The sequence below is a fragment of the Theropithecus gelada genome, chromosome 2, assembly GCF_003255815.1.
Source record: "Theropithecus gelada isolate Dixy chromosome 2, Tgel_1.0, whole genome shotgun sequence".
NCBI lineage: Eukaryota > Metazoa > Chordata > Mammalia > Primates > Cercopithecidae > Theropithecus > Theropithecus gelada.
Genome location: NC_037669.1, coordinates 33,677,547 through 33,821,725, shown reverse-complemented (window position 1 = coordinate 33,821,725; position 144,179 = coordinate 33,677,547). Strand labels below are relative to the sequence as shown.

Here is a 144,179-nt window from a genome sequence, read left to right as displayed (position 1 = left end):
TTACAGTAAAATGAGAGAGAGAATACTTATTTAAAGACAGAATTTATAATTGAAAGGAAAGCAGAGCATAAAAATTTGGAAAATTCACAGCCTGACCATGTGGTAGAGCATGAAAGAGCATTTTCAGAAGAGGACCTAGAGACTATCTGGAGATTAATATAGCTAAAAGGGACCCTCTGCAGGGGGAGAGGTACAGAGAGCCTCCACTAGAATAATGCTCAGCAGAAATGTGGGGTCAGGGCTACCACTGGGATCCCAAAAGGGTAGAACACTGAGGAGAGTGCAATATCTGCCTGGGAAAGCTACAGGCACCAGTGTGCAGCTGCAACTCATGACAGAAGTGATATGGGCTGCACCTAGCAAAATCATGGAAGCAGGGCTGCTTGAGGCCCGAGTTCCATACCAACGAGGCACTTACTTTAAAAAATTAAGATATAATTCACATACTATAGAATTCATCCTTTTGCAATGTACAAGTCAATGATTTTGGTATACTCACAAAACTGTGCAATCATTACCACTATATAATTCCAGAAAGCTTTTATCATGCCAAAAAGAAATCCTATACCCATTAGCAATTACTCTCCATTTCCCCCTCCACCCAGGTCGTAACAACACGAATCTACTTTCTATCTCTATGGATTTGCTAATTCTGGAAATTTCATATTAATGGAATAGACACAAAGTGCATATCATTGATTGCACTATTGTGGCCCTTTGTGTCTGTAGCCTATCACCCACCATTATGTAGGTATTCAAGGTTCATCTATGTTGCAGCATGAATCATTACTTCATTCTAGTTTATAGATGAAAAATATTTCATTATACAAATATACTACATTTTATCTATGCATTCATCAATTGATTAATGTTTGGGTTGTTTCAACTTTCTGCTTATTATGAATAATGCTGTTACGAATATTCATGTAAAAATGTTTATGTGAACATACTTAAATTCTCTGGGGTATATACCTAAGAGAAGAATTGCTGGGTCATATAGTAACTCTGTTTAAATTTTTAGGAAGTGCCAAACCATTTTCCAAAATGCCTGTACCATTTTACATTCCCACCAGCAATGTATGAGAGTTTTAACTTCACCACATCCTCACCAAATCTAATGTCTATCTTTCTTACTACAGCCATCCAAATGGGTGTAAAATGACATTTCCATCATAGTACTGAATTGCATTTACCTTATAACTATTGATGTCGGACATGTTTCCATGTGTTTATTGGGTATTTGTATGCCTCGGGAGAAATGTCTATTCACATTTTGGCCATTTTTAATTGGTTTGTCTTTTTATTCAGCTGTAAGAGTTCTTTATACATTCTAGTACAAGTCCCTTATCCAATATTTGATTTGTGGATATTTTCTCATCCTGCGGGTGATCTTTTCATTTTTTTAATGAACTCCTTGAAGCACAGAAATTTTTATTTTTTATTTTTTAGAAATGGGGTCTCACTTTGTTGCCCAGGATGGAGGGCAGTGGCTATCCCCAGGCACGATCATAGCACAATGCAGCCTCAAACTCCTGGCCTCAAGCGAACTCCCACCTCAGCCTCCTAAGTAGCTGGGAAGACAGGCACACACCACCAAACATGGCTCTATTTTAATGAGGTCCAATTTATCTATTTTTTCTTTTGTCACTTGAGATTTTCAAGTCATATCTAAGAAATGATTACCTAATCCAAATTTCATGAAGATTTAAACCTATGTTTTCTTCCAAGAGTTTTAGTTTTAGCTCTCACGTGTAGGTCTATGATAAATTTCAAGTGGATTCTTGTATATGGTGTGAAGTAAGGGTCCAAATTCATTCCTTTGCATGTGTATATCTAGTTGTATCATTTGTGGAAAAGACTATTCTTTCCCTCATTAAGATGTTTTGACACTCAAAAATCAATTGATCATAAACTTGAGTTTATTTCTGAACTCTCAATTCTACTCCACTAACACATGAGTCTATTTTTTTTTTTTTTTTTTTTTTTTTTTTGAGATGGAGTTTCGCTCTTGTTGCCCAGGCTAGAGTGCAGTGGTGCGATCTCAGCTCACTGGATCCTCCGCCTCCCAGGTTCAAGCGATTCTCCTGCTTTAGCCTCCCATGTAGCTGGGATTACAGGTGCCTGCCACCATGCCCAGCTAAATTTTTGTATTTTTAGTAGAGACGGAGTTTCACCATGTTGGCCAGGCTGGTCTTGAACTCCTGCCCTCAGGTGATCCACCTGCCTCGGACTCCCAAAGTGCTAGAATTACAGGCGTGAGCCACTACGCCCAGCCCATAAGTCTATTTTTATGCCATCCACACTATCTTGATTATTGTAGCTTTGTAGTAATCAATGAAATTAGGAAGTGTACATCTTCCAATAGAGGCGTGGGTACTGCTTGTCCATTTCTACAAAAGAAGCCCACTTGAATTTTGACAGGATAGTGTTGAATCTATAGATTAGTCTAAGGAGTATTGCCATCATTAACAACAAAAAGCCTCCCAATCCATGAATATGGGATGCCTTTCCAATTATTAATGTCTTTTTAAAAGTCTTTCAATAAAGTTTTGTCATTTTTTGGCCGGGCGCGGTGGCTCAAGCCTGTAATCCCGGCACTTTGGGAGGCCGAGACAGGTGGATCACGAGGTCAGGAGATCGAGACCATCCTGGCAAACACGGTGAAACCCCGTCTCTACTAAAAAAAAAAAATACAAAAAACTAGCAGGCGAGGTGGCGTGCGCCTGTAGTCCCAGCTACTCGGGAGGCTGAGGCAGGAGAATGGCGTAAACCCGGGAGGTGGAGCTTGTAGTGAGCTGAGATCCGGCCACTGCACTCCAGCATGGGTGACAAAGTGAGACTCCGTCTCAAAAAAAAAAAAAAAAGTTTTGTCATTTTCACTGTACAAGTATTACACATCTTTTGTTAAATTTATGCCTATCTTGGCCGGGCGCAGTGGCTCACACCTGTAATCTCAGCACTTTGGGAGTCCAAAGCAGGCAGATCATGAGGTCAGGAGTTTGAGACCAGCCTGACCAACATGGTGAAACCCTGTCTCTACTAAAAATACAAAAATTAGCCAGGCGTGGTGGCACGCAGCTGTAATCCCAGCTACTCAAGAGGCTGAGGCAGGACGATCACTTGAACCCAGGAGGAAGAGGTTGCAGTGAGCTAAGATTGCATCACTACACTCCAGCCTGGGCGACAGAGCAAGACTCTGTCTCAAAAAAAAAAAAAATTCCTATTTTATTCATTTGATACCACTGTAAATGGAATTGTTTTCTTAATTTCATGTTAAGGATATTCACTGCTAGTGTATAGAATTACAATTAGTTTTAGTTTTGGAATCAAGGTAATACTGGCTTCACAGAATAATCTGGGAAGTGTTGCCTCCTTTTCTGGTTTTTTGAAGAGTTTTTGAAGGATTTGTGTTCATTGTTCTTTAAACATTTGGTAGAATATACCAGTAAAGTCATCTGGTCCTGAGCTTTTCTTAGTGAAAAGTTAGTTGCTGTTGTTGTCATTTTAATTTTGAGGATTGACGGTTTCTTTGGTTTTTGTTTTTTTACTAATTCAATCTCTTTCCTTGTCATAGGTCTATTAAGATTTTCTCTTTCTTCTTGAGTCTGTTTCAGTAATTTGTGTATTTTGTGGAAATATGCCTAGTTCATCTAGGTTCTCTAAGGTATTTCAAAGCATATTAAAACCTAATAACATCAACTGTCCTGGAACATTACCAAAATAGACTATATAATCAGCCATACCTCAACAAATTTAAGAGAACCGAAACCATACAGTGTACATTTTCTGACTATAATAAAATCAAACTAGAAATCAATAATAGAAAAATAGCTCAAAATCTCCAAACACTTGGAAACTAAACAACACACTTCTAGATAATCCATCGAGAGTCAAAGGTCAAAGAGAAAGTCTCAAGGGAAATAAAATAACACACTGAACTGATGAAAATTAAAATATTAATGTAACATATCAAAATTTGTGGGACACAGCTAAAGATGAGAGAGAAATTTATAGCACTAAATGCCCACATTAGAAAAAAAGGAAAAGTCTGAAATAATCTAAGCATCCAACTCAAGAACTTAGAAGAGAAAGAGTAAAATAAACCCAGTTCAAGCAAATGTAAATAAAAAAAGAGCGGAAATCAGTGAAATTAAAACAAAAACAATGGAGAATATCAATAAAACAAAGAGCTGATTCTTTAAAAATAATGAAATTGATAAAATCTCTAGCAAGACTGACCAAAAAGAGAGAGAAGACACAAACCACCAATATCAGGAATAAAACAGGGTCAGCACCGTAGACAGAACTCAAAAGGATATAGCAAAATACTATAAAGAACTCCACACATGTAATGAGGCCGGGCACAGTGGCTCACACCTGTAATCTTAAACACTTTGGGAGGCCGAGGAGGGTGGGTCACCTAAGGTCAGAAGTTCAAGACTACCCTGGCCAACATGGTAAAATCCCATCTCTACTAAAAACACAAAATCCCAGCTAGTAAAATACAAAGGTAGCTGGAAGGCCAGGCACAGTGGCTCATACCTATAATCCCAGCACTTTGGGAGGTTGAGGCGGTGGATCACGAGGTCAGGGGATCAAGAACATCCTGGCCAACATGGTGAAACCCTGTCTCTACTAAAATACAAAAAATTAGCCAGGTGTGGTGGAGCACGCCTGTAGTCTCAGCTACTCAGGAGGCTAAGGCAGGGGAATTACTTGAACCTGGAAGCCAGGGGTTGCAGTGAGCCGAGATCGCACCACTGCAACTCCAGCCTGGTGACAGATTAAGACTCTGTCTCAAAAAAAAAAAAAAGTAACTTGGATTACAGGCATGTACCTGTAATCCCACCTACTTGGGAGGCTGAGGCATGAGAATCACTTGAACCTGGGAGGTGGAGGCTGCAGTGAGCTGAGATCGTGCCGCTGCACTATAGCCTGGGCAACAGAGTGAGACTCTGTCTCAAAAACAAAACAAACAAAAGAACTCTACACATGTAAATATGACAATTTAGATGAAATTGATTATCAAAAAACACAAACCACCATTACAAATTAAGGAAATTAAGTTCACAATTTAAAATTTCCCAAGAAAGAAATCTCCAGGTCCAGAAAGTTTTACTGGAGAATTCTACAAAACATTAAAAAAACTAATTCTATACAATCTCTCCAAAAAACAGAACAAGAGGGAGCACTTCCCAGTTCATTGTATGAAGCTAGTATTACCCCGATACCAAACCAGCTAAAGACATTTCAAAAAACAGAAAATTACAGAACAATATCCCTCATGTATGTAGATAAAAAATCCTTAACAAAATATTAGCAAATAGAATTCAGCCATAAATAAAAAGAATTATATAACATGACCAAGTGGAGTTTATTCCAGCATCCAAGGCTGGTTCAATATTCAAAAATCAATCAATGTAACCCACCATATTAACATGCTTTTAAAAATTACACAATCATATCACTTGTTATAGGAATAATATTTGACAAAATTCAACATCTATTTGTGATACAAATTCTTAAAAAATAGGAATACAGGCTGGACACGGTGGCTCACACCTGTAATCCCAGCACTTTGGGAGGCCGAGGTGGACAGATCACCTGAGGTCAGGAGTTTAAGACCATCCTGGCCAACATGGCAAAACCCCATCTCTACTAAAAAATACAAAAATTAGCTGGGTGCGGTGGCAGGCGCCTATAATCCCAGCTACTCGGGAGGCTGAGACAAGGAGAACTGCTTGAACCTGGGAGACAGAGGTTGCAGTGAGCCAAGATCACACCACTGAACTCCAGCCAGGGTGACAGAGCAAGGCTGTCTCAAAAAACAAATTTTTTTTAAAGTGTTAATTCTATATAAGAGGGGAAAATGTTTAAAGCTGATTCAGAGGTCAATACACCACACCATTTTCCCCTTCTTCCAACCACTTACCTTTAGGCCACTTTACTTACTCACATCTTCTCCAGAGAAATAATGCAATTAAAATCACTTAATTATTATTACTATTATTTTATTATTATTATTATTATTTTCTGAGACAGAGTCTCACTCTGTCGCCCAGGCTGGAGTACAATGGTGTGATCTTGGCTCACTGCAACCTCCATCTCCTGGGTTCAAGCAATTCTCCCACCTCAGCCTCCCGAGTAGCTGGGATTACAGGAGCGCACCACCATGCCCAGCTAATTTTTTAATTTTTATTAGAGAGGGCGTTTTGCCATGTTGGCCAGGCTGATCTCGCACTCCTGGCCTCAACAGATCTGCCCACCTTGGCCTCCCAAAGTGCTGGGATTACAGGCATGAGCCACCATGTCTGGCCAAAATCACTTAATTATTGATCAAAGTATTACTAAGGTGATAGAAAGTCACTCTCCCATGTAGCTCATAGGATTCAGTGTAACTGTTTTTGTTTTGTTTTGTTTTTTGTTTGTTTTTGAGATGGAGTTTTGCTCTTGTTACCCAGGCTGGACTGCAATGGCATGATCTCAATTCACTGCAACCTCCACCTGCCAGGTTCAAGCAATTCTCCTGCCTCAGCCTCCCAAATAGCTGGGATTACAGGCATGCGCCACCACACCCAGCTAATTTTGTATTTTTAGTAGAGACAGGGTTTCTCCAAGTTGGTCAGGCTGGTCTCAAACTCCCGACCTCAGGTGATCCGCCCGCCTCGGCCTCCCAAATTGCTGGGATTACAGCCATGAGCCACCATGCCCCTCTCAGTGTCACTGTTTTAAAGTGCACAGATCGTATCTAATAAAGGTTTTTTGGAAAGGCAGGTAGAGCTAGAAATTTTGTATTATCTTAGATTTGTTTTTTATGTGCTATTTAAATATCTCATTGCCCTAGATAATCAAACGGCTATACTTAGGTTGAAGACTTAATAAATATCCCAGTAACATATCACTGTTCTAGTTAATTTCCATATTCTCTATGTCATTTATTAAATATGTTAATTTATTGGTAAAGCAATTTCTTAGTAGTTTTTTCCTCCAAAAGATTTTTTTCATGTTGATATGGTGATCTTTAAAAAAGTATATATGTTTTTAATGAAACATGCATTTTCTTCCTTTGGGCCTTCTTTAAATAACCATAAGTCAAATTTTACAATGGAAGATTAGGACAACAGTCCAAAAGCTGGTACTTTAGTCAGGTTTTTGCCCTTACATTGTACTTTTAATGACCTTAGCAACCCCCACCTTGCAAATCCAATGGCCAACTCTCATGGTGCACCTAACTCAACCTAGCACAGTAGATCACTGTCCTTGAAAGGCTTCCTTCACTTGCCTTTGAGGACACCACGCTTTTTAAGATTTTCTTCTATCTCCTAACCAAATCTCTGTTTCTTTTGCCACTTTCTGCTCCACCACCTGAAGTTTTGAACACTGGAGAGTCCACTTCTCTTCTCTATCCATATTTTCTCCCTAAGTGATCTGATCCAGTCTTCATAAGTCTGTCTTTAAGTATCATGCCTACTCGAAACTTCTCAATTTACTTCTGGCTCCAATCTTTCCCCTAAGATTCGAGTAGTACATTCAATAGCCCACCTGACCTTTCTATCCATATATCAAATATGCATTGCCGCCTCAGTTACAAAAAAAACTCTTCATTTCTCCACATGCCAGAACCTGCTTCTCTCTGTCTTTTCTTCTCCTAAATGGCACTTCCATGTACCCAGTTGCACTGACCAGAAACCTAGGAATAATTATCCCTGATCTTTCTTGTTCCCTCGCTGACCATAGCAATCCCTTCAGCAGGCTATTTGTCAAGTAAGACAATCTCATTCTGGCCTCAGGGCCTTTCCATAGAACACCACTGCCCTTTCCCTTCCCTCCCAGGATTCACTGGTGGTCTCCCTCTCTCACCCACCCCCACCATTTAAGCCTCTCTCTAATGGCACTTCCTCAGAGAAGCTATTCCTGACCATCCTAACTAAAAATGCTACTCCCTCCCAAGTTATTCTCTACACCTTTACATTCTTTTGTTGTCTTCATAGCTTCTATCACTACCTGATATAGTACATGTTCGTTTATTTATATACTGTCCAGCTGCCATTCTGTTGCCAGATCCAGGGTGGTAGAGAGGCTATCCTGTTCACTTAGAACATTCTCGTGCATAGAAGACACTCTAATAAACGAATAAATAAGACCATTCATTTCTTAATTCATGTATATCTACCTTTGCCACTTTTAAGATAAAAATGTCTCTGCTCACATACTTTTTAATTTATCCTGTGAGCAGCTCACTGCAATTCCTGATTATGGAACCCTTCCTCTTGAGTGAAAATGTTTCATGCACATTCTCTTTGAATATTGCCTCTTGCTCATACTCTGTATTCATCTTCTGAAATTGCTATAAGATTCATAATGGACTTCTCTACTATTTCCTTTACATCTTAAACTGCTCTGTTTCACACTTTCTCTCTTTATCTCTCAGTGATACAATTTGAGTAATTTCCTAATGCGTATATATCTTTCAGTTTACTGATCTCTCTTTGGTGTCCATTTCCCAAGCCCTCTGCATTAATTACTATTCTTTCAATGACATATTTTTCATTTCCAGAAGCTGTATTTGATTATTTTGTCAAATCTGCCTGGTGTTCTCGAGAATTTCCTATCCATTTATAATACTTTTAATTCCTTCTATTGTCTTTACAATAGCATATGACTTTTATAGTCTTTATTTGGTATAGTTTTATTATATGAAGTTTTGAAGGGTCAAATACGCTATTTATTGAATCTCTTTCTGCTCACTTATAGAGTACTAAATCCAAGCCCCAAAACTTCATGAGAGATGGACTACATTTAGAGATGGATTATAGTTACACATTCTCAGGAGAAACTACCCCCACTCCCACCCTAAGCCCGGGTTTAGACAGACAAGCTTCCTTGTCTTCAACCTGTGGATGTAGTGGATTTTTTTGGTCTGTATTTCACAGAGGGTATGGGAGTCTGGCTTTATAAACAGTTCTCAGTTCCAGCTCACACAAGTTCAAGGTATCTCCTATCTCCTATCACAGCATGGCCAGTAATGCTGAGCAAATTCCTCAGGGGTACCTCAGCATTAGCTCAGGGGCTTACAACTCTGGTAATCAGTTCCCTCTTTTTTTTTTTTTTAATCCCTTAGGCGTATTTCCCTTGCTGTTTTGTGAGCCAAGACATGCATTATTTAAAAAAAAGTTTGAAACATTTCATCCAGCATTGCTAGGTACCTTTAGCAGAAGAGCATTTAAATAGTCCCCTTCTCATTTTGCTGGAAGTGTTGGTTTTTATTCCTTTACAATTTAACCTAAAGCTGTTAAAAGACATCTAGGTTTATCAAGCAGCATCTTAACTATACTTAAAATTTTTCAAATCGAATAAAATGTTTTTTTAATCCAACATAAATTAGAAAATGAGTTTATTATTTTTTATCAGTCACCAAAGTAAAAATCTGAAATCTCCTTTATAAGCTTGAATAAATCCAAGACATGTTGTTGTGGAGGACAACATGATTACAGGAATCCTATTCTCCCCAGTTGCCAAAGTATGTTACAAGCATACTAATTAATCCTCTTGGGATTTTTTTTAATAGTACAACATTAATTAATCCTTACTACGTATGTATAAATCAGATTTGTGGCAAAAAATTAAACCAGTTTTATCCCCTACTTCTAAGTAGAAAAATTTACTTATAAATAATGTGACCAGGATAAGTTACTGATAAAGTACAGAATAGGCCAGAAGTGGTGCTACGCGCCTCTCATCCCAGCTACTCGGGAGGCTGAGGCACTTGAGCCCAGGAGGCAGAGGTTGCAGTGGGCCAAGATCATGCCACTGCACTCCAGCCTGGGTGACAGAGTGAGACTGTGCCTCAAATAAATAAATAAATAAATAAATAAAGTATAGAATAAAGACTTCTGATTTTTTGCACAGTTAAAGAAAACTTGGCCAGGCGCAGTGGTTCAGGCCTGCAATCCCAGCACTTTGGGAGGCTGAGGTGGATGGATCACCTGAGGTCAGGAGCTGGAGACCAGCCTGGCTCACATGGTGAAACCCTATCTCTACTAAAAAATATATAAATTAGCCCAGTTGGTGGCGCCCGCCTGTAGTCCCAAGTACTCAGGAGGGTCAGGCAGGAGAATCACTTGAACTCAGGAGGTGGAGGTTTCAGTGAGCTGAGATCACAGCACTGCACTCCAGCCTGGGCAACAGAGTGATGAAAGAAAGGAAGAAAGGAAGAAAACTTGACTATTACCTAGAAAAATTCAAATATAAATATTTTCTATTAAAACCTAAGTATACTAGTTGTTCTTTGCATATATGTAGATAATGCTTGAAAATCTGTTTATTCTTAAAATGTTTTAAAACAAAAAAATACAAGAAATAATCAATTTGAACTCTCATCTTTTTTAAAATTCTCCTACTCCATCTTTTTTTCTACTTCCCTTCCTAAATCAAAGACCTGCGGAATCTGAGATCTCCTATCTTCTTTATGCACACTTTTCAAGATTTTCTAATAAACAATTATTCAAAGAAGAACACACAAAGGACCCCTGAGCAAACTTAATTTTAGTTACGCATTTCAGAAAACTTTACAAATCCCTCCACTTTAAAATTACAATGATTAGCTAAATCTGCTATTAAAGAAGTAAGTATAGGCCCGGCGCAGTGGTTCATGCCTGTAATCCCAGCACTTTGGGAGGCCGAGGCGGGCGGATCACGAGGTCAGGAGATCGAGACCACCCTGGCCAACACGGTGAAACCCCGTCTCTACTAAAAATACAAAAAATTAGCGAGTGTGGTGGCATGCGCCTGCAGTCCCAGTTACTCGGGAGGATGAGGCAGGGGAATGGCGTGAACCCGGGAGGTGGAGTTTGCAGTAAGCTGAGATCGCGCCACTGCACTCCAACCTGGGCGACAGAGCGAGACTCCATCTCAAATAAATAAATAAATAAATAAATAAATAAATAAATAAATAAATAAAGTAAGTATAGCCTTTCCAGCCCCAGCCCCGGACCCTACAGCTGCAGAGATGTTCATGCCTAGGAAGAACCAGATTGCCATTTATGAACTCCTTTTTAAGGAGGGAGTTATGGTGGCCAAGAAGGATGTCCACATGCCTAAATACCCGGAGCTGGCAGACAAGAATGTGCCCAACCTTCATGTCATGAAGGCCATGCAGTCTCTCAAGTCCCGAGGCTACAAGAAGGAACAGTTTGCCTGAAGACATTTCTACTGGTACCTTACCAATGAGGGCATCTAGTATCTCTGTGATTACCTTTATCTGCCCCAGAGATTGTGCCTGCCACCCTACGCTGCAGCCGTCCAGAGACTGGCAGGCCTCGGCCTAAAGGTCTGGAGGGTGAGCGACCTGCAAGACTCACAAAAGGGGAAGTTGACAGAGATACCTACAGATGGAGTACTCTGCCCCCTGGTGCCGACAAAAAAGTCGAGGTTGGGGCTGGGTCAGCAACCGAATTCCAGTTTAAAGGCAGATTTGGTTGTGAACATGGTCAGACACCTCAGTAAAAATGGAGAGGATTATTTTGCATTGAATAAACTTACAGCAAAAAAAAAAAAAGAAGTATATACAATTGACAAATATTTTTAAAGAACTTAATATTAATGAAATATCAAAGCACAAAAGAATATATAATATTAACTACCTTATCCAAAGCACTATTACTTCTATTAAAAAATCCCAGGTAAGTATGTCATCTTCTGAACATACACAATGAATAATCTCAAAGGCTATTTTCTACTCCCAATGGTTGCTTACTCTAGATCACTAACAGAAGTTGCACTAAACAAATACCTCTGCTGCAGATCTCTGTCTGCCTTGCCTCTGCGATCTTAATCCACATGGAATATACTATTACTCTAGCCAAGAAGAAAATAAGTCTTTCTTTTTAAGGGTTTTTTTGTTTGTTTTACCTTTTACTATATATTTTTTTTACCAAGTTAATGGGCAAAAGCATAAATATTTGCCATTAACTGTATTTTAAATTTCATTGCATCATTTCACATAATTTTTATTGTTTCATTAGGGTTTAAAAGGTAATAATAAAACTCACTTCCCACATACTAGAATTAATTTTTTTTTTTTTTTGAGACAGTGTCTCTCTCTGTTGCCTAATCTGCAGTGCAGTGGCATGATCACAGTGCACCATAACCTCAAATCCTGGACCTAAGCAATCCTTCCATGTCAGCCTCCCAAGTGGCTGGGACTACAGGTGCAAGCCACCACAGCCAGCTAATATTTATTTTGTTTTGTTGAGATGGGGGTCTTACTATGTTGCTCAGGTTGATTTCAAACTCCTGGCCTCAAGTGATCCTCCCACTTTGGCCTCCCAAAGTGTTGGGATTATAAGCATGAGCCACAATGTTTGGCCCAATATTTTAAAATAAAAAAATGAAACAAATACAACAACTAAGATTCCTATCTTTATACTACAGAATTGAAATAGAAAATCTGAAAATCTGAAGCCGTTGCTCACTATCAATAGCCATGGAGAGTTCATCCTTATTATTTAAATTAGTCTTACTGTCAGAAAGGCACTTATTAGCCAATCTGTTAAACAGAGTGAGGTTACTACTGATTCAAGACAGACCAGTGTTGTAATACCGTGACCCAATCTCTAATTTTATAGGTGAGGTAACTGAGGTGAGACAGGTTATGCAACATACTCAAGATGACCACACCCTGAAATCACCAGATGCAGAGCAGAGACTCTACTCCAGATGTTTTGTTCCCAGTCTCCAATGTGTTCAATTATACCATGCTGCCCTCTAAATTCACTACTGTGGAACAACTGATTTAGCCGGGCTAGAGCATATGAATTATTCTACATTAGTGAACTTCCCAGATCCCTGTAGCTTAACTCTTTAAATACCAGTACTTTTTAAAGTTATCCATTCTTTTGCTAGAAACCTCTCTAAAGTGAAGAAGCACAACTCTAGATTCCGTGGGTATTCCAGTGAACTGGCTCTGACATCCCCAATTATTTGCTTAAATACCAGGTCATGTGCCTTATGAATACATTCCTGTTATGCTACTTGTCTTCCTTGTGTTTTATTTTCATTTGTTTGTTTTAGAGATGAGGTCTCACTATATTGCCTAGGCTGGATTCAAACTCCCGGGCTCAAGTGATCCCCTTTCTCAGGCCTCCTGAGCAGCTGGGACTACAGGCATGTGCTACAATGCCTGGCTTGTCTTCCTTGTGTTAATTTTAGACCCCTCAGTGAACTCCCCATCATATTTGTGTTTCTTCAATACCTTCTTTATTTGGGGGAGAATGAAGAAAACAAAGGCAACATGGTAGAGTCGTGGTAGATGTTGATGGATTTTAAATGGCAGAGAAAAAATGAATTATTTATTTTCCAGACTTTTAAAACATCATTTCTACCAGCTACAGTACTATTTAGAGCCAACTTAGTTGCACAGACCTTTGGCCTCCACATTAAAAGGTCTAGGTTTCATTGCACATGCCATACTTTGAGGTTAGTCTTCATCTTGAACTTGGATATCAAATTCACTTTGAATGCTTTTATTTCCTAAGATATAATGGCATGGTTTCATATGTTATATTTTGGACAGATCAAGTTTTTAAAATGCAATTATTTTTCCTTTCTTGCCTCTTGTAATGTTTTGAACAAACTTGAATGATGAGAGAGAATAAAAGAGATAGCAGTAAAAAAATTTAAAAATAAAAAAACAAAGGTCTAGGTTTCTTCACTTTTTTTGAGTTTCTACTATCATTTCTTGCTGGTATCTATGTGTCATTACCAACTAATTTCCCTACCTTCAATATCCTATTCAGTTTATTTAAGCTTATAAAAATATAGCAAAAAAAAAAAAGTATTAAAGAAACACCAAATGAAGATTTGAGGATCTCTCCTATTACCAGATATATCAGCTATGTGGGGTCTTTTTGTTTGTTTGTTTTTGTTTGCTTCTGAGTTGTTGATAGTTCTGGTTTCCGGGTAACTGACCAGTAGAAAAGTTTGTAAAACTTATGAGATACTGTACTTCTCTTTAGGTCTATTCTATGTGAATTCATATACAATGTCCTTAAAATAAAGTGTTTGTAATCAGCTTAGGGGCCCAAACTGAGCCAAAGTAAACCTCTGACACTCTAAATCAGTGCTTCTCAAACTTTAATGTAAATGTAAATCACCTAAAAATCTTGTGAAAAATGAAGATTGTGATCCACTAAGTCTGAGGTTGGGCCCAAAATTCTGATTTGCCATCAGATGATGCCAAATCTGCTGGCCCCCATACTATACCTTTAGTAGCAAGGATCTAGAACACATCCCTCTTTTTTTCTCTCCTATTTCTAAATTCTCTCATTCCTTTGCTTTTTCCTTTTCTTGCATTACCATTTTTCTTGCTTTAAGTCTGTCACTAGTAATCACAGTAACTACCTCAATAGTAATCATAGTAACTACTTAGCCCTGCAGATAGTCCTTAAACCTATGAAGGTTCCCCAATCTATAACGTAAGCTATAAAAAAAAAATCAGGGCAGGGGCCGGCCGCAGTGGCTCACGCCTGTAATCCCAGCACTTTGGGAGGTTGAGGCGGACGGATCACCTGAGGTCGGGAGTTCAAGACCAGCCTGGCCAACATGATGAAACCCTGTCTCTACTAAAAATACAAAAATTAGCCGGGTGTGGTCGCGGGCACCTGTAATCCCAGTTACTTGGGAGGCTGAGGTTGGAGAATCACTTGAACCCAGGAGGCGGAGGTTGCAATGACTGGAGATCACACCATTGCACTCCAGCCTGGGTGACAAGAGCGAAACTCTGTCTCAAAAAAAAAAAAAAAAAAAAAAAAATTAGTGCGTAAAGGTCATAAAACTACAATATTGTCAGAAACTTTTTCTAAATGTGATCAAAAATAATAGTCAATAGAGATGACTTTTTTAAGGATGTGTTGTTATTTTCATATATTTCTTAGCAATTAAATATTTTCCTTAAAATACAGTTCAAGCCGGGTGCAGTGGCTCACACCTGTAATCCCAGCACTTTGGGAGGCCAAGGCGGGCAGATCACGAGGTCAGGAGATCAAGACCATCCTGGCTAACACAGTGAAACCCCATCTCTACTAAAACTACAAAAAATTAGCTGGGCATGGTGGCAGGCGCCTGTGGTCCCAGCTGCTGGGGAGGCTGAGGCAGGAGAATGGCATGAACCTGGGAAGCGGAGCTGGCAGTGAGCCAAGATCGTACCACTGCACTCCAGCCTGGGTGACAGAGCAAGACTCCATCTCAAAAAAATAAATAAATAAAAATAAGGAATACAGTTCAAAAAAACTTATGATGTCATGTTTCTTAATAGGAAATCAAAACCATTTAGTCATATTAAGATTCAATAACTTCGGCCGGGCACGGTGGCTCAAGCCTGTAATCCCAGCACTTTGGGAGGCCGAGACGGGCGGATCACGAGGTCAGGAGATCGAGACCATCCTGGCTAACACGGTGAAACCCCGTCTCTACTAAAAAATACAAAAAACTAGCCGGGCGAAGTGGCGGGCGCCTGTAGTCCCAGCTACTCGGGAGGCTGAGGCAGGAGAATGGCGTAAACCCCGGAGGCGGAGCTTGCAGTGAGCTGAGATCCGGCCACTGCACTCCAGCCCGGGTGACAGAGCGAGACTCCGTCTCAAAAAAGAAAATAAAAAAAAAATTAAAAAAAAAAAGATTCAATAACTTAAGATTCAATGAACTGAACTGCTAATTATGAACAGAATGATGGTACTTGTACTAATCTTTATAAACTGTTAATGAATCTTTTTTTGGCCTACTCTAAACTTATAAGAAAATCTGCTACCAAGGATATCTAATCCTCAAAAGATGAGCTTTTTTTTTTTTTTTTTTTTTTTTGAGGCAGGGTCTCTCTCTGGGATGTAGCCTGTAGGCATGTGCCACTACACCTGGCTAATTTTTGTTAGTTTGTTTGTTTGTAGAGACTGGGTTTTGCCATGTTGCCCAGGCTGGTCTCAAACTCCTGGGCTCAAGCAATCTGCCCACCTCAGCCTCCCAAAATGCTGGGATTACAGGCATGAGCTATCACACCAAGCCAAGAGATCAGCTTTCTAATGAACTAATTGGAACTATACAGGCCTTACCATCCTATACAATTTTCACTTATAGTTGTATCATACCAGATTCTATCAAACAGTTCATAACTCTCATAGGAATTGCTAGACTTAGAATGAGTTCTTTAATATAATAAATGTTAGCATTTGTAACATACAGAAGTGTTGTTCTTCCAAAAAGACTCTAAGATCTTAATGTGCGTAATCAACAAGCAGTAGTCTCATTTTACAGTGAGGAAACCTGAAGCACATCCAGATTACACAACCGAGTGAACACAATGGAAACAATGCGTAGCTTCTAACTTTGAAACCATCTTACAGTCATTATACACTATAGGTTAAACATTGCTAAACTTTCTTTAGGCACAGGAATGAATTTTTTAAATCAAAATTATATCAAATAGCTGGCTTCTCATCAACACTTAGAAATATGGTTTCTGTATAACATTAGTCTCTTGACAATACAGTGAGCTACAGCGTAAGTGGAATCCACTTCCGTGGTGTAGTTTTCACACAAGGAAATTGAAGCAGATAATTCCATTCCATCAAACCAGACAACAGTGCATTCTAGTGGTCAAAGGACAGTATAATCAGAAATGTCTTCAGGACTCTGGACTAAAACTGAAACATCTAAAATTTAGAAGCTAAGAAGGAAATTTTACAAATATGACTTCTTGCAGATTTAAAGAAAATTTGCATTCAAGATTAAAATAAAGATGTAAAAAAAGAAATTACCCAAAAGCTCCAGTCACCACTCCAATTATGTAAATTTGGCCCCTGTTTTTTAACTACCACATTATTCTCTTCCACAGTTGGACTAAGATTTTCCTCTACATCTTCCTGTAACTCAGCGGCAAGGCTTGAATCCCTTTCATTCATCACCTGGAAACAAATATCAAACCATGTAAATTATTTATTGAGAAATGACCATTTTAAAAAGAAAAAAGCTAATGTTCACAACATATACATTAATTTTAAAAGGGCAACATTTAAAAGACAGTAATAAATATGTTTTTGCTTCAATAGTTCATATAGTTATATATTTACTTTATTTTTTATTATTATTTTCTTTAGAGACAGGGTCTCCTCTTTCACCCAGACTTGAGTATAGTGGCCCAATCATAGCTTACTGCAGCTTCGAACTCCTGGGCCAAAGCAATCCTCCTTCCTCAGCCTCTTGAGTAGCTGGCACTACAGGTGCACACCACTATGTCCAGCTATTTTTTTTTTTTTTTGTAAAAGCAAGGTCTCACTATGTTGCCCAGGGTGACCTCAAACTCTTAGGCTCAAGCAATCCTCCTGCCTCAGCCTCCCAAAATACTGGGATTATAGGCATGAGCCACCTCACCCAGCCAACTTCATACATTTATACATGAAACAAAGATTTTCCAACTACTATTATGTGCTAGATAGCTTGGTTGGCACTAGGGATACAAAGATGAATAAAACAAATTCCTCAGTCTCCAGAAGTGCACAGTCTGCTAGAGTAATAATAAATCATAAAAATACAATGTAATGGGAGTGTCCATTTGTACAACTATTTTGGAGAACAATTTGCAAAGCCCAGTAGGAAAGAAGATAGACATACACTGCAATGCAGCAATTTAATATACAGAGTCAAGAATGTTTGTTAATACTACGAAAGTGGAAATAACCTCACTGTCCATCAATAGAAAAATTAGTAAATAAGCTCTGATTTATACAAACAATGGAGTTTAAACAAATGAATAAGATGTGTCAGCTGTGCGAGGTGGCTCATGCCTGTAATCCAACACTTTGAGATCACTTGAGGCCAGGAGTTCAAGACCAGCCTGGCCAACATAATGAAACCCTGTCTCTGCTAAAAAAATACAAAAAATTAGCCAGGCATGGTGGCCTGTAGTCCCAGCTACTCAGAGGCTGAGGCAGGAGAATTGCTTGAACCCGGGAGGAGAAGGTTGTAGTGGGTTGAGATCACACCACTGCACACCAGCCTGGGTGACAGAGCCAGACTCTATCTCAAAAAAATATTGGCTCATTGGGCAATTGCTCAAGTAAGAGCACTCATCAGGGAGTTAAAAAAAGAAAAAAGAGAATATGGAGTAGGGGAGTAAGGAGGAGTAGTCATAAAATCATAAAAGCATATGGGCCAGGCACAGTGACTCATGCCTATAATCCCAGCACTTTGGGAGGCTGAGGCAGGAGGAACTCTTGAGCCCAGGAGTTTGAGACCAGCCTGGGCAACATAGTGAGACCCTGTCTCTACAAAAAAAAATCAAAAAATTTGCCAGGCATGGTGGTAGGTGCCTATGGCCCCAGCTGTTCAGAAGGCTGAGGTGGGAGGATTTCCTGAGCCTGGGAGGTCAAGACTGCAGTAAGCCACGATCATGCTACAGCACTCCAGCCTGGCCGGCAAAGCAAAACCCTGTCTCAAACAAACACCACCACCACCAAAAAAAAAAAAAAAACAGCGTATGGTGAACCAGGATCCTTAAATACCTCTGCTGCTGCTGCTGCTGCTCCACTTAAGCTTGAGGTTCTTTTCTTTTCTTTTCTTTTCTTTTCTTTCCTTTTTGAGACAGAGTCTCACTCTGTCGCCCAGGCTCCAGTGTAGTGACACAATCTCGGCTCACTGCAACCTCTACCTCCCAGGTTCAAGCGATTTTCCTGCCTCAGCCTCCCGAGTAGCTGGGATTACAAGCATGTACCACCTCACCCGACTAATTTTTATATTTTTAGTAGAGATGGGGTTTCACCATGTTGGCCAGGCTGGTCACAAACTCCTGATGTCACATGATCAGCCCGCCTCAGCCTCCCAAAGTGCTAGGATTACAGGCATGAGCCACTGCACCTGGCCAAACTTGAGGTTCTTAAACCCTATAAATAACCATTGCCAAGGGGGAAGCCCCTAACCATGATGCTACTGATTTGAGGCTCTCTGGAGAAAGAAATTCGTAAACATGAGAGGGTAGAGAGGACCTCCTCCACCTGAAGTATATCCAGCAACCTCCAGAAAGAGAGGGAGAAACCAACAAACCTGGATAGAAGGGAAGGAAACATACAACAGCAAAAAAATAAAACAAAAAAAAACTGAAACTGAAGTCCATAAATTGATCTAATAAAACATACAGAATTTATTAAAATAATTTATATAATAAAAGATAAAAGACTGGCTTTTGTGCCTCTACAACATAGGTTCTAAGTTAACTTCAACATCTGCTAAAATGCAGTAAATGGCAAATCTTCATGGCTTTAATCAATATCGGGTCTCAAATTACAGTTATAACTGGAGTTCCCACTAAATTTAAACAAGGTATCCCCTACAATCTTAGGAGTTATTCAACAAAAAATAGACAACAAATAGGTATGCCTCATTTTAACCATCCGAACTATTCCTTTGCCTAAATACTCCACTGATCGTGGTATACATTGCCCTAAAATATCCTACTGTGGCCACGGACACTCTGTCCCAATTAGTAATAAACTAAATTTAAATCAAGTCTTTAGAGCTTACAAATTGACTTTCAACGAAGTGGGACCACAGGCTGGGTATGTTGGCTCACACGTATAATCCCAACACTTTGGTAGACTGAGGCAGGGGGATCACTTGAGGCCAAGAGTATGGAGAACAAGCTGGGCAATATAGCAAGGACCCCCCTCTACAAAATGTTTAAAGATTAGTCTGGCATAGCGGCACACACATGTAGTCCTAGCTACTTGGGAGGCTGAGGTGGGAGGATTGCCTGAGTCCAAGAGCTGGAGATCACAGTAAGTTGTGATTGAACCATTTTACTCCAGCCCAGGTGACAGAGCAAGACTCTGTCTCAAAACAAACAAAACAGTGAGACCCTGTGGACCGCCACTCTCAATGCCCAGTTAAAATTATACAATCCAATATAAAACAAAACAGGGCCTTCAAAGACTGAAACTTGTTATGTAAGACCTACTTCGGCCGGGCACGGTGGCTCACACCTGTTATCCCAGCACTTTGGGAGGCCAAGCCGGGCGGATCACGAGGTCAGGAGTTCAAGACCAGCCTGACCAACATGGTTAAACCCCCATCTCTACTAAAAAAAAAATACAAAAATTAGCCGGGCGTAGTGGTACGTGCCTGTAATCCCAGCTACTTGGGAGGTTGAGGCAGGAGAATTGCTTGAACCCAGGTGGTGGAGGTTGCAGTGAGGGGAGACCATGCCACTACACTCCAGCCTGGGCAACAGTGCGAGACTCCATCTCACCCAAAAAAAAAAAAAAAAAAAAAAAACCACCTACTTCGTGAGAAAGTAACTATTCCTACTGCTTCTCCATTTAACAGCCCAATTTGGCCTGTTAAACTTGGTAAGAATGAATGGTGCCTCATGGTTCATTACCACATCCTCCATGATGTCATTTTACCCAGGAAGGGCCCTATACCCAATATTATTGAAATTACTGACTATTCAGTCCACAACTAGTAAATATTTTGCTGTGATAGATTTGGCTAATATGTTCTGTTCAGTGTCTCTTTCAACACCTCCTCAGCCATAGTTGGTCTTCACCTCCAGAGAGACACAATATCTCTTTAGCTGGCTAACCACAGAGTACACAGTTTTGCCCTCATACGCAACCTTTACAGGAAAAATCTTAATTGCACCAAATTTTCCCCAGGAGCACAAGTATAACATTCCATTGATGACATCCTCCTCTGAGGACAGTCTTTTGACACACTCACAAAGGAGCTCACAAAAGGAGGATGGGCCATTGCGCCACACATAGTGTAAGGCCTACCACCTTGGTTAAATTTCTGAAAATTATTTGGTCTCTGTCACCCAGGCTGGAGTGCAATGGCACAAACAGGGGTTACTGCAGTCTCAACCTCCTGTGCTCAAGTGATCTTCCTATCTCAGCCTCCCAAATAGCTAGGACTACAGGTGCCACACAACCATGCCTGGTTAATTTTTCTTTTTTTTTTTTTTTTTAGATACAGGGTCTTGCTATGTTGCCCAGGCTAGTCTCAAATTCCTGTCCTCAAGAGATACTTCTTTCTGCCTTGACCTCCCAAAGTGCTAGAAGTACAGGCATGAGCCACTGCACTGGGCCGCAATGGCTTACTTAAAGTCAAATTCAAATTCAGATGGTTCATGTCAGTCATCAAACATCAAGGGTAAATTATTACCAGTCTCAGTCTACTTTGTTTGCCTCACCCCTCCCTCCTCCTCTTCTCTACCTCATCTGGGTAAGTGATAAGAAAGTCTGGGTGCTCCTTCCTTCATCTTGGGTGGGAAATTCAAGCAATCCCCTGTCTGCATACTGGACCTCTCACCCTGGCCCCACTCCCTAACGCTAACCAGAAAAAAAGACATGGAGCCAGTTTTTTCCTGAGGCTCTCTGAAGCCATTTGGGTGCTGCTTGAGAGGCCTGCCTTGCTCTCCCCAGAGACCTTAATTATGTAAGTAAAAGATTTTTTCAGGGCCGGGAGCGGTGGTGGCTTAAGCCTGTAATCCCAGCACTTTGGGAGGCCGAGGCGGACGGTTCACGAGGTCAGGAGATCGAGACCATCCTGGCTAACACGGTGAAACCCCGTCTCTACTAAAAACACAAAAAATTAGCCAGGCGTGGTGGCGGGCGCCTGTAGTCCCAGATACTGGGGAGGCTGAGGCAGGAGAATGGCGTGAACCCGGGAGGCAGAGCTTGCAGTGAGCCGAGATGGCGCCACTGCACTCCAGCCTCATGGTGTGTGTGTGGCATCATCAGTTTCTACACCTGAATCAAATTTGGGGTGGGGGTCCATTCTGGCTTTCTGGGGTGGCTACAATAGATTCCTGTCTCTCTGCCTTATTACCCGTGTGGTCCTTAGCAAAGTCAATCTCTGTACATCTGTTCCTTAACTCTACAATAGAGGAAATAATTTTATCTCGAGTCTAGACAGTAAGCTTATTAAGAGCAGGGATCACGTCTGTGTTAATCACCATCTAATCCCGAACACCCAGTGCCAGGGACATAATTGAATCAGTGACTGATTGGGTTCATGAATATCCAGCTTGACTATTTCATAGTAATGTTTTTCAAATCAAGTGAAATAACACACTCATTCACTTGTTCATTCAACAATTATTTGTGTACCTCCACCAATCTGTAAACCACAATGCTCTTCAAAAGATATAGCACTGACCGCAGTTCTCTAAAAGTAAAATATATACACACAAACCAATGTAGCAGGAGGTGTTCAGAAACGCAGGCGCCCCTCCAATAAAAGCGGGGTTTCATCCTGAATATTAATAAGAACGCTTTTGTCAAGTAAGGTAGTAAACAAATGACAAAACTAGACTAGTTGAAATCAAAACTTGGCTGACAGCACAGTGATTTAAACTATCCGGACGCTTGTAACAGGGCTGAGAATGAAAAGAAGGGGACGAGGCTGGAAAAACGTGACACTGGGTCAGAATCACGACCATGGGGCCTGACCCAAGGGGCCTGGGACTGAGACATCCGCACCAGGACATTTCGGGATCAAATTCAAGCCCTCAACGCCCACAGGGAAGCAGATGTCCCCACCACCGCCCGTAGGGAAAGCGCTCGCAGAGGCACTGGAAACCGTTTCCTGCGTAACAACTTTCCACATTACTCCCAAGAGCACGAAGGAAAGGGAAGGGAGGAATTAACTGTAATCTGAGAAGGTTCAAGCAATTACCGTGAGAAAAAGTCGGGTAAAGCCACCGATGGGAACCTACCCCAGCGAGGCCCGCTTACCTGACGGACAGTCGGAGCGCCCTCCATCGCGGCTCCCTGCGCCGCCGCGGCACCGCCCCGCGCCCACCTCCAGCGCGCGCTGCGAGCTACGGACTCCGCGCGCCTTCTCCGCCGGCCCTCCGAGTACTTCCAGCCGCAGCTCCTTGCGCCCTCCGGCGGCCGTGAAGGACTCCTGACGAGGGTGTTACTGGGTTAGCCTGGAGGCTTGTCTTTCTAGGGGTCACAAGGAGCCTTACCTATTCCCAACCACAAACTCCTGTGCCTCCCAGGAAATGGCGTACCCTGCCCCGATGTACGAAAACGTGAATTGCTCGGGAAACTTTTTTTTTTTTTGAGACGGAGTTTCTCTCTTGTTGCTCAGGCTGGATGGAGTGCCAAGGCTAACTGCAACCTCCGCCTCCCAGTTCAAGCGATTCCCCTGCCTCAGCCTCCCGAGTAGCTGTGATTACAGGCGCCTGCTACCACGGCCGGCTAATTTTTATATTTTTAGTAGAGACGAGGTTTCACCATGTCGGTCAGGCTGGTCTCGAACTCCCTACCTTGGGCAATCTGCTTGCCTCGGCCTCCCAAAGTGCTGGGATTACAGGCGTGAGCCACCGTGCCAGGCCAGGAAACTCTTGGTCCTTCCAATAAAGGATTGAAATTACTGATTAACTGCTGTAAGTATTGCAGATTCTTGGTTCTGTAAACTAAAAATAAAATGCTAAGACTCCCCACAGCCATCTAAATGGACCTCTCCTCTTGACCAAAAGCATTCCAGATTTAACCTGAAAATCTAGTTCAGGCCATGATGAAAGAGGGGATTGGACGTGCCTTATTAACATCAACACAGACCTTAAGTCTGATAAGAAATATTTATCATCTATTCCCTCGGAAGCCTGCTACTTGGAGGCTGCATCTGCATGATAAAACCTTGGTCTCTACAACCCCTTATTGTAACCCAGACATTCCTTTCTACTGTTCATACTTTTTTTTTTTTTCTTTTGAGACAGGTTCTGGTTCTGTTATCTCAGCTGGAGTGCAGTGGTGCAATCTCTGCTCACTGCAATCTCCACCTCCCAGAGTCAACAAATCCTCACACCTCAGCCTCTGGAGTAGCTGGGACTACTGGCGCGTGCCACCATGCTTAACTACTTGTTTGTTTGTTTGTTGAGACAGGTTTTCGCCATGTTGCCCAGGCTGGTGTTGAACTCCTGGACTCAAGCAGTCTGCCCGCTTGGGCCTCCCAAAGTGCTGGGATTACACGTGCAAGCAACAGCTCCCAGTCAATAATAACTCTTTCAACCAATTGCAAATCAGAAAAATTGTAAATGTACCAATGACCTGAAAGCCCCCCCTTCTCCCCCTTGGAGTTGTCTCCCCTTCCAGATTGAAACAATGTAAATCCTACATGTGTTGATTGATGTATTAGGTCTGCCCAAAATATATAAAAGCAAGCTGTACCCCAACCACCTTGGGCACATGTCCCTGGGACTTCCTGAGACTGTGTCACAGGTGTGTCCTTAACCTTGGCAAAATAAATTTTCTAAATTAACTGAGACCTGTCTCAGATATTTGGGGTTCAGAGTTCCCAACCAAACAGCTATAAAAAAGACATTCTAGGCCAGGCACAGTGGTTCACTCCTGTAATTCCAGCACTTTGGGAGACTAAGGTGGGAGGGTTGCTTGTGTCCAGGAGTTCAAGACCAGCCTGGCAACATAGCGGGGCCCCATCTCCAGAAAAGAGAAAAAGAGAAAGAAAGAAAGAGAGAGAGAAGAAAGAACGAGAGAGAGAGAGAGAGCGCGTGGTGGCTCATGCCTGTAATCCCAGCACTTTGGGAGGCTGAGATGGTAGGATCACCTGAGGTCAGGAGTTTTAGACCACCCTGACCAACATAGTGAAACTCTGTCTCTACTAAAAATACAAAAAGTAGTCGGGCGTGGTGGTGAGCACCTGTAATCCCAGATACTTGGGAGGCTAAGGCAGGAGAATCGCTTGAACCTGGGAAGTGGAGGTTGCAGGGAGCCAAGATTGGGCCATTGCACTCCAGCCTGGGAACAAGAGTGAAACTCCGTCTCAAATAATAATAATAAATAATAATAATAATTTGTGACTATGTTGCAGGGTGTCTTTATTATTAGAAAACTCACACTAAAATATTTAGGAGTTCCCTGTTATCCATGGGGATGTAAAAAAAAAAAAAATTTAAGTATGTAGGAGTGAAGTATCCCCATGTCTGCAGCTTGCTTCCAAATGCTTCCATGAAGATGAATACACAGAGAAAACAAAATAGCAAAATGTTTATTACTGAACCTAAGTGGAGGGTATAGTACTATTCAGTTATTCTTTTACTGTTTACATATATTTAAAAATCATAATGTAAAGTTGAAGAGATGGAAAAGAGTTGAATCCAGTTCCACAAAATGTCAGACACTGAGTGTATTTCTTTTTTGTTTTGTTTTGTTTTTGTTTTTGTTTTTTTGAGAGAGTCTCGCTCTGTCACCCAGACTGGAGTGCAGTGGCACAATCTTGACTCACTGTAACCTCTGCCTCCTGGGTTTAAGCAATTCTCCTGCCTCAGCCTCCTGAGTAGGTGGGACTACAGGCGCCCACCACCATGCCCGGCTAATTTTTGTATTTTTAGTAGAGATGGGCTTTCACCACGTTGGTCAGGCTGATTTCAAACACCTGGCCTCAAGTGATCCACCCACCACAACCTCCCAAAGTGCTGGGATTACAGGCATGAGCCACCGCACCCAGCCATGAGCATATTTCTTAAATATATATGACATACTAAAGAACAAATTACTTAATAAGATAAATCAATAAAAGACAGGTTTCCATCCTCATTCTGCAAAACTTTGCATAAACTGTGTTCTGTTAAACATAAAAAATGTCACAGAACACCAATATTAAGCAAGGCCACTGTATGATCATGATAGAATAAGACAAAAAGAAGGCCACTGGGTAATCATGTCTAAACACAGACAAAAATGTGGACATCATTCAAACCACAGAAATGACTGTGTCCCTATGCTGAGTAATATGACTGACTGCTGCCTCTTTCCCAACCACAGCTTTAGCTTCACTTTATTCCACCTACCTTCTAGATAAGAGGTATCAAGATACCCAATCCGAATAACCACATCTTATTGACAGTATGTAATCCGGGACAAAGCTCCACTTCTTGAATCCTCCTCGCAAAATCACTGAACACAGACCTAAATCCTGTAGTAAGATCTTTCTAACACCCTTTCACTGAGATGTCCTCATGGTTCTCCATGGTGTTCTTTCACCCTCATTGCAGTGAGTCAATAAATACAGTGTTGTCCAACTACAGCTGTGGTTCTCCTGGACTTTGGCTGAAGAGCATTGATATATTTTGCAGTGAAATAGAACATAAGGTGAAAGTGAATGTGGAAGAAAAGTTGTTAGAAGTTTGAAGAGAAAGGAGAAATTATGAAATACTTAGGAGCACAGGAGAATGAACTGACTAATGTTTTAGGAAAATAGTAAAACAGTAGCATTGCTGGGCAACACAAATGCCTAATTGAGATTAATGGTCATGTATTTAAAGTGAGATCACACTAATACGTAAACAGCTCCCAGAAAAACATATGGGAAAACCACAGTCAAGTTAAAATTATTAAAGTATATGTCAGAAAGTTCATGAAAAAGTAAATACAAGTGTCTTTTTTTTTTTCTTTGAGATGGAGTTTCGCTCTTGTCACCAGGCTAGAGTACAATGGCACGACCTCAGTTCACTGCAACCTCCACCTCCTGGGTTCAAGCGATTCTCCTGTCCCAGCTTCTGGAGTAGCTGGGATTACAGGTGCCCACCACCACACCCAGCTAACTTTTTTGTATTTTTTTTTCTTTAGTAGAGACGGAGTTTCACCATCTTGGTCAGGCTGGTTTCGAACTCCTGACCTCATGATCCACCGTCCTTGGCCTCCCAAAGTTCTGGGATTACAGGCGTGAGCCACCGCACCCGGGCAAGTGTCTCTTAAAAATATAAAAGATCCTCAGTTTCACACAGGATAGCATAGAAATTAAAACCACAGTGAAACACTATTTTTCACTTATTAGATTGACAAAAGTATAGAAATTTGAAAACGCATTCTGCTGACAAGACTGTGGGGATGCAGTACTCTTATAATAGAAGTGTAGAGGCTGGGTGCGATGGCTCATGCTTGTAATCCTAGCACTTTAAGAGGCCAAGGCAGATGGATTGTTTGAAGTCAGGAGTTCAAGACCAGCCTGACCATCATGGTGAAACCCTGTCTCTACTAAAATGCAAAAATTAGCCAGGCGTGGTGGCAGGTGCCTGTAATCCCAGGTACTCGGGAGGCTGAGGCAGGAGAATCGCTTGAACCCAGGAGGCGTAGGTTGCAGTGAGCCAAGATAGTGCCATTGCACTCCAGCTTGGGCAGCAAGAGCAAAACTCGTCACACACACACACACACACACACACACACACACACACAGAAAAGAAAAGAAAAGAAAAAAAGAAAATAAAAGAAAACATTTGAAAACAAATATATTACCAGTATCACTTGGGGCAAGGGATAACAGTTCAGGCAAACAATGGACAATCTGAAAAGCTTAACAGGAATACCTGGGGAATGAGAATCTTTGGGAAATAAGGGCTTTGAAAAACTCACAAATTCCTGGATATCCAGAAGGCCACATCCATCCCCAGAGCTGGGAACATGCTCAGAAAAGACCTAAGAAGGCCCTAAACTTCCACTCCTGGCTGACTTTCTGCTCAGCTAAGGCAGAGATATGAATTGCCTGGCTGGGTGTTACAGGTATACCCAACACACAGAAAGCCAATCTGCACAGTCTGGAAGATAATTCCTTATTTCTGTATGTATTTTTCTTCTTCTGTTTTTATTTTTTTATGATCTGACAGAAGAGAGACTTATGTGGTCACATATAACAAAGAATGCAAACTTTACAAAATTAGTTCAACTTGTATGAGGTACCTAGAGTAGTCAAATTCACAGAGAAAGAAAGCAGAATGGTGGTTTCCAGGGGCCATGAGGAGGGCAGAATGGGGCTTTATTTAACGGGTTCAAAGTTTCAGTATAACATTAGTGGCTGTTGAAATCATCAAGTACAGAAGGAGAAGTGTAGAAGAAAGTGACCATGAGCAAGGAGCAAAAATCTTCAGTGAAAAAGGGAACATGAATTGTGAGTTTATAGATGACTCCAATAAGAAAAGGCAACTGGTGGCATAGTGTTCTGACATGAAATCAAAGCTAGAGTATTAAGAGTGAAGGAAAAGAGCCTGGAAGTAACAGGAAAAAAGACAATCACTTTTTCTCGGGCCCATTGGTGCTCCAGCTACTATAGTTGCGTGACAAATCACCCAAAACCTTAGTGGCTGAAAACAACAATAATCATTAATTACTTCACGGTTTCTGTGGGTCAGGAACGTGGAGCAGCTCAGCTGGTCAGTTCTAGTTCATGGGCTTTCAGAGGTTGCCCTTAATCATGTGGAGATCCAGTCATCAGAAGACCTGATAGTGCCTGAAGGATCCACTTCCACGGTGTCTCACTTACATGGCCAGGCACCTGGTACTGGCTATTGGTTTGGGACCTCAATTCCTCTCCACATGGGTGTCTCTACAGAGCTGCTTCAGTCCTCATTGCATGGCAGTGCCTTTCCTCAGAGCAGGTAATCCAGGATACCAAGGTGAAGGCTACAGTGCCTTTTATGACCTAAGCTTGGAAGTTATAGACTATGATTTACACCGCATTCTATTGGGGTCAGTCAGCTCTGATTCACTGAGGGAGATGACTCCACAGGGCATGAATGATAGAGGCCAGGATCAATGGAGGCCTTATTGATTGGAGGCCAGTGGAGGCCAGGATCAAAGGAGGCCAGATCAATGGGAAGTTACAAGTGATATGACGGTGTGGGAGAGGAAACAGACACCACTTGAGAGGGCTTCAGGGAAAGCCGTTTCCTGTCAAGTTTCAGGGGAAAACCAAGTATCAGTGCGTTTGTCCAACCCGTGGCCCACAGGCACATGCGGCCTAGGGCAGCTTTGAATGCAGCCCAACACAAATTCGTAAACTTTCTGAAAACATTATGAGATATTTTTTGTCATCAGTTATCATTAGTGTTAATGTATTTTGTTTTATTTTATTTTATTTCATTTTATTTTGAGATGGAGTCTCGCTCTGTCACCCAGGCTGGAGTGCAGTGGCGCAATCTGGGCTCACTGCAACCTCCACCTCCCAGGTTCAAGCAATTCTCCTGCCTCAGCCTCTCTAGTAGCTGTGACCACAGGTGCATGCCACCACGCCCGGCTAATTTTTTGTATTTTAGTAGAGATGGGGTTTCACTGTGTTGCCCAGGCTGATCGCGAATTCCTGAGCTCAGGCAATCCGCCTGCCTTGGCCTCCCAGAGTGCTGGGATTACAGGCATGAGCCACCACGTCCGGCCTAGTGTTAGTGTATTTTATATGTGGTCTGAGACAATCCTTCTTCCAATGCAGCCCAGGGAAGCCAAAAGATTGGACACCCTTGAGTTAGAGCAAGATGAAGAAAGATTTTTAGAGAATTTTCAGAGAAAACTCAAAGAACTTAGGTTATAGAAGATTTTGTTAATGTCTGATCCTGAATTCCACAACGCACCAAGGAAGGAATTTTGGAGTTAAGGATGGGGTGGTGGGGAAGAAATGAGTGCTGGGGAAATAGATAGGGTGCTCAGAAGCACGCAGCAGTCCTAGGGTCACCTCTTTATTTTATCCCAAGGAGGCCCAGAGGCAGACTACGGATAGTATGCCACTTTTTGCCCGTTCACTAAGTAGAGTGTTCCTGAGGTACAGCTCTTTAACTTACATTTCATTATTAGAAAGAGCTTGAAGGAGTTTACAAACTTCACTCTTTCAAATTTTTTAAATGTTCAGTATGACTAGTTTTAGTATAGATCTTTAGGAAATGTCATTGTTAATTTTTATCACTTTTTTCTAGTTTTGCTAACCCATAAATGGTGCATTAACATATGTTTATAGACCTAATGAGGGGGGTCATGCCTGTAATCCTAGCTTTTGGGAGGCTCAGGTGGAAGGATTCCTTGAGGCCAGGAGTTCAAGACCAGCCTGGGCATCACAGCAAGACCCCATCTCTAGGAAAATTTTTAAAATATGTGTGTGTGCGCGTGTGTGTGTGTATGTGTGTGTACATATATGTATCTAATTTTGTTCCTTCCTGAAACCCACCCAAACTGCAACAAGAGGAGTTGTGGACAGAGAGAACAGGAGAGGAAACAAGAGCAAGAAATTTGTAAGCTGAAAGGCAGGGAAGTGAATGGCAACTGAATTATAAAACTCACTCTCTCTGACCATATTTTTGCCAGACATCTAGTATCTGGTCCAGGTGCTCAAAGTCTGGTGAGTCCTAGGCTTTCCAGGACTCCCTGTAGGGCTCCTGCTCACTGACTTCCCAAAATGACCTCTAGGACAACCAAGGACCAAGCTGATTTATACCTCAGAATGCCCCAAAAAACATGGGACAACACCAAAATACCTGTGAAACGGCTGATTAAGTAAGGAAAGAAGTAGAATAGTAGGTAAAATAAGGACTCAGGTCAAAGCTCTTTGTTTTATTTTTATTTTTTTATTTTTAAGATAGGGTCTCCCTCTGTCGCCCAGGCTGGGGTGCAGTGGCATGATCTTGACTCACTGCAGCCTCCACCTCCTGGGTTTAAGCAAGTCTCCCACCTCAGCCTCCCGAGTAGCTGGGATTACAGGGGCATGCCACCATGCCTGCATTTTTAGTAGAGACGGGGTTTCATCATGTTGGCCAGGCTGGTCTCAATCTCCTGACCTCAGGTGATCCACCCACCTCAGCCTCCCAAAGTGCTGGGATTACAGACATGAGCCACCACGCTGGCCAGGTCAAAGCTGTTTGGAAAGCAGTTATATGCCTAGGTCATCTCCTTGTCTCCATGCTGCTAGGCAATTTTAATTTTCAGATGTATATGTCTCAAAAAATATTGCCACCCACCATGCTTAAGAAAGAAGCTACTGGAGAAACAGCTCATTGAGAGACCAGTAAAGACAACATGTGGGTGATGAAAAACAAGCACCAGGATAGAGACAGCAATTCCCAAGTGGTAGATCCCAGAATGACAGCTGCAGACTAGACATAGAAGGCAAGTAGTCCAGATTGGAGCCGTGCAATTCCAGAGACAAGCTGATTGAGTGCTGTCATCACCAAGATCCCTATTGCCATTTATCTTCTTTTTAGCTGAAGACAGAATTTCCCCATGAGCCATGTTCAGATTCTTTTCCATACTTTGCTTGTGAAGTTCCTATTCTCCCTCCATGCTCTGCTGCTTCACCCCACGGATTTCTGGTTTGACTTACTCCTGAGAACGGGAGGTAGCTATAATGGGTTTAGAAGCAGAAAACACAGAACAGTCCACCTTCTCTGACCATATTTTTGCCAAACATCCAGAATCTGGTCAAGGTGCTCAAAGTCTATTGAGTCCTAGGCTTTCCAGGACTCCCGAAGGCTCCTGCTCACTGACTTCCCTAAAAAGTCAGTTTCTTTTCTCCTGAAAGTCTTTAAAAATCTGAGAGTGACACCAATTGCCCTTTGCTTACACAGGAACATAGGTGACATATCTATAAATTAAGACAAGGCACTGATTAACTCAAAAATCACAGTGATGTTTATCTTTGGGGAAAGAAGAGAGATGCAATTTGGGAGGGCTTCTTTGTTACTCCAATATTCTATTTCTTTCTCTTTTTTTTTTTTTGCTCTGTCTCCCAGTGGTGCGTTCTTGGCTCACTGCAATCTTTGCCTCCAGGGTTTAAGCGATTCTCCTACCTCAGCCTCCAGAGTAGCTGGGATTATAGGCACGTGCCACCATACCTGGCTAATTTTTAAATTTTTAGTAGAGACCGGGTTTCACCATGTTGGCCAGGCTGGTCTCAAACTCCTGACCTCAGGTGATCCACCCGCCTCGGTCTCCCAGAGTGCTGGGACTACAGGCGTGAGCCACCCCGCTTGGCCCCAATATTCTATTTCTTAATCTGAATGATGCGTACATACATATGTATTTTTTTAATTGTCCATGTTAACACTATATATTTTTCTGTATTCATGATACATATCAAAATATTTTAAGTAAATAAACAATTAATGAAAGTAATTATGTTTTTATTTAAATGTTGCTTATTGAGTGTTGGGTTGACAAACATGTTTGTTTTGATTTGAATAGTTTTTGTAGGATGAATGAAACTGGAATATATATGTATATATATCTTAAAAGGAAAAAGCCAATAGAGAAAAATAGGCTTAGGTTGGGTATAGTGGCTCACGCCTGTAATCCCAACACTTTGAGAGGCCAAGGCGGGAGGATCATCTGAGGTCAGGAGTTGGAGACCAGCCTGGCCCATGTGGCGAAACCCCGTCACTACAAAAAATACAAAAATTAGCCAGGCATGGTGGTGTGTGCCTGTAATCACAGCTGCTCTGAAAGCTGAGGCAGGAGAATCACTTGAACTTGAGAGGCTGGAGGCAGAGGTTGCAGTGAACTGAGACAGTGCCACTGCACCCCAGCCTTGGCAACAGAGCGAGACTGCATCTCAAAAAAACAAACAAACAAAATAAACAAACAAGCAAATGGGCTTAAATTGGGTAGAGAAAGGGACACAATTTCCAGGGACTATAGAATGAGATCCACTGAACAGAACAAAGTTTAAGGCTGGTAAAATAAGGATACGTGCAAAATAGAAGCCAGTATTAGAGTGAAAAGAGAAAAGTACAAACTGAGAGAGTTCCTACGTCATTTGCTAAGGATATTAGGTTTCCAGATTCACATTTCATTAAACTATAAATTATTTAAATGCACCTTGTGTCAATTTCTGAAATGAGATGCCTTGTATTATCTAATGTTGCACTGTAACCCATGGTGTTAAATAAATTAACCTACCTAAATTTGACCTGCCATGTCTCTCGTTCCTCTCCTATCTTTCTGCCTCAATGATATCCATCGACCTCTCAATTTTAGCATTGCTATTTTAAGTAAAAATGCTTTGCCTTTACAAAGAAATAAGCAAATATTTTCCAATAGACTATTGATAGTGTAATTAAATTTAGAAATTACCAAACATGTTGAGACCATGTTTTCCTTTATATTATACTCTTTCTGGAAATTAGACATCTTTAGAAATGACATTATCTATTTGATTGAACCTAATAGGCCACAGGAGTATTATTTAATAAAAATCTCTAGCAAGATTATTAATAATTTAGCAGTTATAATTCATGGATAAGTGTTAATTCAGCCAACTAAACATAAGAATAGAAATCGTGTTCATTGTGATTAGAAACCCATGCTAAAAATATGTAAAATATAAAATGTGTAGTATTTTTTGAGTAGCTACGTTTGTTGGAAACAGAGGCAAGAATACAAATATTCATGAATATCTTTCCTTGGATCACACAATAGTGCTTTTAAAAATAAGTATAGGCCAGGCGCATTGGCTCACACCTGTTATCTTAGCACTTTGGGAAGCCAAGGTGGGAGGATTATTTGAGTCCAGGAGTTTGAGACCAGCCTAGGCAACCTGGCAAAACCCTGTCTCTACAAAAATACAAAAATCAGCTGGGTGGGGTGGTGGGCGCCTGTGGTCCCAGCTACTTGGGAGGCTGAGGTGGGAAGATTGATCACTTCAGCCTGAAAGGTGAAGGCTGCAGTGAGCCATCATCATGCCACTGCACCCTAGCCTGAGCAACAGAGTAAAACCTTGTCCAGAAAAAAAAAGGGTTATCTAGGCAAAATAAAAATGATGCTAGGCTGGACATGGTGGCTAATGCCTGTAATCCCAACACTTTGGAAGGCCAAGGTAGGAGGATTGCTTGAGGTTGACAGTTGAGACCAGCCTGGCAACATAGTTAGATAGATCCCATCTCTCCAAAAAAAAATTTTAAATAACTGGGTGTGGCAAGTCCCAGCTACTCAGGAGGCTGAAGTGGGAGAATTGCTTGAGCCTGAGGTCCCAGGCTACAGTAAACCATGATCACAGCGCTGCACTCCAGCCTGGGTGACAAAGCCAGAGTTTGTCTCAAAAAAAAAAAAAAAAAAAAGAAAAGAAAAGAAAAGAAAAATTTGGTACTGTGATTAAGAAGCCTGTAATCCTAGCACTTTGGGAGGCCGAGGAGGGAGGATTGGTTGAGCTCAGGAATTTGAAACCAGCCTGGGCAACATAGTTAGACCCTACAAAAAATTTAAAAATTAGCCAGGCATGGTCACGTGTGCCTGTAGTCCCAGCTACTCAGGAGGCTAAGGCATGAGGATCACTAGATCCTGGGAAGTCAAGGCTGCAGTAAGCTGTGACCACGCCATTGCACTCTAGTCTAAGCAAGACCCTATCTCAAAAATAAAATAAAATAAAAATAAGTACAACCTTTGGAAAACAGCATTTATATGTGAATCAAATTCTAGAATAGAAGAAAGACATTGGAGAAAAAGATGTGGGCCATCCTGGGCAACAAAGCAAGACCCTGTCTTAGAAAAAAAAAGTTTTTTTTTAATTAGCAAGATGTGGTGGTGCATGCCTGAAGTCCCAGCTACTCGGGAGACTGAAGTGGGAGGATTGCTTGGGCCCAGAGCAAGCCCATGTCAAAGGAAGGAGGGAAGGAAGGAAGGAAGGAAGGAAGGGAGGGAGGGAGAGAGGGAGGGAGGGAAGGAAGGAAGGAAGGGACTGACTTGAATTCTTAATTCTCTCAAAATGAAGGCTGACACGTTGAAGAAGCTTTCTATAAAATGATGCAAAAATGCTCAAAATGGGTAGGTATCTTAATGAAAAAATAATACATTCTCTCTCTCTCTCTTTTTTTTTTTTTTGGAACACAATGTTTCTTTTTTCTTTTCTCTCTTTCTTTCTTTTCTTTCTTTCTTTTTTTTTTTTGAGACACAGTCTCGCTCTGTTGCCCAGGCTGGAGTGTAGTGGCTCTATCTTGGCTCACTGCAAGCTCCACCTCCCGGGTTTATGCCATTCTCTTGCCTCAGCCTCCCGAGTAGCTGGGACTACAGCGCCGCCTGGCTAATTTTTTGTATTTTTAGTAGAGACAGGGTTTCACTGTGTTAGCTAGGATGGTCTCGATCTCCTGACCTTGTGATCCACCCGCCTCAGCCTCCTAAAGTGCTGGGATTACAGGCGTGAGTCACCGCACCCGGCTTTTTTTTTAAAATTTTGAGATGGAGCCTCGTTCTGTCACACAGACTGGAGTGCAATGGCACAATCTTGGCTCACTGCAGCCTCCACCTCCTGAGTTCAAGTGAGTCTCCTGCCTCAGCCACCCAAGTAGATGAGACTACAGGTGCCCACCACCACACCCAGCTGATTTCTGTATTTTTTGTAGAGATGGAGTTTCACCATGTTGGCCAGGTTGGTCTCCAACTCCTGACCTCAAGTGATCCACCTGCCTCAGCCTCCCAAAGTGTTGGGATTACAGGTATGAGCCACTGCACCCAGCCCAAAATAATATATATATATATATTTTTTTTTCTGGAGACAGGGTGTCACCCAAGCTGGAGTGCAGTGGCACAATCTTGGTTCACTGCAACCTCCGTCTCCCCGGTTCAAGCGATTCTCCTGCCTCAGCCTCCTGAGTAGCTGGGATTACAGGCATCTGCCACCACATCCGGCTAATTTTTGTATTTTTAGTAGAGATGGGGTTTTACCATGTTGGCCAGACTGGTCTCAAACTCCTGACCTCACATGATCCGTCCGTCTCGACCTCCCAAAGTTCTGGGATTACAGCAGGCATGAGCCACAGCGCCCAGCCTAATACATTGTTAATACATCACTTGAAGGCCTTCTTTTAGTGAGAACTTCCTGGAACAAGACAACCCTATGATTCTGTTCAATGTAACTGTAAAAATCACAGTAGTTATTTCTGCTCAGTGAGAATTTTGTGGAAAAGGAAATGTCTTCAGTTCAGTTCCCTAGGAACAGAGCCTGAGAATGAGATTCCTATGAAAGTGGCTTATTGAGGGAGTGCTGCTTAGGTGAAATTCATAAAGGAGTGAGGAAAGTAGGAGAGAGAAGGAGAAATAGAAGACGCTGATGTGGGTGCCACTGAAGTTTCTCCTCAGCCTGGTCCCACAGGGAGCTCAGGAACATCACAGACGGGCGTCACCTTGAGGCAAGAGGATTGGTCTTTGATACCCTCATATTGATTTGGGTGCAGTTGGGTGTGTGGGTGGGGGAAACAGAGGGCTTCAGCTTCCAGGCATCGCCAGATGTGACAGCTGCTGTTGGTTGAGGGCAAATACAGTACAGTACAGTACAGTACAGTACAAATACGCTGCTGCGAATTCTTATCAGCCAACACTCCATCAGAATATGTGAACTGGCCTGGCAAAGGGAATATGTGCATTTCACCAGCAGGAGCTATTACAAGTAATATTTCTTTTCTTCTTTTTTTTTTTTTTGAGACAGAGCCTCGCCGGCCAGGCATGGTGACAGACACCTTTAGTTCCAGCTGCTTGGGGGGCTGAGGTGGGAGGATCGCTTGAGGCTTCACCCAGGAGGGAGAGGCTGCAGTGAACCAACATGGCGCCACTGCACTCCAGCCTGGGTGACAAAGTGAGACCCTGTCTGAAAAGGAAAAAACAAACAAACAAGCAAAACCAAAAACTTATTTGGCAGTAGTTTAATCAAAGTTAATGCCAACAGGTTATGATTCAAATATCAAGAAATATGTTCTATTAATTTTGAAGTAGTTATTTCCTGAAGAGTGTTGCATTTGATGATGAATTTCTATATAATACAAGGCTAACATTTACCTTGAATCCTTCTAAAGGTATTCAGTAGGCACTTGTCTTTTTAAAATTTATTATTTATTTATTTATTTATTTATTTGAGCCAGAATCTCACTCTGTCACCTAGGCTGGAGTGCAGTGGCGCAATCACGGCTCACTGCAACCTCCACCTCCCGGGTTCAAGTGATCCTCCTGCCTCAACCTCCCAAGTAGCTGAGATTACAGGCATATGCCACCATGCATGGCTAATTTTTGAATTTTTAGTAGAGATGGGGTTTCACCATATTGGCCAGGCTGGTGTCGAACTCCTGATCTCAAGTGATCTCCCCGTCTCGGCCTCCCAAAGTGCTGGGATTATAGGCAGGAGCCACCATGCTCGGCCTAAAATTTTTTTTTTTTTTTAATACAGACAGGGTCTCACTAGCCCAGGCTGGTCTTGAACTTCTGGATTCAAGCAATCCTTCCATCTCTACCTCCCAAAGTGTTAGGCTTACAGGCATGAGCCACTGTGCCTGGCCAGGAAGCACTTACATTTTAACTGATACTAAAACAGTCAGTCCGATTTTTGACTTACAAGCAGGGTTGCTGAAGTTTCTGTCATTTGAAAACTACCCTTATTTTTGCCATATCTTTTTACTTCTGTGATTTTATATACTTAATAGTTTTCTTTAAAAATGACTCACTTTTAAAAATACTGAAGTTTGACTGCTTCCTTAAGCAAATCCTTGAAATCATGGATTTAAAGTGCTAAATGTTTGCCTCCATACATTAAAATGCATACTATTCATCTGTCTCTTTCCTAAAACCATCTCACGGCACTGAAGTGCACTGTGCAGGTTTCCCTTTGTGGAAAGACTTGCTGCCCAGCTGCCAGGAGTGTGGTCAGCAGACAGCCTCCAGCTATCAGCGCCTTCTTGCTCCACAGTTGCTGAAAACCACCCAATCTGAGATGACATTCTCACAGGTATCTTGAATCTGGGGACCAAGAGAGGCAGGGGTATAAAGGCCAGGCCATTTTAGGCTGATGCATGTCAACTCTGGCAAACTCCAGAGGTTCTGCCTAGGAGTGGACAAGTCTGTCAGGCCTGCTTTGTACTTTACTTATTTTCTGCCCATTCCTGCTTTTGCTCCCTTCCTTTCCAACTTGTTTATTGCTAATTAACAACTTGCATCCCAATCTCCACCTAGATGAGCTCTGGAAGTTCATCTGCTTCCAGAAAAAACCTGTAATTCCATGCTTGGGGAAATATTGTCATAAATCATATAAGGGTAAATGTCGAAAGGGCTTTATAAAGACTTTAAAATGAAACATGCGATTTAAAAAATTAAGGCCATAAATATGATGTTATGTGCCGGGTGCAGTGGCTCACACCTGTAATCCCAGCACTTTGGGAGGCCAAGGCTGGCAGGTCACCTGAAGTTGGGAGTTCGAGACCAGCCTGACCAACATGAAGAAACCCCGTCTCTACTAAAAAATACAAAATTAGCCAGGTGTGGTGGCACACGCCTGTAATCCCAGCTACTCCAGAGGCTGAGGCAGGAGAATTGCTTGAACCCAGGAGGCAGAGGTTGCGGTGAGCTGAGATCACACCATTGCACTCCAGCCTGGGCAAGAAGAGTGAAACTCCATCTCAAAATAAATAAATAAATAAAATAAATAAAAATATGATTTTATGTGATTTAAAGCAATTTGGGACTTTTATACAAGGTGTCCCAAGACTCAGTACAATTTTAAGTCATCAAGGAAAAACTAAATGTATTAGCTTTTTGGGAGTTATAACAATGCAAGAGCTATTCTGATGATTTTTGAGAGTCAAACTAGGTCGAGCGTGATGGATCGTGCCTGTAATCCCAGCAGTTTGGGAGGCTAGGGTGAGGATCACTGGAGCCCAGGAGCAACACAGTGAGACCCAGGGTGGGAGGATCACTTGAGTCTGTGCAACATAGTGAGACCTCTGTCTCTAATAAAAAAAAAAATTAGCCAGGCATGGTGGCATGCACCTATTGTCCCAGCTACTCGAGAGGCTGGGGTGGGAGGGTTGCTGGAGCCCAAGAGGTCGAGGCTGCAGTGAGCTGAGATTGTGCCACTGTACTCCAGCCTGGGTGACAGAGCAAGACAATGTCTCAAAAAACAAAACAAAACAAAAAACAAACAAACAAAAAAACCAGAAAATTCAAACTAAAAAAATTTATCTTGATGGGTTAAAAAAAAATTTTTGAATCCCAGGAAAAATGCCAGGTTTTTTTTTTTTTTTTTTTTGAGACAGGGTCTCACTCTTGTCACCCAGGCTGAAGTGTAGTGGCATGATCATGTCTCACTGCGGCCTTGACTTCCTGAGTTTAAGTGATCCTCCCACCTCAGCCTCCCAAGTAGCTGGGACTGCAGGCATGTGCCACCATGCCCAGCTGATTTTTAATTTTTTTGTAGAGAGGAGGTCTTACTATGCATGTTGCTCATGCTGGTCTTGAACTTCTGGGATCAAGAAATCCACCTGCGTTGGCCTCCCATAGTGCTGGGATTACAGATGTGAGCCACTGTGCATGGCCAACAAATGCTATTTTTAAAAATCGAACTAAATTATACTCCTTTATAATTATGTTCACAAGCTATGTTGCAGAATTTTGATTCCTTTTTAAAATCTCCCATGTGTAGATAAATGGACAGAAAAAAAACCACCTGTTGGTCCATTCAGTAAAATACCTGAAACTACTATAATAGAATCCTGTTTAGAATCCATAGGCATTACAGTTATTATTGCTAAAATTTCATGATTTAGGAAAACTTTGAGTGCCAGGCTATTCTGAGTCTAAATGAGTCAGAATACATGTGAATCAGCAGAGCACAGTTTAAGGCAAGTACCAAGGTACCTCATAAAGGATAAATTGTTCTGCAACATCTTATAATGCTGAGATTATGATAAAGCTAGTCAACATTTGGGAGAATGCTTATTTAAATCTAAGTCTCTCATGATACTTTTTTTTTTTTTTTTTTGAGATGGAGTCTCGCTCTGTCGCCTAGGCTGGAGTGCAGTGGCACGATCTCGGCTCACTGCAAACTTTGCCTCCTGGGTTCAAGCAATTCTCTTGCCTCAGCCTCCTGAGAAGCTGGGATTACAGGTGTGTGCCACCACGCCCAGCTAATTTTTGTATTATTTAGTAGAGATGGGGTTTCACAATGTTAGCCAGGATGGTCTCAATCTCCCGACCTCGTGATCTGCCTGCCTCAGCCTCCAAAAGTGCTGGGATTACAGGCGTGAGCCACTGCGCCTAGCCTCATGTTACTTTTCATAGCTAAGCATGGAATAAAGATAGCTGTTTCCCAAAACTTGCCACATGGTAAGAATCACTTGGAATGCTTGTTAAATCGATTCCCCTACCCTTTCCCTAGACTAGAGATTCCAATTCAGGTTGGTTTGGGGCAGGGCCTGGGAATCTGTATTAACACAATTCCACGTTTCTTACATTCGGACAAGTTTGGGTAACATCTAATTAAGATGTATAATTATTTAAAACATTAAACCTGTTTCTAACAGTCATCCATTGCTACTTTAGGGGGCTGTGATATGTATTGACGGACACCTGAGTACATATTTGTATGCAACTGGCTACAGCACTGTGAAGAGACAACAATTTATGCATTCTGTGTTCCAAGAACAGACTATTCTCCAAATTCAGGTCAGCTATCCGACAAAGCAAGCTATTGATTGCAAAGAGAATTGAAAGTGCCTGAACTGAAAATTTTAAATCTATTACCACCGCTAGGAAAGTGTAAGCTTAAACATCAAACAAACAAAAACATAATTTTCTTATTAGGTAAAACCTAAAAGTATTTTTAAACCACTATATATTTCTTAATGCAAAAATACTTTAAATATAAACCTCTTAAGTATAATCATTACTTGTTTTTGTAAACTTATTAGTAAAGTATGACATATATACAGGAAAGTGCTTGAATTGTGTGCATGAATTTTTACAAAGTGAACCCATCTTTGTTATCAGGACCCACATCAAGAACCAGAACATTATCAACACTCCAGAAGCTCCCCTTCTGCTACACTCCTGTTATTTTATTTACTTATTTTTTTGAGATGGAGGCTTGCTCTGTTCCCAGGCTGGAGTGCAGCGGCATGATCTCAGCTCACTGCAACTTCTGCCTCCCAGGTTCAAGCAATCCTCCTGCCTCAGCCCCCCTAGTAGCTGGGATTACAGGCATGTACCACCATGCCTGGCTAATTTTTGTATTTTTAGTAGAAACAGGGTTTCACCATGTTGGCCAGGCTGGTCTTGAACTCCTGAACTCAGGTGATCCATGCGCTTCAGCCTCCCAAACTGCTGGAATTACAGGCATGAGCCACTGCGCCCGGCCTACCCTCCTGTTATTAACATTCCCCTCCCCACCATGTGTAACTGCTATCCTGACTTTAAACACCATAGATAAGTTGTTTTTTTACATTTTATATAAATTGAATCATTCGCTGTTGTCGGGCTTCTTTAAACATTATGTTTGTGAGATACATGCATGTTGTTGTGTTAACTTTCATTTTTGTATAGTATTTCATTGTGCGAATATACCACAACTTACTTCAGTTCTTCCAAACTGTTAGCCAGGTGGTTCCCAGTTTGGGGCTTTTACTAATAGTGCTGCTATGAACATTTTGGTACATGTCTTTTTGTGAACATACATGTATGCATTTCTGTTGGATATAGACCTCAGAATGGGATTTGTGAGTCATTAGTTATTCCCAATTCAATTTTGTAGACTCTGTCAGAATAGTTCTCCAAAGTGGTTGTACAAATTTATACTCTTGCCAAATATGTATGACAGTTCCTGTTGCTCCACATCTTCACCAGTACTTGGTATTCTGTCCTTTCCATTTTAGCCATTCTAGTGGGTATGAAGAGGTATCATATTGTATTAATTTGCATTTCTGATGACTTGAAGTTGAGCAACTTTTTCACATAATTGGCCATTTTTTGAGGCATCTGTTAATTCTTTTATCTATTTATAAAGATCTCTGCATTTTTTGTTTGATTTCTTTACATATTCTGGATATAAGTCCTTTATCAGATATTCATTATTTTTATATTCTTGTTCCTCCCCTCTTTAAAGACCTCTATACAATTTTGGTAAAAATGGTTATCTATTTCCAGATTCATCTTCTTCAACTCTGGCTCAAACTCGAACAATTTTCCACTCACATTTTCCTTCTTAAGAAAAACAAATTGGGCCAGGTGTGGTGGCTCACACCTAATACCAGCACTTTGGGAGGCTGACCAATGCAGGTTGATCACCTGAGGTCAGGAGTTTGAGACCAGCCTGGCCAACATGGCGAAACTGTCTCTACTAAAAATACAAAAATTTGCTGGGCATGGTGGCACATGCCTGTAGTCCCAACTACTTAGGGAGGCTGAGGCACAAGAATCACTTGAACCCAGGAGGCAGAGAATGCAGTAAGCCGAGATCATGTCATTGCACTCTAGCCTGGACAACAGAGCAAGACTCCATCTCAAAAAAAAAAAAAAAACCTTGGCCAGGCATGGTGGCTCATGCCTCTAATCCCAGCACTTTGGGAGGTTGAGGCAGGAGCACCTCTTGAACCCAGGAGTTTGAGGCTGCAGTGAGCTATGATCATGCCACTGCACACCAGCCTGGGTGACAGAATGAGACCTTGCCTCTCTAAAAAAAAAAAAAAAAGAAAAAACAGGATGAGTGGGCCGGACGTGGTCTCACACCTATAATCCCAGCACTTTGGGAGGCTGAGAAGGGCGGATCACCTGAGGTCAGAAATTTGAGACCAACCTGACCAACATGGTGAAACCCCATCTCTACTAAAAATACAAAAAATTATCCGGGTGTAGTGGTGCATGCCTGTAATCTCAGCTACTTGGGAGGCTGAGGCAGGAGAACTGCTTGAACCTGTGAGGCTGAGGTTGCAGTGAACTGGGATCACACCACTGCACTACAACCTGGGCAAAAAGAGAAACTCTATCTCAAAAAAAAAAAAAAAAAATGAGTGAATCATATTACCCATGTCCATGTCCACTTTGTCTAGCCGGTAATTTCTCACTGATTTTTCTCAGGTTACTTTAGCTCATATTACTTGGGTCTGAATGAAAAGTACACATGTAAGGAAAAGATACACAGTATGATTTAGTGGAAACAAAGAAACACTAGGAATCAGGAAGCCAGGATTTTGCTATTAAGTAGCTCTGTGACAAGGGCAAGTCAGTTAACCTCCTTGAACTTCGATTTCCTCTTCTACATAATGAGGGGGTGGGAATAAATGATCAAAATCCCCATTGATCCCTTTACTTTCGGGAGCATTAAATCACATCTGTCTCCTTATACCCAAAATAGTATGTGTACTCTCTGCTCTTTCTCAAACATCTTGTCTCCAAGTCTCCTGATCTTTTTACATGGTGTTTCCTTATTTTGCAGAATGCCTTTTTTTTTTTTTTTTTTTTTTTGAGACAGAGTCTTGCTCTTGCCCAGGCTGGAGTGCCAGTGGCACAATCTCAGTTCACTGAAACCTCAGCCTCTTGTGTTCAAGCAATTCTGCCTCAGCCTCCTGAGTAGCTGGGACTACAGGGGCGCACCACCACACCCAGCTATTTATTTATTTATTTAGAGACGGAGTCTCACTCTGTCGCCCAGGCTGGAGTGCAGTGGTGCAATCTCGGCTCACTGCAAGCTCCGCATCCCGGGTTCACGCCATTCTCCTGCCTCAGCCTCCCAAGTAGCTGGGACTACAGGAGCTCACCACCACGCCTGGCTAATTTTTTATTTTTATTTTTAGTAGAGACGGGGTTTCACCATGTTAGCCAGGATGGTCTTGATCTCCTGACCTCGTGATCTGCCCGCTTCAGCCTCCCAAAGTGCTGGGATTACAGGCGTGAGCCACTGTACCCCAGCCCACACCCAGCTAATTTTTGTATTTTTAGTAGAGACAAGGTTTCATCATATTGGCCAGGCTGGTTTTGAACTCCTGGCCTCAAGTGATTCACATACCTTGGCCTCCCAAAGTGCTGGGATTACAGGCGTGAGCCACCTGGCCCAGAGTAACTTTTCAGTTACTAATTGACTAATTTTTTTCCTGGATTTGTAAGAAGCCTGCAGTGGTTGCTAGTAGTGTCCTACCTCTGTCTCCTCAACCATGACCACCATTTCAGTGCCACCAGCCCGACCTCCCAACTGCCAGTACCTAAATTATTTTGCAGAGGGTTTTCTGTGGCCACCAGGGCCTGATCTACCTGTATGCATGTGCTGTGTATTGACTCTCCCCATCTTTATGCGCACAGCTTTCAAATTTTAAATCGACAGGAGCTGGTTGTCAGACAAGTTACCACAGTTTCCTCGCACCCTGGTGGGATAACTGCGATGTGCATTGTTCACTTGTTCCCCAAACTCCCCAGCAGGATTGTGCTACATAGTCCAAAGTATTAACTTGGTTGGTAATGAGTGCTTTAATTGGCTTCTTTCCATTCTGTCTCAATTCTCTACTTTCCTAATGGTGTTTCTTGATACCATCTCCCAAATAAACTACCTAAACTCAATTACTTGTCTCAGAGTCAACTTCTGCGGGAATTCAAACTAAGCTCTTAGAACAACTTCAGTAGCATTTTATCACCCCATTTGAGAAAGCTGATTCCCTTCTTCATATTCCTATATTGTAGCAATACAGTAAAGCTAATATGCTGAAGATATTGGGATATTACCTAATGGACAAAAAATTACCGACTCTATAATGAAGAAGTCTTCTCATGATTTTAAAAATTTCTCTCCATAAACTTCAGACTCAATGGTAATATACAGCTGTTTATTTGACACTGCTTCTTCACTCCTTTGGAAATTGTTAAAAATATAACATTTAAGGAAATAAAATATATCCTACGTAACATAATGAATTGCTACAAAGGATGTTGCTACATTATTATACTGGACCTTAAATTGGCTTGCAAAATCATAAATTACAAGGCTTTAGTTCCCTTGTTAAAAACTGAAGAGTACCACTGATTTCCTTGCATTTAGAAGTGAATTTATAGAAACCACTCACTTTCTCAATTTAAAGTAAAATTCAGAATGGGATGGGATTCTGTGTATTATATTTCCAAAACATAGTGTGATACAATTATGGGCCTTTTTGCAGGCTATAGTGAGGGCTCCAATTCAATTTCATAATCTTAAGAAACAATCTATAAAAAGGAAGGAAAAATTTTTAAAAGGTCATCCCAAAACAGTAAGTCAAGATACAAGGTACACGTTTTCTAGCAGAATGTGCCATAAAAAAGAGAAAAAGAAAAAAAAGTTAATTTAAATCCACTTTTTATTCTTTCACAGATTTTAACAATTATACACAACTTTTAACATAAACATAGTGAAATCTCAAGGATAAGGAGGCAATATATATGGCCTCTTCTATTCGTTATTCAGGATGGAAGGAAATTTTCGAAGTACAATGTGTGAGATTTAACACTGGAAAAATACATAGGAAACTTGTTTAACTGGCTCCACTTAGGACCAGACACAGCACAATAAATATAGAACCGCATCATCTTTTTAAAAGATCATTGTAATTTTAACACATTCTTACTAAAGAAATACATACTATCAATGACCAATCTGAAATTCTGTAACAGGTGAAGAGAGACTTACGATGAATATCTGAGCGTAGGTTCGCTAGCATCTTCACACTCATACATAAACATTCTTAAAGGGAATAAGAATGATTTCAAATTAAAAACAACAACAAACAAACAAATTTGGTCAAACTTTCATCATCATACCATTCATTGCTATCACAATCCTAGCTTGCTGGTAGGTTTAAGAAAGGAATAGAAAGTTTTTGAAATCCTTTTAATTTCTACTAGTCTTAGGGCCTCTTGGGTAGGCCACTTTGGAAGCAAACTGATTAAACAGCACCATTAAGTCCGCATCTCAACAAACCATTGCATAATTTCTGTCAATGTTCTCAAAGGTTAAAACAAGTTGTATGGAAGAAAACCTTTCCTCAATAGCAGGCCACTGTAAAAACATGTAATCTGCAAGAATTTAAACAAAACTATCCTGAATTCTCTACTGATTGCTTTCCTTAATAGATCAACATATAGGCATTACCTAAAAAATTAAATAATAATATACTGAGGCATAAAATAAATACTTTATTTATGCTATCACAATTTGGGTATTTGAGATTGTTAGCCATGTTCACACACCCTTTCCTCTACCCAAAGAGGAAGCAATGGTGCCAGCACTACTGGTCAGAAAGAGTTAATGGGAAACTGTTGCTCTCAGAGCTGTTCTGCAATATGCAGACACATAAATTATTATTTTAAACATATACTTAAAAGATGGATAAAATGATCTTTTTTTTTTAATGTGATGCAGATTCTGTTATCAGTAGATACAAAATTAATTTCATTCCTATTAGGATGGAAACTGGTATGCTGCTGTGGCCATAGATAGTCTGAGAAACCTCTTAAGCCAGTGAACCAAAAACCATATGAAAGAAAGTAATATTTTCTGTGATTGGTTAACTGGCTGTTCAAAAATTCAACAAGCAAACAAACATGCAAACATGTGACACGTCATTATTTCGTAAAAACATAATGCCACTCTGGCCCCAGGAATCACTACAGCCCAGCTGGTCCTTAAAGGTGCAAACAGCCTTTAATTGCTACTAAAATCTCTGCTATTTTACTGCCCATCACACTTGCCACATGATTCTCAGAAGCTTAGGCTTCCAAGATGTTTAAGGAAAATAAAGAAGGTGTGATGTGGATCAAGTTTTCAGTGATTGTTTTAAATGTAATTTTAAAAAGAACTTCTAGTAATGAAGTATATAATAGTCCTTGATACTAAATTTTTTCTAGTGAAATAAACTATGCTTTAATAAGACAGTGTTGCTCTAAGTTTGACCGCCTGATTCTTTTCTTCTCTTTTTTAGAGGGTACTGTTTCATATATTGTGTGAGCCCCACAAATATCTATTTTAAAAAGAGTATAGTCCCCGGCCGGGCGTGGTAGCTTATGCCTGTAATCCCAGCACTTTGGGAGGCCGAGGCGGGCGGATCACCTGAGGTTGGGAGTTCGAGACCAGCCTGACCAATATGGTGAAACCCCGTTTCTACTAAAAATACAAAATTAGCTGGGCATGGTGAAGCATGCCTGTATAATCCCAGCTACCCGGGAGGCTGAGGCAGGAGAATCGCTTGAACCCGGGAGGCTGAGGTTGCAGTGAGCCAAGATCGTGCCATTGCACCCCAGCCTGGGCAACAAGAGTGAAACTCTGTCTCAAAAAAAATAAAATAAATAAAAAATAAAAATAAAAAGAGCATAGTTCCCAATAGTTTCTCACAAATATTCCTGATTTATAGTAGGGGAAGCGATGCATAATTGGAACATTAATCATTATGTTTTTGAAAATTAAATATTTCCTGCAAAGCAATTCCTCTGCAAAATGCTAAGCTGCCAATGAGCTTACCACAATAGATATTGAGTCATTTCACAAAGTACCTGTTCAAAAGTTATAGAAACCTGGCCTTCCATTCCAAATTCACTGCAAAGAGAGTACATGCAGTAGTCCTGTTTACAATTTAATAGAGATAAGGGCACACCTAGGACAAAGAGGGTCATCACCCTACATACAAGTTTACAGTAGTGTAACCATAATATATATTTACTACATTCACCACTTCAGATAGAGGAAGAGGGAGGCCCTTCACAACACTAGAACAAAGGAATGTTAGTTTTATATAAGACCTACCAAAAAAACAGGGAAACAAATAACACACATAGGCACTAGTCTCAAAGCTGCACAATAAAGAAGCAAAGGGTTTGAGATGAGAAATTCAGGAAAATATACACATAGGAGCTTGTTGAGGAAAAGGAAATCACAGTTCTAATCTTCAAGGCTTCTAATCTTCAAGGCTACGGAATGCATTCTGCATATCTTCAAGAAGTTGTGCATAGTCGCTCTTGATCTTTGCCTCACCATCTTTCAGTGGATCCTGAAAGAAGACATTACAAATTCAACTTGCATTTGGAAAATAATTTTCATTATGTTTAGTAAGTTACTTTTTTTTTTGGAGACAGAGTCTTACTCTGTCTCCCAGGCTGGAGTGCAGTGGCACGATCTCGGCTCACTGCAACCTCCGACTCCTGGCTTCAAGTGATTCTCATGCCTCAGCCTCCCAAGTAATTGGGATTATAGGCACCCACCATCATGCTCAGCTAATTTTTTCTTGTATTTTTAGTAAAGACAGGGTTTCACCATGTTGGCCACGCTGGTATTGAACTCCTGACCTCAAGTGATCCACTTGCCTCGGCCTCCCAAAGTGCTGGGATTACAGGTGTGAGCCACTGCACCTGGCCCAAGTTACTTGTATTTTGAGTAGTAGGTGGTAAACCACAGGCAGGAGATAAAACTATACTCATTTTCCCTTTTTCTTAAGGATACAAATCCAACCAAACAGAAAGAAAACAAAATTTAAATTTTGCATTTTGCCTGATCACCACATTCGGTGACCAAAGGCTTTATCCTCAACAATGTGCACAATAGTGGGAAATTATGCCACTTCATATATTAGATGAATATGACTTAATGCACGATAATTAGCAATTTAATCAAAACAGAATTTGCTCAACATCTGGTATCATACTGGGATGGAAAAGTAAAATTTAGGAAATAATGTTAAAATGCACCATTATTTAAAATCCTTATGAAAAGCAACTTACTAATATGTATAAATGAGACTTAACAAGGCTTGGTGCCTCACGCCTGTAATCCCAGCACTTTGGGGGGCTGAGATGGGCAGATCACTAGGTCGAGACATCGAGACCATCCTGGCCAACATGGTGAAACCCCGTCTCTACTAAAAATACAAAAAAATTAGCTGGGCATGGTGGCGTGCGCCTATAGTCCCAGCTATTTGGGAGGCTGAGGCAGGAGACTCACTTGAACCCAGGAGGCAGAGGTTGACAGTGAGCTGAAATCGCGCCACTGCACTCCAGCCTAGTGACAGAGTGAGACTCCGTCTCAAAAAAAAAAAAGACTTTAAAATGTTCCAGTTCTCTAACCCAATAATTCCACTTCTGGGACTCCACACTAAGAAAATGCACAAAACCAACTACATACAACTACATGGTCATCCACGCCAATAACGGGAAATTTTCTTTTCTTTTTTTTTTTTTTGAGACAGAGTTTTGCTCTTGCTGCCCAGGCTGGAGTGCGGTGGCGTGATCTCGGCTCATTGCAACCTGCACCTCCCGGGTTTAAGTGATTCTCCTGCCTCAGCCTCCTGAGTAGCTGGGATTATAGGCATGCACCACCACGCCTGGCTAATTTTGTATTTTTAGTAGAGACGGGGTTTCTCCATGTTGGTCAGGCTAGTCTAGAACTCCTGACCTCAGGTGAATCCTAAAGTGCTGGGATTACAGAGGTGAGCTGCTGCGCCCGGCCAATAACTGGAAATTTTCTAAGTGTCCATGGATAGAAAAATATTACTGTCCAGCCACAAAACAATGCTACAGAAGAGTAATGACATTAAAAAATACCTGTGATGTTAATTTGACACAATAAGCATATAAATAGAAATTATTACTACATACTTCCTATGAATATATAGTTTTTTAAGACAATATTTGGATCAAGTTACATTTGGAAGTTTTTTCACTCTGTGACATAAGCATTTCTCCATGTCTTTGAATATTTTTGACCAAAATGGTAATGCCTTCATAATATCTATCTTATGGACACACCATAATGTACTGTTGGTTCTGTTCATTCTTGGGTGACATTTAAGAAATTTGGCTTAGTGTAGTGGCTCATGCCTGTAATCCCAGCGCTTTGGGAGGCCGAGGCAGACAGATCACCTGAGGTCAGGAGTTCGAGACCAGCCTGGCCAACATAGAGAAACCCCCGTCTCTATTAAAAATACAAAAATTAGCCGGGTGTAGTGAATGCACCTGTAATCCCAGCTACTTGGGAGCCTGAGGCAGGGAGAATTGCTTGAACCTGGGAGATGGAGGTTGCTGTGAGCCAAGATCATACCACTGCACTCCAGCCTGGACAATAGAGCAAGATTCCATCTCAAAAAGAAAAATAAAATAAAATAAAAGAAATTTAATAAACAACCTTGTATATCCATATCAAAATTCTGGTTACTTCCTTCGTTTTATGTATCTCAAGGTAAAATGACAAGACTAAAAAGGTGTAAATGTTTTTAAATTCTCAATATAGTGATTATTTGTACAGGTTTACTTTCAATCTATAGTGTAAACACACACACAAAATGTATGTACTATCTTAAAATTTTTATATTACATATACACTCAGAGAATCATTCTCAGTAGATGGTTAGTAAATATGCCTGGATGTCATGACAGAAATAAATACAATTCAACTGATCAAATATTTAAAAAACAATCTTATACATTTGAGTTCCTACTAATAATTTCATTTAATTATCTATTTTTATCTTGTGTACTTCCAAAAGAACAAGAGGCTACTTAAAAGTTAAAAAACGGCCAGGCACGGTGGCTTATGCCTGTAATCCCAGCACTTTGGGAGGCCGAGGAGGGCGGATCACATGAGGTCAGGAGTTCGAGACCAGCCTGGACAACATGGTGAAACCCTGTCTCTTCTAAAAATACAAAAATTAGCTGGGCGTGGTGGCAGGCACCTGTAATCCCAGCTACTTGGGAGGCTGAGTCAGGAGAATCGCTTGAACCCAGGAGGTGGAGGTTGCAGTGAGCCGAGATCATGCCACTGTATTCCAGCCTGGGTGATAGAGCAAGACTCTGTCTCAAAAAAGGAAAAAAAAAAAAGAGTTAAAAAAGGATGTGCAGTACATGATATTTAAAAGAAGTAAACAGAGATGTCATTTCAGAAGAACATGTGGGCTAGAGGTTAATAGGCACTTGGAGTAAGGTAATTGTTGCTCATCTATGAAGGAAGCTCTAATTTGCCTGGCAGCTAAGACAAAAAGGAATACACATCAGCATTTATTTTAGACATGACATAATTTTTTTTTTTTTTTTGAGACTGGGTCTCACTCTGTCGCCCAGGCTGCAGAGTAGTGGCGCGACCATGGCACACTGCAGCCTTGACCTCAGCCTCCCAGGTAGCTGAGACTACAGGTGTGTGCCCCACACCTGGCTAATCTTTTGTATTTTTTGTAGAGACAGGATTTCGACATGTTGCCCAGGCTGGTCTTGAACTCCTGGGCTCAAGTCATCCTCTTGCCTCAGCCTTTGAAAGTGCTGGGATTACAGGCATGAGAACCACTGTGCCTGGCTGATATACTAATTTTTATCATTAGAATTCCTATTTGAACATAACTTTGAGGCCTCTACTGGTTTTACAAAACCTGAACATGTGTGAAAATAACTGCAAGTTTTATAGCCCAGGTTTGGGCTCAAAATAGCTAGAAAAATTAAAAAGAAGCATTGCACTTTGGGAGGCCGAGGTGGGTGGATCATGAGGTCAAACGATCGAGACCATTCTGGCCAACGTGGTGAAACCTTGTCTCTACTAAAAATATCCAAAAATTAGCTGGGTGTCATGGCACGTGCCTGTAGTCCCAGCTATTCGGGAAGGTTGAGGCAGGAGAATCGTTTGAACCCAGGAGGCAGAGGCTGCAGTGAGACAAGATCATGCCACTGCACTCCAGCCTGGCAACAGAGCGAGACTCTGTCTTAAAAAAAAAAAAAAAAAAAAGAGAGAGAAAAAAAGAAACATTTTCAAATAAAAAAAGTTACAGCAGAAACAAAATATACCTTGAATTTCATGGAGGAAAGTTTATACAGGATGTCTCCCATGTGTTCACGAATAATGGACCATGTGATTTTATTGTCACTCTGGGCAGTGGTTTCAACAGCTCTACGAGCCATATCATAAAATGCAATCATGTTGGACAGCATCCCTACTGTCTTGTAGAATGGGCAGAACCTAGAATAAATGACGGTCAAAAAAGTTAACAAAAATAAATTCCAAAACAGGTTCATAAAACTACTAGAGCATTCATTTCTTTATCTAAGTATGCAGATTGCTTACTTATTAGACGATACATAAGGAATAAAAAAATAATAGTGAAAAGACCAACAGCTGCTTAACCAGAGTTTTTGGACAGAGATGTCTCAGGATATGGGATAGAAGAAGATATATATTCTTTTATTTATTTTAAGGGTAAATTTTACTTTTCTCTGTTAAAATCATCAAGTTGGAAAACAATGAAACAGTACTGCTATAATCTAATGACTCTCTGAGGGTTTGTTTTTGTACAATGCAGTTAAATAAGTAACACAAATGGTAAAATAACTGAGTTGTAAAGACTCCCTTGTGATAGTGGATTAGGTTTAATGAGTAATAAGAAAGCAGGAAATTGCAAGTTCCTAAAGTTAGTAGTAGCCCCTTTTTTCTTAATGTGTTCATTTTCATTTGCCAATACTTTTTAAATAACAGACACAAGAACAAATACTCAATTGCAGTCACATACATTCTTACAACTTTTGGACATGTTTAAACACATTTGCGTACATAATTTCATGCATACTCCTATTACACCTTTTCCAAATAATTTTTCCCTTGTTATCTTTGTGTAGGTGGTTCCTAGAAGCTTCATAAGTTCCCAACAGAGCAAATTTATGGGGCTTACTGATAAACTGGCACATTTACTGCTTGCCCTACATTCCGGTAATCCTTCTATTGGCTCAGTTCCTTCTTCAGTCTTATATGGGGCCAAATATGATTTAAGGGAGAAAAGATAATCTGGCATGAAAGGGCTAAATTCTCAAAGTTGAAAAGAAATGAGAACTTTAAACAAGCCTCAGTAGTAGCATTGATAATGATGGAAAAAAGAAAGCACTGAGTAGGAGTTGGAGTGCTCTAACAGAGACCTTGGTAGAAAGCAAGCAATAGGACTCTTGGGAAATGAGGCATGAAAGCAGAACTATTAATTATTTAGGAAAAGAGTAATAATTATTTAGGAAAAGAGTAAAAGAAGCCAGGCATGTTGGCTCATGCCTGTGAGTCCCAACACTTTGGGAGGCCGAGGTGGGTGGATTGCTTGAGCCCAGGAGTTGGAGACCAGCCTGGGCAACATGGCAAAACTCAGTCTCTACCAAAAAAAAAAAAAAATTAGCTGGGCATGGTGGTGGGCACCTGCAGTTCTAGCTACTCAGGAGGCTGAGGTGAGAGAACTGTCAGGAGGTTGAGGCTGCAGTAGCTGAGACTGCGCTACCGCACTCTAGTTTGGGTGACAGAGTGAGATCCTGTCTCAAAACAACAACAACGTACGAGAGTAAAGGAGACATGGGCAGTGGAAAGAAACGAAGAAGGCTTCTGCACTAAGCCACAATTAAATCTAACTATAGATGAACGTATGAGTGAAAATACTGTCGTAATTGGACAAATGAGCAAATCAAGATAGGGGACATATTAGATCATTAGATGTCTACTACGAATATACAAATAAACCAATCTACTAAATCAGAGTGTATGAGCCTGTATGAGAATAAAAAAAGGTTTTTATGTGTACCCCTTCATCAAAACACAATAGAAAATCCTCAAATAAAAAAAGGAAATCAATATAGCTTACCTGTCATAAGGAGTATATCCATTTTGTTGTAGGAAATCATCTTTGATAAGTTTTGCTACCTCCAGAGTGATTTTATCTGTTTCTGCCAAAGAAGCCTAGAAGAGAAAAAGATATTTTTAGACATTTACTCTAAAATGTAAGATCGATGGTGGCAATTAATTAACAAGCAGAAACTATATAATCCACAATCACTTATTGTTAATAAATTTACTTATAACTGCTTTTTGATTGCTGTTCTTTTTAAACTGTGGTTAAAAAGCATATAACATAAAATTTACCATCTTTGCCGCTTTTAATTATATAGGCAGTAGTGTTATATATACTCACATTACTGTGAAACAGATTTCTAGGGCTTTTCCATGTTGTAAATCTGAAACATTACATCCAATGAACAGTAACTCTCCTTTCTCTCTTCCCCCAGCCCTGGTAACCACTATTCTACTTTCTGTTTCTATGAATTTGACTATTTTAAATACCTCATAAAAACGAAATCATACAATGTTTGTCCTTTTGTGACCAGCTTACTTCACTTAGCATAATGCCCTCAGAGTTCATCTGTACTGAGGCATGTGACAGGATCTCTTTCTTTTTTAAGGCTGAATAATATCTCATTTTATATATATATATATCACATTTTGTTTATGGATTCATCCATAGATGGGCATTTGGGTTGCTTCCACTTCCTGGCTATCGTGAACAGTGCTGCTAAGAACATGGGTCCGGGTGCAGTGGCTAACACCTGTAATCCCAGCACTTTGGGAGGCCGAGGCAGGAAGATTGCTTGAGTTCAGGAGTGCGAGACCAGCTTGGGCAACATGGTGAAAACCTGTCTCTACAAAAAATACAAAAATTAGCCAGGTGTGGTGGCACGCGCCTGTAGACACAGCTACTTGGGAGGCTGGGGTGGGAAGATTGCTTGAGCCTGGGAGGCAGATGGAGGTTGCAGTGAGCTGAGATCGTGCCACTGCACTCCAGCCTGGGTGACAGAGCGAGAACTTGTCTCACACACACACACAAAAATCCCAAACAAACATGGGTGGCAAAAAGCTTGCTGTTTTCGCCGGATGCTGTGGCTCATACCTGTAATCCCAGCACTTTGGGAGGCCAAGGTGGGCAGGATCACAAGGTCAAGAGATCGAGACCATCCTGGAAAACATGGGGAAATCCCATCTCTACTAAAAATACAAAAATTAGCCAGGTGCGGTAGCGCACGCCTGTAGTCCCAGCTACTCGAGGGGGCTGAGGCAGGAGAATCCCTTGAACTTGGGAGGCGGAGGTTGCAGTGAGCCGAGATCGCGCCACTGCACTCCAGCCTGGTGACAGTGTGAGACTCCCTCTCAAAAATACATATACATACATACATACACACACACACACACACACAAGCTTGATATTCTTTTCTTGAAATACCGCTTCACATCTTGGCTTGCTATCTTAATTATTTGTATTCTCAGTCTTAAGTTTGTTTAATAAAAATCTATATAGCTCATAAATAGTTGAATTTTAAAAACATTACAAAGTATTTAGAACTATGAAGTACAGTAAGTATGTACTATTCTATGTCTGAGTGCTATTTTACTAGTATAGCTAAGTTACAGAGCTTCATCCTTTAAATATCACTACCTCAAAAGCCCTAACTTTTACAATCGCCGTAGCAGCCTTAAGAGATAATATCAGTGTTGCTGGGATCACTAACAGGTAAAGATTTCTTGGGAGTGGAAAATGGACAAGCCCAATGAGTTAACTACATTCTTTCATTATTTATGCGTGCTAAGCTCCTTAGGTAAGGATCAGGTCTCCAGTTTTTTTTTGTAAATCCCTTTTATCCGTAGTCCTCTTCAACCACAGGTAAATATTAAACAATGTTTTATGTGCATTCTTTTATTTGTATAAATTCATGTACAATGTGTATTTTATTTTGTGCAAGTGTCTTTAATTATGTAAAACATTCTTACTTGTGTCTTTGGTTTGGTACTTTGTTTCGATCCACCCATGCTGCTGTGCCACATGGTCTGCAGCTTCCAGCTCTCATATATTTCATCCTCTGTGGTGTGCACCCTCCCTATTTTACCTTCCATCTTTTGCTCACAGTAGAGGACTTTCAGATTTCTTCTATTTCCCCACCACCATAAACATCCACTTAAGGACCTGTTTGAGAATTTCTTTGGGGATAAATATCCAGAAACAGAATTGCTAGGTCCCAGGGTATGTAAGTCAGTCCTATCAGACTGGTCCCCACAATGGCAGCACCAGACAATCCGCCCACCAGTTCCTCTGTCTCCACAACACTGGCAATATTTGACATTTTAACTAGTATAATGTGGTGTTCTCAGTGTTGTTTGAGCAATTCTCCATAGGTCTTAGTCTTTTGGGATTCCTTTTCTATAATCAGTCTGTTCTTTCTTTTGGCCACATTTCTGTTGAAGTTCTAGTCTTCTTATTCATTTACAGAAGATCTTTGTACATTTTAGACATTAGTCCATTGGTGTTTTCTTTAATTTTTCAAAAAGTATTTTTAAAATTAAAATTTTTCTAAACATTTTTATCTTATTATGTATTTACTTATTTTTTAATAGAGATAGGGTCTCACTCTGTCACCCAGGATGGAGTGCAGTGGCGAGATATCGCTTCACTGTAGTCTCAACCTCCTGAGCTCAAGTGATCCTCCCACCTCAGCTTCCCAAGTAGCTGGGACTACCGGCCTGAACCACCACACCCAACTGATTTTTATATTTTTTATAGAGACAAGGTCTCATCATGTTGCCCAGGCTGGTCTTGAACTCCTGGAGTCAAGCCATCCACTCACCTCAGCCTCCCAAAATGCTGGGATTACAGGTGTGAGTCACAATGCCCAGCCAGTCCATGAGTTTTAGATGTCACAAACTTCCCTCCCAATGTCACTGGTCTGTTACCCTTAACCAGGATAGGCCTTTGCTAAACATAAATGCTTACTTTTCATGTAATCAAAAAACTCTTTTTATTGTTTTAAGGCTAACGTTAAGGGGTTTATTTTAGAAGTCCTTTTCCAACTCTAGATCACAAAGATATTTTCTTAATATTTGTTTTCTATTAAACTGAAAGTCTTACCTTTCCCATGTAAATTGTGAATCTATCTGGATTCCAACTTTGTATGTGGAATTAGAGAACAATCCAATTTTGTTTTTTTCCTCCAAATAGTAAACAGTTTTCTATCACAGACTAAAACAATGTATCTTCTCCTCACTTGATTTTTGGTACCATCTTTGCATTATCAATGGTTTATACAATCATAAGTCTATCTCTATTCTGTTCCACTGGTCTGCTGGTCTGTTATTTTACCAATACCACACTATCTTTATTATTAGGGTTTTGTATTTCCCCTTATCCAATAGGGGAAAAGCTCACACTTTACTGTTCTTATTTAAGGTTGTGAATCTTTGTGAAATCAAATGAATTTTAGATTGGCGTTACATTGAATTTACAGATTAAAGAGAAATGGTTTTTTTTTTTTTTTTTTTTTTTTTTTTTGAGATGCAGTCTTACTCTGTCGCCCAGGCTAGAGTGCAGTGGTGCGATTTTGGCTTACTGCAGCCTCCGCCTCCCAGGTTCAAGCAATTCTCCTGCCTCAGCCTCCCAAGTAGCTGAGATTACAGGTGCCCGCCACCATGCCCAGCTAATTTTTTGTATTTTTAGTAGAGATGGGCCAGGCTGGTCTTAAACTCCTGACCTCGTGATCTGCCCGCCTCAGCCTCCCAAAGTGCTGAGATTACAGGTGTGAGCCACCACGCCTGGCTGAGAAGTGGCATCTTTTTAATAAGTCATTCCATCCAAGAGCATGGACTGTTTCTATTTTCAGATCATCTTCTGTTTCATTTATTAGTTTAAAAGTGGTTTTCATAGAAGAAATACATATTTCTGGTTAGTTCCTACACTCTAGTTTTTGTTGCTATTGAGAACATCTTATTTTTACTTTTATTTTCTAGTTGGTATTGCTAGTGTACAGAAATTCTCTTGATTTGTGTTTATCTTGAATCATAACCCCCCAGTGAACTCTTACTTCTGTTTCTCTGTTAATTCTGTTATATTTCTAATATAAGAGCACATTATCTACAAACAATGACATTGTTATCTCTTTCTTTACAATTTTTCTTTTTTCTCTTCTTACACCATTGGTTATGATCTCTGGTATTCGACTGAACACAGTGATGAGATTAGGCATGCTTGTCTTAATCCCAGTTTTTAAATGAAATGCATCTGAAATTTCTCCAGTAAGTAAAGTGGTTTCCCTAGCTCTTAGTATATTACTTTCAACACATTAAGGAAGTTCTCTTACATTCCTTGTTTGCTGTTTCTAAAAATTGTAATAAACTTCAAATATTTTTCTACATTAATAGAGATATCCTTTTCCGATTATATTATTACTTTAGTGAATTACAATAGATCTTCTGTGTCTAATATGGACATTCCTGAGATAAACTTGCTTATGATGTATCATTTTGTTGTCTTTAATATCCTACTGGACCTCATACTCTAATATTTAATATTTTATTAAGTATCTACATTCATACCTACATTCATCAACAATATTAGCCTATATTTTTCCTTTCTTGTATTGCCTTTATCTGGTTTTACAGTTCTTCTTGTTTCTTGCTTCTCTTATCGGGCAGATAAGAGAATATTTTTATTCTACAAATAATAAGTAGTAATACATGCTACAATGTTAGCTATCTCCAAATATTAACCTTTTTTGGAATAAATTAGGAGGTGACTTTATAACATATAATAAAAAGAACAAAACCAGACAGAGAACTCTGAGTACTAACTAGCATTGCATACTACCTGAGAAGTCTTCATTCTGGCATTTAATTTGCCTAAATTTAATTACACCATCTTTCCTTGAAGAATCAAGATACAGACACAAGAATGTAAGTCACCTGTTTAAGGCCACATAGCTAATTAATGGAGGAACTATAAGCCAATCCTTCTGGTACCTAGCCCTAGCATTCCTACAAAAATGTATGTTAACAAATCCTAACTCTACCACCTCTAATTTGGTTGGTGACGGGTATATTCCATTTCAAGATAAAAGTAAATCAAGTGTTTCTTTCTCACCTACAATATACCCAAGAACCATGCTAAGTACTGTAATGAATTAAAAATTTCAATTAAAAATATTTAATAAATATTTATTTTGCTAGGCAAGAATCTGCAATATCTAAGGCTCTATCTGTTCTTGTAACACCCCAGTGTAACCCACAGATCTATTTTCCATGGAATTTAACAACTCACCTTTCCGACAAGCTGTACAATTTCTGCCAGGTCTTCTTCTTCCTGCAGAATTTCCTTAGCTTTGGTCCTCAAAGGAACGAACTCTGTGAAGTGTTTGTCATAGTATTCATCCAAGGCACGCATATACTTGCTGTAGCTGATGAGCCAATTGACAGAGGGGAAATGCTTACGCTGAGCTAGTTTCTTATCTAAGCCCCAGAACACCTGATGAAAAACAAAACAAAACAAAACAGTAATTTTTCTTAAAAAACACAATTAAAAAAATTCTGAAGCATATTTGTCCTAACCATGCAATTTTTTTTTTCTTTGAGACAGTCTTACTCTATCACCCAGGCTGGAGTGCAGTGGCATGATCTCCGCTCACTACAGCCTCTCCCTCCTGGTTCAAACAATTCTCCTGACTCAGCTTCACAAGTAGCTGGGATTACAGGCATGCGCCATCAGGCCTGGCTAATTTTTGTATTTTTAGTAGAGATGGGGTTTCACCACGTTGGCCAGGTTTATCTCGAACTCCTGACCTCATGTGATCCTCGGCCTGCCAAAGTGCTAGAATTATAGGCATGAGCCACCATGCCTGGCCCCTAAATATGCAATTCTATAATTCACTGGTCAAATTATACATCGTTTTAGTATATACTAAGTAAAATTAAGACAGAATAAAATTTGCAGAAAATGACAATAATCTATTTCCTTTTATTTTCAAAGTGGGTAATACCTACAAATCAAATTTAAAATTTACCTGTATTTTCTTAATAGTGTGTCAAATCCAACAGCAAAAAGAAAAATTAATTTACTCTTTTGAAATTATGGTACAATAGAACCAGAAAAAGTTTATGTAGATGGAATACACACTTTACTTTGATTAAAAACCTCTAACTGGCCAGGCATGGTGGCTTACACCTGTAATCCTAGCGCTTTGGGAGGACGAGGCAGGTGGATCACCTGAAGTCAGGAGTTCGAGACCAGCTGGCCAACACGGTGAAACCCTGTCTCTATTAAAAATACAAAAAATTAGCCGGGTGTGGTGGCGGGTGCCTGTAATCCCACCTACTTGGGAGGCTGAGGCAGGAGAATCGCTTGAACCTGGGAGGTGGAGGTTGCAGTGGGGTAAGTTCGTGCCATTGCACTCCAGCCTGGGCAACAAGAACGAAACTCTGTATAAAAACAAAACCAAACAAAAATATCTAAGTGTTTTGATTAAATTTAGCTCCCTATCATTCACAGGGCCAATCCAATAACAACTGACAGTGATTTTTGTAAGGGCAAACATTCACAGATACTCCATGCATTTCTAACTCTAGCCCTCTTCCCCCAAAATTTGAAACTCAAAAGTTTAGCAAATGTTAAAGAGCTTGAGAGTTGTAAATTTAGCCTCCGCCCTTTCCTTTTATCTGATACTGTCATAAACACAAGTAAATATTCTGTTTTTCCCACATGAATAATACACATATATCACTTTTTTTAAAAAAAACTATAGCTCTGATTTGTACACATCTTTTATTTGGGCTTCTTTTAATAGTCAAGCTGGCTACCTATCCACTAAAATTCATGTCTTGTCACTGGGAAGCAAATGCTTAGGCAGAAACTGCATTTTCCAGCCTTGCTTTCACCTGGATGTGGCTAACAGAATGAGTGGAATGACTGTCACTTTCGAATTCAAGGTTCGAAAAAGGTGGGTACACAAGGCCTAGCTCACTTGTGTCAGCTAGATGCAGATGATCACCAGGCCAGGTGACAGTGGAGTCACAAGATGGAAGGAATCCTGGACTCAGAATTATTACTAAACAGAAGAGAGCCTTGGATCATACTGTGAAGAGAAATAACTTCTGGGTATTACACATTTTTGGGCCGCTTTGTTTCTATAACTAGGGTTACTATGACTTAAAGGATAGTATTACTCTAATACTAATCAAACCTTTGCTACCTAGATATATTTTCCACTTATATATTATTAAGTTTATTAAATATCCTACGTAAACAGCTAAGAAAAAAAACAGTATTAAAGGCTCTGTGTTGAGAGTGTTTCTAAAACAGACTTTACCATTGCCTATACTTTAGAGACTAAATTAAATAATTTACAATGATTACATTAGATCGCATTAGAACAGCAGGGGCTGCAGAGAGGAGGAAAGGCTCAGAAGTTGACTACACCAGGGAAAGACATACCTGAACGATACCAAGAGTGGCAGATGTAACTGGATCAGAAAAATCACCACCAGGTGGAGAAACTCTAAATTAAAAAAAATATATGGTCATTACAAAAAAATACAGTCATTAGAAACGCTTATGAAAAATAACATATATAAAAATGTTAAATTTTTTTGAAAGTCAATTTTAATGTAAACAACTTTTTAATGTGAATAACTTCAGAAATGACCTTTGGAAAGAAAATCTTACCTAAAAATCTTAAACAAAAGCCAGTATTTAGTTGTAAATAAGAATGGAAACTACAGAACACTTTCTAGTATGAGACATGAGATAGATATTTTATTATAATCAATTTTATTATTCTAATCAAATAGATGAAGCAAGAAGGAAAAGCTCCAAGAAAAAAAGTATGGCTTTACATAGTGATCATGAATCTTCACTTTCGTTTTACCAAGATGCAATCTCACCTCATTATGTCTATAATTTTCTAAATTACAAAAATAAAATAAGTATCTAAATTAAACATATATAAATTAAAGTCAAACCTATGGTACCTAGAACATGTAGAAATTGCCTAAACATATGCATCTTCAAAGAGCTCCTTAGGTGACTCTGGAGTGCAATCCTCCTTAAGAATCTCTGCTCCCAGTGGGAGCTAAATATTCTCTTTACAATAAGTGACTTTTTTTCTCTGTTTAATACATCTGTAACTTTTTTCCTTTTATAAAGTACACAGTTTGGGTGCTTACGCTCCTACAATGCTGACACTCCCTTCTCTTTCAGGATTTCCAAGACATTTCACCCTGCCTGCTCGTTCATAAAAAGAGGCCAGACGGGCACCAAGATAGGCTGGATATCCACTATCTGAAAAAGGAAAAGAAATTTTAAAACAGAGTTTCTAAGCCAGCCCTGAAAATCCTTATCAGCCTTGTTTACATGATAAGCAATACACAGACTTACCTGCAGGCATTTCAGCTAAACGACCAGAGATTTCTCTAAGGGCCTCAGCCCATCTAGAGGTAGAGTCAGCCATCATACTGACATGATAGCCCATGTCACGGAAGTACTCTGACAGTGTGATTCCTAAATTGGGAAGAATATTATTATAAGTTACAAAGCTAGCATATAAAATCCTCGATCTTTCCACCCTTAAGAAAACTTTAAAGCAAAAAGCACACAACATAGACTGCTAATGGCTCCCTCAAAGCTGCTCTTCCTCTTTTTCTGGGCACACACTGAACTGTTTCCTAGCATCCTGTGCACTTAGATATGGCCAAGTAACTGATCTCTGGCTAAGAAAACTCAAGTCAAAATAATGTGTTCTATGGCCAGGCAAGTCACATACTCTTCCATACTCTTTCTTCCTTCTGGCCTACTGAAATGGAGAGAACTCCCAGTAGTCCTGGAAGCCATGTGTTGAAAATGGTAGAGTTCGTTTCAGCCTGGATCGTGGCCCAGGATGACAGAATAAAGAGTCCCCTGAACACTTGAAATAAACATCTATTATACTGAGCAAATATACATTTGGAATTATTTGATGCCATAGCCTAGCTTACCCTAATATAATGCACATTTTAGAAAGCAGGAAATGACTTTCTCTATTTGTTGAAATAATTAAGTCTGAAATTAATTTTCAAATGTAGCTTCTCTATATATATCACATACACACACACAAGCATGTATGCATGCAAAAGTAACCCTTAACCAATCAGCTTGGGCGGTTACTTTCAAAAGTAACAAATGTTATTAAAATGAGTAATATCTCAATTGTCCAGATTATTCTGCTATGGAGATCAGGTCCTATCCTGTAAATTTAGACAGTAAACCACTGATAAGCAGCTAATATACAGAAATGGGTGTTGGGTTCTAGTTCCTATTCTGTCATTAACCTTAGCAAAATAACTCGATCTCCCAGTGTGGCTTCCTAACCTATTAAAAATGGAATAATGCCTGCCCTATATACTTCTATATAGCAGATGAAGTGAATTAAATGTCATCTAAAAAGTACAAAGTGTTATGAAACTCTAAGATACTAGGAAAAATGTATAGTTATAAAAGCTCCAAAATCTAATGCCTTGGTTTCTTTATTTTACTGGTAAAGAGACAGAGGTTTATATAAGTAAAATTAACATAATTAATGGAAAATTCAGCACTTTACTATTTATCATATTGCATCTTTCAGAATAAAAAATACTGACTGTTGAGGCATCCATAAAATGGTCTCATGAAGAAAGTCTTTAGGAAACATTATCAATATTAAGGCTTCAACAACACAATGATTACCACATATTCCAATCTAATAAGAACAGATCCTTTCTTATACAAGCACGCTGTGTTTTAAATCTGTGATGAAATGTCACAGATACTTGTAATATTAGAAAGAAATGGCAGAAAAGACAGATACACATGAGTAAGTGAGAATTCTGACAGACCTACAGGTTTCAGATAAAGCTTCTTCAAACTTGAAGGCACATCCTGAGGAGCAACAGTGCTTTGTTTGGAACACTGCAAAAAGCTACATGGCCAGTTGCAGGAGTTCCTTGTACCCAGTTTGGCATCAAAGAGAAGCAGGGAGATGGGGATGAATAAAACAAAAGTAGGTACTCCCTATTTTCACTAAGTGAAAAGTGAGTGAGGCAGAGGGGAAGAATTCACTGTGAATGGTCTTACAGCTGCTGATTTCTGGTATTAGGCAAGAAGAGTAAAATAGCTTTTTTACACAGCTGCATGCCATAGTAAACCTCACAAGTTACCATGAAGAATTCCTACTACCCAGGACACAGTCACAGCCACCCCTCCCATCTCCTACAAAGATGAGTAACAGTAATAATAAACATCGGTATACAATATCTAAACAAAGATAAAATAAGAAAAAAGACAGAAGAGAAGAATATAATGATGGTCAAATAACTTGCCAATGAATAAATGAAAACTGTGACCACAGGTAAAAAAAAAAAAAAAACCAAAAAAAACCCTATAATAATGCAGCCTACTACAAAATAAAATCTCAAGGCATATGGAGCAAGATAAGAAGAGTTATTTCATGAACTGGCAGAACAAAAAGAAATAGAAGTGAAGGTTTCATTAGAAGCAACACAAAGAATAAATACCATTTATCCTGTGAACAGACAAAAGGCTAAATAAAAAGGATCAGAGAGGAAATAACGCACATGGAAAACAGATAACAAAAATCTAATATGTCCAGTTGGTATATTTGAAGAAGATAGCCATAATGAAAGAGAAAAAGTTTCAGATGCAATTTTCTAAATTTTTCCAAAATAAAAGACTTATTTCATAGATTAAAAGGGTACATTATGTCTCCAGTACAATTTAATGAAACTACCAATATTGGGATATATCCTAATAAAGTTAAGAGACTTCAAAGTTAGAGAAAGTCCTTTGGGAAAAGAGAAAAATCACCTACAAAAGGAAAAAAGCAGGCCAGCCTCGGCTTTTAATGTCCCCAGCATTTAATACTAGTTCTCAAAGAAAGAAATATTGATAAGGAATTTTTTTTTTTTTTTGAGACGGAGTCTCGCTCTGTCGCCCAGGCTGGAGTGTAGTGGCCAGATCTAAGCTCACTGCAAGCTCCGCCTCCCGGGTTCATGCCATTCTCCTGCCTCAGCCTCCGAGTAGCTGGGACTACAGGCGCTCGCCACGTCGCCCTGCTAGTTTTTTGTATTTTTTAGTAGAGACGGGGTTTCACCGTGTTAGCCAGGATGGTCTCGATCTCCTGACCTCGTGATCCGCCCATCTCGGCCTCCCAAAGTGCTGGGATTACAGGCTTGAGCCACCGCGCCCGGCTGATCAGGAATTTTATACTCAGCCAAACTACTATTAAAGTTTAAAGGCAGTAGAAAAAAAAAATCAAATTTATGAAGAAACAAGAATTCAGAGAACATAGTTGCCAGAAATCTTCTTGAAGAAACTTCCAAAAGTCAAATCTTAGCCAATAAAGAAATGGAGAAATTATAGCCAAGGACTGCTAGTGAGCATTAACTCCATTTTAATGTAGGTCTACAGTTAATTCAAATATTGGCTTTATGGCTACAGAACAGAATGTAAGTTTTATAAATCCTGAAAATGTAGACATAAAAGCTGGGATGGAAATGGAACCAAAGATGGAAGGTCATTAACACATGAATTGTCTTATCTTTTATATCCCCAGACAAAATATATTAATTCAAAGCTGATAACTCAAGTTACAAAGTTACAACTATATTTAAAACTAGATCAATGATAAAATATGTAGTGAAAAAAGGTAGTATAAGATCATTTTATGATCATTAAAAAAATTGAGGCAGCTCTATAAATGTCTTATATTCATTTATTCTGAAGATATAATACATAATCTTTTTTCTTTTTTTTTGAGACAGAGTCTTGCTCTGTCGCTCAGGCTGGAGCGTAGTGACGCAATCTTGGCTCACTGCAACCTCTGCCTCCCAGATTCAAGCGATTCTCCTGTTTCAGCCTCCTGAGTAGCTGGGATTAAAGGTGCCCACCACCACGCCCAGCCAATTTTTTGTCTTTTTAGTAGAGACAGGGTTTCACTATGTTGGCCAGGCTGGTCTTGAACTCCTGACCTCAAGTGATCTGCCCGCCTGGGCCTCCCAAAGTACTGGGACCAGAGCCATTGAGTCACCGCGCCTGGCCAAGTAAAATATTTTTTAAAAGCTAGGAATGTGCTTATATGTACAGAGACATTTTAGAATGAAAGCAAAAAGTTCTTTAGAAAAGTTTGGTGCCAGCTTTACACTTAAGAACAGATATTAACTGCTTTTATTCCAATTATATACTCACCAGTATAAATAGAGGCTTCTCTAGCAGCAACAGGCATATTGGAGGTATTGGCTACCAAAGCTGTCCTCTTCATAATCGACTCTACCTTACCATCAACCTCCATTGTGAGCTAGAGGTAAAATACATATTAGTGAATCTCCAATTTTTAAGGTAACATTTTAGCCCTCCATCTTTTTCTTTTTTTTTTTTTTAAACTTTTGCCCATATTTAATGCCTCTTATAATCAGTGTCCCTAAAGTAATATTCCCAACCACTCCAACCTCTCTTCCCTGTTCCACAGTGCTAAGAAGATAGATATTATTTCAATTTCATAAATAAAATAAATATTTTATGAAAAAAGAAATATTACTATAATAATCTAGATTATAAATCATATGCAAAGTTCACATCTATAAATGTTTTATTTCATCTTTCTCTCAATAAGTAAAAACCACCAGACCATAAAAAGAAACTTTCAATTGTTTGACTTAGGAATTAAAATTCCTGGCCAGGAGCGGTGGGTCATGCCTATAATCCCAGCACTTTGGGAGGCTGAGGTGGGTCGATTACTGGAGGTCAGGAGTTCAAGACCAGCCTGGCCAACATGGTGGAAACCCCGTCTCTACTAAAAATACAAAATTAGCTGGGCGTGGTGGCGTGTGCCTATAATCCCAGCTACTCAGGAGGCTGAGGCAGGAGAATCGCTTGAACCTGGGAGGCAGAGGTTGCAGTAAGCTGAGATGGTGCCACTGCACTCCAGCCTGGGCAACAAGAGCGAAACTCCATCACACACACAAAAAGAATTAAAATTTCTTTTCTTGAATATACAAATTAATTACAAATATAATTTTAAAATTCCTTAAAGATCCTTGATGAATGACAGCATTGCTCCAGACCCAACACAAAGCTTTATTAATTGTCAATGAACATTGATTAGTGGTATTTTCTCTAGGATATTATTTGAAGCTTTATACAGACCTCTGGGAAGTCCCGGAGGACTTCAGACATCTCATTTCCTCTTTCACCACATCCTACATAGATGATTACATCACTGTTAGAATACTTGGATAGAGACTGTGATATCACCGTCTTTCCACAGCCAAAGGCTCCTGGGATAGCAGTAGTTCCTCCCTGGACACACCTAAAGAAAGAAAACAAAGTATGGATTACTTGACTTGCTAATAGATATTAATAAATAAAGTAGGGGCTGGGCACAGTCGCTCACGCCTGTAATCCCAGCAGCACTTTGAGGGGCTGAGGCAGGTGGATCATCTGAGATCAGGAGTTCGAGATCAGCCTGGCCAACATGGTAAAACCCCGTCTCTTCTAAAAATACAAAAAAAAAAAAAAGAACGAAAAAGAAAAATTAGCTGGGTGTGGTGGTGGGCACCTGTAATCCCAGCTACTCTGGAGGTTGGGGCAGGAGAACTGCTTGAACCTGAGAGGCGGAGGTTGCAGTGAACTGAGATCGCGCCTTTGCACTCCAGCCTGGGTGACGAGCAAAAAACTCCATCTCAAAAAAAATAAAACTAAATAAAAATAAATAAATAAAGTAGGTAAGGAACACAAAAACACAAGTTAAAGATAGAAAGCACTATGAAATATATTCCATAAACTGGAGAAGAGAGATATAAGAAAATAATAAGATAAAATAAGGCTAGGCACAGAGGCTTATGCCTGTAATTCCTATGCTTTGGGAGACTGAGGTGGGAGGACTGCCTGAGCCCAAGACTAGCCTGGGCAAAAGAGCGAGACCCTGTCTCCACAAAAAAATTTAGAAATTAGAAGGTCATGGTGGTGCATGTCTATGGCCTAGCTATTCAGAAGGCTGGGACAGGAGGATAACTGGAGCCCTGGAGTTTGAGGTTACAGTGAACTATGATCTAGGCATTACATTCCAGCCTGGGCCACAGAGTGATAACCTGTCTCTTAGAGAGAGAGAGAGAGAGAGAGAGAGAGAGAGAGAGGAGATGGTTTATGGTTTTTTAAGCAGTCGTAGAAAATGGAAAGAGCAGACAACAAATTAAGAAAGATTGCTGGGCAGCAGAGAGAGCCCAGTTGATTTTAGTCAGTGCAAAAATAATGACAGTTTTTACCATTACTTTTAATAGAAATCATCAATTTATGGTGACATAAATCTACTGTTTTTTTAATTATACCACAATTCTTTGTTTTGAAAAAGTTACACATGCAAATAAATTAAATACACACTTTATACTGGGAAATCTATTCCTGTGCATGCTTTTGGTTTACTGAGTGACCTAATAAATTGCTTGGTAATAATTTATACTTAAATCATTTGAACTTTGTACATCACAAAACCAGTTTACCATAAAATTATACAATTGGTTATAGAAAGGCTTAAGCCAAAAATTTACATCAGTTGAAAGCTATAGATATTGGAGTATTTACTTCTTTGCCATGAAATAGGGCATTTTCCCCCTTGCTCTGTCATCTGAATTATTTAATAATTTTAAATCTAGAAGCAGATCCAGCATCAAACTTAAAGTTAGGTATTCATGTTGCTTGCTTCTCAGTTTGGGATGGAGTTTGGGACTAAATTGATCCCCTGGATCACGTGATGACTGCAGAGATTTCCTTCACCAAAAATCAGATTAAAGCCGTGTTTCTGCAGAGGTATGGGTGCACTACAGCATTTAGAAGCACATTCTGTACTATTTTCTTTCCCTCTTCCAAATATTATCCCAGTTATTTGGGTGGGGCTTCTGTCTTGGTTTCCAGTCTAGGATAACTTAAGAAACATGGTGGCCAGGTGCAGTGGCTCACGCCTGTAATCCTAGAACTTTGGGAGGCCAAGGCAGGTGGATGACTTGAGCTCAGAAGTTTGAGATCAGCCTAGGCAACATAGTCAAACCTGGTCTCTACCAAAAATACAAAAAATTAGCTAGGTGTGGTGGTGCATGCCTGTGGTCCCAGCTACTCGGGAGGGTGAGGCAGGAGGAGGATTGCTTGAGCCTGGGAGGCAGAGGTTGCAGTGAGCTGAGATCACGCCACTGCACTCTAGCCTGGGTTGAGTGAGATCCTGTCTCAACTAGAAAAAAAAGAAACACAGTTATACTGTTTTGGTACAGATTTTCTTCAGCAAATTTAATTTTTCCAGAAAAGTTTCAGAAATAATGCTTTCTGTGGGCAACCATGAAAAAAGTAAATCTTCAATGGTTTGAATTTATAATAAGTGCTAGCAATAGAAAAATATTTAATTCACCATTATTACTCTAGATAATGTATTACAGTGTTAAACACATAAACCCTTTATCTATGAAGATAATAAAAATATAAGCACATATAATAACTCTGAGGGAAAATCATGGGACACATCTCAAACTTACGGAAAAAGGGCATCAAGGACTCTCTGGCCAGTCAACAGAGGATGATTGGCTGGCAGCTTCTCAGTGACAGGTCGAACTTGACGTACAGGCCACACTTGCACCATGGTGAACTTTTCCTTTACACCTTCAAATTCAAGCTCCAAGACAACATCCTATAAAAATACAGTACGATTTTAGTATGGTCAAATTTGTGAACATTTCTTCCTTCAAAATCAAAGTAACCCGATTCTCCTTGGGGTTAGGAAGGTGATACATGTAAGCAAAAAGGTAACGAGTAATACAATAACATTTGTGAACATTGAGATGCTTTCAAACATTCACAAATAGCGCCAATGTCCATGGCCCTACAGAAATCTCTAATTTTGTTGAAATATGAATTTGAATTATCTGCTTTAGGGGGGTTGCTCCATTGGGAGTGAGTCTCCAAACTAGTGTGCAAGTCTAGTTGATTTCCCCAAATCCCTGTCTTAACTCTTGTTCTCCATATCTGATAGAGCACAGTCTTACTCTTATGAAATGATTAAAAAATTACTATTTCTTATCACATTTTATTGGGAGAAAATTATATGCTATGATAGTCTTTTCAATAAAGTTATCTTCATACCCATAAAGATTATGAGCCTAATGTATTTGGTATTATGTGACTGTAAATAACATTAAAGGTCTAAATTTTAATCCAGGGCCAGGCATGGATTACAGCTTACGCCTGTGATCCCAGCACTTTTGGGAGGCCAAGGCAGGAGGATCACTTGAGTACAGAAGTTCAAGACCAGCCTGGGCAACAGAATGAGATCCTGTCTCTAAAAAAAATTTTTTTTAATTAGGCTGGGCGCGGTGGCTCACGCCTGTAATCTCAGCAATTTGGGAGACTGAGGTGGGCAGATCACGAGGTCAGGAGATCAAGACCATCCTGGCCATGGTGAAACCCCATCTCTACTAAAAAAACAAAAATTAGCCGAGTGTGGTAGCAGGCACCTGTAATCCCGCCTACTTGGAAAGCTGAGGTAGGAGAATCGCTTGAACCCAAGAGGCAGAGGATGCAGTGAGCAGAGATCACCCCACTGTACTCCAGCCTGGTGACAGAGTGACAGAGCAAGAGTCCNGATTACAGGCGCCCACCACCACGCCTGGCTAATTTTTGTATTTTTAGTAGAGACGGGGTTTCACCATATTGCTCAGGGTGGTCTTGATCTCCTGACCTCGTGATCTGCCCGCCTCGCCCTCTCAAAGTGCTGGGATTACAGGTGTGAGACTACGCGCCCAGTCCTATTACATAATTATTATGTGAATATTAATACACCATTAAAATCAAAGTCTATTCTATGCCTAAACAATTAGGGCTTTAAATAAATGTAGCATCAGTTAAGATGGTAGAAAACTGTTACATTTCTTTAAAAAGAAATACTATGTTCTGCTTTTTTATCCCTGAATCCAAGTTAAAAACAAACAAAAAACCTTCAAAAATTATAGGAGTTACTCAAAACTTACATATTAAATATCAATTGTTTAATTACTTAGGGCACTAAAACTGGGCAGCTGTCATATAAAAATAGAGCCACTCTGCAGGATAAAGTTCAAATGATACTTACAGAGGTATCATAATTCCCAGGTGGAGCAATGTAAGTTACAGTTCCTCTGTTTCGTGGGGGTAACATGATTTTGTGTTTGATAAGCGAGTTCTCATTGACAATTCCATAAATGTCTCCGCCAGTGATATGACTACCAACCTAGAGGATAAATGTATTTGCTGTTTAATTTTCAAATAAATGTCAAGTAGACTTGCCCCTGCTGCTATAATTTAAATCATTTACTTGACTTATCAATAAAACATTAGTTCTAAAATCCCACAAAGTAGAGTTAAGAAAAAATTTAAACTATGCTTCTGTAGTCTATTTTTATTTGGACTACCAGTACAATGTAGTTTACTAAACATTCATTTTATATTCTTTCAAGAACTTCAGAAATTCTTGGTTACACAGACATACCCGTAGGTTTTTGCAAGGTGTAAAGTCCCATTTGATATCTCTGCTAAGAGCAGACACGTTTACTCCTCTGGGGATGTAGATGCTTTGGGTCTGACTGCTGATATCCGACAAAGGTCTTTGAATACCATCAAAAATGGCTCCCATAATGCCAGGACCAAGCTCTACAGAGAGGGGTTTACCAGTGCGAAGTACAGGATCTCCAACAGAAACACCAGCTAAAAACAGCAGCTAAGGAAAACCTACTATGAAGGTTTAAAGACACTATTAACAGGAAATACCACAGTTTAACAAGGAAATGCCACTCAAGAAGTGAAAACAGAAGTTCCCAAACTTTCTCAGTTCACAGGATTTATAGTGTTTTCAGTAATTTTTTTCAGTGTCCCAGGACAAAAGATATATCTAACACTTGCATTTATTAAATAGTTATGTCTAAATAACCTAATATGTATATATGTCCTAACAACTGAGTAGCAATTTGAGAAAAATATATGCATAAGTTGAAAAAAAAAGAATATTAATTTCAGTTCTAAATATCCATAATTCTTATGAATGTATATGCCCTTGGGGAACTATATAATTTTCCAATCTTGGAATCAGATTGGAAACCTGTTCCATTTTGATTTTCACAGTATACTTGCTTTTGTAGCTTAGCAACTGCCAAAAACTCAGCTTTGCAAAGATATGACATCACTGACAAAAATATAGTACAGCAACATAATGAAACTGTTTATTATCTCAAGCTACTAGTTCATGTGGTGTCTGACAATATGTCTAACATTCCTGTGTTTGCCTCAAAAATTTTAAATATCCTGGCACCACATGAGTTTGCTGCAGCTTCTCAGAATGCCTCTGCAAAGTTTGGAAACCACAGGGCTAAAAATAGAAGCAAAACCCTCTCGTTAATACATTGCTTCACATATACGGCTAAGGAATCAGTCCCCTGATAAGGGTATTAGTACTGGGACAAAACCTAAAATCTTAAAAATAAAGTTATTTTGAAAACATACAAATAAGAATAAAACATATAAATAAGCATAATGAGTCCACTTTATTCTCACACATTTGTTGACAGGAGTAAAATCAGTACAACTTTTCCTGAGAGCAATTTAGCAATATTTATCAAAATTCAAAATGGGTAAGTCTTGACCTAGGAATCCAACTTCTGTGAATTCTTACTATACTTACACTGTAGCACTGTTTATAACAACCAAAGACTAGAAACCAAAACTTCTATCATTAAGATATTGTTAAGTAAATAATGGTACATTTATATGATGGAATTATTATACGGCTGTAAAAAAAAAAAAAGAACCAGAGTTATCATGAATTCCTCTAGAAATATCTCTAAACTATGTATTTTCATTTCCAATTTTGATTATGAAAATCTTCTGAACAACAACAAAGTTGAAAGAATTTTACAGTGGACTTCCAATCTCTACCAGTTAGATTCTACCTTTAGCATTTTACTATATTTATCACATATCTATTTATCTTCTAGAATACATATACTTTTAAGTGAAAAAAAGCAAGGTGTATAACAGTACATATAATATGCTATCTTGGGAGGCCGAGGCGGGTGGATCACGAGGTCAGGAGTTCAAGACCAGCCTGGCCAAGATGGTGAAACCCCGTCTCTACTAAAAATACAAAAAATTAGCTGGGTGTGGTGGCACACGCCTGTAATCCCAGCTACTCGGGAGGCTGAGGCAGAGAATAGGTTAAACCTGGGAGGCGGAGGTTGCAGTAAGCCGAGATCGTGCCACTGCACTCCAGCCTGGGCGACAGAGCAAGACTCCATCTCAAAAAAACAAACAAACAAAAAACAAATACATATAGAGAGAGAAAAAGGAAAGAAAAATACAAATATTTGTATTTGCTCATGTCTGTAATTACTAAACTAGAAGGATATACAATAAAGGGAGCTATAAATGTGGTTGCATGTGTGCATGGAAGTGTGTATGTGTTTTGATAAATGGCTAGATACAAGACAACAGAGGCAAGGAGGGTTGTCACTGTTTACATTTTCATTTATTTTAAATCTTCAAGCCATGTAAAAGATTAAACAAAATATAAAAGTAACAATAGAAAAAATATTTCTGATTAGTTACGATTTCATAGCTACAAAAACTTGTTTTTATTTAAAATTTTTAGATGATTTTGTTTTAAATTGGCACCTAGTACTATAGAGAGACTAGTTATCTGCATGCATGTGTTTTAGAATGGCAAAAACATCATACCAAATAAATCTTGATTAAATACTCAAATAATTAATGCTGATTTTGAGAATCAAAGTAAAACACATATAGAAGCACTAAAAAAGTGATTCTTCTTCACTAGGCTTAACCCTTTATGCTTATTTTTCATAGAAAATTGAAAATAAATACTATGTTTAAAAGCCAAAATTATGATAACCAAATAGTAAAGCTTTCCTAGTAATAAAACTGAAATGTAATACGTCACTCAGTGCTATTATGGTGACCAATTTATTTGTGGACTTACTATTTTAAACCGAAATCATAATTGAAGAATTTTAACTTCACAAATCAATATTGTTATTCTGTTTACGCTTTCTTCTACAGTATGTGTCCCACTGAAGAAAAAGTTCAGTTGATCCCCCTGAAGTTCATGAATTACTGAAGCAGTAAGAGCAATGAAAGTTCAGAAGATACTAATTTCTTAAAATAAGAATATTAATTCATAGTACCTTTCTCTCTTTCTGTAACGTACTCCTGTATAATTTAGGTCTCTTCACAACACCAGCATTTCATGCTTCTAATAACATTAGTTGTTGCTGCTTTGCTGCTTCTACCTTTGGCTTAAATCCTTACTTTTTTTTTTCTTTTCTGAGACAGAGTCTCACTCTGTCGCCCAGGCTGGAGTGCAGCGGTGCAATCTTGACTCACTGCAACCTCCCTCCTCCGGGGTTCAAGCGATTCCCCTGCCTCAGTCTCCCGAGTGGCTGGAATTACAGGCGCCTGCCACTACGCCCAGCTAATTTTCGTATTTTTATTAGAGATGGAGTTTTACCATGATGGCCAAGCTGGTCTCAAATTCCTGACCTCAGGTGATCCGTCTGCCTCGGCCTCCCAAAGTGCTGGGATTACAGGTGTGAGGCACTGTGCCTGGCCTAAATCCTTAAATTTTGAAATATAGAAAGTGGCAGGAAATTGAGCCAAAAAGGATACAAGTTTCTTCATACACCTGAATAGTAGCCATGTCACCCTCCAATCGAATAATCTCTCCAACCAACTCGCTGTGGCCCACTCTCACCAGCTCATACATGGCTGCACCTGCCATGTCACAGGCTGTAACCACTGAAGAGAACAAAAGACTATTTTGATTACTTAAAACTCTAGTGTTCTGTGAATAGTCACAAATTATTAAAACACCCAATAAACCCAGTATCGTGCCTCTCTCATATATTCATAAGAAGAATAAAAACCTACTATTGAACATACTGGTAGTTTCACATAGATACATTTTTAGTGTATAATATAAACAGATAAGCCAAAGATTATTTACTTACATAATATACATGAAAACTTTGCAAACATTTCAAGTTCTGCATGGCAAACTTACCTGGTAGGATTCAAGTATGTTCTGAGAGTTGCTATGATATATGGAGTGAAGGCTTTGGAACAATAAAAAAACTTTTAAAAGTAGAAATTGGAATAAATGGTTTGGCTAGTAGTATGGTGGAATGCCACACAATTATCACTTTGCTATGCTGTTACCATTTCCTTTGAGAGACACACCTAAAGGAACATCTTTACTTTCTAACAACTTACAGCAGTGGTTCTTAAAACTATTCTGGGACATGGACCCTTTTGAAAAACTAATAATAGCTCTACTAGAAAAACTCACACGCACATCTACAAAATTTTTTTCATAGGCCATAAGGATATTTACAATCAGTCACCACCATTGGGTAAGAAATTATCAATGGAATTCCATTTACTGAACTTACTATTTTGGACCATGTTGTCTAGTAAGCAAAAATTACTTTTCTAGCAGGGAGGAAAGGAAAGGTTGCCGTATTTTTAGACACGTGTAAGAATAAACCAATTTTTAATATTTAGCCTTGTGATACAACTGATTAGAACTATATAACAGGTAATACTTCAGTGGAAACTATTAAAGTTTTATGAGTTAATTAACCTGTGTTAAAACAATGAAGACTTATTCATTCTGTAAATATTTACCTCTATACTGATTACTTAAGAATTAAGATGCACTGAAATACCAGAGATAGTGAAATTTAAAAATCATATTTCATAAGCCAAAAAAGGATGCCATTGTTCCATTGCCTTATTAAGTACTTAAGAATTAAAAATTGCAGGAGGCAAGGGGAAGGAGAGCATTAGGACAAATACCTAATGCATGTGGGGCTTAAAACCTATATAACAGATTGATAGGTGCAGCAAGCCACCATGGCACATGTATACCTATGTAACAAACCTACACTTTCTGCACATGTATCCCAGAACTTAAAGTAAAATCTAAAAAAATTTTTTTTAAAAAATTGTTTCCAGGAGCAGTTTACTACACAGTTTCACAGAATATTTTTTCCTGAACTCTTTGATGTTCTTTTGCTTTTTCTCTAAAAGTTCTTGGGTTTAGCCTGTCCTTCCTAAAGACCCTTATGATCATTGAGAGGACAATTATTTCTCTGCATGGCAAAAGATACTGATAACCTTTTAATGACTTGCCAATGAAATCAAGCTCAAACACCAAGTTCTTGGGGGAGAAAAAAGGGGACAGTGACTGACAGTTTTCATTTGCATAAACATCAAAAAACTGTCATCACCACTACTGTAACTGGAACAAGAAAAAGACTATATAGCATGAGGTTTGAAGGATAATACATCACTAAGCAGGCTTTACTTAGAGAAACTGTGACTGTGAATCACATTTTGTAGAGGGAGTATTCAATAACAAAACAAATACTGGCGCAAGATTTATTATTTAAAAAGCAGCACTCCACATTTTGGCAGAATGGACACAAAGTTTGGGTACTAAAACTTCTTTCCCACAGGTAGTTAATAAGACACTTAACCATTCAAAAAGTTTCATAAATGCAAAACGCAAAAGCTAATATTACTGAGAAATGCTTTGAGCATTTGAATTATTAAAGTTCAAAAAAAATTAACATTTACTGAATGCCTGCTATATGCAAGATATTACATATTAAAAGCAATATACTTCATAGTTTTTTTACCTCAAATTTAACAAAAAATTAAGACACATAAAACTGAACACTGGTTGAACATTTACATAATTATAAACAGGATATCACAAAGCAGCACCTCAATAATTATCAAATTTAGATAATCAATGCTAGATGAGCCCTTATGATACAGATTCTACTTAAGTCTTACAGTCACTATGAGATCTCCTAATGACAAAAGGAATTTATGCAGGTAAACAGAAAGTTGTATATTTCTATGTAAAATATTTTGAAAAGACATTAATCAAAGTTAGATATCCTTATTTTGAGATTATGATGTATTACTTACCAGGTCCTGAGACCCCATGCACATAACCAAATGTGCTTTCTTTATCTTCATCGAGTATTTTGGGTAGCTTGGAAAAATCCATGTTGGTTTACCTATGGTAAATAAATAAATAAATAAGCTATAATTATAAACCCTAAAGCAAAAGAACCAAAATACAGGTAGTCCACTAAGATGAGACCACTCTCATCCTTGGTGTATTCTTGAGTTATTATACTTCTTCAAAGTAGAATATAAAAATTTCCTTTTTCTTAATTTGAAACAATTTTTAAGAGGCTCTCTGTCACCCAGGCTGGAGTGTGGTGGTACAGTTATATCTCACTGCAGCCTCAGACTCCTGGACTCTAGCAATCCTCCTGCCTCAGCCTCCCAAGTAGCTATGACTACAGGTGTGTGCCACTACAGGACACACCACTACAGGTGTGTCCCAGCTAGTATTTGTTTGTTTTTGAGACACAGTCTAACTCCACCACCCAGGCTGGAGTGCGGTGGAAGGATCTCTGCTCACTGCAACCTCTGCCTCCCAAGTTTAAGCAATTTCTGTGCCTCAGCCTCCAGCGTAGCTGGAATTACAGGTGCATGTGACCACGCCTGGCTAATTTTTGTATTTTTAGTAGAGACAGGGTTTTGCCACGTTGGCCAGTCTGGTCTCAAACTCCTGACCTCAAGTGATCTGCCCACCTCAGCCTCCCAAAGTTCTGGGAGTATGGACGTGAGCCACTGAACCCAGCCAAAATTCCCAAAATGTAGTTAAAACTACCCTATTCCTGGATGCTCAATGGTTATATCACAACTGAATTATATCTCTATGTGAGGTATTTCATAAGAAATATCGATAAGTATAACAAAAAAGTAAAGTTTTTTCAAAGATTTATCCACCCCTACAACAAGCCCATCCTCAATGACCTCTCTGACTTATCCAACTACTCTTCCACTTAATCATGCTGCAGATACATTCTGAACTCTTTGTCAGTTCTCAAAAACACAAGCACATTCTACCTCAGGGCCTTTGAACAGGTTGTTCCATCTGCTTAGAATGTTCTTCTCCAAGGTATCTGCTCCTACACCTCCTTCAGGTCTTTTTTTCTAACACGGTCTGGTTCCGTCAGCTAGGCAGGAGTGTAATGGTGTGATCATGGCTCACAGCCAACTCAACGTCCTGGGTTCAAGAGATCCTCCCACCTCATCCTCCCTAGTACCTGGGACCACAGGTGTGTGCTACCACATCTGGCTAATTTTATTTTATTTTCTGTGAAGACGAGGTCTCAGTATGTTGCCTAGGCCGGTCTTAACCTCCTGGGCCCAAGTGATTCTCTGGCCTTGGCCTCCTGAAGTGTTGGGATTACAGGTGTGAGTCACCATGTTCAGTACCCCTTCAGATCTTTACTCAAACATCACCTTTTCCATGAGGCTTCTCTGTCCATTTATTTAAAACTGCAACATCCTCCCTCCTTCCCTACTTTATTTTATACCACAGCATTTTTAACAATGTAACAAATGATATATTTTACATTTTAAAAGTATTTATTTATTACCTATCTTTAAATTTTAACTAGGAATGTTTTTCCTTCTTTTAGTGGAACACACAGAATAGTTTAAGAAATTCATTTCAACCTCTTACTTTACAGATATACAATCTAAAAAACATGAACTATCCAAGTTCACATTGAAAACTGACAACAGATTCCAAAGGAGAAAGTTTATTTGTGACTGCTGGTCTACCTTAATAACTATTACCAATTGAATGAGGGAGATGAAATACAGGTACACTTGAAAAGCTAAATAATGTCCAAAAATAACCACAAAGAGTCATAGATCAGTAAGTGATAAAGTACCAAATAATACACCCTTATTTACTAAAAGTTCAAAGATTAGAATGTTTAGAGAAGACATCTTGAAGGTCAGGTAGAATTTGCACACAGTAGAAAAAGAAAGGTAGCAAAGACACTGCGGAGGGTAGAGGGGGTGCCAATAACAAAAGAATGGAGAAAAACATTCAGGAATAGTGAACAGACCAGCCTGACTGGTATAAAAGACTTATATTAAAGCAGCAGTGGGAAACAAGGATGTAAGGGTAAAGACTAATTTGTGGATCTTGAACTGACTGCCAAAATAACAAGTGGACTTTATTCTATAAACACAAGGAAATCAGTGAAGATTGAGGGAGAACTATTATGAGAAGAATGGTATTCAATTACTTTAACAGAATTAAAGTAGGGTAGGCAGGATAAGTTGAAGCAGCTCAGGAAATAGGTAAGGCTTGAATGTCAATGGAATTCCATTTATTATATGTTTACAGAGCTTTTGAAGCTTTAAATAGCTGTATAGTAAAACAAAATGACTTAAATGCTCAACTGAGGGGCAAACACCACCTTGGGAACAGAGGAGAAACTGATTCCAACTTGAAGAAGTGTAGACCAATATGGATGAAGTATAGTGAACAAGTAGCTGTAAAGTAAGTTTTTGTTTCTTTTTTCTTTGAGACAAGTTCTTGCTGTCACGCAGGCTGGAGTGCAGTGGCGGGATCACGGCTCACTGCAGCCTTGACCTCCTGGGCTCAAGTGATCACCTCAGCCGCCCCCGTCCCCACCCCACCCAGTAGCTGGCAAGACAAGCACATGCCACCGCACCCAGCTAATTTTTACATTTATTGTAGAGACAGGGTTTCACCATGTTGCCCAGATTGGCCTCAAACTCCTGGGCTCAAGTGATCTGCCTGCCTCAGCCTCCCAAAGTGCTGGGATTACAGACATGAACCACTGCTCCTGGCAGAAATTTATTAGGTTTTTTGGCTTCCTGAAGACACAGTAGAAGAAGTCATTAAGAGCAGGCATAGGACTGTAAAACATTGGAATCTAAAGAGACAGAACGAGACTTTCTAGAAACTATGAGATAATACAGGGGAAAACAGAAAGAAAATTTAAAGACAAACATATTTAATTGGACAACAGGTTGGGAGGAGTCTTCAAAGAAGTAGTGAACAAGTGAATGAGGTGAAATTTCAATCTTCAGAAAATCAAAGATTTTCAAAATCAGAAGAAACTGACAATCATACATAGTCTAAGTTCCTCCCCAAATATGGGTATTTCCTCTATAGCATTCATGATACATGGTCATCTGCCTATTAAAGTGGAAACAGCATGAGATCATGGGTCAGCAGACTTGGGATCACATTCTGGTCCTACCAATAACATGCTGCAGAACATCTTGGACAAATCAAAATCTCTTAATATCTGCATTTGAAAAACAGTAATAATGCTACCACCTACCCCAGACTTGTGATTGCCTTACAAATTTGCTTAAATGTTCCTTGTGTCTGGGTGAGGTGGCTCATGCCTATAATTCCAGCACTTTGGGGGGCTGAGGTGGGCGAATCACCTGAGGTCAGAAGTTCGACATTGGCCTAGCCAACACGGCAAAACCCCGTCTCTACTAAGAATACAAAAATTAGCCGGGCATGGTGGTGGGCACCTGTAATTCCAGCTACTCAGGAGGCTGAGGCAGGAGAATTGCTTGAACCTGGGAGGCTGAGGGTGCAGTGAGCCAAGATTGCACCACTGCATTCCAGCCTGGGCAACAAAAACAAAACTCCGTCTCAAAAAAAAAAGTTCCTTGTGAAATGTAATATGCTTACAAAAATGTCATCAGTAACACTATTTGAATATAGGTCCTGAATTTGGAAAAAGCCATTCTGTTTTTAGAAATACTATCTCATATCCAAACTAAATCTACTTCCCTTAACTTCTATCCTCTGGCCCTATTTTTTCCAACTACTATAGCCACACAAGGTATGTTTCCTCTCCAAGCAAATTCTCTTTAGTGCTTTCCACTGTCCCTCAAAGCATAATCTTTTCAGATCCCTCACTCCTGAAACTACCCTTTTCTAGAAGTATTTCACAAGGTCAGTATTTCTTTTAACTAGTACAAATAAAACAACATTCTAGATGCTGTATGATTGAGTACTGAAGAGTACTACTTCATTTATTCTGAATGCTGCCCCTTTTTTTTTTTTTTTTTTTGAGACAGGGTCTCACTCTCACTCTGTCACCCAGGCTGGAGCACACTGGTGCAATTTCGGTTCACTGCAACCTCCACCTCCGAGGTTCAAGCAATTCTTGTGCCTCAGCCTCCTGAGTAGCTGGGACTACAGTGTGCGCCAGTATGCCCAGCTAATTTTTTATTTTTAGTAGAGACAGGGTTTCACCATGTTGGCCAGACTGGTCTCGAACTCCTGACCTCAAGTGATCTACCCACCTGTAATTCCAAAGTGCTGGGATTACAGGCATGAGCCACTGTGCCTGGCCCTGAATGCTTTTTTTTTTTTTTGAGACGGAGTCTCGCTTTGTTGCCCAGGCTGGAGTGTGGAGTGCAGTGGCACAATCTCGGCTCACGGCAAGCTCTGCCTCCCGGGTTCACGCCATTCTCCTATCTCAGCCTTCTGAGTAGCTGGGACTACAGGCGCCCGCCACCATGCCTGGCTAATTTTTTGTATTTTTTAGTAGAGACAGGGTTTCACCATGTTAGCCAGGATGGTCTCGATCTCATGACCTCGTGATCTGCCTACCTCGGCCTCCCAAAGTGCTGGGATTACAGGTGTGAGCCACCACACCTGGCAAATGCTTCTTTTTATTGAGAGACAAATGCCACGGTTTGAAGACTTTGAATTTATAAGTTGTGTCCTTAGGCAAATCAAATTCTTTCATCCTTTTGAGCCTCAGTTTCATCTCTAAAATCTAATGGGGTTTTTGTGAGGCATCTAACAGTATCCCTAACAGAAAAGTAATACTGATGACTACTAATTTTATTCTGTTAATATAAGCTAAGATAGCCTTTTTCTAAAGTGTCCAGTGATTCTTATCTTGCTACCAAATCTAGTAGTTCTTATCTTGAACCAAATCTAGTCACTCAGCTAGTTTTTTTGGATTTCAGAGAATATACAAGAGCATACCAAGAAATTTCCCTGCTTATAGTAGACTGCTATAGCATCCTGTTTCTTGTTCACATTCTGGGATGGGGTACATAGTTCTTATCTTGAACCAAATCTAGTCACTTAACTAGTTTCTTTCCCCTAGTTATCAGGTGTATTTTATCATAACTATATTTTCTAAGACCAACTGTATTTTTTTTTAAGCATTGATGATGTGCCACCTGCTATATTATAGATAGAAAATATAATGACGTAAGACACAATCTTTCCCCCAAGGATCTTCTGGCATAGTGGGATGAAAAGACAAACAGGTAGTTATCATAAGGTGATATATGTGCTCTCTTAGGAGTACTATAGGCTGGACATCTAGAAAAGCATAAAGCAATGGCATCTAACCTAGACTTGGGTAAGATGAAAGTGACTTAACAGGAGGTTAAGCTGAGACTTGGAGGGATGAACAAAGAGGCATCAAAGTATCTAATAAAGCTTCCCTACAGATGGTTGAAACCTGTGGTTCAGGAAGGTATTCTAAAGTTTATGAGGGAATAATGATGTCTGTTCTGGGTTTTTAAAACGAGTATTTATATACTTTCCCTTTAAGACTAAACAGTGCATGCCTCCAAATGTATGAGCAATGATTAGCGGAAACCAAATGAGTTTGTTCATGACTCAGCTGTCTTGTGGGTTTAGCAGTCAGCTGGAAAATCCTAGCCAACATGAGAATTTTAATGATTCTATGCTTTTTAACTCTTTAATTTTTAGGCACATATTATTTAATTTATGCCAAAGACAGCAGACATTAGGAAGTGACATCATACTAACAAGAGAACCTAGAGTCCTAGTGATAATTCCACAAATTTACATAAAGATAATTGTCACCAGATCCATAAATTTGCATTAATTTGGTGAATATTATTGTATTAGCAAACCAAGATGACTGTCCTTTTTAAAAAGCCAATATTGGCCAGGCGCAGTGGCTCACACCTGTAATCCCAGCACTTTGGGGGGGCCAAGACGGGTGGATCACAAGGTTAGGAGTTTGAGATCAGCCTGACCAACATGGTGAAACCCCATCTCTACTAAAAATACAAAAAAATTAGCCGGGTGTGGTTTCGCGCGCCTGTAATCCCAACCACTCAGGAGCCTGAGGCAGGAGAATTGTTTGAATCCAGGAGGCAGAGGTTGCAGTAAGCCAAGATCACACCACTGCACTCCAGCCTGGGTGACAGAGAAAGACTGAATCTCAAAAAAAAAAAAAAAAAAAGGCCAATATTAAGTGGAGAAAAAAATGATGATGATTCTGAGTAATTTAATTTTCTCTACTCCATTGTGTTTATACAGAGAAGTGGTTGTAAATACATCCTGAAATCTGCTCTTACCACATCTTTCATAATAATTATGAAAACACAAGTTTTAAAGTGTAAAATTCCAAGCATTTTTGTCCATTTTGATGTTTTAAAATATTTACATTTTAATCTGCTACAGCAACATGGATCTTTTATATTTCCTGTGCTCCTGCCTAGAACGTTCTTTTCTCTAGGATTCATTTATTAACATCATTCATGTCTCTGCTCAAATATCCCCAGTCCAAAAAGCACTCCCATAGTGATTACTGAATAACTAACAGCTGTCAGCCCTTCAAGGTCAGCCTGAGATGCTGACAGCTGCCTTGCCTGCATTCACACCACTTGCAGGGCAGTGTGCACCTGCTGAATGGACACAATGAGGTACAAAGGCCCAGCCATCTCAGCCTGATGCAGGATACTCTCACAAGCAACACTCACTCCAGATCTCTCCCATTGGGTAACTGAGGCTCTGTGGGACTTGCACTGCATTTCAACTTCTTCTTCTGCCCAACTCTGCTTCCACCCCCTTCCTTTCAAATGTATTGATTCAAGTAAACATCGACGTGAATAACCACTCTATCTACTCCATCCCAGAATGTGAACCAGAAACAGGATGCTATAGCAGTCTACCGTAAGTAGGGAAATTTCTTGGCATGCTCTTGTATATTCTCTGAAATCCAAACAAGTTTTATACTCTACTTCATCTCATACAATAAATTTTGTAAGACAAATATGTACCTCGTAAATATATACACTTATGTATCCATAAAAATAAGAAACTAAAAAAAACTGAAGAAAAAAAAGAAAGAAAAATATCCAAGTGTTTTCTCCCCACAGTGAAATAAAAATTACTCATCACGCAGACATACTATAGTGACCTGATGACTGAATATGGCTAAACATAAAGCATTTTGGTAAGCATGGTCATACAACATACTAATTTGTTTATAACTCTTCCTTATTATCTGTGAATAGTTAAAAATACCCCACTAAAACCTTCTGCTTCATCATTGAATGCTCATGCTTCTCAGTGAAAAAGAATAGGCTTTTAAAAATATTAAAACAATCTCCTAGAACACCAACTTTCAATAAGCAAATTATACTGCAAGTTAGATTATATTGAAAGTTAACTTTTTTTTTTTTTTGAGACCGAGTTTCCCTCTGTCGCCCAGGCTGGAGTGCAGTGGTGTGATCTCAGTTCACTGCAACCTCTGCCTCCCAGGTTCAAGCAATTCTCCTGCCTCAGCCTCCCAAGTAGCTGGAATTACAGGCATGCGCCCCAACACCCAGCGAATTTTTTTTGTATTTTTAGTAGAGACGGGGTTTCACCTTATTGGACAGGCTGGTCTTGAACTGCTGACCTTGTGATCTGCCCGCCTCAGCCTCCCAAAGTGCTGGGATAACAGGCGTGAGTCACCATGCCTGGCCTGAAAGTTAATTTTATCCCAAATCTCTGTAAGGTCCAAACTATGATATGATTTAATGCTACATAAAATAGCTTTACAGGCTATTTAATAACTCCTTCTTAAGACAATATATACCTACTGATTTTTTTTTTTTTTTGAAACAGAGTCTCAGTCTGCTACCCAGGCTGGAGTGCAGTGGCACAATGTCGGCTCACTGCAATGTCCACCTTCTGGGTTCAAGCAATTCTTGTGTCTCAGCCTCCCAAGTAGCTGAGATTATAGGCACGAGCCACTATGCCTGGCTAATTTTTTGCATTTTAATAGAGACCGGATTTCGCCAAATTGACCAGGCTAGTCTGGAACTCCCGACTTCAGGTAATCCGCCCGCCTTGGCCTCCCAAAGTGCTGGGATTACAGGCATAAGCCACCGTGCCCGGCCTATACAACTATTGTTGTTCTCCAACATTTAAAAAATAAAAGCATGAGGCCAGGCATGATAGTTCATGCCTGTAATCTCAGCACTTTGGGAGGCCAAGGCAGGTAGGTTACTTGAGGTCAGGAGTTCAAGACCAGCCTGGCCAACATGGTAAAATACTGTCTCTGTCAAAAAATACAAAAATTAGCCAGGCGTGGTGACGCAAAACTGTAGTCTCAGCTACCTGGGAGGCTGGGGGAGGAGAACTGCTTGAACCTGGGAGGTGGAGGTTTCAGTGGCCGGAGATTGCGCCACTGCACTCCAGCCTGGGTGACAGAGTGAGAGTCTCAAAAGTAAATAAATAAATAAATAAAAGCAGCAATACTTATTACATACTTTCGTGAAAGCAGTGTGGTATGCACAGATGCACTCATAGAAAAATCAAATCAATGATTATATTAAAATGTTGCCTTTAGCTGTTATGACTTCAACCTTGTTTAAGGGTAAAAAAGTAAACGCAACTTACAACTAAGATTCTTTGGTTACAAATTATAGGAGTGCCCCTCTCCACCCCATTTGTGAAAGATTTAAACAAAAACAAAAACAAAAACCCTGTGGTAGAAGAGGAAAAATCCAGAAAGGCAGCATAGGCAACCCATCTGAGTTAATGAGTCATCAGTCTCTCCCCAACAAGCACTGCAGAACACTGCAGTGGCAAATAACACCAGAGGAAAAAATTTTTTTCTATAAGGTCCACTCCAAATTGCTGCTGGTTAGCGCAACTGGTAATTTCATTATTTCAGAAATTATTCTTTTTACTACCAGAGTCTTGGATGATATGGCTGCTGGGGGCAAAGAAGAGGTGATACATAAAAGTTAAACACTAAGATTCCCAGGTAATATTTACTCACATACAAAATCCTGGGGCACTTCATTGATAATGAAGCATTATTTTGATGTAACACTTGTTACATTAGAGTGTAATGAAAAAATACATTCTATCTAATTGATTAAAGACTATCTCTGGAAATCACAGATTTTTAAAAATAGGTTCAGAAGAATCTAATGGATTATAATCACTTACTTATTTTCACACACTGTTCATCTTTTTATAGAAAGGTGTCTCAAATCTGTTTAATATTTTTATGTTTGGTCAGGAAGTTATAGAACAGGTGGAATTCCAGCAAATAACATTACCTTATCATATTTTTAGAGTATCGTACTAGTCATTTTGTGACACTCTCTATTCATCTCCTTCAATCCACCTACCTAGCAACCCTATTAGAATGGCTTATGTGGCAGATTTATTTCACTATGTATATTAAGTTTCCTGATTTTTCCTTGCCAACCAAAAGCCAACTTTGTTCAAAATTTGGTAAGTCTACTACTATAATTCCAGTTCCCTCGACTGCTTTGGAAATAAGCACATAATAAATGATGTTCTGACCAACAAGAATTAAGGCAAAATCTGCTGGAGACGTTTTGGAAATAATTTCTTTGTTCTTTTAAAAGATACAGGCAGCTGGGCGCAGTGGCTGTAATCCTAGCACTTTGGGAGGTCAAGGTGGGTGGATTACCTGAGGTCAGGAGTTTGAGACTAGCCTGGTCAACATGGCGAAATCCCATCTCTACTAAAAATACAAAAATTAGCTGGGCATAGTGATGTGCGCCTGTAATCCCAGCTACTTGGGAGGCCGAGGCAGGAGAATTGTGTGAACCTGGAAGGCGGAGGTTATAGTGAGCCGAAATCACGCCATTGCACTCCAGCCTGGGCGACAGAGCGAGACTCCATCTCCAAAAAAAAAACGATACAGGCTATGAGAAACAATATTCTCCTTTGGGATTTGGTCATCTGCCTGGGACATCTGGAACTGTGGCAGCCATATTAGGACGTTGAGGGAGCTAAGCAGGCAGCCCACCTTGCTAAGGATGACAAAACAGGAAGACAAAAGACATCTGAGTCCTTGTTGCCTTCATTGGCACACTCAATTAACCAACACAACAAGAAAGGACTTTCAAAAATAAATATTTTTATATTGTATATATTTCATAGTGCTTTTTTAAAAATAAATAAACCAAAAGGTTAAGAACAAACATAAGGTCATCAGTGAAGTAGTCCATAACAATTACTAAGGTGGACTACAATGAAATGTGTAGAAAAAAGTAGGAACCAAAGAGTAGAGAAGAACAGCAAAGTCACAGCTGGCAAACTGGACTAACAATCAGGAAAAATTTATTCTTATTGGAATAAAATTATTTGAGGACACATACACACACTCTTCTATTTCAACTGTGTATCAAAAACAAACGCATTCCTGAAAAAGAAATAGTGACGATAAAAGCTAGTCTGGACACTTAAACTGGGAATGGAATTTAAATTGTGTCAGCTAAACATACTTAAGGTTCGTCAACAAGCTTGTCCAGAAATGATTTTTATGTCACTTTTAGAAATAGATTCCTTTCCAGCCAGGCACGGTGGCTCACATCTGTAATCCCAGCACTTTGGGAGGCAAAGGTGGGTGAATTACGAGATCAGGAGTTCAAGACCTGCCTGGCCAAGACGGTGAAACCCTGTCTCTACTACAAATACAAAAAAATTAGCTGGGTGTGGTGGCAGGCACCTGTAACCCCAGCTACTCAGGAAGCTGAGGCAGAGAGGAGGTGGAGGTTGCAGGGAGCTGAGATTGCGCCACTGTACTCTAGCCTGGGCAACAGAGCAAGACTCCATCTCAAAAAAAAAAAAGAAGTAGATTCCTTTCCCTTCAAATTTTTTTAAATAAAATTGTGTGATATTAGGTGAAACTAACAAAATACTGTACTGAGTGTACAAGTTCCACAGTATCAATGTATAGGCTAGAAGCCTATGGTCAATGGTAAAACTGATGTACAGATTCAAGTATCCCTGCCCTCAAGGTGCATATTATATCATTTTCCTACTTCCTCCCTTTCATATGGCATAGTGTCTTATACAGCAGTAACTCAGTAAAATGTTCTGAAACTAAAAAGAGATAACATCAGGCTGGGCGTAGTGGCTTACACCTGTAATCCGAGCACTTTGGGAGGCTGAGGCAGGTGGATGAGGTCAGGAGTTGGAGATCAGTTTGGCCAACATGACAAAACCTGGTCTCTACTAAAAATACAAAAATTAGTTGGGCATGTGCCTGTAATCCCCGCTACTCGGGGGGCTGAAGCAGGAGAATTGCTTGAACCCAGGAAGCTGAGGTTGCAATGAGCCAAGATCACGCCACTGCACTCCAGCCTGGGCACCAGAGCAAGACTCCGTCTCAAAAAAAAAAAAAAAAAAAAAAAAGACATAACATCAACTACTATTTGTTAAGTACATATCACACTCCAGGCTTTATGTTAAAAAAGCAAACATCTCTTTAACTCTTAACAATAGTCCTATGAAATAGGTATTATTTAATTCAGAAATAGGGGACAGAACTAAAGACTGATGATGACCAGATTTAGTCTGATCACAACACCTAGGCATTTAATAAATAATTCAAAAGACCTTATTTAGACAGTTTTCACCTTTAGCTATTAGGTTGGTGCAAAAGTAATTGCCACTTTGCCATCAAAAGCAATGGCAAAAACTGCAATTACTTTTGCACCAACTATACCATTTTTTAGAAAAGAAAGCCATGTGTCATGGACTAAGTGTGTCCACCCAAAATTCACATTTTAATTCCAACCCTCAACGTGATGGTATTAGGAAGTGGGGCCTTTGGGACATAATTAGGTCATGAAGGTGGAGCCCTCATGAATGGGATTAGTGCCCCTCTAAAGATGATCTCTGAGCTGGATGCAGTGGCTCATGCCTGTAATCTCAGCACTTTGGGAGGCTGAGGCAGGAGGATTGCATGAGTCCAGGTGTTCAAGAACAGAATAGGTAACATAGTGAGACCTTGTCCCTACAAAAAAATTTAAAAATTAGCAGGGCGTGGTGGTGTGCACCCACAGTTCCAGCTACTCAGGAGGTTGAAGTGGAGGACTGCTTGAGCCTGGGAGGTTGAGGCTGCACTGAGCCATGATCGCACTGCTGCACTCCAGCCTGGGTGACAAGAGTGAGACTCTGTCTCAAGGGAAGCAAAAAAAAAAAAAAAAAAGAGACAGAGAGAGAAAGGGAGAGATGATCTCTGCTCTCTACCATGTGAGGATACAAGAAGATATCCATCTACAAGCCAGAAGGAAGCAGGCTCTGACCAGACACAGGATCTATAGGCACCCTGACCTCAGACTTCCCACACTCTAGACCATGAGAAATGTTGCTGTTTAAGTCACATAGTCTATGGCTATTTGTTATAGCAATCAAACTAAAGACTTTTTTTGTATTACTTACTGACCCTATGTTAGAATGACAATGGATAAGATGCAGGCAAAAGGGAGAAGATGAAAAAAAGGTGACATAATGGGTCATTCACAAACTAAGGAGTAATTAGTAGAACAAGAATTGACTGTTCCTAAATTACCCATCTCCTTTTTTTCCGAGATGGAGTCTTGCTCTATCACCCAGGCTGGAGTGCAGTGGTGCGATCTTGGCTCACTGCAACCTCCGCCTCCTGGGTTCATGCGATTCTCCTGTCTCAGTCTCTCGAGCAGCTAGGATTACAGGTGCATGACACCACACCTGTCTACCTTTTTTTTTTTTTTGTATTTTCAGTACAGATGGGATTTCACCAAGTTGGCCAAGCTGGTCTCAAACTCCTGATCTCAGGTAATCTGCCCACCTCGGCCTCCCAAAGTGCTGGGATAACAGGCTGAGCCACGTCTGGCCACCCATCTTTCTCTCTCTCTTTTTTTTTTTTTTTGAGATGGAGTTTTGCTCTTGTTGCCCAGGCTGGAGTGCAAAGGCGCCGTCTCGGCTCACTACAACCTCCACCTCCCGGTTTTAAGCTATTCTTCCTGCCTCAGCCTCCCAAGTAGCTGGGATTACATGCATGCACCACCATGCCTGGCTAATTTTGTATTTTTAGTAGAGACGGGGTTTCACCACGTTGGTCAGGTTGGTCTTGAACTCCTAACCTCAGGGGATCTGCCCACCTCGGGCTCCCAAAGTGCTGGATGAGCCATTGCACCTGGCCCCATCTCTTATAGAACTAAGATTTTTTAAAAACGTAACGCTGTATTTTGCTAATACCTAGCTTTATAACACAAACATAACTGACAATATTAGCCAAAAAAAAGATAAAACATCAATGTGACTACAAAGTAAATGGACATATCTAAGAGGAAAATGGGCATATTTGAGGATAATCACAATATTGATGCCCACAGACTCAATACAACTTTGCTACTACTAAAAATAGAGAACAGTAGTGGGAAATTTCTGGTCAATTATTTTAAGTTCAGAACAACGAAGCTACCTGAAACAGAATTAGGGTAAGAAATTCCTGCTTTTTTTTTTGTTTTAATTAAGACATGATTTGGGTCTGGCTCTATCACCTCTGCTGAAGTACAGTGATGCAATCTCAGCTCACTGCAACCTCCACCTCCAGGGCTCAAGTGATCCCCCCACCTTCGTGCTGGGATTACAGGCATGAGCTAGGATTATAGGCATAATTACAGTGCTGGGATTACAGGCATGAGCTACCGTGCCGGGCCTTATTTTTTTTATTTCTTAAACTTGATAAACTAAAGGGAGAAAAGTAATTGTAAAGCTCACCTTAATATCCCACATTTGAATTTTTAGGAAATTTTCCTGGTTTCAGGTTACAAAGAAAAAACAAGACACCAAAGAAGATCCTATCGATTTAAAGCTTAACTTACCTATGATGTAAACAGCCAAGAAGACAGCCAACAATATAAATAGTAAAGAAAGCATTTGTTACACATCTTTCTTTAAAATCTGCTTTCAGAAGCAATATGCTTATAATTTTAAAAATACCTAATGAAAGGTCTCACCACTTGAATATGATTGACTTATTTCCCCACAATTTTTTTACATAATTGTAATCAATACTAGAATACAATTATTTTACTTCAATTTTTCTATGTGCTACACAGTCTTTGTGTCATCTTAAACTGTATACCATTCCATTAAATAGATACCATACTTTATCTAACAACAGTAACTCTCTATTGCATAACAAGACTGCTTCCTATTTTGAGCTGTTTTTAACATTTTGCTAACACACTTTTTCTTTTTTTTTCTTTTTTTTTTGAGACGAGGTCTTGCGCTGTCCCACAGGCAGGAGTACAGTGGTGCAATCAAGGCTCACTGTAACCTCAATCTCTTGGGTTGAAGCAATCCTCCTGCCTCAGCCTCCCTTGCTGGGACCACAGGCATGTACTACCACGCCAGCTAACTTTTTGATTTTTATGTAAAGATGAAGTCTCACTCTGTTACCCAGGCTGCTCTTGAACTCCTGGGCTCAAGTGATCCTCCCGCTTCAGCCTCCCAAAGTGCTGGGATTACAGGTGTAAGCCACTGCACCCTGACACTTTAATTCATTTTAACTTACTGACTAGGTAAAGACAAGGCAAGGCAACTACCAAAGAATCCATGCTGATGTCTCACAAAAGCAATTCTTACGAACACACAGACCCCTATTTAGAAGTTAATACCATATTTCACCTAATCTAATATCAATTTTAATAAACTCCTTTATTTGATGTACTACTAAGGAAAAAAACCTGACAAATTATGGCATTCCAGAAATTGCAGGACAGGCACTAATTTCAGAGCTGTTAAAAATATGGGAGAAAAATGTCCTACAAACAACAAAATATGGTATTAGAACTAATTACAGTACAATATTTATATACACGAGAAGTCAAACTTGCCACCTTCAATAGAAATAAAGTGAAGACCTAAGAAACAGGAGAACAAAAGATCTCTGAACTGGTATAATGACAGTCTTAAAGCTTCTGCACATGGCAAAAGACCTTCATACAGTCTTAGGGCTCAATTTATGCACAATTAAAAATTATTATCTAATACTTTGGACCACTGCAGATTTAAAGCAGCAAACCATTAAAGATTACTCTATAAGAATAAATGGAAGGGCTGGGTGCAGTGGCTCACGCCTGTAATCCCAGCACTTTGGGAGGCTGAGGCAGGCGGATCAAGAGGTCAGGAGATCGAGACCATCCTGGCTAACACGGCGAAACCCCGTCTCTACCAAAAATACAAAAAAATTAGCCAGGCGTGATGGTGGGTGCCTGTAGTCCCAGCTACTCGGGAGGCTGAGGCAGAGGAATGGTGAACCCGGGAGGCAGAGGTTGCAGTGAGCCAAGACTGTGCCACTGCACTCCAGCCTGGAGACTGAGCGAGACTTCATCTCAAAAAAATAAATAAAAAATAAATAAAATAAAATAAATGGAAGTTGAAAAGGAAAGAGATGTGAATTGACTAATGGTAATAAGAATGACCCATAACCATCAAGAAAAGGTTAATTTGGATTTATTATTTTCTAGGAAATGTGGGGAAAAAATTGGTAATATGCAACTGAGTCCTTAAAGATGTTCAAGCCTTTTGATCCAAAAATTGTATTTCTGGGAATATATTTGGCATGTGGATAAGGACTTATTTATATATGTGTTTACTGTTATACTGCAATATTAGAAAAACCTTTAAAATCCAATAATGACAACAAAATGTAGTATTAAATTATCTGAAATCCTATAGTATTCCCCCCACACAAAATGTACTTAAAAATAATAATGAAATTTCTTATGTTAAATAGTCTACAATTCCAAGTTCATAGTGCCAAGAGCTGTCATCAGCAAATTCTCTTCTGGAATCATCAACCTTCATGGCGTATTAGCATTGCAATGACTGGCTTTTGGATAGGCTTTTGTCAGATTAACTGCCTATGAAATGACTTTACCAATTTTTTTCTTTTTTTTTTTTTTGAGACAGAGTTTCATTCTTGTTACCCAGGATGGAATGCAATGGTGTGATCTCAACTCACTGCAACCTCCATGTCCCAGGTTCATGCGATTCTCTTGCCTCAGCCTCCCAAGTAGCTGGGATTACAGGCATGCGCCACTACGCCCGGCTAATTTTGTATTTTTAGTAGAGACGAGGTTTCTCCATGTTGGCCAGGCTTGTCTCGAACTCCTGACCTCAGGTGATCCACCCGCTTCGGCCTCCGAAAGTGCTGGGATTACAGGCATGAGCCACCGCGCCCAGCCGACTTTACCAATTTTTTTTAAAATTCAGGCAATCATGCAGGAAAAGTATCACCTTCAAAAGAAGTCAAACTAGAAACTGTATAACTACTTTAAAAAGGTAATTGCTTAAAATACTTACAAACTTTATTTTTCTTTTTTTTGAGACGGAGTTTTGCTCTTGTTGCCCAGGCTGGAGTGCAATGGCGCAATCTCGGCTCACTGCAACCTCCACCTCCCGGGTTCAAGCGATTCTCCTGCCTCAGCCTCCAGAGTAGCTGGGATTACAGGCATGTACCTCCATGCCTAGCTAATTTTGTATTTTTAGTAGAGTCGAGGTTTCTTCATGTTGGTCAGGCTGGTCTTGAACTCCCAACCTCAGGTGATCTACCCGCCTCGGCCTCCCAAAGTGCTGAGATTACACGTGTGAGCCACCACGCCCAGCTAAAACTTATTTTTAAAACTTTACAATTACCATATTACTCTTGTTACTGAGCAAATTTTGATGGCTTTGCCAAAAAAAAAAAAAAAATCATGAGCAGCTAAACTAGCCAAATATAAGCAATGTAGGCATTTGAGACTGATGCACATACAAGGAACAAAAAAGAGACAGCATCAAAACTAAAACTGTTGTACTAAAACTGCTATTACACTTATATTATAAAATGATGCTGTCCAGGTACGGTGGCTCACACCTGTATTCTCAGCTACTTGGGAGGCTGAAGCGGGAGGATCGCGCTTGAGCCCAGCAGTTCAAGACGAGCTTGGACAACATAGTGAGACCCTGTCTCAAAAAAAAAAGAAAAGAAAAGAAAAGATGATGTCTACATTTAAAAGAATCCATCCTGTCATTTATTTAATGGCTGGAATAGAAGAGGACAAAGGTTCACAAACTGTGCTCAGGTATATTAACCCAATGTTTACAAGAGAGTGTCATACAAATAGGTTCACATTTAATTCAGGAATTCATAAAATCTCTGCAATAAAAATATATCCTAAAGCACAAAGGATAAAAGAGGAAAAGAATACTGCCTAAGATAGGTGAAAAAACACCTCACAATGTGGATTTCAATAATGACTACAGTCAAAAGTCCAGACATTCTCAATTCAGAGGACAAGAAATCTGTGTTTCTAACAGTTTACCTAGTATACTATGATTAACAACCAGGGTTTATTTAACTAAATTAGTTGTGGGGAGACGAGAGGTTTTAAATAGTATGGTTTACTAAGAAATTAACTGCCTGCTCCCTGGTATGTGCTCAAGGTCTTTAATATTGCTCCTTAGTAGTACTTACTACTCTTGTGATTAAAAAATGTGAAAGAAGCTGTTCAATGTCTGTCTTCACTTCCAGACTGTAAATGCTAGAAAAACAGGGACCACCTCTGCTTTGTTTATTGAGCACTCCAATTATCCAGTAAAGTACCTTGCCACATAATAGGCAATTACTAAATGTTGCTCAGTGACAGTACCAGCAAGGGTGTGAGGGGAAATAGAAACTCTCATCGTTAAGTGAAAACTGATAAAACCCTTTCAAAGTACGCTGAATACACATTTTGGCCTAATGCTTGATGGCCAAGATTTTTAAAATATTCACTTGAGGTCAAAGCTGAATCCAAATATTACCATCACAGAATGACCTTCTAAGATCAAAAATTATTGTCAAATATTCTTAAATATTAAGAAAATAATAAATTTGATTCAATTTATTAACTTTAAGTTATAATTTTATTAATAATTTTAATGGTCATTTTGTTCAATCTTGTGAACAGTAAAACACATATAATTCTATAATGAATAGATAAAATTTAATCTCTATTAATCTGCCTGTTATTATTATTTAAAATTTTACAAAATTTATTAGCTCAAAAAGGCTCTACTCCAACACATATATGGACAACTGGCTTTTGACAAAGTGCAAAGGCAATTCAGTGGAGAAAGCATATTGTCTTTTCAACAAGTGGTGGTAAAACCAATGTATACATAAATGAAAAAACAAACAAACCCATAACTATATACAAAAATCTAAAAATGGATGGTAGACCTAAATGTAAAACTTAAACTATAAAACTTCCTTTGTGACCTTGGATTTGACATAACACTAAAAGCACCATCCACAAAAGAATAAAATGGTAAACTGGACTTCATGAAAATTTAAAATCTCTGCTCATCAAAAAACATTGTTAGAACAAAAAGACAAGGTAAAGACTGGGAGAAAATATTTACAGACATAATCCTGACAAAGAACTTATATCCAGAATCCACAAATATCAAAACTCAATAATAGGAAAACTCAATTAAAATAGGCAAAAGATTTGAACATTCACTTAACCAAAGAAGATAAATGGCAAAGTACATGAAAAGATGCTCAAGCTCATTAGTCACTAGGAAAATGCAAGTTAAAACCACAATGAAATGCCATTCCACAGCTATCAGAATGGCTAAAAGTTTAAAAGACTGACAAAGGAAGTGTTGGTAAGGATGTAGAACAACTAACACTCTCACATATTGCTAGGAGAACTGTAAAATGGTACAACCACTTTGGAAAACATTTTGGCAGTTTCTTAGAAAGTTAAACTTACACGTACCATATGGTTCAGCCATTCTACTCCTTGCTATTTCCCCATGACAAAGCTTATGTCCAAAGACTTATATGAATGTTCACAGGAGCTTTATTCATAATGGCGAAAAAGTGGAAAGACAACACAAATCAATGGGTGAATGCATAAAGAAACTATGGTATATCCATAAAATGGAATAATAGTCAGCAAGGAAAAAATGAATTATCAATACATGTAATGCAAATTAACCTATAATGATAGAAAATAGATCAGTGGATGGCTAAGGATGGGAGGTGAGGAAGTATGGAAGGACAGGATTAAAATGAGGCACAGGGAAACTTCTTTTGGGTGTGATGGATATGTTCACTATATTGATTATAGTGTTGGCTTCATGTGTATATACATATATTAAAACTTATCCAACTGTATACTTTATGTGCAGATGTCAATTATATCTCAATAAAATTATTTTTAAAAAAGCACAAGTTATTGCCAGCATGACTCCTATAAAGGCATGCTTCCACAGAACACATACTCACTTTTGCTTTTATTTGTTGACTAATAGAATATTTCTTTTTTCTTTTTTTGAGAGAATCTCACTCTATCGCCAGGCTGGAGTGCAGTGGGTGTGATCTCAGCTCACTGCAACCTCCATCTCCCGGGTTCAAGTCATTCTCCTCCCTCAGCCTCCTGAGTAGCTGGGACTACAGGCACACACCACCATGCTCAGCTAATTTTTGTATATTTAGTAAAGACGGGGTTTCACCATGTTGGCTAGGATGGTCTCAATCTCTTGACTTTGTGATCCGCCCACCTTGGCCTCCCAAAGTGCTGGGATTACAGGCGTGAGCCACTGGGCCCAGTCGACTAATAGAGTATTTCTAAAGGACTATTTGGCCTATGCAAATTTGTTAAGATAATTTTAACCCTAGAAACAGCATAGGGGGAACAGATGAAAACTTAACCAAACCAGTTTTTTGTCTGTCTATTTAGAATGAATATATGTGGCTCTGGATAAGGTTGTGTGGGCACCCTCTGGTCCTGCTAAGTTTAGCTAATTCTGGGAATTTCCAGTCACTTAATAGCTCAGGAGTATAGAAGTCAGATATGCCTCTTAAGTACTTTATGCATCTATATTTTCAGAACGGGGCTAATGGCCTATCAGCTTATAATATCTTGAATGAGAACTTAGGAAAATACTAACTCCATCTTGAATATACTTTCGTGCCATGAGGCATAGAAGGGTTTGTTGTCCAAGACTCAGATTAACCTCTAATAATTTGGACATCAAAGTTGATATGGCTCAATGGCTCACTTGTAGGGCGGAGGTATAGGGAAAGTCATTTTCTGTTGCTTTATACTACTGTGAGGTAGAATTTGCTCACAATAAAGAACTTTTTCTGACAGCCTGTTTCTCTATTTACAGCTACTTTCCAAGCTGTCCCTATCCCCAGTAGAGTATCTGAGGGAGAATGAGGTCATATTTAAAACACACACACACACACACACACAAACACACACACACACCCCATTGTACAATAACCAGGTACTACAGTGGCACATTCAGGCACTGCAGGTATACTAGGTTGGGACCTGAGAAAATTCTGTATTTTAAGTGTCTGTTTTGGATCACATTGAAGAGTTTGGTGTCAGTCAACCTGCTTCTTAGATTCGCAATAAGAGATATTTTTTCCTTTCTTGAACAAGTGAAATATTGGGCACTGAACCCAAGTGTGTTATACTCAAAATAATTTGCGGATTTTATAACTCATCTAAATAAAGCTCCTCACTACCTAATTTTGCATTACCTAAGGCGAGGACTCACAGATTATCAAAAACTCACTTTTCACAAGAAAGGACACAGTTATTCCTATATTTAGCTAGCTATCACACTCTTAAATGTTCAAATGCAATCTGATTCACTATTTAACTATTTGAACACTCTTACATAATTGCCTTGGTACATAAAATCAGCATCTTTCACAATTATTAACAATTATAGCATTTTACTCTTTCAACAGTATCTATTCAAACTTCGATTGATAGAATTTCAGTGTATAAATCACATTAAGGAGCATTTCAAGTTATATCTAAAATATTTACTATTATTTGAAAGTAGTAAGTCCAAAGGTCACACCTTTTTCTCATACTGACATTGTTATGTTAATTCCATATGACAGTAACTTAAGCTATTACATGATGGTAGATCACACACAATTCAGGGATGCTAGAAATGTTAAAAGCACACCTTTCAAAGACTCTAGCTAAATGGCAGGTTTTGGCAAATTACTAAGGACAAAGGTGAACTTCTGAACATCCCTAAATTGGAAAGCAATTTGGCAGTGCCCACCAAAATTCAAATTGTACTTACCTTTGACATGGCTAGTCCATTTCTAGGAATTTACTGTAGGTGTACAAAATGTTCTATTAACAAAATATTAACTATAGTACTGTTTCTTAAGCAAAAGATTGGAATATTCATTAATATGAAGGCTGGTTAAATACCTTGTAATATTATGACAGGCTACATGTTTAGTGGTATTACGGCAGCAATCCCTGGAAAGTGACTCCCTGCGCTCTAATCCTGAGCCCTACCACTTATGAGCCATGTGACTGTTGGACATTTAATCATCCTATGCCTAGTTTTCCTCATTTGTTAAATATGGAAAAATAGTGCCTATCTCATAGGTTGCTATGAGGCTTCCATGAGTTAATAAAACTAAAGTATTAAGAAAGCATCTGGATCAGGAGTAAGCGCTCAATAAATGTTACATGATGATGAGGGTATATTAATACAATTGAATACTAAACTATCATTAAAAAGGAGGAGGCAGCTTTAACTGTATCAATGTAAAAAGATCTCCAAGGTAATACTCTTAAGTGAAAAATGTAAGGTCCAGAATAATATGAAGAGGTGCTACCATTTGTGGATAAATATATGGCAGAAGAAAAGAATAAGGATGAGGGGAGAAAAAACACACTTGTATGAATATATAAATTTTACCATATTTGTACATGTATTACCCATTCTACTGAATTAAAAATATTGGATGAGTCAATGAATGTTAAAACAATTGAGGCAAGAAAAACTATTATAAATTATACCTAATTGAGCAAATAATAGCACATATTTATATTATTCTAATATATATATTTTTCTGAGACAGGGTCTGGTTCTGTCACCCAGTGGCACGATCTCAGCTCACTGCAACCTTTGCCTCCCAGGCTTAAGCAATCCTCCCACCTCAGCCTCCCGAGTAGCTGGGACTAGAAGTGTGCACCACCATGCCTGGCTAATTTTTTTTATTTTTTGTACAGACATGGTTTGGCCATGTTGCCCAGGCTGCTCTTCAATTCCTGGGCTCAAGTAATCCGCCTGCAACGCCCTCCCAAAGTGCTGGGATTACAGGTGTGAGCCATTGCATCCAGCCGGCAAATATATATATGGCTTTTATGTGCCAGTTATTATTCCAATCACTTCTCTTATATTATTCACAACATCCAATGAAGTTAAATACTCTTATTATCCTTAAAGTTGAGAAAAATGCAATGCAAAAAGACACAAGTAACCCTCCCAAAGTAACACCACTAGGAAGCAGAGCCAGGATTTGACTCACATAGTCTGGTGTCCTTCATTTCTTTGCCATGTTAATACTACTCTAAAATTATTTTTATTTACATATATCCCAACTCTTGTAAAAAAGACTTTGGACAGCTTACATTAAAGCACATATATGCAATTAATAAAACTGGTAATGAAAAGGGGAAGAAATACCAACGTGAGAAAAAAATACAGCTACTTTAAGCATGCATCTGCTATTTTCTACCAAGGCTTTGAATGACGTATTCTATTCAGATACTTTTAAAAGGACAGAAATCAAGTATTAAACAATTATAAATACTTTCTATTTTGCTTCTTTAAAGAAGTTCTTGCTTAGAGTTTTCTTAAGGCAAGTTAATCTTGTGATCCAGTTTATATGCCAAAACCCAAATAGGGACTTTTCTTATGATTCTGCCATATGATTAAGTCAGGTGACAGATCCCACACTTGTGCAATGTGCTCTACATCTCTAAGGCAGAAAGTGTGTCTAGAGCACTGACTATCCATACCAAAAATAACATGCCAATTTGTAATCCTATCTAGTAATTCCTATCATTTTGTGGTACATTTTTCTTTCTTCTTTTTTTTTTTTCTTTTTTTTTACTTTAGAGACAGGGTGTCACTCTGATGCCCAGGCTGGAGCGCAGTGGAACATTCACAGTTCACTGAAACCTTGAACTACCGGGCTCAAGTGATCCTTCCACCTCAGCCTCTTGAGTAGCTGGGACTACAGGCAGGTACGTGCCACCATGCCCAACTAATTTTTTATTTTTTATTAGTAGAGAGGGGGTCTTGCCATGTTGCCCAGGATGGTCTCCAACTCCTGGGCTCAAGTGATCTACCCATCTCAGCCTCCCAAAGTACTGAGATTACAGGCGTGAGCCACCATGCCCAGCCTGTTTCTCCTAATTACAGAAACACTTCATGTCCACTGTAAAAATAAAAACATATAATGTAAAGTGCAGGGAAGAAAGTAAATCACCTTAGTGCCCATTGTCTCCTATAATCCATTTTATACACAGACATGTACAAACATGTAGTTTTATATAAATATGTTACCATGGATATTCTCTTTCCTTTTTCTGTTTATTTCCTCTTTTCAATGGTGACAACCAGGTAAAAATATACAAAACTCATGGTGTTTTTCAACTGGTTTTATAAAAAATGAGACATCATTACAAATGTTTCTCTGTACTTTGTAATTTTTTTTTTTTCTTAAGATACATGACAGACAGCCTGGGCAATAAGGTGAAACTCTGTCTCTACCAAAAATACGAAAAATTAGCCAGGTGTGGTAGTGCACACCTGTAGCCCCAGCTACTCTGGAAGCTGAGGCGGGAGGATCACTTAAACCTAGGAGGAGGAAGTTGCAGTCAGCCAAGACAGCACCAGTGCACTCCAATGTGGGTGACAGAGCAAGAGCCTATCTCAGAAAAAAAAAAGAAAAGATACATGATAGAAATTCTTTCAGAATGTACTTGGAAACCCTTTCTAATCACCAGTAGATTTAACTCCTACCATTTAATCACGTCAGGACATTCCATAAAATGTCTAGGCCATAATTTATATAACAATACCTCTATTAACAGGCATTCTCTTTGTTTCCAAGTTTTTTGCTACTACTAACATTGAAACATTGAAACACTGAAACAGTGTTGCAACTAACACTCATGTAAACTCTTACTGGTGCTTTTATTTCTAAGGAAAAGATTACATGGAGTTAGACTGATGGGTGGAAAATACATGTATTCTCAGTATTAACACATGCTGCCTGATTCTTTACTAGAAAAAACTCTAGCACTTCACATCTCCACTAGCATTTTATGCGATAATCCTTCTCCACATATCCCTGCTAACAGTACATGTTACTTAATTTTTGCTTGTCAGATAAGTAATATTTCATTGTTAGTATATTGATTACTAGTAAGGTTACACATCCTTTTATGTTTGTTGAATGTTTGGATTTCTCTTCTGTGAACTTCTGGTGACATGTTTTATCTGTATTTTTACTGGGTGAACTTTTTCTTAATTGGTAAGAGTTCTTACAACGGTTAACTCATCTGTTACATACATTTCAAGTCTTTTTTTCCCCCTGATTTTGTCTTTGGTCCTTTATTTTTGCCACTAAAGAATCCTTCATTTCTATGCAGTCTCACATATCTATCTGCACTTTTATGACTTTTAGGTTTCCTATCTTGGTTTAAAAAACTACATCTAGATTGTATGTATAAAGAAAATTTAGGAGATTAATATCTTAAATATTTTATTGTTTACATTTAAGCCTCTAATCCATCTGAAATCAGTTTTTGCATATGTTGCAATGTATTGGATCAATTATGTTTTCTTCTAGATGAGCAAGTTGTATCAGTTACATTTACGATATATATGTGCTTTTTTCACCACTGTATTGAATTATCCCTTTCAAATGTGGTTATACACTGAGATTTTCTCTGCTTTTAAAAATTCTGTTGCACTTATATACTTAAGATTAAAAATATATCCACACACCTATAAAATTAAATAACTTACTCAGCTATCTGGATAAGACAAAACATTTTCACTTAGGATATCCTAGTAGTTAAGACGAAAGAATTATTTAGGTGCCTTAATTTTCCATATCAAATTAAGAAATATGTTGCAATATCTATTGATATTATGAATTAAAATATACAGAAGGTATACTAATAAATTTTAATTTGTTCTTTAATGCATCAATCTAGAGATAGTAACTTATTCTGATGCATTTCCTTACAACTTTTTCCATATGTATATACTATTATTATTACATATATGCCCTTTTTTCAATTTTATAGGTATTTTCCAATTCAATTAGTCTTCTCTATTTTACCTTTAAATAAACATTAAAAAAATTAAACTAAGAACTAAAAACTTATAAAGTCTGGGTGCTTTTCATTGCTCAAGCACGTCTGAAACTCTTCTATATCATATCATATACCACTTATTTTCCGTGAAATAAGTTTAATTATTTTTCACAAAAGAAACAAAATGTGGCATATTGCAGATAAAAATTTTTTCTAAAGGCTTATCACCAAGAGAACAGTTTCAACAGATAGCATTAAGATCCAAAACTGGAATTTTTATTGTAAGTTAGTCATAATAATAATACGAAAAATAATACTGATTTTTAAAACCTTGATATAAGAAAGTGTTTCCTTCTAAAATTTAAATCTGAAAATACTTATGATACACCATTAATTTTTAAAAACTGCTAATCACAGTTGTAAATTTATTAACTAGAGCTAAGTACAAAGAAATATACAGAAAGAGGAGTTTCAAATGTAAATAAATCATTACATAATTCTAAAGATCACTTCAATAGTTTCAGGTAAAAATAAATATGTTATTATGAAGGTACATATCCATTTCAGCTGCCTTTATATGTACATACACACACATTATGCACTTTATACACAAATATTTACTTTATATATAGTATACACATAATATGTATATACTAAATATAAATGAATACACTTATAAAAATCAAAGTCGCTTTCATTTCCCCATAGGGGAAAAAGAGAATAGCAAAACTTTAATATTCTCTTCAGAAATTGTATGGAAAACATTTTTATTGCTCACAATTTATTTATTTACAATAAACTTATTTAGTATAAAGAATAAATTCATTCATAAATCAATAAATACATTTGTTATAACAGACAATCAACATTAAAGAAAAGTCAATAAACTCCTAATAAAATCTTTCCTTAGGACAAATGAATAATTTTTTTTTCAGGATTAAAGTGATTCATAAACTCATGATAGCTATACTTAAAGTTTAATTTACTGACATTTTCCACTGCAAAACTACTAATCCTTGTGAATCATGAATTTAAGAAGGGAAGAATTTTACTCTAGTTTACATCTCCATTATGTTCCCTACATTTCTTTGTCTATTTCATATAAGGATAAAAATAAGATATAAAAACACTTAATTTTTTTAAAAACACAAAATTTTTCAGCTTATAAGCATTAACTCAAAAGTCCCTGCTCTACAATCTGTACAATTTTAACATACTTCTATAATCCATTGCAGGAATAAAAACTTCAAAATTGAAAAATTGCCTCCTTAAATTGATTCCATATATTAATGATTACAAGCTTTGGAAAATCTTTACATTGAAAATATTAAGACATGGTAGTTGCCCAAATAAACGACTTTATCTTGATATTTTTCAGATACAATCAATAAATCTGTTTTAAAATCTTTGCTACAAGTACATTTTTCTTATTCCCCTATTTTTTGGGTAATAGTTTCTTTTCAAATTCTACTCCCTTCTTCACGCCCCAAACCTGCTGCTCACAGGGACATCAGTTAATTCTGTGGGCTGTTTTAAGTCTTCTTTAGATATTAAGTATTTAAAATCAAAGTAGTTATCAGTAAAATTAATTAAAAATTTTTTTTTTACAAAATATGTTCTAGGCATTATACATTCATGATCTAACTTAATAGCACCTATGGTATAGATTTAAACATGAGAAAACTTAACCTTACTTAAGTACACTGTCCAAAGTCATAGTTATTAAGTGGTAAGGCCAGAACTTCAACTAGGTCTCTATGACTGGGAAATCAATTCATGTAAAGTCTGAGCTACATTGCTTTACCATTTTACACACCAGTTTTTTTTTTTTTTTGAGATGGAGTCTCACTCTGTCGCCCAGGCTGGAGTGCAGTGGCGTGATTTTGGCTCACTGCAACCTCCACCTCTCGGGTTCAAGCGATTCTCCTGTCTTAGCCTCCCAAGTAGCTGGCACTACAGGTGCGTGCCACCATGCCTGGCTAATTTTTTGTATTTTTTTAGTAGAAACAGGGTTTCAACATGTTAGCCAGGATGGTTTCGATCTCCTGACCTTGTGATCTGCCCACCTTGGCCTCCCGAAGTGCTGGGATTACAGACATCACTTAGTTTTCAAGATATTGTCACATAGATTACCTAGGGACTATGTCACAGGAAGGTTCGTAAGTATCAAACCTGAACCCCTCCCCAGCATTACTTAAAAGGACATATAACTAAAGTGGCAGAGCTGAATGAAGATCCTCTGACTTTTAGTCTAGTGCTAGTCCACTTAGAGATCATGCAGAGCCACTTTTTCATTTAGTACAATTCATTCCTCTTCCCTTCTCTCCCATATTTTGATGAGAACCATATTTACTAGTAAACAAACATGTTGTGAAAATAAGTTGGTCTTAGCCTTAATAAAGTCATCTGAGGTTTTTATCTATTGTATTGACCATACATTTGGAAGGTTATTACCAGTTTATATTTAAAAGCTAACATTTAGTGCACAACTTTAGGAAGAGTTATGATCTGCAAAAATTAAAGTGGTTTAATTTCCTTGTCTAATTGTCCAACATTCATTCAATAAACAATTTACTGAGTACCTATCAGGTACTTCAGTATTCTGGTGCTGAAGACACAATAGTACTATAGTTCACAGTCCTGGAAGCTTTATGATTTGCTGAGGAACTGCTCAGGAAACAGCAATTAAATACAATGCTAGAAGTACAAGTAGAAGAATAGAAAAGATGATGATGATGATTAGAAGTCTATAGGACTGAGTGGCTACCTCTGTCCATGGGGGAAGAAAGCATTCTTAGTGGTGGCAAAAATCTATAAAGGCACTGAAAACAAGAAAGGCCTCAGGAAAAGAAAACCAGAAGTGCCAAGGGCCCTAAAACAAAACTAAACCCTTATGTTTTATGTAATGGTGGACTATAGCACAATGCCCTAATAAATGTTAAGATTTCTACATGTAACACTCGAAAACTGATAATGCTAGTCTCAGAAATGTTTTCCAGGCTTCCAATCCTGTGTATGTGTGTGTGAGATCTGTGTATAATGTCAAAGTTTTTTTTTCACATTTAACCTTACCAGCAATGTAGTCACCAATTCCCACTACTAATCTACATTTCATCAGTGGTCTAAGTTACTGCTTTCACAAGTTCTCTAAAACTGGGGGAATTGTGAAGTAAAACTGCAGACTCATCCAACCACTTTCATACTGACATTTTCCCCTCTAGCAGCCAATGCTTCTAGCTGGTTTTCCCTTTCCCATTTTGGTCTCAGCCAGACAGGACTAGTTAGGACTTCCAGACCACATGGAACCTTACTATGGAGAAAATTAATAGATAAAACTACATATATATATCTACAGCAGGCATGGTGACATAAATGTATCAATATATTAGCCTATTGCCCAGTATGCGTCTTAAGTACGAAATGTTAAAATGGTAAATCCACAAGAGATAATAGTAATCTTCATTACTTGGGGAAAGCAACATCTTCGAGGTTTTTTTCTATTAAGGAGCATCAAAATAAGGCAGGTTATGTATTTTGAACTTACCATAAAAATACTTTGTTAAATTGCTACTACTGTAGAATTTTAACTTTTTGTTCTCCTTAACAAAATAAGACCAGTTTATTGTACAGAATTTGGAAGACACAGAAAAACAAAAATAAATCAGTCACATCCACCACTCAAAGATGATTCCATCTTCCTCATTTTTCAGCAGTCTTCTTTAATTACCTTAGTTAGAAAACTACAAGATTTAACTGAGCATATAATTTTTCATATTAAGGTGCAATTTAAATTTTAAAAATCAAATTTGTAACATTTGTAAGACCTCCAATTGAAAAGCAGCATGGAATTTTCTGAGTTTGCAGTATAAATAAAAGAGTTTAACCATAAACTGAAAAACATTCTTCCCTAAAGCACATTGTTTGGGGTCAAAACATTGGTAATACATTACAGCAATGGGAGTACTTGGGTTGGACAACACCTGTATTTTCAATTGGACAACAATTTCCGTATTTTCACAAAATACTATTCATCAAAATCTGAAGAGGGCACCGGGAGTTTTACAAATGGGGAAAGCTAAAGAGGGATACAAATGCTACTTAACCTAAATTTACCACAAAGCCGGTCAAGGAATAGATTGGGAGTGTCAATTAAGTTATATTTTAGGGAAAAAATAACAAAAAGGGAAGGATTGAAGGCAGAAAACAAGTGCAGACAGCAACATCTCGACTTGATTCTACCTTTCAGCATATGGCCAAATAAATTTGGTTTAACAGTAGTTCCGACCCAATCAGTTTCTTATTTTGGTTTCAGGGAATCCTACTCACTTTTCCCTAAACCAGCCTGGGCCTCCTACACACCACGACACCACAACACCATCTTTCAACGCCTCCTCATTCAATCGAGACTGTCGCATTACTAACACCTCCCGTTTTGAAGACAGTACTCCTTCAACTGTCCTCTTCCTCAGAGAAGAAAAAGTAAAAGCCCTTCTTTTACCCTTCCAGTCCCATCCGAAGCACGTGAACATCTACGGAACCTTCCCTGCAGGTCTGTCAGATAAAACCCTTAGAATTACCGAGAAAGCACCTTCGGAGGGAAGCTTCTCAGTGACTCCGCAGTGAGGGCCGTATCAGTGACAGTCCCTCCCAAGCCTGTTTCACTGGAGACGCCTCTGCCTCCAGGGTTTTTGCTACCTCCCCGCTCCTCAGCCCTGAGCTGAGGGCAAGGGCAGTGAGGACCTTGGCCAAAGAACGGGCTTTAAGGAATGGGACCTAATGTCTACTGCAGACCCTGTGAAATGGCTGAAACGATCTGCTACCCGAAGCCCCAAAGGCTCTGAGTAGGGAACCATAATGGCCGCACTCACTTCCAACCCTGGGAAAGGTGGACATCTCGAACCCCAAGGAGCGGGAACGACCACACTTGGGGGAGCGGGGGTTAAGGAGAAAGGAGCTCCTTGCCGGTGCAGGGTGACAGCGGGGAGGAAGCCTCAGGCAGGGAGGTCGCCGTTCACACTCTCCCTTCTCTCCCCTCTGCCTCCTTCCACCCCCTCTATCCCCACCACTCGCCAGTTACCGGCCGCCGCTCACCTGCTGGGGCGCGAGGTGCAGAGACCGTACAGACCGAGGACCCAGAGGCTCTGTCACCACGGGGGGAAGTCCTCAGCTGCACAGGGTTGGGAAGGGCGGGCCCAACCAGTCACGTGACGTCGAGCTCCGCCCTGCCTCCCCCATCCCGGCGCGCTACATCTCGGGGGGCTTGTATTTTTACGTATCCCTTGAATATTAATTTTCTTGAATTAAAGAAATAAAAGATAAATTTTCACAACGACTATGTTGTAAAATACACTGTGGAAAATGTGGACAGCAAGAGTTAGAGCGCATTGCTAAGGAAGTGACGTTCACGCCACGATCGAGGGACAGGAAATGGCGGTGGGGTTCCGTCCCTCTGGAGTTCGCCGGTAAAATTCCAGGCTCTGAGGTTTGGGCCAATCACGTGATCTCAAAACTTGAGGCGTGCTGGAGGGCAGCCAATCTATCCGGCCGATTGTTAACCACGTTTGCTTTAAAACACCTAACTTACTTGAGCTTTACACAGATTTCTTTACATTTGGAAGAACCAGCTTTATAAAACTCTACTAGGAGGCAAGTGCGTTTGAAGGTCACTCTGGAGACCACAAACCGGGAAGAACAGGGCCGAGAAAACCAATCTTGCGGATATGGGAGAGAAGAGGGAGGGGTGGAAAAATCTGGATTTTACCGCCAGGGCTTACCGAGCCAGCCCCACAAGTAGTGTCGTAAGGGGGTGGGAAGGAGGAGCATGACGCCAGAAGGCACAGTCTGGGAGAAAGATGGACGTTCCGGAGTGGAGGGGGCAGGGTGCGCGGAGGCCGGCAGTGCGACTGCGCGCGAGGCGGCTGACGCGCCGGCGCGCGAGGGGCGGGGTGAAAGGTCACAGCGCGGCAGCGGGTCTGGCTGGCGGCAGCGGCGGGAGGGAGCTGAGAGACCCGAGTGCACGTGTGGAGTAGCGGCGGCACCAGCACGGCGGCGTGAGACACTCCCGCCCCCACCAGACTCAAGCCCTCACTCGACTCTCGCGGCCTTCGTTGCTCGCCCAGCTCCCTGCCCAGGCTAGGAGGCCGGCTTGCGGGGTTGAGTGGCCCGAGCTGAGGGCGCGGAGACCTGAGGGCGGCGACTACGACGGCGTTGATATCGGTGGTAACGACGGCCTCAGCAGGCGGGGAAGATGAAAGGGTGAGGAAGGGCAGCCGGGCAGGGCCCGGCCGGCGGGGTAGAAGGGCCTGGGCCCATGTAGAGGGGGAGAGCTGCGAAGGCGAGGAGAGATTCAGGGCGAAGACCGGCGGAGGGAGATTTCTCGCCTTCTCAGTTTCCTCGTTTCCCGGAGGGGGCGGAGGCGAGGCTTGGGCTGTTGGCGGGCTGAAGGGCCAGCAGAGGCGAGACCCGGTGGCTTCAGGGTTTCGGTTCGGAGGACGATTGTGGGTTGAGTGGAGAGAAGCGGCTGAGTGGGGCAACATGGAAAGTCTATTATGAGGCGCCCGGGGCCTCCTTCCCGGGAGCGGACCTCTGAGCCACGCCGGCCCGCCGCTCCAGGTGGAGTGGTTTGGTTGTCTTCCACCTCCAGACTCAACTCTGGAACTGCGGTGTTTGACACCTTTCAGCTTTATTCACGCTTGGGAGCTGTGCAGAACCTTCTGGAGGAAGAAGAAATTGGAATAAAGAGCACGGGGATGAATATTAAGAGCTAGTGACTCAACTAGATTTGGGTTGGGTCACAGCGAGTGGAGGAGGGGGAGAGAGCGCGATCGCTGTAGACTTGGGGTGCCAACATGTTTAAGGAAGTATAGGGTGGATCAGTAGGTGGAGCTATTGCTTCAGTAGTTCACTATTGCCCCTGAGTGCTGATGCGGTCCTGGGTAGTTTTACCACGCTGCTCCTTTCAGGTGATTGGCAAAGTTAATGTTCGGTCTTTCATCGTTTGCCTCTTAGGTAAAATCAGGAATTATTTTGGACCGACTGTTTAAATTTTTATGAAATGTCTCCTTACCATTAAGTTGTATAGTTTTAATATATTAATTACATAACATTTTCCCGAAGCATTGCATCAGTAAGCCGTTTTGGAACTTGTCTTTACCCTCAAAGAAATGAAGCTCATAAACGTGAAAAGCTCTCTGCGATGCCTTAGTTTGTTGTTTCTGTAAATTGATTAAGAAATCGTAACTATGTTTTAAGTTAACGAAGTCATTCCAACTATTCAACAGCCCTTTTGAGGATGAAATAAAAGTCACTTTCATCGTAATCTCATACATTCCCAAACAAGGACCTAAATAGTATCTCTCTGTATCGGTGTTTGAGGTTCCCGAAGAGATTCAAAGAAAGTTTAATTTGGTCTTAGGTCTGTAACATGTTTCCTTACTCTAATTTTCCTTTAAATACTGTATATTTATTCTAATGTTGAGTTGTATGTTTTGTATTAAGAATCTTTAAAGTTTAAGAACCGTGAACTATTCACAATACCTGCATTGTTTCACATCAAGTTCTAAAGAGTTCCAGTTGGGGAAATAAAATTGACGGGTATAAGAAGTATTTACCCCACTGGAATCATGATCTGGGAAGTTCGGCTATTTCAGATGACAATCCAACATATTTGGAGAATGTTGTTTTTCTGCTATACTGCACTTCTTTTTCTTCTTTTCTTTTTTTTTTTTTTTTTTAAATGAGACAGGGTCTCGCTCTGTTGCCCAGGCCGGAGTGCAGTGGCACGACCTCGGTCCACTGCAACCTCTGCCTCCCAAGCTCAAGCAGTCCCCGCTCCTTAGCCTCCCGAGTTGTTGGGACCACAGGCGCGTGCCACCACGCCTGGCTAATTTTTGAATATTTTGTAGAGACGGGGGTCTGACTGTGTTGGCCAGGCTGGTCTCAAACTCCTGCTCAAGTGATCCACCTACCTCTGCCTCCCAAAGTGCTGGGATTACAGGCGTGAGCCACCAAGGGTGGTATATACTGCACTTCTTGAGCATAGCTGCTGACTCTTACTCATTTTTGTACTCATTGTCAGGCACTCAATACTTATTTGTCATGTTCTGTTAAGAAAAACGAGGCTGAAGAGTTCCCAGTGTTGAAATTGCCATGGATTTACAAAGCGGGGTGCCAGGAAATTATTCTGTATGTTTCGATCCAAAATCTTCAATCTAGTTCAGACTCTATAGGGTGTGATGTTCTTTCTGATACCTAACTTGGCGATAGAAATGGAGCTGAACAGTCATATTATTCACAATCTACCTTTAATTAGTATATTCATGAAGCAATTATCTCTGTTTAAAATGAATATTTACATGTAACCTGATGAAGGCAGATCCCTAGAAATGGGTAACTGGCCGAATTTAGAGGAAACTTAAAATTATTGAATCTGTACCTTTATGCCAGTAACTATGCCTGTGAAGTTCTTAATACTTCTTATGATTGGGAGCTTAGAATTTTATTTTTTACTGTAAACCTTTAAGATGATTTCACAGGAATAATCCCTTTAACTTAACAAATGAACTCTCAGGTGAGATGAAACTTTTTAATTTTTTTTACTTCTAAGTCTGTATTTAAGACACTCAACAGATGAGTTGTATGAACCTTGTGTTTGGATACCGAACCTACAACAGTATAGGTTTAAAATAAGTTAAGCGCCTTCAGTTCCAAAACTTGTACCACCGTGCACAGTGTGGTCAGTTTTATAGTCCTGACTCTTAATGTGGAATGACCTGTAAAGATGAAACAGTGGTCCTGATTGTGTGACTTTTGTATGGAATTTTATTTGCTAAGTGTTCTGTTGTATATTGAGCTAAGTAAACAGTAAATTGAAATATCTAAAATTGGAAACTGCAGAAGTCCCAACACAAAACCAGTTAAATATTTAAAATTGTACACTGTTGCCTATATTGCCTATCATATTGAAACTTAAAACGTACCTGGTTTTTCTTCATATTTTTACTATGAGTATTTTTATTAGTAGTAGCAGTAGGACTTTCCATTGTATTGGCATGTCTTTCCTCCATAGAAGATAAATATCTGGTTATTAACTACTGTATGTAATTTATATGCACATCTAGAAGTTTGAGATATACTGGGAGATGTTACTTCCTTTTGAGGTTGGCTGTTTTTGTGAACCAGGGACATTGTAGTTTGAATTTGTGGGTGGCATTTTTATCTCCTCTTTTCTAGGGAAGGTGATTTCAAGCAAGAAGGTATGCCACAGATAACCATGAATGAGGTAGCAATCTAATTAGGCAGTGTAATGGAAAGTATAATAAAACCAAATCATTTAGCCTTCAATTGTAGTAAAGAGATGCAAATTAGTCCTAATAAAAAATGTCTTTAACAAAATATGAGTACATGACTAAGATGGGAAAGTAGGTAGCAGTAATATAAATATGGAACAGTGCAGATTACTAATTGGAATAGTAAAGGGAGCCATTTTACCAAATAAAATTAAAATGTAGGATTCTGAAGTCAGAAACAAAACTTTAAGAACTCAGAACAGTGGTTACCTCTGACAGCATATGGACTGGGAAGAGGCAGAAGGAAAATTTCTAGCATCTCAGCATAGTGAGACCTCGTCTCTACAAACAATAAATCAGGCAGGAGAATCGCGTGAACCTGGGAGGTGGAGGTTGTAGTGAGCTAAGATCACGCCACTGCATTCCTGCCTGGGCAACAGAACAAGACTGTCTTAAAAAAAAAAAAAAAAAATCAGCCAGGCATGGTGGTGCAAGTCTGTAGTTCCAGCTACTTGGGAGGCTGAGGCAGGAGGATCACTTGAGCCCAGGAGTTCAAGGCTGCAGAGAGCCATGATCTCGTCACAGCATTTCAGCCTGGGCAACAGAGCGAAACCTAGTCTTGAAAAAAAAAACGAAAAACTTTTTTTAAAGGTTGTATTGCTGTTTTGTTTTTCAGTAAAACCAAAAGCTAGTCAGGCTGATGTAGCATTTGACACCTTTTGTAAACCTACAGTTTATACTCGTTCCTTCTGTGAAACAAATAATTTGTGGTTTGTTGATTGAGATAGTGAATTTTAACAAATACTTTGTAATGTGCCCTTGTGTTGAGATGAATTCATATAAAATATAACCTGCTTACACCGTAAGTTTTTTTTTAATCAATGTACTGTCGTCTCCAATAAAAGAAAAATAAAAGGGAAGTAAATCATAATAAAATTTATTTCAGTATTTAATGATGTGGCACAACTATACCATAGTTGTATAGTTAAACAAAGCATCAGATCAAGTGTTTGCATCTATCTGTAAATAGAATCATCATGTAATTTAGCAGTATAACTGCTGCCTGTACAGTTGTGTGCATTGTTGACTCATGTGTTGCCATTAGTGGTGTGATTTCTTCCTGAAATTGCATACAACTCTTAGTAAAGCTCTAAACAAAGAATAATCAATACTTTCTGGGTTGGAAAAGATTTTTAAAAGTCACTTAGTCCAAGCACTCATCTTATTGAATCAAGATATATTCCCTGTTTATCATAATTTCAAAGATCCTGACTTCTGTTATGTGAATATTACTGCACATATCAGTAGAATGGGAACTATTATTGGCCTAAATTATATATTTCCTGTTACTGCAATTTATGGTCAAATTAATTTTACATTGTTGGACATTATCTGTATTGTCAATTAAAATCTCTTTCTAAATCTTATAAAGCTCTGCCCAGACCAAACTAATATCTGTGTTAAATTTTACTTCGCCACATCCTCCATTTTGGCCTGTGGAAATCTTTTTGACTCCTGATTTTTTCTTCCAGGTACTCCCTATGGCTTTCAGCCCTGTGACGTCTGAAGAGATACTCTTTTTCAATTATTCAAATGATTGGCCTTTTTTTAAACAAAGCCTGCAGTAACCAGTAGAATACCAGTAGTAACCCAGTAGAGACATTCTTCCCATCGCGAACATGAGAGTTATATTTAAGTCTGTTCAATGCCTAACTTAATGGCAAAATGTTATTGTTCTGTCTACTACAGTCATGACTAGCTACAATTGGCAATTGAACAGTTAAAATGTACCTTGTGGTCTGTGGCACAGTTGCCATTTCCTGGGTAAGATGGCTGTAGTCTGTGTTGACCTGGAGCAGGAATGCTGGGCAGCTGATTTGTTTCACTGTTTTCCAACATGTAGTAATGTTCATGTTTTGAAGCCAAATTATGTGTATTTCTTTGATTATCCTTCATTCAAGTATAGTCATCCACATCATTTTCTGAAAACATCTAATGCTGTATGTGGACAGGTTCAGTTCAGACTCTCAGACATGGAAGAAAGGATTAGAGAGGTAACTGTTAATGTTATGTAAAAGAAGGAGATACAGTGTCTCAGTTTGATAACATCTGTGAAGTTCAAAGTGATAAAGTTTCTCTGTTACCATCACTAGTCCTTATGATGGAGTCATTGAAAACTCTACTATAGTCTAGATGATATTGCCTATGTGGGGAAACCATTAGTAGAAATAGAAACAGAAGCTTTAAAGGGTACTGTTAATCTGTTTTACCAAATTGATTATTGTTCACCTTTTGTCATTGAGTCTCAAAAACGACCTTTAAAAAACAAAAAAAATGTGCCTTATATGACAGAACTAAATTTTAAATTTTAGAGTGTGAAAGCTGATTCTCAGCTGGGTACTGTGGCTCACACTCGTAATCATGACACTTTGGGAGGTCAAAGCAGGAGAATCACTTGGGCCCAGGAGTTCAAGACCAGCTTGGCTATAACATAGTGAGACCTCATCTCTACAAAAAAATAATAATTAGCTGGGTATGTCAGTGTGTGTTTATAGTCCCAGCTACTTGGGAAGTCAAGATGGGAGAATCACTTGAGCTCAGGAGGTTGAGACTGCACTGCAGTGAGGCATGTAATGCCACTGCACTCCAGCCTGGGTGACAGAGGGAGACCCTGTCTCAAAAAGGAAAGAAAACTCACAGTCAGTTATTGGTCAGTTTTTAAGTATGTTTGAAATAACTTAGATACGTGGATCTACTGCAGATTTTGTGAAATGTAAATACAGATCAAATATTTCTAAGGAAAATGAGTAGCTGAATTGGGCCATGCTGTGAGTATAGTAAACTGGATTTAAAGATTTGGAATAAAAAAATTTTTTAAGGTAAAATAAGTTTTATTTTGACTACAGGTTGAAATGATTTCTCCCCATTGTAAATGTGGATACTAAACTTGAATGAAAAAAAAATTTAAGGTAAAATAAGTTTTATTTTGACTACATGTTGAAATTATTTCTCCCCCTTGTAAATGTGAATACTAAACTTTTTTTGTTATATCAAGGAAGTCTTCCCAAGATATTAAACATTTTAAAATTTTGTATGTCATTTGTATATCTGTTGGACAGTCCTGTGTTAAACCCATAAAAAGCCAAAGTTGTATAAAACATGAACTTTTCCTTTAGCATCTACTTCCCAGATGATAGATATTTCTAAATGTGTCAACTTGTGGGCCAACAGATAGTTTATGGCTGTTTATACCTCTGTGGTGAAGGATTTTGAGGCATTCTGGTTTTTGGTTAAAGTGTTGCCGTTTAGTCACTTGGGCTGCTGTTGAAAGGGTAGGGGAGAGATAATTGGAAGTATTCATCTTTCTTGAGCTAGTTCAAGCTATATTCTGCCTCTGTCAGAAATTGTTCTTAAGAGAAAATCTTGTTCTCCACTTCCAGAGGCTTCTTACCTCAGTCCCCTATAGTGCTGTGAGGAATGCTTGTTCATAAAACTACCTGACACACATCCTTAATTACTTCTTTTGGATAATTTCCTAAGAATTAATTTTTTGGATCAAAAGGTACTGACTTTTTTAAAGCTCTGATGTTTGTTGCCAGTTGACCTCCAAAAAGATAGTAGCAATTTATTCTGTCAGCAATGTATGAGAATGTCCTTCTCTTTCCAAGGGCTAATGAAGGGGAAGGGCACTTGGAAAAACCTCAAGAAAACATACTGTGGCTGACATTTCAGCCAAGAATGGTATAAATTTTCTTTGGGATGCGTTCATATTGAACACATTTTTAAATGATAGAAATAACTAATAGCTTCCTTACAGGTTGTCTTTGAGTAAATATTCACATTTTGCTTTAACTCGAGTTTTACTTTGCTAATTAGGTGATAAATGGCATTTCCTTTTTTAAAGATTTGATGATTACTTGGTGAAGTTTGAACATATACCATTTTTACTGGTCATTTTGTGATGTAGGTTGTTTATAACTTACCCAGTTACTGAAATGATGATTGCCTTAACTTCAAATTACAAAACAAAGATGATGTTCTTTAGAGAGTGGGGGTGAGACATTAGGGCCCAAGTCATTTGAAATAAAAATTTTTGGCCGGGCACGGTGGCTCACGCCTGTAATCCCAGCATTTTGGGAGGCCGAGACAGGCAGATCATGAGGTCAGGAGTTCAAAACCATCCTGGCGAACACGGTGAAACCATGTCTCTACTGAAAATACAAAAAAATTAGCTGGGCGTAGTGGTGGGCGCCTGTAGTCCCAGCTACTCGGGAGGCCGAGACAGGAGAATGGTGTGAACCCAGGAGGCGTAGCTTGCATTGAGCTGAGATCACGCCACTGCACTCCAGCCTGGGCGACTGAGCGAGACTCTGTCTAAAAAACAAAAAAACAAAAAAAACACAACATTTTTTAGAGGTAGAACTTGTTAAACAAGGGTAAGCAAGGAAAATATTTTGTACTTAGGAGCATTTCAAACACTTCTCTTTCCAGAAAATTAGGGTATATTTAAAGGTATGTTTGGGTTCCCCTGCTTCCAGTATATATTGTTTGTTGTTTATTTTAAAGGAAACTTACTATAATGCAAAAAAATACTGAACTAAAAACAACCAAGTTTTAGTTTTATGTACCACAAATGATAGCTAGCAGTAGGGTCACTAATAAAGGTGTTTAAACCTCTGAGCCTTGGTTATCTTTAAAGGGAATGGCTTGAATCTGAATAGGAATGGCCAAAGATTCCAGCTTGTGAGCCAATTCTATTTTGTAGGTATCTGGGGAAACAGAATTAACAGAGATTAAAATAGGACATAAAGAATACATAGAAAACTAAATTTCTCTGTTGGATGAACAGTGGGCTCTTCATAGATTGTAGAGGTAGTTCTAATTTCTTATGGAAAGTGATGCTGTCACATTTGGATATGTTGAATTTGAGATTCTTGTGGAGATCATCAGTAACCAGTCAGAAATATTGGCTTGGATTCAGAGATTTCTAAATAAAAACATTAATATATTAGATGACAGTGAAAGAAAAGCCATAAGCTGGCAAGGAGCTTTCTTAACTGAATATGTGAGTGACAGTGGAAACAATTTTCCAAAGAGTAATTTGATTCTTTTTAGGTTATAGTCTTGAGCAGATTGTACCCATGTGTGTATTTAGCATTAGTAACCAACCAAATAATTACTGAGATTTTTATACCTCTGATACTTGCAGGCATACAATTTGGAGAGCTAGTCCACACCACCTTCACTTTTTTCAAAGAAAGAGTCAGGGTTTCGCCATGTTGCCCAGGCTGGTCTTGAACTCCTGGACTCGAGGGATCTGCCCAGTTTGGCTTCCCAAAATGCTGGGATTACAGGCCTGAGCTACCAGGCCCAGCCCCACTTTCACTTTTAAAATTACAGCCAAACCTCTAGAACAGTGACTGCCAACTAGGGCAACCACCACCCCCTCTTCCCAATTATTGGTAATGTCTGAAGACACTTTTGGTTGTCCTAACAGGATGTAGGAGAGTTCTGGCACCTAGTGGGTAAAAGCTAGAGATGCTGCTGAGTATACTACAGTGCGCCAGAAAGGTACTTCACAACAAAGAATAATGTAACCCCAAATGCCAATGTTGAGATTGAGAAACGCTGCTGTAAAATCTAGGTGAGATGGAACTTACTAAAAGTAGTTTAGTAATTCCCTGAAATATTTGAGATCCTGCCCTAAGTCTTATAGTTTTATAGAAGAGTTAAGGTATAAAAATAAATGTTTGTAGCAGGGCAGAGGTGCCTTGTAAGGACAGAAACGGTAATATCGTTCATATGAGGTAGAAATCTCAGTGGGTGACAGGTTAAGACCTCCTGACCCAGTTAGTGTTGAAGCTGTGTGATAAATTTTGAATGGGCTTACTTTCAGGTTGAAGGACTTTATTTTCCAGAGGAATCACTCTTTCATGTAATTTACTGCAGGGTAAGAGTTTAGAAACATTGCTGCTAGCTAAGAAAAAATTACCTCCCTTCTAACCCCTTGACATTTGATCCTTACTAAAAGGACCATTTGATCCTTACTAAAAGATGCTTTGAGTTTTATGCAAATGAAACTTTATCAGTATACGTCAGAAAAATGTTTACCAATAGATCTCTCTCCCTTTTTTCAAAAAGTGACCTTGAGGGGTAAAGATCACTCCTTTGACAGAACATGGTGTGACTGATCTTGTGCTACAATGGAAATTAATAGACATGGGCTTGATTCTAGCTTTATCCATAATTGTCTGTGTAACTACAGGTACATTTGTCTCTTGGAGGTTTAGTTTCATCATCTGTAAAATGAAGGGGAAATAGATCCAGTCCAGATCAAATACTCTGCACAACAAATGAACAGGCAGTTAAAATTATGTGCTACTCACTAAAGTATAAACAGGCTTTAAGCTTTCTCTATACTTCATTTTCACTTTTTGTTATATAACTTAAAAAGTCACACTTTGAGCCTGGTGTGGTGATGTGGTGCCTGTAGTCCCAGCTGCTCAGAGTCTGAGACTGGAAGATCACTTAAGCCCAGGAGTTCAAGGCCACTGGGCCTAGTGAAACCATCCTTCTTAAAAAAACTTTTTACGGAGACCCACTTTTGTGGAGTCATATCCCCATCTTGTGGCCTTTCAGAATATTGCTACTAAATGTTTTTACAATTATGAGCATAATTGGCAATAAGTTAAATAGCTAAAAACATTTGCGTCCATATTATCTGACATTGCTGTGCCAAAATTTAGTGTGCATTATCTCGTCACACTGCTTGATTTATAGGCCAAGAGTAAAGTTTTCCTACTAGCATATTCTAAGCCCAGAAGTTACGTACATGAAATTACAATCTTGTGGCACAAAATAATAGCCAATGGGGGTCTATAGAGGCAGACAAGTAACTGCATGTTTCACATTTAAGGACTTAGTATAAATTGTCTGTAGGCACTTTGGCAGTAGCTGTTTCTTATTTACATCACAGTCTGTCCCACTTTCAGTTCCTTAGTCTAAAAATTCTGGTATGAGAATGCCTTGGGGTTTGATTGTTATGGATCTGAAAAACAAGAAAAAGTAGCATGTCACACCAATTTACTTGAGCTGAGAGAGTAATTTAGTTTATTTAATAACAACTGTCTTCAGTTTTCTACAGGTAGGGCCATAAACTCTACTGCCAACAGGGACCACGCAGATAAAGTAAATCAGTAAAGCAAGAGAAGCTGCAATTTGAGACTTTATATAAAATCGTTTAATTTAAATATTAGCATTGAACTTAACGTAAAAACCTGAAACAAAAAAGGAAAAACTGAGTCAGGCCAGGGACGGTGGCTCGCGCCTGTAATCCCAGTACTTTCGGAGGCCGGGAATTCGAGACCAGCAGTTTGAGACCAGCCTGGCCAACATGGCAAAACCCCATCTCTACTAAAAATGCAAAAATTAGTCGGGCATGGTGGTGGGCGCCTGTAGTCCCAGCTACTCGGTAGGCTGAGGCATGAGAATCACATGAACCTGGGAGGCGGAGGTTGCAGTAAGCTGAGATTGTGCCACTGCACTCCAGCCTGGGCTTCTGAGGGAGACTGTCTCAAAAACCAAACAAAAAACTTGTGGGTCAAACAGATGTGACCACATGGCTGATTTAACTCTTAGGCGGGTGATTTGTGTCTTATATGCAGAGTAAAGGTCTTAAACTGCTGATAAATTAAGGTAGTCTACATTGTTACGTTATATTACATTCTTACCAGAAGTAAGCAAACAATTTGTGATCCTTTGTGATCGTATAGCATAGTTTTTCCAGTGACCCATTCTCTGTGTCCATCCTTAGCTCTTGTTTCCCTCACCAGATTTCTCAGATTTAGGAATTTACACACATGCAGTGGGAAATTTAATTTAGTTGGGTGTTAAATTTGGATGATGATTTACATAACAAGCTTAATTACAAAAGTAAAGCTGCCAAGGTGGAATTTGAGAATCTGAATTTTTAACTGGCAGGATGATTCTGGTATATCACCAGGTTTGGGATTCATTCTTTGATTTTGTAACACTACTCTCCAGGTTTTTTCCTCCCTTCTCTTGAAAATCGTTTCTTAGACATCTTTGTAGGTTCCTGTTCTTTTACCTCTAAAATTCAAGTGTTTCTTATATTCTTTTCTTTGACCACCTTCTTACTACAGACATCCTTGGTAGCCTGATATAGTCCCATAATCAAAGGTTATACGCTATGAACTAGTTATGTTTCAGGAAATAGCTGTCAAAGCGATATATTTTAAAAGAGAATTCTTTCATTTAAAAAATCCAAGTGCATTTCCCTTTACCACCTAGTTTTTAACACTTCAATCTCATTGGGTAACATTTAGACTGCATCATATAAATCATTTTTAAAATTGCTCGTTCATACCTTAAAAGCATTTGACACTAGTTTTGATGGGGGGGGGGGAAAAACTATCAGAACATGTATTAATAGGTGTTTGTTCCAAAGGCAGAGATGATAACAGACTGTCTGGGCACTGCTGAAATTTGGAAGAGTGATCTGGTACCCAAATGGAAGGCTCACTCATTCAGCTCTCTTTCAATTTCTGTTCTATATAAACTGAAGCCTTGTACAGCTGGGGATTGAGAAATTATAGTGTATTAAAGGTTTGAAGGTCTTGCCTCCTTTTACTTGTTCATACAGTAAGAAATAAATGAGGAATCATTTACTTTCTACTTTGAGTTTTAGTGTCAAGAATAACATGCCTGGAAAGTCCTGCAGCTTGTTGTGCCTTACATAATGAGTAATGTTTGTATTTTATTTTACTTTTTGTTAGGGATTCTTTTTCAACTTTTAGGTACAGGGATTACATGTACAGGTTTGTTACATGGGTATGTTGCATGATGCTGAGGTTTAGTATGCAATTGATCTTGTCACCTGGGTAGTGAGCATGATACCCAACAGGTAGTTTTTCACCTCTAGCCCCTCCCTCCCTTCTCCCTCTTCTCGTAGTCCGCAGTATCTGTTGTTCCCATCTTTATGTTCATGTGTACTATGTGTTTAGCTCCCACTTACAAGTGAGAACATGCAGTATTTGATTTTCTGTTACTTTAATTTACTTAGGATAATGGCTTCCAGCTGCATCCATATTGCTGCAAAGGATGTGATTTTGTTCTTTTTTATGGCTGTGTAGTATTCCATGGTGGGTGTGTGGAAATCTTTAAACATTTATGAAATGAAACAGTAGAATGAGCCCCATCAATCAACTACAGTAAATAGGATCGATTCCCATTTTATTTCGTCTTTGCCTGACCTATAATTTTCCCTTTTCACTGGGGCACTTCCAAAAGAAACTCTGGATGTATTATCCTTTTCCATCTATAAATGCTTTAATATTTAATATGAATCTTTTTTCTTTTTTTTTCTTTTTTTTTTTTTTTTTTGGAGACAAGTCTTGCTCTGTCACCAGGGCTGGAGTGCAGCGTTGCAATCTCAGCTCACTGCACCCTCTACCTCCCAGGTTCAAGCGATTCTCCTGCCTCAGCCTCCTGAGTAGCTGGGATTACAGGTGCGCGCCACCACACCCGGCTAGTTTTTGGTACTTGTCGTAGAAATGGGGTTTCGCCATGTTGGCCAGGCTGGTCTCAAACTCTCAAACTTAGGTGATCCACCCGCCTCAGCCTCCCAAAGTGCTAAGATTACAGACGTGAGCCACCATGCCTGGGCGTTAATGTGAATCTTTAACAGAGAAAGATTTTTTAAACAATTGCAATACTTTATATTATGATCTGATATCCAGTTTGTACTTAGTTTTTTTCTGTCTTGTAAATGTCTTTTAAAAATACATTTTTTTCACATTAGAATCCAAAAAGATTCACAAATTGCAAGTGGCTGAAATGCCTTATCATCTGTTACGCTAATAGTTTCTCCACTAATTAAAAAAAAGAAAAAATTGGTAGTTTTAGATTTACAGAAAAATTGCAAAGATGCTACAAAGAATTCCCAGTTTTCTCATATTACTAACATCTTATGTTAGTATGATACCATGGTAAGAAAATGAAAAGGCAAGCTAATAATTGAGATTAGTTGCAAAGTCATATATCTAATAAAGGACTTGTATCCAGAATATATAAGGAACTCTTATGACACAGTAAGACAAGTAATCCAATGTAAAAATAGGAGTACAAAATTAGTGGAAAAATTCTAGGTTTATTCTCAGGGCTATACCATGGGCAAGAGATTTAAATAGACATTTTACCAAAAAAAAATAAACATATTGCTAATAGCCATATGAAAACATACTCAACATCATTAGTCATTAGATAAATATGTCCAATGAGATATCACATCACACTAGTAGAATGGCTATTAACAGAAAGGCAATAAAAGGTGTAGAGAAACTGGAACCCTAATACATTACTGATGGAAATATACATGTCACAGCCATAGTTTAGAGGTTAAATGTCTGAAGTGGGTTTCACTGGGCTAAAGTCAAGGTGTTGGCAGGTAGAGTGATTTTAAATACTGTCCTTCAAAAATTCTTATCTACCTGGAACCTCAGCATGTGAGCTAAGTTAGAAATAGGGTCTTCGTAGATATAATTGAGTTCATACTGATTTAGAGTGGGTCCTAAATGTAATGAATAGTGTCCTTATAAGAAGAGGAAAGGAAACAGACACATCACAAAGACCATGTGAAGATGGAGGTAGGCTGCCCCAAGCCTGGGGCCACCGAAGCTGGAAGGGGCAAGGAAACATTTTTTCCTAGAGTTTAGAGAACATGGCCCTGCTGACAGCTTGATTTTGGACTTCTAGCCTCCTGTACTATAAGAGAATAAGTTTATTGCTTCAAGCCACTGAGTTTGTGGTAATTTTTAAAGATAGCCTAGGATACTAATACAGCAGGATTGTGTTTCTCCTAGAGGCCCTTGAGGAGAATCCGTTTCCTTGGCTCTTCCAGCTTCTACAGACAACCTGCATTCCTTAGCTTCTGGCTCTTCCTTCATGTTCAAAGCCAGCCATAGAGCATCTTAAAATCTTTTTTGTCTGAATCGTATTCTGTTGTCATATCTCCTCTGTTTATTAAAGACTTACGTGATTATATTAGGCCTGTCTGGATAATCATGGTTGATCTTCACATCTCAAGGTCTTAATCACATCTGCAAAGTCTGTTCTTCCATGTAAAGTAACATATTCAAGATTCCTAGGATTATGACATGTACATCCTTTGGTTGGGGGTGGGGGGCATTATTGTACCTACCACAGGCAGTTTCTTTAAAAGCTAAACATATTTGTCGTACAACCTAGCAATCCCACTTCTAGTTATCTACCAGAAAAGAAAACTAAGGCATATGTCCACACACAGACTTATGCAATATTCATAGTAGCATTATAATAGCCAAGATGTACATACAGCCCAAATATCCATCAACTGGTGAATGAATAGACAAAATGTGGTATAAACTATACCAAAATAGAATACTATTCAGTAATAAAAAGACCAAACTGCTGACATGTATTAAAACACAGGTGAACATCAAAAGTATGCCACATTAAAAAAGCCTAGTGCAAAAGATCACTTTTCTTGTGTGCTTCCATTTATATTAAATGTCTAGTAAAGACATTTGTAAAAAGAGAAAGTAGATTTAGTGGCTGTTTAGGGGTAGGTAAGGGGATTGATTGCAGATGCACCTAAGGAATTTTGAGACTGTAATGAGAATGTTCCGAAACTGAATTGCAGTGACAGTTGCACAGCTTTATAGTAAAAAAATCACTGAACTGTGCATTTAAACCATGGTTTTTATGGTATATAAATTATACCTCAAGAAAGCTGCTTAAGAAAAAAAAAATGAGGGGGATTTAAGAAAGAGGGAGTTCATACACCTAAATGTAAAACATCTAGAAGAAAACAAACTCTTTGTGATCTTGAGTTAGGCATATTTCTTGAATACAACTCAGAAATACAATCCATGAAATAAATTTGTCAAAATGTAAAACTCTCCCAAAAACAACAAGAAAATGAAAAAAGCCATAGACTAGTAAAAATTCTTTGCAACATACATAACTTACAAATGACAAGTATCCATAATACACCCAAAACTCAAGAAAAACCAGTTTTTAAAAAATTGACAAAAGATCTGAACTGATAGTTTATCAAAGTTGATACATGAATGGCAAAGAAATACATGAAAAGATGCTTACTTCATTTATTATTTAGAGGCATGCAAATTAAAAACCACAATAAGTTGTCACTATATACCTGTTAGAATAGCATAAATTTTAAAAGTTAATGCCAAATGCTGATGAAGATGCAAACCAGCTGGAACTCTTATGCACTTAAGACCCAGCATTCCCACTCCTAGGTATTTACTAAGAGAAATAAGAACTTATGTTCATACCAAAACCTATATGTAAATGTTTATAGGAATTTTACTCATGATCTCCAAAAATTATAAATAGCCGCCCTTCAACAAGAGGATAAATTTACAGTACATCCACATAATGGACTACCATTCAGCATTAACAAGGAATGAGCTATTGATACGCATAACACTGTGGTGAGTCTCCGACATTATGTTAAATGAAAGAAACCAAACAAGCAGATATGTGTTTTGTGATTCCGTTTATGTGACATTCTTGAAAAGGGAAAACTATGGGGAACAGAAAAGAGATTAGGGGCTGCCTGGGAGTTGAACTTTAAAGGGTCATGTGGGAGATTTTGGGAGTAATTAAATTATTGTATATTTTGGTAAGGGTTACATGATTATTTGTAAAAGCTCAGAACTATACACCACAAAGATAAATTTAGTTTTATGTAAGCTTTAAAAAGTTTTCTTTCCAAAAGCCAAGGGATCAATCAAAATTGATCCCCATAAAAGGCAGGAAAATGAAGAACAGTTAATACTTGGTACAAATAGAAAATGGCAAGCTGATGGACTTGAATCAACTAAATCAGTAATTCAATAATTACATTAAATCTTTTTTTGAACAGTCTCGCTCTGTGACTCAGGCTGGAGTGCAGTGGTGCGATCTCGGCTCACTGCAACCTCTGCCGTTGGGTTCAAGCAATTCTGCTTCAGCCTCTCGAGTAGCTGGGACTAAAGGCACGCGCCACCACACCTGGCTAATTTTTTGTGTTTTTAGTAGACAGGGTTTCACCATGTTGGCCAGGCCGGTGTTGAACTCCTTGCTTCAAGTGATCCACCCAAGTCAACCTTCCAAAGTGCTGGGATTACAGGTGTGAGCCTCTGTGCCTGGCCCATTAATTTTTAACAGACCAGATATTCCAATTGTCAGATTAAAGGAATAAGATCCAACTATATGCTATTTACATGACACACACTTTAAGGACACAAGAAAATTAAAAAAAAAAAAAAAAGGTAAAAGAACATGAAACTTTGATTGGAAGGAAGCTGTAAGGCCAGGCCTGGTGGCTCATCCCTGTAATACCAGCACTTTGGGAGGCTGAGGCAGGTGGATTGCTTGAGTTCAGGAGTTCAAGACCAGCCTAAGCAGCATGGTGAAATCCTGTCTCTACCAAAGATACAAAAAAATAATAATAATTAGCTGGAAGTGGTGGCATGCATTTGTGGTCTCAGCTACTTGGAAGGCTGAGGCACGAGGATCTCCTGAGCCCGGAAGGCAGAGGTTGCAGCGAGCCAAGATTGTGGTACTGCACTCTAGCCTGGGCAACAGAGTTGAGACCCCCATCTCAAAAAAAAAAAAAAGAAAAGAAAACTGTGTGTATTGATGAACAAAGTAGACTTTAAAACAAGGAGTATTGCCAGCAAAAAGGAGGGATATTTCAAAATGATCAAAGGGTCATATTATCTACAGTAGTCCTAAATGTTTATGCCCTTCCTAACATAGTTTGAAAATACCTGAAACTTTCTATTTATTGATTGAATGAAACAGCAAAAAGGAAGAAACACTTCCAAACTTTCTTTGAGGCCAACATAACCCTGATACGAAAATGTATCAAGAATATTACAAGGGCTAGGTGCAGTGGCTCACACCTATAATCCCAACACTTTGGGAGGCCAGGGTGGGCGAGCCTATCTCTTGAGGCCGTAAGTTCAAGACCAGCCTGGCCAACATGGTGAAACCCCGTCTCTACAAAAAATACAAAAATTAGTTAGGAATGGTGGCACATGCTTGTAATGACAGCTACTTAGGAGGCTGAGGCAGGAAGATTGCTTGAACCCAAGAGGTGGAGGCTGCAATAGGCTGAGATTGCACCGCTACACTCTAGCCTGGGCAACAGAGGGAAACACCGTCTCAAAAAAGAAAGAAAGAAAGAAAGTGTGTCAGGGTAAGCCTTTTTGAGATACCATTTGAACAAAGACTTGAAGGAGTTAACATATTCTGCAGCCAAGGATGGAGAGGCCATCAATTGACAGGAAATACTGCAAGCAAAGCAGATTTTGGAACAAAGATTTGAAATTGTTTGCAGTATGTTCACTTTGAAGTGTCTGCTGGAGATGGCTTGGATCTAGGAGTGTAGAGTTCAGGAGTGAACTATAGGCTAGAGACAGAAATTTGGAAATTTGGCAGCATTAAAGCCACAGAACTACAAGATTGAGATCAAGAGAATAAGTATAGAGAAGATAACCAAATGCGCCGATATACGAGGCCCTCATAAAATTGGTTCTTTTTCAGCTTCCACGTTTGTACACAAGCACACTTGATGTCTTAGCCATATCAAACTGACTAGTTTTCGGACTACATCATTGCTATTTTGTTCATGTTTTATTAGACTGCGTCTATTGCCCTTCCACAGGATAAGCTATCATTCTTCAAAATGTTTCCCATTGTCACCTTCATTCTGGTATTATTTTTGTACTATATGTACATACAGTGTTAGTAGCACATTGTATATACCTGTCTTTCCTACCAAATGTAAACAAACACCTTTGCATTCCAGATGCATAAGACAGATATTCAAATATTTATTGAAATAGAATTGACTTATGCTTTAAATAGGCAACTCTATTATGTTTGTAAGAACTTTAGAAAAATTTAGATTCACAGAATTCTTAAAATCTCCATTAGATTAGTTTTTTAATAGAGACTTTAGACTTTCTTTTAACTTAATTTTTTATAGGCTATTTTAACTAAAAGCTTTTTGGTTGTTTACATTCAAGTAATATGATCATTTTCTTGACATGTCTACATATCTGTTACATATGCTTATGCCTTTTTTTTTTAACTACATGTTCCTTGCTAACTTATATTTACAAGTTGATTATATTACTTTGATATATTTAGAAAATCCACGTCTTAAAATAATTTGGAGCTAAGTGATCAGGATTACAGAAGTATTCCATTTCAGTCAGACATATCATGTTAATGAGAGTTAAACTATATTTGAAGCTTAGTTTTGCTGACAAGGTTACATTAAGTGAACATTTTGAAATTGTTCTAGCATATTTTTTCTTGCAAAAATCAAATTAATTTCTCTAAAACAGCTTAATTTTTCCAACAGCTACCAAACAATATTTATATCTCAAATTTGTCTAAAGCGTGTGTGTATGTATATACACATACACACGTATATATACGCGCATAGAAAAATATGGGAAGACTATCAACAAACTTATTTCTGGCCATGTTATGGCAGGATATTTTCCCTTTCTACGTCATTTCTATGGTGTGCCTTTTTAAAAAAACAAAAAAAGACATGTATTGTTTTAATTAGTTAGGGAAAGATTAAGCTGCCTATTCCCTAATGGTTCAATATTGTTTTCTGTATTTAGGCTTTATCTGGCCACCCTGATGGAAACTTTTTTTAGTAGCTAACTTTTATTAGACTCAATCTAGCACAGTGCACTATAACCACTTTTTCTTCTTGTACGAAGTCAAGAAATACCTGGTATTATTCTTTCAAAATTGTAAATGTGCTTGAAGCCTAGTTATTATTAGCTACAGATGATTCCTAAAATTTTAAAAACCTCAAGTTCTTTCATTTATACTTTAGAAGCTTGACTTTATGGGTTCTTAAGTTACTATTATTATTCATACTTAAACTTCATAATGTAATTTTAAATCACTTTTTAAATACTAAGACTCTTTTTTTAGTGATGTGCTCTAAATTAATATAAACTATATGTAAAAAAAATTACACCCAACTTGTGGCACTGTGGTAAGTTAAACAGCAGACAATGTAGGTAAGATGTGATCCCTGTCAGCTACAGCATTTTTAGAGGATCCTGTATTTTGGCCAGGCACAATGGCTCATACTTGTAGGCCCAGCACTTTGGGAAGCCGAAGTGGGCGGATCACTTGAGCTCAGGAACTGTAGACCAGCCTGGGCAACATGGTGAAACCCTGTCTCTGCAAAAATTCAAAAATTAGCTGGGCGTGGTGGCATGTGCCTGTATTCTCAGCTGCTTGCCAGGCTGAGGTGGGAAGATCACGTGAGCCTGAGAAGTGGAGGCTGCAGTGACCTGTGATTATGCCACTGCACTCCAGCCTGGGCAACAGAGCAAAACCCTGTCTCAAAAAAAGAAAAATAAAGGATCGTATATTTTACAGAATTACAGTATCCCCAGAATTTTTTTTTTTTTTTTGAGACGGAGTCTTGCTTTGTCGCCCAGGCTGGAGTGCAATGGCACGATCTTGGCTCACTGCAGCCTCTGCCTGCCAGGTTCAAGTGATGCTTCTGCCTCAGCCTCCCGAGTAGCTGTGACTACAGGCGCATGCCACCACACTGGGCTAATTTTTGTAGTTTTGGTAGAGACAGGGTTTCACCATATTGGCCAGGCTGATCTCAAACTCTCGACCTTGTGATCTGCCCTCCTTGGCCTCCCTTTTTTTTTTTTTTAATGTGAATGGTAGATAGTGGGGAAAGTGAGCCCGGTAGATTTTAGTCAGAAAAGTGTTATGAAGAGGGGGAATTCTGTCAATGAGATGTAATCTACTTAAAGAAAACATGAATTTCCTACAGGGAATTCATTCTAGTTGTCAAATATTTGGGATAAGAAAAGGCTATGTGGCTAAAAGTTGGAAGAGACTATAACAAGAAAATCTCTATTTTTTTTATTTTTATTTATTTAACCTCTATGGTGCTGAGGGGTTTTTTAAATATATAAATCTCTTACCCTTTTACTAACATGTTTGTTTATTTAATCTGTGTGGTTGCTAAGAAACTATGTTCAGATTTTAGGAAGACATACAAGACATGCAAAGATCACTGGTTGCAACAAATAATACAGATTAGTGGTATAAAAATTAAATAATCAAGGCAGGACCGCTAAATGAGCTAAGCCTTTCAAAACTGCTAAGTATGGCAGGAAGAATGCTTTATGCTGTCTTTTGTGTTCTTCATACAGACTACTTAAATAGGGGGTAAAGTCTCCTGTTTTTGCCCAACTCCTTAGCAAGCAGAATGTTCTCCAAACTGGGCATTATGGAGTAATACATCTTAGAGAACTTTGTACTATCAGATAAAATATTATATCATATTCCTCTCTATCCAGATAAATCAACTTTAGAAATTTCTTTTTTTATCTGTAATTGTTGCTGGTTTTTGTTTTGTTTTTGAGACAGTCTGTCACCCAGGCTGGAATGCAGTGGTACACAATCAGCTTACTGCAGCCTCGACCTCCCAGGGTCAAGCAATCTTCTCACTTCAGTCTTCTAAGTAGCTGGGACCTTAGGTGCAAGCCACCACACCTGGTTAACTTTTTAAAAAAAATTTCTGATAAAGTTTTGCTATATTGCCCAGGTTGGTCTTGAACTCCAGGGCTCAAAGGATCCTCTTACCTCGGCCTCCCAAAATGCTGGGATTACAGAACTTTATGCCCAGCTGTTTTTTTTTGTTTTTGTTTTTTCTTTTTTTTGTTTTTTTTTTGTTTTTTGCTTTTTAATCTGAATTTTAACATTTCAAAATACAGTTTTTAAATTACAATTTCTGGGCCGGGCACAGTGACTCATGCCTGTAATCCCAGCACTTTGGGAAGCCAAGGCAGGCAGATCACCTGAGGTCGGGAGTTCAAGACCAGCCTGACCAACATGGAGAAACCCCATCTCTACTGAAAATACAAAATTAACTGGGCATGGTGGCACATGCCTGTGACCCTAGCTACTAGGGAGGCTGAGGCAGCAGAATCGCTTGAACCTGGGAGGTGGAGGTTGCAGTGAGCCGAGATCGCACCATTGCACTTTAGCCTGGGCAACAAGAGCAAAACTGTGTCTCGAAAAAAAAAAGAATTACAATTTCTACTACACATTAAAATCCTTTCAAGCATGTTTCTGTATATGTTAACAAAAGTCCGTTGTGTTTTTTTGTTTTGTTTTGTTTGTTTGTTTGTTTTGAGACGGAGTCTCAAACTGTCACCCAGGCTGGAGTGCAGTGGCGCCATCTTGGCCCACTGCATGCTCCGCCTCCTGGGTTCATGCCATTCTCCTGCCTCAGCCTCCTGAGTAGCCAGGACGACAGGCGTCCACCACCACGCCCAGCTAATTGTTTTTGTATTTTCAGTAGAGATGGGGTTTCACCGTATTAGCCAGGATGGTTTCGATCTCCTGACTGCGTGAGCCACTGCGCCCTGCCCAGCAAAAGTCCGTTGTTAAATATGGTTGAAATGTGCGTTTTCTCCACAAAACAATATACTACAGTATCTTTTTTGGGCAAATAATACAGATGGAGTAAGAAAATTGTAGAATGCTGTCAGGTTTGCCTTATCACATTTGATCCACCTTTAATAGTAGTGAAGTTCACTTCAGCTATTAAAAATTGTTTATAGCTCTGCAGGCAAACAACTTTGATTCTTTGTTAAAAGTTAGAACTGAAAACTTTTTAGCTTTAATCTTCTTTTCCATGGAACCAATTGTTTAGATTACAGGTGGTTTCGTAGAATGCTCCTTTTATTAGTCCTTTCTCACGCTGCTAATAAAGACATACCTGAGACTGGGTAGTTTATAAAGGAAAGAGGTTTAATTGACTCACAGTTCCGCAAGGATGGGGAGGTCTCAGGAAACCTATAATCATTTTGGAAGGGGAAGCAAACACGTCATTCTTCACGTGGTGGCAGGAAGGAGAAATGAGAGCGAAGCGAAGGAAAGGTTCTTTATAAAACCATCAGATTTTGTGAGAACTCACTATCATGAGAACAGCATGAAGGCAACTGCCCCCATGATTCACCGGGTCTGTCCCATGAAGTGGGAATTATGGGAGCTACAAGATGAAATTTGGATGGGGACACAGCCAAACCATATCACTCCTGTTGCTTTCTTAATGGATAGTTTTCATACTGGGGTGGTTTTCAAAATGTGGATTCCTTTGTTTCGTTCCAGCAACTCTGGTTCTGAGAATGGGGTATGTGTGTCCAGGAATGTGAATTTTGAGTATCGCCTCTGTGACTCTGATGTAGGTAGTTCATAGACCACGGTTTTCAATGAATAGAATGTGCATGGTATTGCATACTTCCATTGTTTTCTTAGAATAAATTACTAGAAGTAAGATACTTGGACAAAGGAACTGTAATGTTATCAGAAATAGGTATATCTAAATTTTTCTGAACTATAAACTACAAGGAAAATTTTGACACTTGTAGAATGTTATTCTAGCCTTTGTAGTAGTTGTTGTGTGCCATATTTGTCCCTAAATGTGCGTAATTGTATGAAAGCTATGAGTAGAATTTGTATTGAATGATGTCAAAATTTGCTTATAAATGGTAATTTGCTTATAAATCAAGTCTGAAAGAGTTGGATTTATCAATCATGTAAAAAAGACTTGGTTCCCCTTTCATATGTTCATATTAAAAATGAGGCTAATTATGTTTTATTGAGTACATTTTGATTTGTTCCAGTAGCCGGATCGAGCTGGGAGATGTGACACCACACAATATTAAACAGTTGAAAAGACTGAATCAGGTCATCTTTCCAGTCAGCTACAATGACAAGTTCTACAAAGATGTGCTGGAGGTTGGCGAGCTAGCAAAACTTGGTATTACATGGTTTTTTTTTTTTTTTTCTCTCTTCTTTTCCTTCTTTCTGTTCTTGAGCCCTATTTTTTAGAGAGCAGAAAGAGTTAACTAAATTAGTTTGCTTATTTTGTAAGTGAGGAAATGGGAGTGGTCTAGGTTGAGAGAAAAATCTCAGAAATCAGTTGAATAAAATAGTTGAATTTTAAAAAGAAATGCTTAATGTTCTTATTTAGTGTATGCCTGTGTGTTTTCACTTTTTAAGCTATACTGGAGGAGGCTTAAACTTCCTAAAATGGCATAAGAGCTTTGAGGTCATTGATATTCATGAGATAGTTCATGAAATTTAATGTTGATAGGAACAATGTAGTCCTTTAAAAGGGAAAAAGATTAAATAAAATGTGTTACTCTGTCTGTTCAACATTATATCTTTATATTTTCCTTGGCAGCCTATTTCAATGATATTGCTGTAGGTGCGGTATGCTGTAGGGTGGATCACTCACAGAATCAGAAGAGACTTTACATCATGACACTAGGATGTCTGGCACCTTACCGAAGGCTAGGAATAGGTAAAAAATTGTGGTTTTTTTTTACTTTTTCAGAGAGGCATAAACATATTCTTTGTTAATGTGTCTGACCTAGTAAGTTAATTTGGGTCTTTTTAAGGAATACTGAGAAAGGGTTACTGAATTATGTAAAATATGGTGAGAAATAACTAATGTTTATTAACATAATTCTGCTGGAATCCCTACATAGATTTGCTATTTACGTCCCCTTCTGCTTTTTCTGTTTTTCTTCTACCTGGAAGTGCTTGTTTAAAAAGGTTAGTCTTCTGTTAACAGTTTTAAACTGTAGCTATTGTAGAGAGAGAACACAACTTTGGAAAATGAGAATATCTAGTCTATACCTCATAAATTCTATTAGGACCCAATAAGTAGTTCAGATGGCAGGTGGATAGATACATAATTTAAAGGTTGATTTATGAAGTCACGTGTTATTTGTTTTATTAACAGGAACTAAAATGTTAAATCATGTCTTAAACATCTGTGAAAAAGATGGTACTTTTGACAACATTTATCTGTAAGTAAATTAATATTTTATGTTCTTATCAAAGGGGTTTAATAAGTTGGCAGGAGAAATCTTGACTAGAAACTTTAAAATCTGGTCACTTATTGTGCCTTTGGAAACACTGTGGAAGTAGTTGTTACAAAGTATTCGAGTAGTTGTTTTGTTTAGTTTTGTTTTATTAATAATAGTAGATTAGGGACCTGAGATAGAACACATTGCTTTATTATATTAGGATGAGAGCTCCAAAATCATAGGGAAGAAATCAGGATTAAAACTCAGGCCTTGGCCAGGCGCAGTGGCTCACACCTGTAATCCCAGCACTTTGGGAGTCCGAGGCAGGCAGACCACAAGGTCAGGAGATAGAGACCATCCTGGCTAACATGGTGAAACCCCGTCTCTACTAAAAATATTTTAAAAATTAGCTGGGCATAGTGGCGGCCGCCCATGTCACAGCTACTCGGGAGGTTGAGGCAGGAGAATGGCGTGAACCCGGGAGGCGGAGCTTGCAGTGAGCTGAGATCACGCCACTGCACTCCAGCCTGGGAGACAGAGCGAGACTGCATCTCAAAAAAAAAAAAAAAACTCAAGTCTTCAGAATTCAAAACCATTAATACTACTTTTCTCGTGCATAACCTTGTGTGTTTTGTTCAAGGCTATGTTGGATAGCCTTGAACATTGTAGTAGATCATTTGTAGTAGAGTTTCATAATCAAAATCATAGATTACCTAGCTGAGATTATACTTGAATCTCAAGAGGCTGTACATAAAGAGCTATGACTAAGATCACAGTCATGGATGTTCATAATTTAGTTTGGCTGTGTGAGATGCTGAATTATACGGTGTTATTTTTGGGAGTAATTGAGAAAGCTTGCATTAATTTTTAAAACATACCATGTTTTTTATCAATCAGAAGGAAGATATATCTTCAAGCTTTGAGACCCTAGTTTTTTATTTTTCATCATTTTTTTCTGTGTGTCAATAGGGCCTTTTAATAATTTATCCTCTTAAAATCAAAAAATTTTGATAGCTGTGGTACTTTTCCATTTGTTGACTATAAGAATAAACACTGTGAGCCTTCTAATCTTAACCAGCTGTCTTACAAATGTAAAAATTAGATTAAAAGTGTAAAATTGGGCCAGGCGCAGTGGCTCACGCCTGTAATCCCAGCACTTTGGGAGGCCAAGGCCAGGCGGATCATGAAGTCAAGATATCGAGACCATCCTGGCTAACACAGTGAAACCCCATCTTTACTAAAAAATAGAAAAATTAGCTGGGCTTGGTGGTGGGCGCCTGTAGTCCCAGCTACACGGGAGGCCGAGGCAGGAGAATGGCATGAACCTGGGAGGTGGAGCTTGCAGTGAGCCAAAATCACGCCACCGCACTCCAGCCTGGGCGACACAGAGAGACTCCGTCTCAAAAAAAAAGTGTAAAATTGTCATCAAAAGCTTTTAGGTAAGCATGCCTAACCTTTGTTGATTAGTGGTAATTGTAAAGAGAATGTAACAAATGTGCAGCATTCTAGCTCCAACCAATTTGGAGCTATCTGTGGAGAATGCTTAAAACTTGATGAAACCTTAATTTTAATTTTTTTCTGATACTCTCTTATACCCCAGGCATGTCCAGATCAGCAACGAGTCGGCAATTGACTTCTACAGGAAGTTTGGCTTTGAGATTATTGAGACAAAGAAGAACTACTATAAGAGGATAGAGCCTGCAGATGCTCATGTGCTGCAGAAAAACCTCAAAGTTCCTTCTGGTCAGAATGCAGATGTGCAAAAGACAGACAACTGAACAAATTACAAATGAACTTTCTTGCACTTGCTTGTCGCCAAATAAAAGAGAGGCCCATTGATACCCCCTTCCCCAACACTTTTCTTTTAAAGCTTTTCTCCCTCCTTGTTCTTGTTTTTCCTTCTTCCTTTCCTTTTCTCTAAGAGTTATGACACTTTGAAGGACTTTAAAAAAATAATCATGTTTGAATTGTTTTCTCTTATTTTTGTGAGGTGGTTTGAAGGAAGGAGAAGGTAGATCTGTTTAATTTTGCAGTTAAAGCTAGATGGTCCTAAAAATTTAATTGTCAAATTTCAAATTTAATGTCCTGCTTTCACATTGAAGGGCAGAGCCTACAAAACATTGTATATTTCAAAAGACAAAAAGAAGCAGCAGCAATATCTTGTTCTCTAATGCATAGACTAGTTGAGTGTGTTTGTGGTACTTTGGGTTTTTTAAAACTGGGATACTAATCCCTAGACGTTGCCTTCACTCCACCTTTAGTCCTTCTGAGCACTCTCTCGGGAGTTGAACATCGTTATCCTTGTAAGAAATACTAAGCTTATTTTGATTTTTAAGCAATTATATCTTCTCTTCTTGCTGGTGGGTGGGGCAGTTTGGTTTAGTGTTATACTTTGGTCTAAGTATTTGAGTTAAACTGCTTTTTTGCTAATGAGTGGGCTGGTTGTTAGCAGGTTTGTTTTTCCTGCTGTTGATTGTTACTAGTGGCATTAACTTTTAGAATGTGGGCTGGTGAGATTAATTTTTTTTAATATCCCAGCTAGAGATATGGCCTTTAACTGACCTAAAGAGGTGTGTTGTGATTTAATTTTTCCCCTGTTCCTTTTTCTTCAGTAAACCCGACAATAGTCTAACCTTAAAAATTGAGTTGATGTCCTTATAGGTCACTACCCCTAAATAAACCTGAAGCAGGTGTTTTCTCTTGGACATATTGAAAAGTACCTAAAAAGAAGCTTAGATGGACTGTGACACAATAAATTCAATTAATGTCATCTAATGCCAGCTGTTAAAAGTGTGGCCACTGAGCATTTGATTTTATAGGAAAAAATAGACAGTATTTTTCAGAATAACATAGCTGTGCTATTGCATATCTGTTGGAGAACATCCCAGATTTGCTTATACTCAGTGCCTATGATATTGAGTTTAAGGATTTGAGGCAGGGGTAATTATTAAACATATTGCTTCTATTCTTGGAAAAGTAGAAGTGTAAAATGTTAATAATACAAATGTCACTGTGACCTCCTCCACTGAGAGGACTGGTTTATGCCAGATCATTTTCTGGCACATAGGAAGTGGCTTTGACAGGTTGATAACTTTGTAAGATGGGAGACATCTGAAATATTCATGTTTTCCTCTTATAGTCCCATCTCCACTATTTAGAAATGTTCTCAGACTTTGAAATAATGCACAGGGCTTGAGCTTTCTGTCATTTGACTTTGAAAGGAAGTTTCATTCATATTTATCCTCTTGTGTAAAATTCTAGTATAAAGTCTCATCTCCAAATATGTTAAATGACAAAATTATTTTATAAAATGTTTATGCACACTTTATCACCTTAAGTTTTTATTTGAGAATGTGAAAGTACAAGGTGCAGTAGACTTCAACAATCTTGAGTGCCAAGAATAATACAGAAAAAGAAGACAGTTGATGAATGCGTTTATAGGTTTCTAATCTTAAGATGGTAAAAATGTAGAAAGACCTTGCTGGTTTTTTGAGAGTATTCGTTTCTTAAAACAATCCAAATCTAAGCTTAGAAGAAAAGTTTAGCATTAAGCTCATTTATCTTCATGGATAAGCTTCAGCTTGCTCTTGGCAAGAGAAGAGTGCTTGAGTTACAGAAGGCATAATTAGTTTGAAGAATGCAGCAGCCTTTTTGTAAACTTCCCAGATATCAAAATCGACTTTGATATATAAATGGTTTTCTGAGATGACACTGCCTCTATTTCTATAACCATTTCACCTGGACTATCTAATCAGTCCTATGAATGTATCCCTAAATGTGGTTATTGAAAACCGAATAGCTGCCTCATGACAAGTATGTGTTATTTAAGGAGGAAAAAATATTAAATTTTGAATTGAGTGTGTAGGCTCCCTATCATTATATAGTTTCTTTTTCCATGGTAGTCAGTGACTTAACCTAAATTGTAAATGTTTGTAAAGGGTTAATTGTCCTACATCAAACTTATGTTAAATAATTCCATCCACTTATGGAGGAGGAGGAGAATGTGGAAGAGGTAAAAAGCTGGGCACAAGTTCATATGCCTATGAGTCAGTAAAGACTGAAGTAATGTCCTATGTTGAGCTGGTTATTTTGATATATGATAATTATCTTTAGAACAATTCTGTTAACTGGAAAATCACAGGATATATCCATCATATTTTTCAGGACAGATAGTTTTTACTGTGGGGCAAATAGGTTAAAATTACACTGTATGGTAGTTGCATTTAGGTTTTAAAGCAAAGAATCTGTAGAGAAATCTATGCAATATATAGTTTGTCCAGATTAGCTTTCGTTTGGGGAATGAAGTTCTGAAATATCTAAAGCAGTTTACTCATCAGTTGAAAAGTCCTCCAAAAAGAGAACTATTGGGAAACCATGGTGTGTGGTGGTGGAAAAGAAAAGCTCCCTCAGTTTTTTGGAGGGAATAACTTAAAAAAAAAATACTTAAATGGCTAAGTTTTCTTGGTGCAGTTAAGAATTAAACTTGTCAATTTTAACATTGCTGTTACATCTGAAATAAACTTATGTGATGTTCTGGTAGTGAGCTGTGATATCTATAAATGTCAAAACTGTATTGTTGAATTCTGCAGCCAGCAACTGTACATACTCATTGTGTAGTGTTTCCCTTACTGCTTTTATTTACTTTCACATTTCTTTAAGATCTAATTTTAAAATCATTAAAATAGGCCAGGTGTAATTAAGGCATCCTAATTCAGATCTTCTGTGACTTGCTAGGTACTGCCCAATGTCTACAATTCAGTTCCAGTGAGAGGGAAAAAATAAGATCCAAGGAACTGTCTTGCTGCTATATTCTTAATGTAATTGTTAGAAATACTTGACACTTCAGGCTGCAATCTGTTTAGTAATGTGTATTGGCTACAGATAACATATTCAGGTGTTTTGGTTTTTTTCCTTGTAAGGAAGGAGTATAGTAGTTCAATGAGTTGGGAATTGGCTTTTAACCTTTTTCCTGAATATCAAACATGAATTTAATATTTTTTCTTTAACGGAATTAATTCAGTATTTAATATTTCTAGTCAAAATTGTTATAATTAGAGTTTTGCTTTTTTCACTTAAGAAACAATGGGTGATCCTTGTCTAGTGTGTCTTAGTTATTACTGTAGTTTAAAACAAGTATTATCTTCCACAGTTCTGGATCAGGAATCTAGGAGCTGCTTAACTGGGTGGTTCTGTCTTGAGATCTCAGAAGGTTGCAGTCAAGCTGTTAGCCAGGACTGTACCATCTTGAAGCTTGACAAGGCTAGAGGAGCCATTTTCAAGATGTCTTGCTCATGTGGCTCTTGGGCTTCAGTTCCTCACTGTGTGGGTATCATCATGGGGCTGCCTGATGGACAACTGGCATGTGGCTTCCCCCAAAGGTGATACAAGAAAGTGAGCAGAAGCCACACTCTTTTATGATGTAGCCTCAGGTGACATAATTTCTGCCGTATTCCATTAGTCACACAGACCGACCATTGGATCACTCTGGTATAGTGTGGGAGGGGACTACACAAGGATGTGAATACTGGGAGGTGGATGTCATGGGGCCCTCTAGGAGACTGGCTGTCACTGCTCAGAGAAGATACTGGGCTTTGTTGACCCCCAAGGTCAGGGTAGTTTTGGTGAGGTTGTGTTTTATTAGTCTCTAAAAGGAGTAGTTTTCTAAATGAGGGTTAGAAAGCACTGCACTTTACAATTAGGATATAAAAGAAATAGAGAGTGGGCCTAAAGGCTGTGCTCTTGTGATTGGGTTTTCAGTGGGGAAGGTAGACAAGGCTGTCTCAGACTGATGCTGTTCTCACTGAGTGATTTGAATATTTCTGGGAAATTGGATACTACAGTCACAAATAGGAACAGTAAGCCTGTAGAAATTTTTCAGGGAGTAAATATTTTCTATGGCAGTGTCCTGAATTGGTTCTCCCCTGCAAGACTGAACTGTAGGAACTTAGTCCTAGTTTATGATACAGCCAAATAACATAGTCATATGGGAAAAAGGGTTTGAGTCAGATTTCTTAATGTGTGTGTAGTTAACTTGGTAGAACATTGAGAACTATCAAGTCAGACAACAATCTGTTACTGGGGCAGAAATTCCCAACCTTTTCAGTTCTCCAAAATTTAAGATAACTTGATTTCTTAGGTAAAATGTTTTTGTTTTGGCAACAGAGTCTCGCTCTGTCGCCCAGGCTGGAGTGTAGTGTGGCACGATCTTGGCTCACTGTAACCCCCACCTTCCAGGTTCAAGCAATTCTGCCTCAGCCTCTCAAGTAGCTGGGACTACAAGGCACATGCCAACATGCCCGGCTAATTTTTTGTATTTTAGTAGAGACGAGGTTTCACCATTTTGCCCAGGCTGGTCTGGAACTCCTGAGCTTAGGCAATCCGCCTGCCACGGCCTCCTAAAGTGCTCGATTTCAGGCGAGCCACCACGCCTGGCCAGTAAAATGTTTTCTATCTGGAATGAATCGAGGTCTTTCCCTTGCTCAGTAGCTTCTAGAAGAAGAAAAAATAGCATCAAGATCTGATTCAGAAATAGTTGGGAGCAGAAAGTTAATATGAAGGAGTTGCTACTTGTTAACAGCCTAGAGTTTAGATCTAGAAGAATTATTACCTTTTAAAATTTGTAATGAAAGCTTAAATTCAGCATTTGGGAAGTTTACTCTTGGCTGGAATATTTTGGAGTTTGTAAACAGTGTGTTAGATATTCCTGATTTAACTGAAACTAATTTGCCACATAGATTTAATTTCATTCCAGTTTTACTTGTTTTATTTACTGTCCTCAAAAACTCAAGACATCTGAAAGGATCTAAGCAGTATAAATTAAAGCACATATTGAATCGCTGTAGTAGCTTTCATAGGACATCTGATTATAATGCTTTTCTTTGTTGCTTTGTCCATACTGAACTTGTCTAGTTTATCTTTGAGAAACCATTTGCTAGTATCAAAAAGTCTTCTGTAAAGATTTGAACAATCTTGAGTTATCCTTGTCACTAGCAATCTCTTCCCCTAAAGTATAATAAAACTGTCAGGTACCGTATGTGTAATTACTTATGCAGGTGAAATTTGAATACACAAACAGTAAAACCCAGTTCTCTTAGTAAGATGAGGGCTTTGTTGTAGCACCTTTAAAACAGTTTTACAACATCCTTCATTCTTACCACCTTCCTAAGTTAGAAATGATCTTCCTTTAGTGGATATAAAAGTTGTACGTTGTTTCTACAAACTTATTGGGTGCCTACTATTCTGAGCTCTAGGGATATAGCAGTGAGCAAGGCAAATAATGTCTGTGACCTCATTAAATAAAGGTAAGTAAAATTCTAGTTGCAGAATTCATGTCTAAGTGAAGGTCATCCTCTTTACTAAAATGAATCAGCTCCTTCAAGGATCTTGATTTTACCTTAATTTTGAATTCCCTATATTGACTTGTTTTCTCTTACATTGGCTCCAATACAAACAAAAAGCCTTAATTCCCATAGGAGAACTGAGACTTAGAAGTGGGAAAGGGAGTGCAAAAGAGATATAAGTTCAGAATGTATACAGGAGAAACAATGTAACATTGTAGAGGTTCTTTTTTTTTCTTTGAGACGGAGTCTCTCATTCTATGACCCAGGATGGAGCGCAGTGGTGCAATCTTGGCTCACTGCAACCTCCGCTATCTGGGTTCAAGCAATTCTCCTGTCTCAGCCTCCTGAGTAGCTAGGATTACAGACATGCACCACCATGCCCGGCTATTTTTTGTATTTTTTGCAGGGACGGAGTTTCACTATGTTGACAGGCCTTTTCTCAAACTTCTGACCTCAGGTGATCCCAAGGTGCTGGGATTACAGGCATGAGCCACTGTGCCCAACCTAACATTGTAGAGGTTCTGATTCCATCATATGTAGCTTGTGTCTGTGGACTCATGCAGCTTATCTCATTCTAAATGGCCTTTTTCATGCTACAGTTTAAAAAATAGACTAGCTCAGCTCTGGTGACATCTCAACTAGAGATCGTATCATCAGACAAATGAGTGACCTACTTCACAATTTGACCTTTTGCATCGGGATCCAAAGAGTAAATTCTTTCCTTCATTTTAGTTTCTGATTAACAGTTTTTCCCCAGATGATGTACTAGCAATGACCTCCCTCTGGGGACTTGATTCAGTTTGTTTCACATATAAGCAAATCTGTATGACCTTGGTTACAATTATCTGCAAGTATCCTGATTCTGTGTCTTACTTGCTTTGTTACAGTTACAACACTGCTAACTCCTTTAAGTGTAACTTCCACAACTGCTCAGTGCCTACTAGCTTGGTCTTTTCTTGCCAAACCTTTCTTCCTCTTTCCCTACATAGAAATGTCTAGAGTCCCTTCACAGCAAATGGAAGTTTAGCCTATATTATGTACCCTGGGACAAGTTTAGAATGTGGTTCCTGGATTATCACAATCATTGACAAAAGAAAAAAAAAAAGGTGCTCCTTGTAACTTGCAGGGCATAGTACACTGGCTTACATGAAATTTGGTCATGGAATGTACTCATAAGAGATCAAGTGATGACAGTGAAAAAGATGAGTATGGCCCTTACCTGGAGATGCTTAGCAGTCTAGTAGAAAACATTTTTTTCAATTCCCATGAGATACTGTGTTGAGATGAGAGGTATAAATTTACACAATTTTGAAGAAAATTAAATTAGCTTTGAGTTTGGTTCTATTACTACAAACAAAATGAGTAATTATTGTGTCATGGTTATCTAGACATCTAAGAGTGAACAAAAATGATAAGTGTGCTTAGAGAATTAAATATCTCTACTGAGGTATGGTAGCACCACAGGAAAGGTGTGTCCTGTAGCAGATATCAGATAATTTAGCTATTGGAAAAATAATCTAGGACCGAAGTAATTGATCAAAACAAAAATGGGGTAAATAATTGAACGTGTAACCCAACGCCAGAGCTTTGCAAATTTATGAGAATCACAATGCTTAAAAAAAATAGATCTAATGTATGCATTTAAAAGGACAAAAATTCTGCATTAAGAACTTGGGAGAGGGGTTAAAAAACTCAAATTTAACTCTAAAGAGCTCCTATTCTAAGAAAAGCATTGCGGTATTTTGATAATGAAAAGATCAAAAAAATTCTAATAGACAGTTTTTCAAAATATGGCTTTACTTTTGCCTAATGTTGCATTGGGTTCATTCATTACAATAAAACTTACTGGCCGGGCGCCGTGGCTCACGCCTATAATCCCAGCACTTTGGGAGGCTGAGGCGGGTGGATCAACCTGAGGTCGGGGGTTCAAGACCAGCCTGACCAACATGGAGAAACCCCGCCTCTACTAAAAACACAAAATTATTAGCCAGGCATGGTGGCGCATGCCTGTAATTCCAGCTACTCGTGAGGCTGAGGCAGGATAATTGCTTGAACCCAGGAGGCGGAGGTTGCACTCCAGCCTGGGCAACAAGAGCGAAACTCCATCTCAAAAAAAAAAAAAAAAAACTGAGCGCTTACCATGTATTAGGCACTGTGATTGATGCTACCATCCAACATAGTGCTTATAAGTAACAATACTGTAATATATACTTAAAATTTTGCGAGAAAGATAAATCTCACATGTAAGTTTTTAAATCACAAAACAATGGAGGCTGAGAAGAAACTTTTGGACATGATAGATATGTTTATGGCATTGTGATGGGTTAATGGGTGTATGCTTATCTCCAAACTCATCAAGTTGTATACTTTAGATATGTACAGCTTTTTGTATGTCAATCATACCTCAATAAAGTGCTTTTTTAAAAAAAATTAACCAAAATAGACCATACTGACTTGGGTTATAAGTCAAAATACTAGCACTTCAGGAGGCCAAGGTGGGTGGGTCACCTGAGATCTGGAGTTTGAGACCAGCTGACCAACATGGTGAAACCCTATCTCTACTAAAAATAAAAAAATTAGCTAGGCGTGGCAGCTTGGGATGCTGAGGTAGGAGAATCGCTTGAACCCGGGAGGCGGAGGTTGCAGTGAGCCAAGATCAAAAAATTAGCTGGGCATGGCTACTTGGGATGCCGAGGTAGGAGAACTGCTTGAACCCGGGACAGGGAGGTTGCAGTGAGCTGAGGTCGTGCCATTGTACTTCAACCTGGACAACAAGAGCAAAACTCAGTCTCAAAAAAAAAAAAGTCAAAATATATTTAAGAAGCTTGATATCTGGAAAATAATCTGAAAATCAAACGTTTCTAAATCATGTCTAAGAAGTTGTTGCAAGAGAAATGAGAGTATTTTGAACAGAAGGAAAATGAAAACTGTATCAAAAGCTGTAGCAAGCAGCTAAACATGCTTAAAGGGTAATTTACAGCATTAAATGTGTGAGGAAAAATGTCTTAAATAAAGGATCTTAAGTTCCATCTTAAGAAACTAGAAAAACAAGAACTAGTTAAACCTAAAGTAAGCTGAAAAGGAAAAAGTAAAGAGCAGAAACCAGTAAGATTGAAGACAAAACAACAAACAAAGCAACTGCCACTTTGAAAAAGTAAGATTGATAAACTTCTAGCTAGACTGATCAAAGAATAGAGAAGACACAAATTACTGATATCAGTAATGGCAGGGGACAACACTACACAACTTAGAATAAAAGGATAATCAATTCATCCAATACAACAACAAAGATGAAATGGACGTTTTTTCAAAAAATATGTCCATTTCATCTGAAAGACAAATTACTAATGTTATTCAAGAGGAAAGTCTGAGGTTTGCAAAAGGTTAAACAGTCACCATATGACTCAGCAACATACACATCACAAATGAAATGTCCACATGACAACTTGTATTCATAGCATTAAGAATAGCCAAAGGGTGAGAACAACCCAAGTGTCCATCAACTATATCCACAGAAAGAGCTATTGTTCAGTCATAATAGGTGAATCGTATGGTATGCAATAATATCAGTAAAGCTGTTTTCATAAGAAAAATAAGAAACCCGAAATAGTCTCATATATATAAAGAAAATTGAATTTGTAGTTAAAATCCTCCCTACAAAGAAATCCCAGGCCCTATGGCCTCTTTTGTGAATTCTATCAAATATTTAAGGAAGTTATGATACGAATCCTACATACTCTTCAAGAAAATAGAATATTGGTCAGTTCATTTTATGAGAACAGCATTATGCCAACACTAAAACCAGACAAAGACATTATAAGAAAACTATAGGCCAATATCGCTCATGAATTATGACTGGGAAATCCTTAAGAAAATATTAGCAAATCAAATCCAGCAATATATTAAAAGGATGTATTATGATCAAATAGGATTAGTCTCAAGAATGAAAGGTTGATTTAACAATTGAAAACTAATTTGTGTAATTTATCATATGAACGATCTTGAAAATAAATGATTATCTCAATAGACGCAGGAAAAAAATATTCAACAAAATTCAACACCCATTCATGATTTTTTAAGAGTTTGAACAATATAGGAATAAAAAGGAATTTATTTAATCTGAAAAAGTTATCTATAAGAGCTTTCACCATACTTGATAGTGAAAGACTGAATGCCTTACCACTAAGTTTGGGAAGAAGGCAAGGATGGCTCTTCTCACCATTGCCATACGATATTGCACTGGATTTCAGTAAGTGAAAAACTGTATATTAGACTAGCCAGTCCAATAAAATAAGAAAAGTATGCAGATTGTAAAGTAAAATGGTTTTATTTACAGATGATTAAGTAGAAAATATTAAGATGATCTTTTTTAAAAAAAAAACCTACTCGAATTAATAAAGGAGTGTAGTAAGGTCACAAAATACAAACATCAATTGTATTTCCAGCAATAAAAAAATTTGAAATGGAAAAATTTTAATAATATAACAATGTAAAAATATTTAGAGATACATTTAACAAAATATATGCAAGACATGTATACAGAAAGTTATAAAACACTGCTGGGAAACATTTGTAAAGACCCAAATAAATGCAGAAATATAACATGCTCATGGATCCCAAAACCCAATATTGTGACTTGTCCTCAAATCGAATTATATATCTCAGTCAAAAGTATTGAAGGCTTGCATTTTCCTGTTTAAATTGATGAGCTTAAGTCTACATGGAAACGTGAAGAAAAGAGTTAATACAATTTATAAAAGGAAAACACAATTGGAGGACTTACACTACTTGACTTTAAGACACATAAAGCTGCATAAAGACAGTATGGTGTTGGTGTCAATGCCCACAAATATATCAGTGGAAAGGAATAGAATTCAAAAATGCATCAGTGAATATATGGTCACTTGATTTTTGTCCCAGATACAAACAATTCAGTGGAGGAAAGATAGTCTTTCCAACAACCAATGTTGGAAGAAATGGATTTTCCAATAAAATATATAAACTTTGATCCACACCTCCATGATATGCAAAATTTAATTTAAAATGCAGAATGAATCTAAATATAAAACTAAAAAACGTCTAGAAGAAAAACATGAGAAAATCTGTGTGACCTTGTGTTAAAGATTTCTTAGCTATGACATCATAAGCATAATCCATAAAAGGAATAATTGATAAATTGGATTTAAAATTACTATATGAAAGA

The 144,179-nt window shown here is 39.0% G+C and overlaps 3 protein-coding genes and 1 pseudogene across 8 annotated transcripts in view; 2 read left to right on the top strand and 2 right to left on the bottom strand.

The window, feature by feature from the left end:
- The window catches only part of GRAMD1C (GRAM domain containing 1C), a 106,316-nt gene extending 83,050 nt beyond the window's left edge, over positions 1-23,266 (bottom strand). The window contains exons 1-2 of the mRNA XM_025377444.1: positions 22,779-23,266; positions 16,806-16,952 (exon numbers count right to left, since the gene is read on the bottom strand). Coding sequence (XP_025233229.1) covers positions 16,806-16,952; positions 22,779-22,805 — 174 coding nt within the window. The 5' untranslated portion in view covers positions 22,806-23,266. The remainder of the gene's footprint in view (positions 1-16,805; positions 16,953-22,778) is intronic.
- On the top strand, positions 11,009-11,505 carry LOC112619476 (annotated as a pseudogene).
- Positions 23,267-44,863: 21,597 nt separating the features above from the next.
- ATP6V1A (ATPase H+ transporting V1 subunit A) lies at positions 44,864-106,658 on the bottom strand. Of its 4 annotated transcripts, none has more exons than XM_025375415.1 (16): positions 106,478-106,658; positions 86,209-86,212; positions 76,199-76,290; positions 73,868-73,996; positions 70,683-70,897; positions 70,287-70,424; positions 68,698-68,849; positions 66,326-66,488; positions 65,369-65,477; positions 61,529-61,651; positions 61,318-61,432; positions 60,587-60,650; positions 58,421-58,624; positions 53,153-53,247; positions 51,333-51,504; positions 44,864-47,563 (listed from the first exon to the last, which is right to left on the bottom strand). In XM_025375415.1, exons 3-16 carry the CDS (start codon positions 76,278-76,280, stop codon positions 47,471-47,473), a joined length of 1,854 nt encoding a protein of 617 aa, XP_025231200.1. In that variant the 5' UTR covers positions 76,281-76,290; positions 86,209-86,212; positions 106,478-106,658; the 3' UTR covers positions 44,864-47,470. The 4 variants fall into 4 exon arrangements, with proteins under 4 accessions (XP_025231200.1, XP_025231201.1, XP_025231199.1 ...); XM_025375416.1 differs by lacking the exon at positions 86,209-86,212 and adding an exon at positions 74,262-74,313; XM_025375414.1 differs by lacking the exon at positions 86,209-86,212.
- Positions 106,659-107,282: 624 nt separating this feature from the next.
- NAA50 (N(alpha)-acetyltransferase 50, NatE catalytic subunit) lies at positions 107,283-136,179 on the top strand. 3 transcript variants are annotated; one of them, XM_025374755.1, is made up of 5 exons: positions 107,283-107,641; positions 130,446-130,579; positions 131,006-131,125; positions 131,570-131,636; positions 133,237-136,179. In XM_025374755.1, exons 1-5 carry the CDS (start codon positions 107,634-107,636, stop codon positions 133,412-133,414), a joined length of 507 nt encoding a protein of 168 aa, XP_025230540.1. In that variant the 5' UTR covers positions 107,283-107,633; the 3' UTR covers positions 133,415-136,179. The 3 variants fall into 3 exon arrangements, with proteins under 3 accessions (XP_025230540.1, XP_025230539.1, XP_025230541.1); XM_025374754.1 differs by having other exon boundaries at positions 107,310-107,641; positions 130,443-130,579; XM_025374756.1 differs by lacking the exon at positions 107,283-107,641 and adding an exon at positions 107,795-107,841 and having other exon boundaries at positions 130,443-130,579.
- The last annotated feature ends 8,000 nt before the right edge of the window (positions 136,180-144,179 follow it).

What these genes read in the sequence shown, in the direction of transcription:
- ATP6V1A (XM_025375415.1), bottom strand. Translation starts at nt 76,280, where the DNA reads ATGGATTTTTCCAAGCTACCCAAAATACTCGATGAAGATAAAGAAAGC. An exon ending in TCAGGTGTATGAAGAAACTT is followed by an intron (nt 70,898 to 73,867) that starts GTATCCTTTTTG and finishes TGCTGTTTTTAG; the next exon opens with CTGGTGTTTCTGTTGGAGAT. An exon ending in CACCTTGCAAAAACCTACGG is followed by an intron (nt 70,425 to 70,682) that starts GTATGTCTGTGT and finishes TTTATCCTCTAG; the next exon opens with GTTGGTAGTCATATCACTGG.
- NAA50 (XM_025374754.1), top strand. An exon ending in TGGCGAGCTAGCAAAACTTG is followed by an intron (nt 130,580 to 131,005) that starts GTATTACATGGT and finishes TTTCCTTGGCAG; the next exon opens with CCTATTTCAATGATATTGCT. An exon ending in TTACCGAAGGCTAGGAATAG is followed by an intron (nt 131,126 to 131,569) that starts GTAAAAAATTGT and finishes TTTTATTAACAG; the next exon opens with GAACTAAAATGTTAAATCAT.